At 48.9% G+C, this 138,146-nt stretch overlaps 4 protein-coding genes across 10 annotated transcripts; 1 reads left to right on the top strand and 3 right to left on the bottom strand.

Moving 5' to 3' along the window:
* Nucleotides 1-9,047: 9,047 nt before the first annotated feature.
* OGDHL (oxoglutarate dehydrogenase L) lies at nt 9,048-38,664 on the top strand. 5 transcript variants are annotated; one of them, XM_046027976.1, is made up of 24 exons: nt 9,161-9,179; nt 13,799-13,870; nt 15,329-15,533; nt 17,372-17,530; nt 21,303-21,405; nt 21,810-21,925; nt 22,029-22,183; nt 22,935-23,081; nt 24,895-24,985; nt 27,404-27,583; nt 27,874-28,002; nt 29,044-29,223; nt 29,509-29,661; nt 30,205-30,307; nt 30,881-31,009; nt 32,055-32,205; nt 32,688-32,815; nt 33,428-33,606; nt 35,036-35,107; nt 35,188-35,313; nt 35,418-35,490; nt 37,008-37,171; nt 37,333-37,487; nt 37,907-38,664. In XM_046027976.1, exons 3-24 carry the CDS (start codon nt 15,330-15,332, stop codon nt 38,028-38,030), a joined length of 3,021 nt encoding a protein of 1,006 aa, XP_045883932.1. In that variant the 5' UTR covers nt 9,161-9,179; nt 13,799-13,870; nt 15,329; the 3' UTR covers nt 38,031-38,664. The 5 variants fall into 5 exon arrangements, with proteins under 5 accessions (XP_045883936.1, XP_045883932.1, XP_045883933.1 ...); XM_046027977.1 differs by lacking the exon at nt 9,161-9,179 and adding an exon at nt 11,417-11,436; XM_046027975.1 differs by lacking the exon at nt 9,161-9,179 and adding an exon at nt 11,444-11,526.
* Nucleotides 38,665-58,837: 20,173 nt separating this feature from the next.
* On the bottom strand, nt 58,838-69,052 carry C13H10orf53 (chromosome 13 C10orf53 homolog). Its single transcript, XM_046026426.1, has 3 exons — nt 68,956-69,052; nt 59,573-59,692; nt 58,838-58,902 (listed from the first exon to the last, which is right to left on the bottom strand). Exons 1-3 carry the CDS (start codon nt 69,050-69,052, stop codon nt 58,838-58,840), a joined length of 282 nt encoding a protein of 93 aa, XP_045882382.1.
* Nucleotides 69,053-76,877: 7,825 nt separating this feature from the next.
* On the bottom strand, nt 76,878-133,442 carry CHAT (choline O-acetyltransferase). Of its 3 annotated transcripts, none has more exons than XM_046027203.1 (15): nt 133,290-133,442; nt 131,077-131,179; nt 128,752-128,943; nt 127,817-127,935; nt 126,331-126,384; nt 124,430-124,610; nt 122,241-122,418; nt 96,604-96,773; nt 94,054-94,154; nt 93,040-93,168; nt 90,189-90,311; nt 87,205-87,346; nt 87,015-87,077; nt 80,032-80,169; nt 76,878-78,276 (listed from the first exon to the last, which is right to left on the bottom strand). In XM_046027203.1, the coding sequence occupies exons 2-15, from the start codon at nt 131,140-131,142 to the stop codon at nt 78,007-78,009; spliced, it is 1,926 nt and encodes a 641-aa protein (XP_045883159.1). In that variant the 5' UTR covers nt 131,143-131,179; nt 133,290-133,442; the 3' UTR covers nt 76,878-78,006. The 3 variants fall into 3 exon arrangements, with proteins under 3 accessions (XP_045883159.1, XP_045883160.1, XP_045883158.1); XM_046027204.1 differs by lacking the exon at nt 133,290-133,442 and adding an exon at nt 133,051-133,157; XM_046027202.1 differs by lacking the exon at nt 133,290-133,442 and having other exon boundaries at nt 131,077-131,274.
* Nucleotides 133,443-135,003: 1,561 nt separating this feature from the next.
* SLC18A3 (solute carrier family 18 member A3) lies at nt 135,004-137,358 on the bottom strand. The gene has a single exon (XM_046027430.1). It carries the CDS (start codon nt 136,920-136,922, stop codon nt 135,369-135,371), a length of 1,554 nt encoding a protein of 517 aa, XP_045883386.1. The 5' UTR covers nt 136,923-137,358; the 3' UTR covers nt 135,004-135,368.
* Nucleotides 137,359-138,146: the final 788 nt, after the last annotated feature.

Here is a 138,146-nt window from a genome sequence, read left to right as displayed (position 1 = left end):
GTGAAAAGGGATTCTGCGACTTAAGAAAACAACATAACAACTGTGTTAAAAGTTTGAAAACTAAGGAAGAAAGGAAGGAAAACACTAAATGATAAATTCAACTGAGTGAGAGAGTTTGAGTGGGAGGATATGAATATTTTTCTTCTTACCTCTTTCTGGTGCTTTTAAATATTTCTATAATGAGCAGGTATTGGCATTGCAATTAAAAAAATCTTGGCTCTAAAAAGCAACTCAGTTAAGAGTTTCTGCTTTCTCTGATTTGTTAATCACCTCAGTGTTTTTTTCCCTTTCCTTTTATTCGTTTAGTCTCTGTTCTGCCTTCTCTGAATATTCGTGGCTGCAGGTTCTTACTGAACCTGCTGAGAATGACCTATATCCTGAAACCACCACGGAGCCATCAATAAAGCAGGGATTGCTTGTGTCTCTCCTCTTAAGCTCACAGTAGTTCTCCAAGGGCAGTGAGGAAACAAAATTCTCTTGGCCTCAAGTGATAATAAGGCCCAGCTCTGCAAGAAGCAGGGTTTTCTGAACGATGGTAATCTCCTTCCTGAGAGGCATGAGCAGTCTTGGGCACACCTGAGGACCTGGACTACACCCTTGGCTCTTTCTCCCTCAGGACCCACCACCAAACTATCCCACCCACCGTTACAGTGCTAGGAGGGCCTTCCCCAGGTGGGGCTGGGACACTGGCAGTTCATACAGGCCTCCACTGAGGGGCTCCCTCCTTGCCTCTGGCTTGTTTCCTACCAGTCCTTCCACCACCCCTCAGAATGACTTTCTAAAATAAAATCAAACCATATCCCCTACTTAAACCCTGAAGCGGCTCCACAGAGCTTTGTGTTTTGTTTTCATTTTAGTGAAGTATAGTTAACATACAATGTTGTATTAGTTTCAGGTGTACAACGTAGTGAATGGACAGTTCTAGACACCACGCCATACTTACATGGTAAGTGTAGTTACCATCTGTTACTATACAACGTATCACAGTGTTATTCTATTCCCTATGCTATACTGTGGACTTGAATGTTAGGTAGAACATTTGAGGCCCTTCGTTGGGCCTGGTTGATATCTCCATTCCATTGGATGCTGGGCCACCGAGAGCCACCCTGCCCCTTCCTCTCGCCCCTCCCCAGACTTGTTTGACCCTTGCTTGCCCTCCAGTCCTTTGCCCACAACATACCCCTTCCACTTCACTCCAACATTCTATCCTTCCTGTCCTGGAAACTTCTGATGCATCTGCCTCTTCCCCAGGCCCAAAGAGGGCAAGCTTGGGGGTCAGGCTACCTGGCCCTGCCTGGAGGGTTCTCATACACAAGGGCTCATACGGTGTGTGGGATTTCAAGCTGCCTGTCTCCATTTTAAGGGAAACTCGGGTCCTTCTTAAGAGAAATGTGGCTTTCTTACAGCGCAGGCAGTGTCTTCCCGCATCAGGGGACTGGGCTGGATCTTCCCGGATTCTCCCCGAGAAAGGCCATCAGAGGTGGGCGCGAGGCTGCTGCCTCCCAGGTGCCCATTTCAACACAGAGTCGGCGGCTTCCGGTCCCCACCTCTGAACACGCTGCGGGCTCCAGCTCAGGGCGAGTGGTGGGCGGGGTGGGGGATGAGGCTCAGGCAGGCGCGATCTGAGGCTGATGAGCGGAGCACCTGCAGTAACTGCGGCTCGCAGGCTCAGAGCCTCCTTGGAGGAGGCGTTCTCGCCCGACGCTGTTGGCTGGGGTGAAGCTCGGACGCCGAAGAGCCGGACGCGCGAAAGCCGGGAAAGGTCTTTTCAGCTAGTACGCAGACTTAGGGACACCGCGGGCGTGCAAGGCTCCGGAGGTCCGAGCGCACTGCGGAGCTTCACCAGCAGGGGGGGCCCGAGGCCAGCCCCAGAGAGCAGCCCCAAGGCCGCGCGGAGTTCCCGCCCAGGTTCCCGCGGCTGCGCTCTCTTGCTGTGTCCGTGGATCGCGTCCCTGTACTCACACGTGGGGGGAGGATGTCTGCCCCCAACCTGCCTTTGCAGCCTCACCTTCTTCCTCTACCTCTTCCCAAACTAGCGCTCTAGGAAAGGACCTCGCATCCCTTAAACAGCCAGGCAAGGTCGCGTCCTTGGGGCTTTCCTTCCCGCGGCTTCTGGCCGCGTTCACCCCGTACACAGCCTGTAAAAGTCTTACTCATGGTTCACGGCTCCAGCGCAAAGGCCCTCTCACTTCCCCACCCCTGCCCGCCCTACTCTATGAGGGCTTCCCCGAGCTCCCAGTTCCACTAACTGATACCGCCGAGCCCACCCGAGGCCCCACGCAGGCAGCATTCAAGTGCTCCTCTGGGACAACAGTGGTTCACCAGCGGATGCCTGCCACGCGTAGTCCACACCGGAGTGGCAAGAAAGGAAGACGCTGGTGGTGGTGGTGATCGGTCACCTGCTCTCCACCGGCCTCTGGACTCTCAAGGAGGGGACTGCCACAGGACTCCTCAGAGGAACGCTTCACTTACTGAAGACGATACAGAGGAGCAGAAGCCCCCCAGCCTCTGACGCGCAGGTTCCTGTAAGAACCCTGCAGCAGGTGCTCCAGCCTGGAGAGAGAACAAGGCCTGGATTGTTGCTTCTTTCATTCCAGTGCCTGGCTGTGACCTCCCCTGGGGTCTTGCTGGGGGAGGTGGGAGGCCTCAGCTGCTTCAGGGGAGGAGGCTGTGGAAGGTCGGAGGCTGTACTTGCATCTGAATCCTGCTGCTCAGAACAGAACCCGGACTCACTGCCCTCTCCGTGTCTGCGCCCCCCCCCCCCCCCCCCCGGCCGGGCACAGAGTGTAAAGCATCAGCTGGAGACACACTTGAATCAGAGGCTTGGCAGCAGGGGTTCCATCTTCCAGGGATAAAGACTAACTGGCCTGTCCTCAAGAGGTTGGGAGCCAAGGCCCCATGCCACAGGCAGTGGAAACCTGTGGGAGGCAGCTATGACTGTGGGGAACTAGTCAAAGTGTTTCTGGGGCCTTCCTGTGGAGCTGACCACTCCAGGCTCGTGCCCAGACTAATGTTACTTTAGTTACTTTAGTAACTTTATCAGAGAAGGCCTGTTCTCCACTCTGAGCACATGCAAATAATTTTAAACGCTTTATGTTTTGGAAAAACTTGTTTTTCTTTTCTTTCTTTTTTTTTTTTTAAGATTGTATTTATTTATTTGACAGAGAGAGGCACAGCAGGAGTGGGAACACAGGCAGGGACAATGGGAGAGGAAGAAGCAGGCCCCCCCCACCCCATGCAATGCCGTGCTCGATCCCAGGACCCTGGGATCATGACCCGAGCTGAGCCAAAGGCAGACGCTTAACGACTGAGTCACCCAGGTGCCCCTACAACTTGTTTTTCTTAAGGTGGTAAAAGTTCCCCCTTTTAATTCCTTTTTGGGGTGATGAAATGTTAACAAATTGATTGTGATGATGCTTTATTCCCAACTCTGGGAATATACTAAGAATCATGTTAAATTGCTGAATTGCATATGAATTATATCTCAATCAAGCTAGCCCAGAAATAAAGCCACACAAATATGTCCAGCTGAGTTTTGACAAACGTGCAGAAGTAATTCAATGGAGGAAGTGAGATAGGAAAACCGAAGGGACCCCATGAAGCACTGCGTTTGCTCCTTTTCCTGCCTCTACTCTTGCTAGGACCTGCCCCTTGCCTTACACCTACCTGCCTTATAGAACAGATAGTGTATGTCCTCCTCGTCAAGGTCAAGGAGTTAATGATTTCTTTGGAGTCCTGGAGCATTATAGATAACACCAAAGGAGTGGCTGGGCAAGGTTGTCATGCCCAGACCACCAACTCTAGACACCTCTATGCTAAAACCCCCAACTCCAGGCATAAGTGACTCAAGGAGGACATTTGAGCACTTGTCCTTACTTTGATCAGTTCCTGGATTCTTGAGAGGACACCTATACCAAGACACCATTTCAGTAAACCTTCCAAACCCCAACCAAAGATGAGACTCTCTCTCTTTCCCTTTCTGAGTCTCCCAGACACTTGGTTGGTTATACTCTGTCACTGATGCCATTCAATAAACTGCTCTCACTTTCTCTCAGCTTGGGTTTGATTTCTACTCTGTGCAAAACCAAGGACCCTCTTGATTGGTCCTGTGGGAACCCTTCTGGGTTCTCAGACCCGGCCAGGCTATATCAGAAGGATTGCCTTTTCAACAAATTATGTTGGAGCAATTGCATTTCTATAGGCAAAACAAACAAATAATCTCAACCTGTCTTACACCTTACACAAAAATTAACTCAAAATAGATGATGAGCTTAAATATAATTATAAAAACAGAAGACTTTGGGGGGAAAAAAGAAACTCTTTAGAATCCAGGGCAGGCAAAAACATTCTTAAACTGGAAGCCAAAAATATGAACCATAAAATTAAAAAATGGGACTCCACCAGATTTGAAAACCTTTGTCCAGTATAAGACCCTGTTAGGAAGATGAAAAGACAAGCTGTAGACTGGGAGAAATATTTGCAAATCACAGGGCTGACCAATGACTAGTATCTAGACTATAAAAAGAAGTCTCAAAGCTCAACAGTAAAAAAAAAACCAAAACATCCAATTAGAAAAGGGGATAAAAGGCACAATTCACTGATGATGAGTGAATTGGCAAGCAAGCAGTGAAATGACGTTCATCAGCCATCAGGGAAATGCAAAGTAAAGCCATAATATCATTATAGAGCCATTGGAAAGGCTAAAATTAAAAAAAAATAGTGACCTCATCAAATGTAGTTACGGGCATCATGAGGGATTCTCCTGTTATGGAAATGTATTGTATCTTGACTGTATCATTGTCCGTATCCTAGTTGTGATATTGTACTATAGGTTTGCAAGATATTACCACTAGGAGAAACTGGGTAAAGTGTACACAGGATCTCTCTGAATTATTTCTTACAACTATAAGCAAATTTGCAAGTATCTCAAAATAAGAAGTTTAAGTCTAAAAATGTCTCCTATCCATATCTCTGAATTTAATCAATTTGCTTTAGGACAATCACAAGCATAGATTAAGCTTAATTTGAACATATCTTAAAATCAAAAGATGATAGACTGGTTTGAAGCTATTGGGACCTGAATTAATGAAGCTTTCTTTCATTCATAGGTCACCACCCCCCAAGCACTAAAGGGAGAGAGTTTGGAGAAGTGGCAGGTTGGACTCCTTTGGGGCTGAGGCTTGTCCAGAGAAGTCCTCAACAGTCTGGTGCCTTCTGGGTTGGGCCCTCTCTAGTGGAGGGTGTGAAGCATGTGAAAGATAGACTGGCTCATAGAAAGAGCCAGGATGAAGAGGGAGGAGGCCGGGCCTCTGCCCCTGGCCATGTTCTGTGATCCTGCACAAATATCAGAATCTCAGTGGGTTTTCAGCTGCCAGCTCCATTAAATGGGTATTGAGACTAGAACTGGCAGTCTCAGAGTTCTACTCTGATATTTCTCCATTGATACACAGATACACTCTGCCTTCACCTATGTAGTTGTTTATAAGTGACCTCTGCAAATGCCAGTTTTTTGGTCTCTTAAATGTAAAGATTGAGATGACGTCTAATCCAGCTCTCTGTTGGGAGCAGTAATCACAGTGGCAAACAAAGCAAACAGTGTGAGGTCTGGCCAGAGGCCACAGAGAATGACTCATATTGAAATTTAAAAAAAATATGGTACTGTAGGAAGCACCAAAAAAATTATATTATTATATACTTACAGTCATTAAAGTGAGGTTTATAAATATCTGATCACATGGGGAATGCTTTAGTTATCCTAAGTAGTGAAGTATGATCTCAACTGTATGTGTAAAAAATACATTTAAAAAGGTGAGGATAGAGGCACCCTGGTGGCTCCGTTGCTTAAGCAACTGCCTTCAGCTCAGGTCATGATCCCAAGGTCCTGGGATGGAGCCCTGTATCAGGCTCCCTGCTCTGCAGCTGGAAGCCTGCTTTTCCGTCTCCCACTCCCCCTGCTTTTTTCCCTTTCTCACGGTGTCTCTCTCTGTCAAATAAATAAACCTTTAAAAAAAAAAAGTGAGGATTAAAATCTGCCCAGAAGCTAACAGTATTTGCCTTGTGCTGATGACCTGTCCCCTTTGATAGCTCTCTTCAAAATAAAAATATAATGAGATGGGAGAGGAAAAGAACAAAAGAAATGTACTCAAACTGTAAGCAGACTTTAGTGAGGAGCTAACAGAGAGGGTAAAATGGGGCCATTCCTACCCTGCATGAGGATAGAAAGAGCTCTGCCCTAGGAGAAGATGGAATTGAGGAAAAACCCTGGAGTTCTGAGTGGCTCTCAAATCAAGGAATGGGGCCACCAATGATAGCACTGCATTCGTTTTCTCAGGCCACCATAACAAAGTATCACAGAATGGAGGCTTAAACAACAAAAATGTACTTATTTTTTTCACAGTTCTGGAGGCCAGAAATCCAAGATCAAGTTGTCATCAGGGTTGATTTCTTCTGAGGCTTCTTTCCTTGGCTTGCAGATAGCTGTTTTCTCCCTCTATTCTCACATGATGTTCCGTGTGTGTGTGCAGATGACTGTGTTCAAATTTTCTCTTCGGACACGGACACGAGTCATATTGGATTAGAGCCCATTTTAACTTGATTACCTCTTTGGTAAACTTATCTCCAAATCAGATTACATTACAAGGTACTGGGGATTAGAACACCAAAGTATTAATTTTGGCCAGGGGAGGGGGGATACAATTCAAGCCATGACAAGCATAAATTACCATATGACTAAAGCATCTGTAGAAAAAGTTAAAAGACAAGTGACAGAGGAAGAGAAATAAATATTTGCAACATTTAAAACCTACAAAGAATTTCTTATTCAGAATATATATACAGAGCTTATTGAATCAATAAAAAAGGTAAACAATCCAATAGAAAAATGGACAAAACATGAATAGGAAATTCATAGGAAAGGAATACAAAATTATCAACATACAAGAAGATTTTCAACCTTACTTATCAGTTTCATGCAAACTAAAACAAAGTGCTATTTTTTCATCTATCAGATTGGCACAAATTAAAAACACTGATAATAACAAGTCTTGGCAAGGATGTAAGGAAGTAGGAACTCTCAAATGCTAATGGGAAACATAAATAAGAATGGTGTTACTGAAGACAGTACCTATTAAAATGTAAAACATGCATATCTTTTAGTCCAATGTTAAACTTCTAGGAACCAATGTTACCAAAAAAGTTGCACATATGCTAAAGGATATATGTAAAAGGACTTTTATTTCTGTAAATGTCAAAAACAAAGTAAATGTTGGGATTCCTTGGTGGCTCAGTCAGTTAAGCATCTGACTCTTGATTTCAGCTCAGGTCATGATCTTGTCATGATCTCAGGGTCGTGAGATGGAGCCCCACATGGGGCTCCCTCTCAGTGGGGTGTCTGCTTCTCTCCTTTTCCCTCTCCCTCTGTTCCTCCTCCCCATACATGCTCTCTCTCTCCCTCTCTCTCTAAAATGAATAAATATATCTTTTAAAAAAACCAATCTAAATGTTCATTCAATGGGAGAGAAGTTAAATGCAACCATTATACACGCCTACGTTGAATGCAATATATCCATTAAAATGAACGAGGTGGTCCCACACATACTGAGATTAAAACAAAGATCTTTAAGACAAGAGGAAAAAAAGAAGTAAATTGCAGAACTATATTCTCATGGATCTATTTAATGTTTTTGTAAATGTGTATTTATATAGTAGTCATAGTACACAATTTTGTAAAAATGTTTACCAAACTGTGGCCATGCCTCAAAGCTTCTCAGTCTTCTGAGAATGGCAGCTATCCTCATGGGAGCCTTGATTGCCCCAATGTTTGCTTTAATCAGTGTAATTAGCAGAACATCAATTAGGCTGGAAGACCTGGCAGCCCTGCAATCTTCACAGCAGTGCCTTCTGTTCTTGGCTGCCCCTCCCAGCCCCTTTGGTGACTCAGCTTCCCTCCATAGCATGGTTCTCTCTCCCTCCATGGCTCTTTGTTTTTCTTTCATGGACTCTAAAGACCACTGTGGGCAAATGGGAGACTGTGGAGACCTTTGATTTCCTGGGGTTTTGTTCCTGCCTGTTGCTCCACATCACACTCTTTCTTAAGTATCTTATTGGTAGATCCAACCTGTAAATTTTCTGTTACTCTCCCCAACCTACATCTCCTTCTGTTTCCCAGTTTACTCAGAGGTTCCATTCCCTGCCCCCAACACCTCCCCAAAGTCAGAAATCAGTGAGTTATCATTGCCCCCACCACTCAAGCTTCATTAACTACTAAGCCCTGCAGAACTGATTCCTAAATGTTTCTCACATCTGTATCCTTTTCTCTCTCTCTCTACTGCCAGTGCATTATTGTCTCTCACCTGGATATAGTTTCACTCTCACTTTTTACCACTCTATCCTCCCTCCGGTTGCCAGAGAAAGCTTTGTAAAAATAAAATCCGACCATGTCCTTCACAGCTTAAAATGTTGGTAGTGTCCCATGGCATACTAGAAAGTCCAAACCCCTTGACATATGGTGTAAAGACCAGTTCTGGGGGGCCTGGGTGGCTCAGTCGGTTAAGTGTCTGCTTTCAGCTCAGGTCATGATCTCAGGGTCCTGGGATGGAGCCCCACATCAGGCTCCCTGCTCAGTGGGGAGTCTGCTTTTCCCTCTCCTATTGCTTCTCCCCCTGCTTGCACTCTCTCTCAAATAAATAAATAAAATCTTAAAAAAACAACAACAAACAAACAAAAACAAAAATAGTTCCACTGGCCTAAGCCACCAGTCCCTGCATACATGTAGGCAGTTCTCATCCCCCTAGTCCTTCATATAATTCTGTACAGGTGTACATGTAACTTTGTACAGGTGCTTTCCTGCTAAAGGTCATCAGTGCACATGTGTTGATTTTTCCTCCCCAGCACCCACTCCTATTTCTTGTGGTACCAGCATCCCAATAACTATCTGCTTTGTTTCTTAACCCACATGTGTTTCAGATGAGTCACTTCCGGCCTTGATTCCCCACTTCAGGCCAGACCAGATCTTTTAGCTTCTTTGCTCCTGGAATTTGAGTTTTGAACATCATAACAGCCATGAAGAGACAGTCCATTTCTGGCTCAGCCCTGTTTCCCGAGACTAACTCCTCAGTTTTCCTTTGAATCTATGAATTGAAAACCTTCCTATCAACTCCCTTTTGGAATAAACCTGCCAGGTAATTTTCTAATGCTTTTTATTAAAGAAATCTCAATGAACCCTGACCTTCTGTAGCAGATAAATTCTTCCTTATCCTTCAGGATCCAGATTAAGTGTCCATTTTTTCATTCATTTATTCATCCAACAAATATTTGCTGAAAACATACTATGAGTTGGGCACTGTGCTAAGTGCTAGGGATTTAATAGTAAATTGAACAGGTATAGTCTTTGGCCATATGGACCTTAAAATATCTCCAAATAGGGGCGCCTGGGTGGCTCAGTGGGTTAAGCCTCTGCCTTCGGCTCAGGTCATGATCTCAGGGTCCTGGGATCGAGTCCCACATCAGGCTCTCTGCTCAGCAGGGAGCCTGCTTCCCTCTCTCTCTCTCTGCCTGCTTCTCTGTCTACTTGTGATCTCTCTCTGTCAAATAAATAAATAAAATCTTTAAAAAAAAATCTCCAAATAAACAACTTTTGTGGGACCTTCAAATGTAGAGGGTAGAATTAATCATATTCCTCCATTCACGGTATCTTATCAGTATTGGTATGGGCAATCAGTTAATTACCTCATATCTATATCCCAGAACAGGCAACCGTATTCATGTGTTTCATATATACTTAAATGTATTCTTGTGAAAAGTATAGTGTAGTTTCATGATCATGTGCTTTTAGTTAAGAGAAAAACTATTACATTGTATGTTTTTGTAGTTTTCCAATTTTCTACATTAAGCATTGTAACATGCCCATCGTAACTGAGACGACATAATGGGCCTTATGAGCAAATCTAAGGATTTTGACTTTTACTTCTAGTAAAATGGAAGGTCATTTGACAGTTTTGAGCAGAGAGCAACATGATTTGGTGTTTTACAAGGAAAATTCTGCTGTGTTGAGAGTAAATTCAGGAGTGCAAGTGTAGAAGAAAGGAGACAGGGTACTTTGCCAATAATCGATGGGAGAGGGGCATCTGGGAGGCTCAGTGGGTTAAGCCTCTGCCTTCAGCTCAGGTCATGATCTCAGAGTCCTGGGATCGAGCCCCAGATTGGGCTTTTTGCTCTGTGGGGAGCCTGCTTCCCCCTCTCTCTCTGCCTGCCTCTCTGTCTACTTGTGATCGCTCTCTGTCAAATAAATAAATAAATCAATAAAATCTTTAAAAAATTAAAAAATCCACAGGAGAGTTGATGGTAGTTGAACCACCGACACAACAAACTCCTGTGTATAAACAAGAACAAAACCCAAGAGAAATACAATAGGAAACCCTCAAAACTAACAGAAAATGTGAAATGCAAATTACTGATATTTAGGGAAGTGCAGCTGAAAACAACTATATGATGTTGCATCTGTTATTCTGGGAAAAGTTGTAAAGCTGGGTGCTGCCAAATGTTGGCTGGGATGTAAGGACTTAAAAGTCCTCTTGCACTCCTACTGAGAATCTAGAATTGAACAACAATGTGACGCTGCTGAGTTGTTAAGTATACACACAACCGTGACCAAGCAATTCAACTTCTGCTTATATATTACAGAGAAAATTTCACACAGGTTCATAAGAGAATATGTAGGAAGATGTTCATTGCAGCATTCTTTGTGGCAACAGGGAGGTGAAGGCAATCTAGGTCTCCATCACTGGCACAACGGAAGGGTAAAAGGTGTATCAGGCTTTACGGTAACCCCTTTATATGCATTATCTCTTTTCTTCAAAACAACCCGAAGTCAATGATACTTTTTTTTTTTTTTTTTTTTGACAGAGAGAAATCACAACTAGACAGAGAGGCAGGCAGAGAGAGAGGAGGAAGCAGAGAGCCCGATGTGGGGCTCGATCCCAGGACCCTGAGATTATGACCTGAGCCGAAGGCAGAGGCTTTAACCCACTGAGTCACCCAGGCGCCCCAAGTCAATGATACTTTTAATAGCATGCAGTTTTATAGGAAATAAAACGGAAACTATCCTCCCATGCACACAAATCACACAAATGACTGGTTATTTTCTAGTACATTTTCCTTAGTGTTCGTTTGAGGACATTGGAATTCAGGGGCTCAGAGTCACAGCAGGTATCGCAGCCATATGGTGTTTCCCACCCTGTGGTCTTTGGGAACTTCACTCTTCCCCGGGCCCGGGAGACTTCGGGCGGGCCTGGGCGACTTCGGGCGGGCCTGGGCTGTCAGCACCGCGGACAGCGCCGGCGGGTGAAGGGGCGGGGCGTACACAGAAACGTCACGACGCGCGGAGTCTCCCGGGCGCGCGCTCTCGAGCTGCCTGCGCTGCCGCGTCATGTGACCCAGGTAATTGGCTGGGCAAGCCGCGCACCCCCTGCGCGCAGCCCCTGACTTGCGGCTTCTTGGACTGCGCTGCTGCGCGGACCCGCCGGCCGGGTGAGCGCGGCGGCCCCGCCACTCCGGGTCTATGTACCTCCTCTATTCCTGCCTTCTCGGGGGCGGTCCCTCTGCTCTCGGTTCCTGGGGAGCCGCGACCCGGGGTCCTGAGTAGGGCCCCGTCGGCCGGGGCGGGGGTGGGGGAAGTGAGCGTGACCTTGGCTCCGCCCTTGTTTGGCCGCGGCCTCTTCAAGGACCCTCAGCGGTTCGCGCAAGTTCGACCCTGTGAATGCAGTGTTTTGCGTGAAGGAGAGCCTTGTGAACGGTGGGGTTTCAGGCTTCAGCGTGGGTTCTCCAGCCCGAAGACCACAGAATGACCAGGCTGCCTTTTGTGGCCTTGGGGGAGGGGGGTACGGGCTCCTTTTCCTCACCCTCTCGAAGGGCCGGCCTGCGGACAGCTGCGGAGCTGGTGATGGAGAGGGTCCCGCGTTATGTACCTGCTGGGACACACAGGCAGTTTTTCAAGTCTCAGGACCTCTTGGGGGCGGGTCCTTATAGACAGCTTTAACTACGATCTCTGCTTAGATGAGAAAACTGAGGCCATGAGAGAGGCAGGATGGGCCAGCCTGGGAAGTGCTTCTCTCATCCCCAGGGAGATGTTGGGGGAGAGGGGAAGGTGCAGCGGGGTGCAGTGGCATCAACCAGACTCTGAGGGTCCCACTCTGACCCCCTCCCCCTCCACCTAAGGGCCCAAGCCTGCCCTTGCAGCCTTTCCCCGTGCAACTCCTCATCACACATGCCCTAGGCTCTTGGAACAGGTCCCGGTTACCTTTGTACTTTTTAATAACCTCTGGGCTTTAGCTCAGGCCCTCTGTCTCTGCCAGTGAAATAAGCACACCCCTCCCTGCCCTGCTCCTTACCTTGGAGTCTGCCTTCTTTTGGGTTCAGCCAACTAGAGTTGGGTTTATTCCTGAGAAAAGCCCACCCAGATCTCAGAATGTGGGATTAGAGTACACCTGCAGCAGTGTGAATTCAGCCTCCATTGCTGCCTGGCTTCAAGGTCTTGGGGAGGGCCTTCCCATCTTTGGATCTCTTTTAACTCATCTCTGCAGTAGACATAGGGGAGGGCAGCCCAACAAGGCCTTGTGTGTGGGAGGGTTCCTGGATAGCATGTCTGTGGTTGTGGGGGTGGGGATAGTACTAACCTTGTCCATAGAAAGGAGACCCCCAAGAGCTGCCCAGAGCAATCTACCTATTTGTCCACCAAGGACTGGGCTGGGCAGGTGGTTCACAAGATGCCTGACTCTAACTCTTTGCTGCTGCCTTTGCCTGTATGGCCAGGACGTGGCAGGGCTGGCTGGGGCTCTAGCTGGGGTTGATTCTGTTTCCACCCCTCCAGGGCTCTTGGGTCCTCAAGCCCTGCCGGAATGGGGGCAGGAGTGGCCAGCTGGCTTTCCTCCTACCAGCCTGGGTGAAGGCCATAGCAGTGTCCCATAGCCGCTCCAGACCATTCAGTGTTTGTAAAACACAGTGTTCCTGCAATAGGGCCACTCTGGACGCAGCCAGGCTTGGTCACTGCCACCCCGAGCCATCCCGTTCCCCTGTGGGGGTGGGGGTGGGGGTGGGTGCGGGTGCGGTTGCGGGTAGAGAGTTCACTTTTGGCTGTGGCTGTTGGAAAGTGCATGCGGTTAAGGGAAATCTGGGTTTACATTTTGACTCTGCAGTGAGGAGGGCACAGGCTCTGGAGCCACACAGAGCCCCATCACTCGCCACCTTCTCACTCTGTGCCTCAGTTTCCTTCTTATAAGGTGGGGCTACTCTAAGTGCCCAGCACATGAGATTGTAAAGGGGGTGAGTGAACACCGTGCCTGCCCCAGAGTCAGTGCTCACAGACTGTGTACTCTTTTATTCCTGCAATGAATGGTCTTAGTGTCTGGTTTCCTTTGCTTTAGAATGGGATGATAGAACTTCCTGGCTTGTTTCCATTCTTCTGATGTCCTAAGCCAGTATGTCTTGTGTCTCTCCCTCATTGCCTATGGTCATTTGGGCAGCCCTGTACTTGTATTTGTCTAGGTTCAGTCAGAAGTAGAGCAGGGGTTGGGACCCTGGCACTCTGACCCCAGAGCCCAGGCCTTCCAGGGAGATTGAGCCGCTAGGGGCCCTTGCTGTGGAGCCTGGAATCATGGGCTGGTGGGGCTGGGCTTACAGCCTGAAGCTTCAGGGCTGAGCATGTGAGAAGCTTGGGGGTACTCTGGGCTTAGCTTTCAGCTGAACCCACCCTCTTCCTCCCTTCACTGGACTATACTTTTGCTTTTTAATTTACTCTGTTTAGATTTCCTGCTGGCTTCCCGGAGGAGCCTACTCTCCCTCCCTTGAGAAGACCACCCCCTTCTCTTTGCCTCATGTGAGTTCGAAGGGAAAGGGGGAGGAAGCAGGCTGGAAGGGCTTGTAGAAGGCCAGCCAGATAGTTCTGGGGACTTGGTTGAGCTAAAGGGCAGGGGTAGAGTGGGGGAGGCTTGTCTAGGTGTATTGGCTCAGGGCCAGGTAGGACCTGGGAGCCACTTATGCCCCAGAAGACATGTTTTCTGGGACTGAGTTGTGTAAAGGGAAGCAGGCCCTCCCTGCCTGCGTGGCCTCTGGTAGGGTGGCTTTGGTCCTGTGCCCTACTCGAAGGCTAGGATTCTCTGGGCAGAAGGGTGTTAATGAGGATTCAAGGGAAGCTGTTCTGTGTCCAGGTTGTGCTGGGCTGGAGCAGAGGAGGGGGCTTTGCTCACAGTTGTGGAGGTGGGGTAGGGGAACAGAGGTCCTACTTTACAAATCCTGCATAGGAGGAAGTGGCCTTAGCGGGCTCTGTCAACTCCCGTCTGGCCTGGCTAGGGAGCCCCAGGGCTTGCCAGGATTGGAGGAGGCTCTCAGGCCCTCAAAACTGTCCTCTGGTGGGGGAGGGGGTGGAGGAAGCTAGTGTTTAAAACTGGTTATTCAAAAGCTTTTCCTGGAAAAGAGATGAGATGAACTACAGGTTCTGCATCCTCTCCAGCCTGTACGGATCCCCTGAACTGTTGGTTGTCCTGAGTGCTGTTGGTTCTGAGTGTAAACTCTGGGCAGGGTGGGAGAGTCTGAGAGGGTGGCTCCGGCTGAGAGCTGGGGTGAGCTGAGCATGGGGCCGGCTTCCGATCTGCCTCTCGATATTTCCCCTGCCCTTCTCTGAGCCTCTGTTTTCCCCACTGGAAGTGGGGTCATTAAGTCCTATCATTGGCTTTCTGGGCTGGTTTTGCAGTCAGAGGAAGACACTGTTCACTTCTGGTGACAGGGACCAGAGACTTGGCAGTGCCATAGGCTTCCTGAGATAGTGCGGCCAGACCCCTTTCTTCAGGCTCTTTCCTGGCCAGGCATGGCACATGCCAGCCGCCCCAGGACTCCCTTGCTCGAGTTCCAGGTGGCCAGCTGCGTGGCCCACTCTTTCTTGGGTGTAGTGCTCGCACATACCCTGGGACCCTCTGAGGGGGCTCTGGGTCCTGGGCTGAATGCTCCCTGAGCCAGGGCCTGGGTGGGGTACTTGTCTCTCTATCAGGCTTAGGGGGACAGCAGAGAGGGAGTGTGGGCTGGGGTGGGTGGGGCATGGCAGGATTGGGGCTCAGGGATGCTGAATTGGTGTTGGTGAAGTTAACTGAGCTGGGAGCTCCCACTAGGCAGTGACCCCAGGAGGGCTGGCCGCCTGTCCCAGTCTCTTCTATCCCATCGGTGCTGAGCCTGGGGCTAACTGCCCCCTAGAACCAACAAAAGCCAGAGGAGCCAGTAGTGGGTGCCAGAGCCTTTATTCTGGTCCTGTGGTTTATGCCTCTCCTTCATTGCCCGTGTCCAGAATGAGTCAGCTGAGACTGCTGCCCTCCCGGCTTGGGGCGCAGGCCTCCAGGCTCCTGGCCCCGCGTGATGTCCAGATGTTTGGCTGGCGCAGCAGGTCGTCTGGGCCACCGGCCACCTTCCCGAGCGGCAAACGTGGAGGCAGCTCCAGTTACATGGAGGAGATGTACTTCGCCTGGTTGGAAAACCCCCAGAGCGTCCACAAGGTCGGCACCCCCACCTGCCTGCCATGCAGGAGGGAACCTTCTAGAGCCGGGCTGTGGAGGGGGTCCTGGGGAGAAGCAGCTTGCCTGCCCTGTGATCTAGGCAGGTTCCTTTGCCTCTCAGCTTCTCCAGCATCCCCGTTCATAAAAGCCTTGTCCTTGTGTTGGGTGAGGAGGGTCTGTTGCTGTCCCATTGCTGACCCAGCCAGTCGGTGGTAGTCTGGCCTGGGAAGCCCCAGTCCTGTCCTGCTCAGCCACACGTGGTCCAAGACCCACCCCTGCCCCCTTGTCATGCGGTGCTGTGGCCAGGAGGCTCTTTGTTGTGTAATTAGGGCCAAAAATGTTGACACAGGTACTGAGCTGATTAAATACCTGCTGACTATAAAAAAAACAAAAACAAAAACAAAAAAACCAAAAAATCAGATGACAGAGTGAGGAGTGAGAAGTGAAGCTGCTCTCCCTCGTCTTCATGCACTCTCAGAGGAAGGTAATAACATGACTCAAAACCAGAAAATGTGAGGTTACACAATAAATAGTCACCCTCCCGATCATCCCCGATCTGCTCAGCACCCGCCTGTCTGTCCCCCAGTTTATTCTTAGTTTCTTCTGTATCCTTTCAGAGTTTCTGTAAGTAAATGTATTGCAAACATAACTCAGTTCACCCCTCTACACAACAGCCAGACACTCTTCTCAGCATACATGGCTGAGATTTTTTGTGTCAGTGTCTCAAGAGGCTCAGTGTTCTTTTTTCCAGTTGTGTAGTGTTCCCTGGCATGGCTGTGCCACACCTGTCCCCACCGACAGACAGCTCACTCTTTTCCAGTCCTTGGCTGTTGCCGCTGTTGCCACAGGGCATCACTTAGTCCATTTGTCATCTTGGGTGTGCGCTGCTCTCTGCGGGATCAGTTCCCCAAGGTGAATTGTTGGGTCACAGAGGCTCCATGATACTGTTTTGATGGGCATCGCCAAATTGCTTTCCAAAGGGCTTGTGCCACCGGCTTCTTTCAGATGAGGGTGTGGAGAAGAAAACACTTCTGTGTTCTTCTGGAACACGGAGCTGCTTGAGCATGTGCATGTCTGCTTTTGGCTTCCACATGAATGGTCTCAGTCACGTCCCTTCTGCTTGGTTCGCTTTGCAGTGACATATCTTGGTGATGTTCTACCTCCATAGTAATAAATGCACCTTTTTTTTTTTTAAGGCTGCATAATTGTCCAGAATCGAAATGTACCATCATTTATTTAACCTGTTTCCTACTGGTCACCACTTAGATTCTTTTTAAAATTTTATTTTTGATTTATTTTTATTTTCAAGTAGTCTCTGTACCCAACGTGGGGTTCAAACCTACAACCCAAGATGAAGAGTCACATGCTTTGCTGACAGAGCCAGCCAGGTGCCCCTAGGTTGTTTTTTTAATGTTGTCGTTTTATAAACAGTCCCATAGGGAGCACCCTCACACGTACATCTAGGCACACCTGTATAAGTACATCTGTAGAAATTACTGAAACGGAATTGCTGGTTCAGGTACATTCAGTGAAGATGTTGAGGGCTTGCCTGCCAACCCACAGTGTGTGAGGGCATGTTTCCCCAGCCCTTTTCACACCTGAGACCCCTGGGTCACAAGTTAGAGCCTTCCCCCAGCACCCTTCCAAGCTGAAGAGATCTGGCCTTTGGGATGGGGGATCCTGGGCTGTTACAAGAGGTCTCGGCAGGGTCCTGGAAAGGTCCCAAGAGCTATAGTGGTGAAGGAACACCCAACACCCCTTGGGGCCCCCAGGCAGGGCCACCTCCCACTCCTCCCAGGCCCCGACTTGACCATTTTCTTCTTTCTACTTCTGCCCAGTCCTGGGACAGCTTCTTCCGAAAAGCCAGTGAGGAAGGCCCCTGGGATCCGGCTCAGCCCCAGTTCCCCGAGAGCAGGCCGGCAGTCTCCAGTCGGACCGAGACCAGCAAGCTGGTAGAAGACCATCTGGCTGTGCAGTCTCTGATCCGGGCCTACCAGGTGAGTGGCGGGGAGGGCCCAGGCAGGGAGACGGGCCTGGCTTCTGGCGTATGGCTAGGTGCTGATGGGAAGGGGACTGACTGTGCTCCAGTCATCGCCACCAGAGAGCCTGTCAGGTGGCTCTTGCTCTTCCCATGACTTGTTGTCATGTAACTGTCCATATCATTAACTACGCCTTGGTGTTTGGTTTGGTCTGTCTCACTCACCTGTATGCCCCGCGCACCTACAGGAGTACTTAGTAATCAGTCTTGCTAAAGGTTTAAAAATTGAGTCGATTGACCCTGTTCATGTCTGTTTTCTTGACTGAGCATTCCAGGAGGACTGGGACTGATACACAGCAGCTGCTTACTTAGGGTTTACTTATGGGTTTATACTGAAGCCTCCATGTACATGGATATTTCAGGAAACAGCTCCTTCTCTACCGGCTGCTCTGTTCTGGGGACTTTAGTTCTCCCCTGCGCGCTCCCCAGGCTGGGCCCCTGCTCTAACAAAGCATCTTGATGAGGTGCCATAGTCTTGGTCTTGACCGAACAGGACTAATTGGAGGACCACTCTGGGTTTTTCCTCCCTAACAATTGTAATCATTTGGGATCTCTCTGGGAATCAGTGGCAGAAAGTATTTCCTAAGAGCAACGTGTCAGGCGGACCTGCAGAAAGAAGGGCAAGGGCATTCCGGGGCCCTTGGCAGAGACTCCCTGGGAAGGAGCTGCAAGCCTCCGCAGGAGCCAGGGGAGGGGGAGGCCTTAGCCAATGGAAATGGTGCCTTGCCTCTGAGTTAGGCACTCTGGGGGTGGGGTGGGGGGGGCAGCTGCACTTCCCGGGTACCAGTGACGCTGAGTAGGGCTGGGCCACCCTGCTGGCCTGAGGACCTGTGGATTACAGGCCACTTTCAAGCAAAAGAAGTAGTAATTGTTCCTCTTGGCTGAATGAATCAGAAAATGATCTAGCCATTTCCTTTGAAAACCAAGAACAAAGAACAGAAAACTCCATGTTAAATATAAGGTAACATTCTTCCTGCTGCCTCAGGGCCTTGTCCTCTCAGCACAGTTCCCAGCTCTTCAGCTGCTCTTTGTTCTTTAGCCAAGACAGTGCCTGGGGAGAGTCCTTCTAGAGGGGCAATGTCTGAATTCTGGCCTGTTACTGTGTTTTTATTGGGTAGAAGTCTGCCAAAGGCTGTGCCTGACTTGAGGGAGTTCCTACCAGGGTGGCTGCAGCTCCTCGCTCTTGTTTGACCTGTGGACAGACGGTGCTGCAAAATCCTAACGCTCATTATTGTGCATGTTTTCAGACGTAGAAGAGGTAGAAGAATTGTGTAGCAAATCCCACCCCCATTACAGGGTCCGTCTCTAATCATCTGTTACCATCTCTTGCCCTCACCTGTTGGCCGCTGATTATGTTGAAGCCTATCCCAGACATACCATTTCATTCACCGAACGTTTCAGCATGTATTTCTGTAGGTAAAGGCTCTTTCAAAATGTGCGTGATAGCGCCATCACCCCTAACAATGTTAACAATAATCCTAAGGGCATCAGATACCTGGTTGGTATTTACGTTGTTTGTCTTTCGATTTTACTGCTTGAATGAATCAGGATCCAAATAAAGCCATAGGTTGTGACAAGCTGATGCAGTTCTTAAGGCTCTCGTGCTCTTCAGATACCTCTCTGGTTTTCCTCTGTGTGTGTATGGGTGCATGTTTTTCTTGTCATTCATTCATTCACTTATTTATTTAGTGTGTGTGTGTGTGTGTGTGTGTGTGTGTGTGTGTGTGTGTGTAAGAAACCAGGTTGTTTGTGCTGTAGAGTTTTTCTGAGTCTGGATTTTGCTGATTGCATCCCCATGGTGTCACTTCATCTGTCCCTTTGTCCCGTGTAATTTCTGTAAATTGGTAATTACATCTAGAAGCTTTATCCAACGTAGATTTGATTTTTTTGTTTCAAAATCAGCTTCCTGGTGGTGATGGGTACTTCATCAGTTGGCAGCTCTGGATAATTATTTCCTGGACACATTAATTCATTAGGAGTGGTAAAAAGGGTGATCATACTCCGTTTCTACCTTTCTCTGTTTATTACCTGAAATGCTTCCATTAGGAGAAACTTCCGTTATTAACCCCATGTATCCTGAGCTGCAGAGGGTACAAGAAAGGCAAGATCAGTGCTTGATTTTTCTTTTTACTGGCTGATTTTCGAAAGTGTTAGGTGTCCTCCAAAGATGGTCCAGGAAGGTTTCTCTCCTTTTAATATGATATGAACGTATGAATTTAAAACTATATGGTAAGTTTAATCTGTTACAGACACCATCTTTTCCGTCATCCAGTTGTGTCCTTAATTCCCTTCCCCAGTAGTTGGAGTACCCCTTTGGTGTCTGGTGTGACAGGATGCTCTGAGCTTGTCTTGTGCATTTCTGCCCCATCTTGGACGAGCCAGTTCTTCAGGGAATGCTGGGAGTGTCCCTGCTGTGGTCTGGTCGTGACTTCTGGGCCCTTTTAGTGGTTAGAGCCAGGAACTATGTACTTTTTTTTTTTAAAGATAACACGTTTATGGGTTTATACTGATGCCTCCATGTATTTCAGATGCAGGACTTGGGGTTTTTTCTTCTTCTCATTAATCTTACGTCACTGTCTTCTAAAGATGCCAAAAGTAGAGGTTCCCAAAGACATTAATACCATGACTCACTTGATTTTCCCACAGTCTGTACACTACAGTTTTATGATATAACTCTTAATACAACCACTACTCGGGGCGCCTGGGTGGCTCAGTGGGTTAAGCCGCTGCCTTCGGCTCAGGTCATGATCTCAGGGTCCTGGGATCGAGCCCCGCATGGGGCTCTCTGCTCAGCGGGGAGCCTGCTTCCCTCTCTCTCTCTCTCTGCCTGTCTCTCTGTCTACTTGTGATCTCTCTCTGTCAAATAAATAAATAAAGTCTTAAAAAAAAAATACAACCACTACTCATTGGTAATTGAAATGAATTTGTAATATTCTTTTCCTGGAGTTCTGTTTGCCTTTTGGGGGTATTCTGTAGTCGATTGTGTAGTTATGTGACCAAATGGATGTGTGAATTCACTTGTTTTTGTTTTAATTTTTAAAACTTAATTTTGTTTTATATTATAGTGGTATAAAATATTCACAAGATTCCCAAATCAAATCTTTGAAGCAAAATATATTCTTAAAAGTCTAGCTTCTAGCCCTGGCATTCTACCCTATTTTGTCCTTTTTCCACAAGTAATAGTTTTTCTTGTTTTGTGATGTATTTGTCTAATGCATATATTTATTGCATATATACAGATATGTGCAAATGCATATATTTTCTCGAATCTCCTCTTTCTTAGATAATGGCGAGTTTGCCACACATCCTTTTCTGCAGTTTGCTTTTTTGCTTAACGGTATTGTGTGGAGACGACCTCATTGCAGCCGAAAGGGACCTTTTTTACTACTCCTAACAGCTCTATCGTACTTCCTTGTCTGGGTTTCCCATATTCATATGCCAGTCTTCTACTGATGGACATTTGGGAAATTTCTAGAACTTTGTGACTGTCAGTACTACCATGGTTAATCCTTTTGCATATGCATCCTCATTTTCGAAATCTGTGCAGGTTGAGCTCCTGCCGCCTTAGTGTCTGGGGCCTGGGCAATTGTGCAGTGGCGGGGTGCTGGAGACGGTAGAAGGTTGAGATTCTAAAGTGGGAGATGAGGGGCCAGGGCCCAGAATGTGGCTTTTGGTGAGGGTCTGTCCATCTGTGTCCCAGCCTGGCCCCAACCTTTTTCCCTTTCTCCCAGATCCGGGGGCACCATGTGGCCCAGCTGGACCCACTGGGCATTCTGGATGCAGATCTGGACTCCTTTGTGCCCTCAGATTTAATCACAACCATCGATAAATTGGGTGAGAGTTCCTGTCACTCTGGCAGCTCCAGAGCCAGCTGGTACCTGTGGCCCAGTAAGGGGCTCTGGAACTGACTTGTCTCTGGAGCTTGGGGCTCAGCAGTCAGCCCTAGAGGCTTTCTTCTGCCCTTTGCCCATCTGCCTCCCTGTACTGTCTCCCCATCATCCCTAGCTGGTACACCATGTTCAGCAACCTCAGAGACTCATCCCAGACCCCCCTCGTGGTAGAGGCTGGCCTCTGACTTTCACCCTCCCTGGTCCCTGTGAATAGGGTCCTTGAGCTTTAAGCCCCGAACTGGTGGGAGAGCACCAGGGACACGTTGGAAGTTTCGGGGGTCCTGCTAGGCCCCACTCAGCCTGACCCCCCCCCCCCCCGTTGCCTGGGCTGTGTGTGTGCCTCATCAGCCTTCTATGACCTGCGGGAAGCTGACCTAGATAAGGAGTTCCAGCTGCCCACGACCACCTTCATCGGGGGGTCTGAACATACCCTTTCTCTGCGGGAGATCATCCGGCGCCTGGAGGTGAGCTCTTTCTGGAGCCTACTAGAGGGAGGGCGGGTGCTGCCTTTTCAGAACAGTTGCCCCTCTTGCTGGCTCCTTGTGGAGTCCCTGCCTGTTCCCTCAGAGCACCTACTGCCAGCACATCGGCCTGGAGTTCATGTTCATCAATGACGTGGAGCAGTGCCAGTGGATCCGGCAGAAGTTCGAGACGCCTGGCGTGATGCAGTTCTCCAGTGAGGAGAAGCGGACCCTGCTGGCCCGGCTGGTGCGCTCCATGAGGTCAGACCCACAGCCCAACCCTGGGTGGCTGTGGTGTTTGGAGGGGCTGCTCCAGGCTCTTCGAGAAGTCCCAGGCCCTGGCTAAGAAACTGGATCACTGGAAGGGGAAGTCAGGACTGGGTGGGCCTTGTCCCCTGGCCTCAGGGAAGCCCATAAGAGCAGCACGGGGGTTGGTGGGCAGGGATGGGCTCCAGGAGCATATGAAAGCAGGGGCAGAGGGGCAGAGAGTGGCTGTGGGAATTTTTGGACAAGAAGCTTTCCCTCCATGGAGCGAGCGTCACAGCACCTCCCTGTAGGTGGGGCGCCCCCTGGCTCTGCCTGCTGGCCATCCGAAGCTGGGTAGACCCGGCTGCAGGGCCCCGAAGAGCATGGGCTCAGCTGCCGGGTGCAGAATGGATCCCTGGCGGAAGTGCAGGCTGGAATAGGAGTTGAGTGGTGCAGGGGTCTTTGGGGCATGGAGAGGGAGCCCTGTGTAGTGTGTGTGTGCAGGATGATGGTCTGGGAGCAGGGAGTGGGGGAGAGAAGTTGAGAGATGGATTTGGGTGCAGGCAGAAGTCTTTGCTTAGGCTGGGAGGATGCCCAGCGTCCCTCTGACCTATGCTTCTTATTGGCGGATGTTGGTGGCAGGTCCTGATGATGCAGAAGGAGGTGACTTTGCCACTTCCTCTGTCCTAGGCACCCAGCTCAGGCCCTCACGAATAGGACCTGTGAGCCCCATCCTCTCCATCCTTTCCCTTCTCTCCCCAAACAGGTTTGAAGACTTCCTGGCCCGGAAGTGGTCCTCCGAGAAGCGATTTGGCCTAGAGGGTTGTGAGGTCATGATCCCTGCCCTCAAGACCATCATTGACAAATCCAGTGAGATGGGGATCGAGAATGTCATCCTGGGGATGCCACACAGGTGGGCCCCCTTTCTGCTCCTCCATAGCCTGTCTGTTCTCCAGGTCCAGCAGAACGAGGTGAAAGGGAGGGGATGAAAATCAGAGCGGGAGTTTTGGTGGAACCTGGCGGGGAGAGGTGGGATGGCCTAAAAAGTTCTCAGTCCTTGGGCCCTAGAACCTGCTCATCACAAAGAGTTAGGCACTTGGCCAAGGGCATATGGAGGCAGGGACTCACCATGTTTGCTCAGACTCAGTTTCTCTCTCCCCATGTTGCCACTGTGCTCAGGAGGGTCAAAATTTCAGAAAAGTGGTATATCATGCCTTTTGAGGTTCCTGTGGAGGGGTGTGTCACAGGAAAGTGAGGGCCGGGTCTGGGCAGGTGGCCTTGGGTTGGCATCCCCTGGACAAGGGGTCTGTGGAGGTGAGCTGAGGGTTTTTCCCCCAGCTACAAGCTGACTGCACATCGATTTGGAAGGCTGGCCCGGCAGCTGGGCATTAGCCTCTGAGCTGGAGCCTGGGGACCGAGTCAGGGTGGCCAGGGGTCCTGGGGAATGGGGTGAAAGAGGACATGCTGAGCAGTCCCTGAAGTGGAGCCCCAGCATTTCCATCTGCTCATGGGTGGGCCAGTCCCGGACTGCACTAACATGAGGGGTGTCTAGGCATCCAGGTGCAATGTGAGAGGGTCCCCAACCTGTGGGCTGGCTTGCCAGGAGCCTGGGGTTTGTCTGTCACAGCCCTTGCTCTGAGGATGCTGTCTTGTCAGAGGGTCAGGCAGAGCTGGCCCAGTAGTCTGAGATCCCACACACATGGCTCCTGTGGCTCTCTCGGGGAGGATGGAACTGGGCAGTCAGAGGCAGCTCTGGGACTGTGTGGTGGTGCTGGGCAGGCTCCCAGCCTGGGGAGGGCTCTGGGAGCCGAGGGGCTGTTCCAGGCCAGGCCTCCATAGTTGGTGGGGGGAGGGTTTAAGGCTGGAGGACTTTGCTCAGAGGAGCTGAAGGTTGTTCATTTAGTTCCTTTGGCCTCTTAGCTCTGCCCCCTCAGAACATAGGAGAGGCTCGCCTGGAAGAGGGCTGCCCTTCTGTCACAGGGCCGTGTGGAGCTGGAGGCTGGGCCAGGGTGTGTGTGGGCCTGGGGCTGGTGTCTGCTGGTGGGGTACGGGGATGAGTTCTGAGTCCTCCCCTGTGCTCTGATCAGCCTGGTGCCCATCCCTGAATGAACTGTATCCTGATGGGAAGTCCAGGCAGGACTAGAGAGTCTCTGGCTCCTTTCCTGCCCCTACCCTTAGACTTCAGCTCCCCTGGACAGGTTCCCTGGTAACTTCTGACCTTAGGATCAGTCAAATCCCCTGTTCCTGTCCTGTGGCAACACACTGCTGGCTGAGCTGGGAGTCATGTATGAGCAGCTGTGATGCGTTAGCAGGTTGGGGTTGAGGTACTGGGTTAGGCTCCATTTCTGGGTGATGGGAGTGGGTGGTGGGGGAGGGAGATGGGGTGCAGCAGGGAGGTAGGGGTGAGTGGCAGGAGTGGAGGCGTGTACATCCTGCCATGAGGCTGAGTGGCCGTGAGGCTGGGTGGCTTCTGCTTATGAGGGCCTCCACAGTTGGAGTGAGAGGTACAGGGGTTTCTGGGGGAGCTGGCCGGCTAGAATCACTCATGGGCCTTGTAGATTGAGATGGGTGAGAGGCTGGGCCTCCTTTGGGCTGTACGCGGAGGGTTCCCCTGCCCCCCATGCTAATTCTGATAGTCCAGGTGAGCAGGCATGTGGGGAATGCTAGGGCCTACTGGGGGAGGTGGCCTCTGTGCCAGATGAGAGTCCTTCCACCTGTGGCTCCAGGGGCAGACTGAATGTGCTGGCCAACGTGATTCGCAAGGACCTGGAGCAGATCTTCTGCCAGTTTGACCCCAAGCTGGAGGCGGCAGACGAGGTAGGTGCCGTGCCCTGGTCCCAGTTATGTGGGAGGTGGACTAGGAAGGGGCTGGACCAGCAGCATCTAGGCTCAAACAGACCTGGAGGTGGATGGATATGTAGAAAAGTGGGGAGAAAATGGGTGTGTTTCTGTGAGGTCACTAAGATGTTTTAGAGTGAGTGCTGTGATCTCTGACAGCTGGGAGAGCCCTCAGGTAGTCCAGACCAGCGACTATTTTCAGCTAGGGAAGCTGAGGCCCGGGGAGGTGCTGGGGAGGGCCTAAAGGCATTTACTTTGACTGTGTTGTCTGACTCTGTTCGAAAGGTCCTGTCTACTAGCCTAGAAAGGTCTCTTCACTCATATATTTGCCCAGGACAGCTTCCTGTGCCCGCTGAGGAGCAGAGGGAACATTTCTCTGCTCATACCTCCGTTCCTGGTCTGCACATACATTAAGCACACCTCCCACCCTGAGGCGATCACTCAGGCTAGGCCTGAATGCAAACGGCCTTCCTCTCTGCTCTGTTCTCTTCCTCTTTCACAGCCCTGCCTGGCTTCCCTTTGGGTGGCTCTCCTGGTCCTCAAGGCAGCAAGCCTATCTCTCCTTCCTCTGTACCATCTTTTGTACCCCCTTCCCCCTCTGTACTGTCTCTCTTCTGGCGTTCTCCAGCCTGTGCACGTGTGTGTGTATCTGTTTTCCTCTCAGGCTGGTGACAGGATGAGGCAGGGACCTTGTCCCTGAATCTCCAGCACCCAGTACAGGGGCTTGGTTTGTTAAAATGAGCCACATCAACTGGCCGCTCCAAGGTCATCCCATACATTAGGCAGAGCAGGGACTAAATCCGCATCTGCTGGCTTCCAACCCAGAATCTCCCCAAGATGCCGTTCATTTGGCTTCTCAGAGATCAGCGCACTCACTGTGAAGTCGCCTTCATCTCCCCCGGACTTGGTTTGTTCTTCTGTAAAATGGGGATGAAAACCCCTGCCCCCCAGGATGGTGGTGAGGAATCACAGAGGTGATGTGTGCAAACTGAAAAGTCTGGTCAAAGGATATTTTTTACAGAAGTATTTAGTATTTTTTTAAATTAGAAAAGAAATATGAGCACTATTTTTAAAAAAGTATACTCGATGAGAGTGTTTCCCTTGTGAGACGCCGCCCCTCTCCTGCTCTTTGGAGGCTCCTCTGTGGCCAGTGTGTGTTTGTGTTAAGTTTGTGTTATGGTGTACTTCCACCAGTGTTCAACACAGGTACACACACACACACACACACACACACAGCTGTCCGGTGCAGTCCTGTTTGCAAAAGGCCGGGGGGAGCAGCCTGTGACAGCACTGGGCACCTTGCTGTTTTCCCTTAATGACCTGTCGCTGCCTCGTGCAGCGCACGGGGGACCCCCGAGCTGTGAGCATGCAGCGGGGGTTCGCCTCGCCACTTGATGGCGGTTAGGCTGCTGAATGAGTTTCTTTGCGCACGTGTGTGAGTACATTGTTGGGTGGTCTGAGAGGGCAGTAGCCAGAGTGACTTCCCCCCAGAGAGCTTCACGACACCAGTGAGCCCACCCCCAGCGTGCGTGAGGGTCCCGGGCCCTTGTCGTCACTTACTCTGTTGGATCTTTCTGGCTTTGTCAATATGATAGGTGCAAAAATGCTTGTATTTTAACGTATTTCTTTGTTACGAAGTTATGTGTATCTTTTCACATGTTTTTAAGCCACGTATATTTCTTTTTCTGTAAATTCCTCTTCCTGGCTTTTGCTCATTTTTCTATGGGATTTGGGGCTTTGTCTTACTGATTTGTAACAGTATGTTGTATATTGAGGGTGTTAGCTCTTTGCCTACAGTTGTCTTATAAATATTTTTCTCAGCTTGATTCTTTCCCCTCTAACACTGTGCATGAATTTGCTTCCCCCCGGCAGGTTTATTAAATTTTAGCTGCCTTATCTTTTTTGCCTTCTGAGCTCTCTGTATGTTGTTTGGAAGGGCCTCCCTTACTCCAAGATCACAAGATATATGGTGTTTTCTCTGCTATACTGTGGGTTCACCTGTGGTGTATACAGTATTTGTTATTTGGTGTAAGGAATCAGGTAAGGTGCAGCTCCAATATTTGCCCAGAGGCCACGCCTCTGTTCTTAACAGCACCTTCATTTCTCTGCTTGCCCTGTCGTTAACTCTGGGATGGTAGTTGATAATGCGGAGGGGCTCTGATGAGGGAGCTTGTCTGGCCTCTGAGCCAAGGCCCAGGGGAACCTGCCTGCCTTTCTCAGGGAGGGGTAGTGTGTGGGAGTGTGAGGGCAGGAAGAGGGTGTGGGTCAGGAATAGCACAGCCTTCCCAGGGAGCAGAATCCAGGGAATGTCCCAGCCCCGCGGTGGGCTTGCACGTCTACTTGTCTGCCTGTCTGCGGTGAGAGGGCTGGGTCATCGGCGCCTACCTCCACCTTCAGGGCTCTGGAGACGTCAAATACCACCTCGGCATGTACCATGAGAGGATCAACCGGGTCACCAACAGGAATATCACTTTGTCCCTCGTGGCCAACCCCTCCCACCTGGAAGCCGTGGACCCTGTGGTGCAGGGAAAGACGAAGGCAGAACAGTTCTACCGAGGGGATGCCCAGGGCAAGAAGGTGACCCCACCTGGTTCCTAAGGGGTGTGCCCTGAGGGGCTGGATCTGAGGCCTGGGCTCTGAGGAATGGGCTTTGAGGGCTGAACTCTGAGAGAGTAATGGTCTCTGAGGGCTGGTCCCTGAGGAACTGAACTGGGTGGGCTACGAGGACTGGGCTATGAGTGGTGGGCTGAGAGGACTAGGCTCTGAGTACTGGCTTCTGAGGAATAGGGCTTGGATCTTTGCACTGTAGGACACAGAGCGGGGCTGCCCAGGCTCAGACTCCTCCTGTCTCACATCCTGCCCTGCAGGTCATGTCCATCCTGGTTCATGGGGATGCTGCCTTCGCTGGCCAAGGTGTGGTGTACGAGACCTTCCACCTGAGTGACCTGCCCTCTTACACCACCAATGGTACTGTGCATGTGGTTGTCAACAACCAGGTGAGGACCCGGGCTGCCTGGCGGTCCTCTTCAGTGTCCCCCTTTCCTGAATTCCAGGTAGCACTTTTGCAGGAAGTATGAGATGATCCTAGGTTTTTTTTTTTTTTTTTTTTTAAGAGTTTATTTATTCAAGAGAGTGCATGAGAGTAGGTGGGGGTGCAGAGCAGAGGGAGAGGGACAAGCAGACACTGTGCTGAGCATGGAGCCTGAGGTGGGGCTTGATCTTAGATCCCTGAGATCATGACCTGAGCCAAGACCAAGAGTTGGACACTTAACCGGCTGAGCCACCCGGGTGCCCCAAGATGATCCTGGCTTTAATCCCACCACTCTGCCACTCCTTAGTGCATGACTTCAGGCAGGATCGCTGCTCTCCCCAGCCTGGTCTGTGAAATTGGTGTGTGTCTGTATGTATACAGTACATATAAATGCAGACACACACACGCACACATCATGGAGGCGTTACAAGGACAAAGGCATATAGGTGTAACTAGCAGAGAGGCAGGACATGAAACTAGATGCTCCTTTTAACTCTCTAGGAACCAGTGAGTCTGAGAGCACAGCTGTCACAGGCCTTTGCTCTTCTGGCTGCTGTGCTCACTAATAGCTCTTCTGAGCCTGTAAAGTTAATAGTCTTATTTGCATTAAGTCACATACTTATCACAGAATAACCCTGTGAAGTGATATTTAATGAGCCCTTTTCCCAGACAAGGAAACTGAGGCTTTAGGGAATTGAGCGCCCGGCTTAGCACTGCACGCATAGCCGCTGAAGGGACTGGCAGCGAGCCAGGCCTGCGCTCTTCCACTGTATGAAATGTAGGACAAAAGTACGGGCAGGGTTTCCTTGGTGTTGCTGCCATCGCTATAGGATCTGCTGCTGTGCCCGATAGAGGGGCCCTTTACTCTTACCCTTCCTGGGCCATGTCCCTCCTGGTCACACCTAACAAGCCTCAAGGCAAAGATCCCCCCGAATTCCTGGACCCACTGGTCTCCCAGGCGGGCGGTGCCTGTGTAGCTCTGCAGAGGCGCTGTCCACTGCTGCAGATCGGCTTCACCACAGACCCCCGCATGGCCCGCTCTTCACCGTACCCCACCGACGTGGCCCGTGTGGTCAACGCACCTATCTTCCACGTGAACGCCGATGACCCAGAGGCCGTGATATACGTCTGCAGTGTGGCAGCCGAGTGGAGGAACACGTTCAACAAAGACGTTGTGGTGGACTTGGTGGGTTTGGGGCTGGGCCAAGGTGGGGGTGTGCATGACTGACTGGGCTGCATCTGCGGTGTTGTGGGCACTGAGGGCTGGAAGTGCTTCCTGGCTGGAAGGTTTACTGCCATGAGAGAGTCTGTGCAAAGGCTTGAATTGGAGGTGGGGCTTTCAGTGGTACATGGTAGTTGGGGGCTTTTAAGGGCCTGGAAGGGGGGTGTCCTGCCAGCTGCCCCCAACTGCGCCCCTTGTGCAGTGACTAGGCCTGCCTGACCCGAGCCCCTCCTCACGCTGTCCTTGCAGGTCTGTTACCGTCGGCGTGGCCACAATGAGATGGACGAGCCCATGTTCACACAGCCGCTCATGTACAAGCAGATCCACAGACAGGTGCCTGTGCTGAAGAAGTATGCAGACAAGCTCATTGCTGAGGGCACAGTCACCCTGCAGGAGTTCGAGGTGGGCAGGCAGGCTGCATGGACGCCTGAGATAAGCCTCTGGCAGAGCTGGAATCCTGGAGTAGTTGCTGACATTGGCAGTGATTTCAAGAAGTAGCTAATATAGTCTTTGTTCTTGCAGCTTGTTGTTGTCAAGGGGGACAGAGAGCCAAAGACATTTACAGCCTGGTGGGCCAGTGAATGCTTGCCATGTGAGGGAAGCTCTGCTTCAGGCAGGAGTCCAGAAAGGCTTCCTGCAGGAGGCAGCCCTGAGCTGGGTTTGTCCCCACAGTTATCTATGGATGCATTGGTCCTCCTGCTTTAAGGGAGCTCTGAGAGCAAGCGCTGTGAGTCTTTTCTGAGCTTCCTCCAAGTTCCTTGCTGAGCAGGAGGGATCCCCCTTAACTCTGAGACTTTAGCCCCTAGCCACAGGGTCCCTTCAGGCCAGCAGACAGACAGTTCTAGAATGTAGCGAAGGGGACCAGGGCTTATGAGTCCAGGTTGATCCAGCTTCTGGCTATTCTGGCCGTCACTGCCTCAATCCTAGCACTCACCCTGATTTCAGGAGGAAATCGCCAAATATGACCGGATCTGTGAAGAGGCATATGGCAGGTCCAAGGATAAAAAGATCCTGCATATAAAGCACTGGCTGGACTCCCCCTGGCCCGGTGAGTTCCCCCTGGCCCGGTGAGGGAGTGGTGTGTGGCTGAGAATGACTCACCTCGGCGTGAGGCCAGGACTGAAGTGGTCCTGGGTGAGGGAAGTCGGGGCCCAGCCCAGAGGCTGCGCGCTCCATCTCTGAGATTCCTGAGGCTTTCCAGGGGTTGGGGCTGATTGCTGCAGGTGGGGATGGGCAGGGTACAGGAGAGATGCCTTTGCCCTGGGAGCATATCCAACCAGCTGTCCTCTGGAAAGGGAGGGCTGAGCCAAGGCAGGTGCACACACCAAAGTGGAGGGAGCCTGGGGAAGAGGTGCTCAGAGGGCCTTCATGCGCTGGAGCTAGATGGCTGTGACCCTGGGCCCAGGGAGCAGCTCCCACAGGGACTCAGGAGAAGCTGTTGGGTAGGTGTTGGAGACAGAGCTGCGGCTGTCAGCTGTCGCGGGTCCTGAGGGTGGGTCAGGGTTTGAGTGCAGGTGGGGTTAAGGAAGAGGAGGGCCCCTGAGTCCTGGGAAGGCGGGCTGACCAGGGGATCAGAGGCCTGACCGCCACCCAAAAGCACACAGAGTCTCTGCCCTCGCAGGCTTCTTCAACGTGGATGGGGAGCCCAAGAGCATGACGTGCCCAGCCACAGGCATTCCCGAGGATGTCCTCACCCACATCGGCGAGGTGGCTAGCTCTGTGCCCGTGGAGGACTTTAAGATCCACACTGGTGAGGCTGCGGGCAGGCTCCGGCACAGCCCCTGCAGGAGCTGGTGGTCAGGGGTCAGGGGAACTGGGTTTGCATCCCCGCCTGGTGCTTGGCTGGTCAGCTGAGCTCTTGGAGCCTCTGGCACTCTTGTGAGGTGCCCGTGAGAGTAGTTCTGTCAGGGCGGGCAGATGTGGAAGCCATGCCCCCTGCTGGGTGCTGGTGTTGGAGGCTCATGTCAGGCCCCGTGGATTTTCGCAGTGCCTTTGCTGGGGTGGTTTATGGGTCAGACAGAAGGAGAGCAGGGAAGCAAGGGCTTCCGTGGAGGGACTGGTTGGTTCTGGAATGCTCGGAAGGGGCAGGAGTGCTGGGCCTGCTGGTGGTCTGGAGAGGGCGAGCCTGCCGCTCCTGAGTGAACCTAGGCTAGCAGGTGGTTGCTGGCCCAGCCTCTTGGCTGGGTGGCCTGGAGGCCCCTGTGGTGATGTGGGATGTCCGTGTATGCTCTGACCAGCCTGTGGGATTCCTGCAAAACATGCATGGTGGCCCGGGTGTCTTGGAGTGCCCGCTTTGTGTGCGCGTCACCTCGAGCTGGTACAAGTGTAGGGCCAGCCAGAGCCCCTCTAGGGCTGGTGCCTGGCCTCAAAGCCAGACACCTTTATAGTGGTGGGGTTGTGTGTAAATCAGTTTCCTCTTCTGAGCCCCAGTGTCCTCATCTGGAGACTGGGGACAGTCAGCAGCACTCTGTGGCAGGTGGCCAGTGAGGAATGTTCTTGGCTCAATGCACTTGGTGTCTGCACGTGGCAGATGCTCACTTAGTGATGCCTGTTCTTTCTTCCCAAAGGGAGGGAGGTTGGTGGCCAGGGAGTGGTGAGTTCAGTCCTGCTCATGGAGTGGGGTGCTGGAGGAGGGCTGCCTGGCGCTGGGTCTCCTGTGGCCTCCCAGGGCCCTGCTCTGTGTGAGGGGTGTATACTGAGTACATACATACCAGGTTAGGGACCTGGTGCTACGGCTGTCCCAGCTGGTGTGGCTGAATCCCTGCATCCCTCAGGGTGGCTGCTCATTCCTGCAGGCCTTTCTCGAATCCTCCGGGGCCGTGCAGACATGACCAAGACACGGACGGTGGACTGGGCGCTGGCGGAGTACATGGCCTTCGGGTCCCTGCTCAAGGAGGGCATCCACGTGCGGCTTAGCGGGCAGGACGTGGAGCGGGGCACGTTCAGGTGAGGGTGGGAGAGTGGTCTCTGGGCCCTGGGGCCCCTCGGGCATTAGCCTTGTCCTCACTGACCCCATGGGATTGCTGAGAGCTCTCTGGGCATGGGGTCTCCTGGAATCAGCCCAAGAGCTCTGGAGCGGAGCTGGCTCTTCCTCCTTTTTCTGGACCATGTCTGGGGAGCCCTTATCTGGCTGGGGTAGTCACAGGTAACCCATCAGCATCTCCAGGCTCCGCTCTTGGGTCAAGCCATCAGAGGGCTGCTTGGCCGCCTCTCTGACCCCTTCCACTGGGAAGGGAAGCTACCTGGAGGAGAGACCAGATTGCTCTGGCTTCCCAGGGCTCTTGGTGTTGCCATCCTCTGGAATTCTGACAGGTTTCCTGGCACAGTGACAGAGGCTTGCCTGCCTCCTGCTACCTGTCCCACCTGCTCTGTGTGAACAGGTGGTAATCTACCTGCCCTCCATCCCTTCCCCATCTGTCTCTCTCCAGTCACCGGCACCACGTTCTGCATGACCAGGAAGTTGACCGGAGGACATGTGTCCCTATGAACCACCTTTGGCCTGACCAGGCCCCCTACACTGTGTGCAACAGCTCCCTCTCAGAATATGGAGTCCTGGGTGGGTCAGAACTCAGCCTGCAGGTCAGGCGGGCCCTGTGATACCTGGGGACCAGAGAGGGTCTTGGACCCCAGGCTGTCCTGTCTTTATTATTTTGACCTTGACCACCCAGCTGCCCCATTTTATGAGCCCCTCCTGAGGCTCTGGGCTTCCAGGACTGTGTCCCCTGTACTCTTTCCTCCCTGGCTTGACCTTTAACTAGCCTGCTTCCTCCTTTACTGCCTCCTCTGAGAAGCAGGAAACCCTGCAGAGGGCAGCCCCCATCCTGTTCCTTCTCCTTTGCTGCACTGCACATATTTTGGGGGGGTTCCTCTTGGCAGATGAGTCCTGCTGTTTCCCTAGGATATCTTTGGACTTGGCTTCTGGTCTAGATAAGGCTGAAGCTGGCCATATGTAAGGTCAGGGCTGAGGGTGGCATGTCTGGGTACATTATGAGCTGCCAGGAAGGGAGATTCTGGCCTTTGGGCCCCAAGGAGTGCCCTGGCTCTTTGTGGCCTGCTGGGAAGGATGGGTGGGGGCAGGGAGAGTGATGAGCAAGTGCTGATTTTGACTGGAGTCACTGCCACTTGGTGACAGTGTGCGGCAGGTTCTGTCTCTGTGTCTTCTGTTTAGGCTTTGAGTTGGGCTATGCCATGGCCAGCCCCAATGCCCTGGTCCTCTGGGAGGCCCAGTTTGGTGACTTCCACAACACAGCCCAGTGCATCATCGACCAGTTCATCAGCACCGGCCAGGCCAAGTGGGTGCGGCACAACGGCATCGTGCTGCTGCTGCCCCACGGCATGGAGGGCATGGTGAGGGCCACGTGGTGGCCGGGGGCCCAGAAGGCTCTGGCGTGCCTGGGAGAGGGTGGGTGGGCCCTTGACTGCTTGCAGGCTTAGGGGGTGTTTTCCCTCCAGGCCCCCAGAACACACGGGTTTGCCCAGGGTGGCCCGCATGTCTGCGCCGCTGCTCTCATTAGCCGACACGTCTGAGGGTTTGCTCTGGGCCACGTGCTCTTTCACACCCTTTGTACGAACTCTTCTAGTCTCGACATAGATACAGTAGCTCTTGTTCTCGCTTTCCACGTGAGGAAACTGAGACAGAGAAGTAGAAGCTGGGACTTGAACGTAATGCTGTGTAGTAGTGCCGTCTGGTGGTTACTCCTGAGTGGTGGCACAGAGGGAAGACGGAGGGTGTGCACGCCGGTGGGGGATGGAGGGCAAGAGCAGAGCCCTCCAGACAACTTGGGGCAGGGTGCGGCCCAACTAGGTAGGGGCCGTGTGGGGCCGTGCGGGCTGCAGGGCAGCAAGGAGCAGGGTGTGTGCGGCCTGTAACCTGGCTCTGTGACCTGAGGCAAGGCCTTCGCCACCCTGGATGGCTGGGCTGCTGTGCGTGTCCCTGAGGGCCTGTTCTGCATGGCCTGGTCATCCATCCAGGGACTGATGGTACTGTCGCAGCCAGGATTCATGGTGCCGAGCGTCTTACACGCTCAGCGTCATCCTGTGGAGGTCACACCTGGGCTGGGCAGTCAGTCCTGTTTCCATTGCACACATGAGGAAAGAAGGGGAGTGACCTGCCCCGGGCACGTAGCTGGAAGGGTCCAGGGTGGAGCTGGAGCCAGGCTGGGTGGGGAGGCTGGGACAGCCTGACTGGAGTCTGTGGGCTGTGGGACAGATCACCCTGGTCTCTCGGGGAGCCACCCTGGAGGTCAGTGTGGTGTTGTCTTGCTGCTGTCATGGAGCAGAGCCACCCACGTGGGCGAAGGCAGGAGTAGGAGTCAGTCATGGGTTCGAATCTGTCCCTTGTGGCTGAGTGACGGGGTGGGGGGTGTTCTTAATCTCTTTGCCACTCCACTTCATCTGTAAAGTGAGGAGACATGTCTACACCATGGGGCCACTTTCAGAATTAGTGAATAACATGTATGGAGCCCATAGAACTGTGCCTGACACACAGCGGGTACTCACTAAATGGCAACTGCCCATTCTAGAACATTCTGGAAGAAGCATCTCACCTTGGCCTTTTTACCTGTTCTTCCTGTCCCACACATGTTCTCATGTGCTGGCTCTAACCAGACCGTCCTCTGAAGATGTCCTCTCCACTCTTTTCCCACATTCCTGGTTCTTTACTGTGGTTTGGGCTCCAGAGAGAGAGGGCATCTCCTCTAGGAAGCCACCCAGATTTTCCCCTGTGCCCTGGGTTCCCACACTTAGGCCAGTCCATGCTATCGGCACTTGCTTTCAGGGCCCAGAGCACTCCTCAGCAAGGCCTGAGAGGTTCCTGCAGATGAGCAATGATGACTCCGATGCCTACCCTGTAAGTGCTGTGCTCCCTCCCTGGGCCAGGGCACGGGTGTCGCAGGTGGGCCAGCTCCCAGCCATACCCTGGCCCCCCAGGTGTTCACGGAGGACTTCGAAGTGAGCCAGCTCTATGACTGCAACTGGATTGTGGTCAACTGCTCCACGCCGGCCAACTACTTCCACGTGCTGCGCCGCCAGGTCCTGCTGCCCTTCCGTAAGCCGGTGAGCTGCCCGCCTTGCTCACGGCCATGATTGTGCTGGGCCTCGGGGGCGGGAGCTCTGGCCAGGTGGGGCCGCCGGCAGCTGGGCACATGTTTCCCTTCCAGCTGATCATCTTCACACCAAAATCTCTGCTGCGGCACCCAGAGGCCAAGTCCAGCTTTGACCAAATGGTATCTGGTAAGTGCCCAGGTGTACCAGGGAGGTGGCCAAGGGGGGTCCTAGTGGCCCATGGTTCTCTGCTCCTGGGACTCTCGTCCTTGCCTCTGCTTGTACCTCTGTAGTGGCTCCTGGCTCAGTCCCCAGCAGTGGTCAGGTTGGGAGGTTCGTGTGGTAGCCACCTGACATGGTCTGGGCAGGCTCACCTGGGTCAAGCAGCTGGGCCCCCTGGCTGTGCTGGGGGAGCTGAGCAGGGATGCCTGGTATGGGCCTAGCTAAGATGGCAGGGCACTGCCTATCATTCATGGCGTCAGTTTTGTTTTTTTTTTTCACTCCTGAGCCAAATAGACATTGTGGGCCCTGGGGACCCAGTGTCTCTCCAGGAGCTTTCAGACCCCTGTACCTGGAAGTTGAGGGTCAGGTAAAGCATCTGAAAGACCAGGGGTGCCTGGGTGGCTCAGTGGGTTAAAGCCTCTGCCTTCAGCTCAGGTCATGATCTCAGGGTCATCGAGCCTGATCGGTGGGATCGAGCCCCACATCGGGCTCTCTGCTCAGCGGCGAGCCTGCTTCCTCCTCTCTCCCTCTCTGCCTGGTTGTGATCTCTGTCAAATAAATAAATAAAATCTTAAAAAAAAAAAAAGTGTATCTGAAGGACCAGGGGTTAGAATTCAGATGTGATGCAGGGGAGGCTCAGAGGAGCTGAGGTGGGGCCCTGAGGCTCGCCAGAGCAGAGCCATCTTGGAAAACAGCCCCAGGTAGTAGGAGGAGATGGCAGGTGCTGGCCAGAAAGGGACTTGGCATGGTGGACAGGTGTTTTTCACCTATATATGTTTGGGCATCCCCTCGGGTGTGGGCGGGTGACTGAGCCAGCAGTTCAGACCCCTGGCATTGGCTTTGCGGACCATCCCACCTGAGCACCTGGTGCTCACTTTCCTCTGCTGGGGACGGGCAGCTGCTTTCCCTCTGTGCCTCAGTGTCCTCGCCTGAGATTGGGGAACACCAGAGTGACTTGACTCAGAGTTCTGTGCCGCACGCTTGGCTTGGTGCCTGGCATGTGGTGTGCGCGCAGGAAGGAAAAATGTTCAGGGTGGTGGGGGCTTGGCTGCAGGGCTGAGGGAGGGAGGGACAAATGTGCAGCAGCCTCCCAGACAGCTGCTCACCTTCTAGGGTGGTGGTGCAGTGGCTGGAGTGCATGCAGGAGGGAGGCGTGACTGGATGGGGAGCAGGTTTGGGACAGACATCGATGCCATCAGATGTGGACTTGATGCCACCTTCTCTGTCCCCTCCAGGGGCTCTTCCCGGCGTACGTGCCCACCCCCAGCCTGCAACCTTACATGTTCATGTTCCCAGGGCTGTGCCCTTGACTCCAGCCTTTCTCAGGGTGTCATCAGTCCCCTGCTCCATAGTTTGGCTCAGAGGTGCCCATGGCAGCCACAGATCCAAGCCTGGGGTTAGTCTCAGGGACCAGGGAGAGCTTTGTGGGGCAGCAGGAATGGAGGTCTGGTTCTCAGGCTGTCTGTGCCCTGTCGAACCTCCAGGGACCAGCTTCCTGCGGGTGATTCCTGAGGAGGGGGCTGCAGCACGGGCCCCGGAGCGGGTTCGGCGGCTCATCTTCTGCACTGGGAAGGTGTACTATGACCTGGTGAAAGAGCGCAGCAGCCAGGGTCTAGAGGAGCAAGTGGCCATCACCCGCCTGGAACAGGTGCAGCCTAACCCCTCGCCCAGTCAGGGTAATGGATGGGGTCAGATCAGCGGCCCCCAGCTTTGGGAGGCATGCCCGTGACGGGCAGGGCTCGGCCTCGCCAGGGGTGCTGAGCCTGCTGCCCTCCCCGGCGTACTCTGTTATCTCCCTGCCTGCCCTAGATCTCTCCGTTCCCCTTCGACTTGATCAAGCGAGAGGCAGAGAGGTACCCAGGCGCAGAGCTGGTGTGGTGCCAGGAGGAGCATAAGAACATGGGCTACTATGACTACATCAACCCGCGCTTCATGACCATCCTGAGCCGCACGCGCCCCATATGGTACGAGGCTGGCTGTGGGGGCGCCTGCCACCTGCTCCTTGCCTCCTCTGGGCCCAAGGGACTCTGGGGGCATGAGGCCCCATCCTGGCTCTGCCTGCCCTGTTGGCCACTGCCCTTCTCTGGATCACATTGGAAATTGAGGGGATGGGTCCTACAGTCATTGCTGGCCCTGTGATTGTTGATGCCAGATCAGGGACCCCGTCAGTTCTGCCTTATGGAGAGTAAACCTTTGTTTCTGTTCTGCAGCCAGGACTGAATGGGAGAACCTCCTTTGATCTTAGGCCAGTCACTTGGCCTCTTGGAGCCTCTGGCTCTTCGTCTCTACGGCAGGGTGGTGATCGGAATTAGACCCGATGCAGTCCTGGGGTAGTGGCTGGGCCGGGCCCAGACCTCCGCTGAACTTGTCTCTTCTCCCCCAGGTACGTTGGCCGTGACCCAGCGGCTGCACCAGCCACAGGAAACAGGAACACTCACCTGGTTTCTCTGAAGAAGTTTCTTGATACCGCCTTTAATCTCCAGGCTTTTGAGGGCAAGACGTTTTAGAGTCGGCAGGGCCCGGCTGGGTCTTGCTGTGGGACTGGCTGGGGACATGGGGGCTGGCATGGGGAGGGATGGATGGTGCTCCTGTCCAGGGGAGGGGCCATCTAGAACTCCAGGATAAAACAATAGTCACGTAAGTGATTTAGGCCAAAGAGTAGACAGTGCCGGCTTCGGTATTACACCACCTTGGGTTATCGTGTTTATGTCAGAATCTATTAGGACTGAGCAAGCCAGAGGGGTCTGATAGATGAGCTGTCATTCGGGTGTTTCCCCACTGGCCCTGGTCTTTCTGAAATTTTTGTTTGGCTTCTCCGTCTGTGCTGATCATGTCTCTGCAGACGGCCACGCGGGAGCCGGTGTCTTTGGTCCCTTTCCCCCATCCCAGCAGATCTGGTTGCTGCTTACCCTGTCCTACTCATCTGTAGATTCAAGGAATGTTCCCTTTTGTGCTCTTAGAAATAAAGATTTCAGCAATAACAGCCAGGTGAAGCAAAACCATGCCAGGTGATTTATATGTGCTCTGTTTTATGGGGCGTGTCGTAATGAGATATGTCAGCTTCTGTGTGAAATATAGCCGCAGCTCATGTGTACCAAAGTAGAAACCAAATAACAGAGAAATAAAAAAATGCTTAAGAGAGGTCTTCTGTTTTCATTTCATGTTGTAAAATTGGGGAAGAGGCGTGTGGTTTAGAGAGGGTAAGGAATGGGGAAGAAGAAAAAAGACTGAACAGGTAGAGGGTAAAAATATCTGCCTCCACTGGACAGATTTCCTTTTGCACCCTAGGCAGTGTTTGCCAACAATCTGTTGGCACGTCCACTCTTCAGCCTTTTGTTGGTTTTGTTTCCCCACAAAGATGCTGGGAAGGTGCAGCAGAGGAAGGATGTTTTGCTTTCTGCGAAGCATTTATTCATTTATCTCTTCTTTGAGTACTTTGTGCTAGATGCTGGGGCCTGGGTAAAAGAGTTATGTTGGAGGTAAGTTCAGAGGGTTGTGGGAGTCCAGGAAGGCTTCCTGGAAGAGGCTCAGCTGGGCTGAGCAGGGAGACTTCGTGCTCCGGAGGTGAATGGTTAGGTGTCCACCTGTAGCACACATTGCTCCTTCCTCACTCTCAGTGTAGAAAGACTGCACACAGGCTGATGAAGACCAACTGCTGAGATTCTGAACTGAGGAAAGCCGGCCTCTCGAAACGAGGGGTCCAAACTCTATAAACGTAAGAGCCAATGCTGGGAAGTAAAATGGCGCTCGTGGAACAAACACAAGCTTTACATGAACTGTAATAACTTCAGAGGGTGAGGGTATTGCTACTATGAAGCAGTAACAGCCTATTTTTTAAAAATGACTATTTAGATATTTAGAAAATACCAAATACTGCCAAGATAACTTCAATGGATGTTCCGAATAGCAGAAGGGATGCAGCTGAAATGCGAAATACTACGTTTGGAGATAAAGCTGAAGAATTCTCCAAAAAACGTAGAACAATAAACAAAGACGTATTTAGAAGAATGCTTTAAAGAGACGTGAGATATGTATAGATCCTACAGTTCTGACACGCATGGGATAAGAGTCCCGGGAGGAGAAAGTATGGGGGAGTCTTGTGATGGAAATGTTCTTGGACAGTACAATGTCCAAGTTGTGGCTGTGACATTATGCTATAGTTGTGCAAGATACTATCACTGTGGAAACTGGATAAAGGCTACACGAGATCTGTTTCTTACAACTGCATGCAAATGTATAAGTATAACAAAAACAATTTCATTAAAAAAATGAATTGTTTGCTCCTGCTTATCAAGTTGTGAAAACTCCTTATAGATACATGTTTTATAAATACCATCAGTCTATGGCTGATACTTTAATTTTCTCTAATAGTAAAAGACTTTTATTTTCACGGAGTCCATTTTTAATGGGTTGCATATTTTAAGTCCTGTAAAAAATTGTTCTTTAACCTAATGACAGAAAGATTTTCTCTTAGACCATAGTTTTATTTTTATTTTTTTTAAAAAAGATTTTATTTATTTGACAGAGCACGGGTAGGCAGAGCAGCAGGCAAAGGGAGAGGGAGAAGCAGGCTCTCCACTGAGCAGGGAACCTGATATGGGCCTCGATCCCAGGAACCTGGGATCATGACCTGAGCCCAAAGCAGCCACTTAATCAACTGAGCCACCCAGGCACCTCTAGACCATAGTTTTAAAGTTAAGTCTACAAACACACATTTTGAGTTACTTTGCAGGTGGTATGAAATAAGGGTCAAGCTTTAGTATTTTCTATATGATACCCAATTGATCCTGTATCATCTGTTAAAAAGACTGTCCTTTATTCACTGAATTAACCTTGCAACTTTGTCTATGTATAGTCAATTACATAGCATCAAGAATATGAAAAGATAAGTAAGACTTAATGTATATTACTGATCATTAATGTATATCTAATAAATTGAGAGTTCTACCATGTTCATAGGTTAGAAATTTTAATATTGTTAAGAATCAGTTCTACCCAAATCCATCTATATTCTGTATAATCCCCACCCAAATTAAACTTTTGTGGAAATTGCCAAGTTGATTCTAAAATTTATATGTAAATACTTAGTCCAAAGAACACTGAAAAGGAAGAACAAAGAACACTACCTAATTAGGGCTTGTCATAAACTATACTAGAAGTCTGCTGGGATTTTGAATGGGATTCTGTTGAATGTGTATATCAGTTTCAGGAAAAAACCTCCCAATCCATAAATATGTTCTATATTTATGAATATGTTCTATATCTATGTTCCATTTACTTATATCTTTATATTTTACTCAGCAATGTTCTGTATTTTTCAGTGTACAAGAATATTATATACGTAATTAAGTTTATCTGTGAAAATTTTTTAGCCATCGAAAATGGTATTAGAATTTTTTGATTTGTACTTTCTCATTGTTTATATTGGAGTACAGTTTATTTTTATATGATGTGATTATGCTTATTAGTTCTAGTGGCTTTTAAAAATAGATCTTGGATTTTTTAAAAAAGATTTTTATTTATTTATTTGACAGAGAAAGATCACAAGTAGGCAGAGAGGCAGGCAGAGAGAGAGGAGGAAGCGGGCTCCCTGCTGAGCAGAGAGCCCGATGTGGGGCTCGATCCCAGGACCCTGAGATCATGACCTGAGCCGAAGGCAGAGGCTTAACCCTCTGAGCCACGCAAGTGCCCCCCTCCCCCGCCTTTTTTTTTTTTAAGATTTTTATTTATAAATCTTGTATTTTTACAAAGATAATCATGTCATCTGCAAATAGAGTCTTATATCTTCCTTTGTAATATTTACACATTTTATTTATTTTTCTTGCCTTATTGCACTGGCTAGGGCCTCCTGTAATATGTTGAATAGAAGTTGTAAGAATTTGCCTTATTCCTGTCCTTAGAAAGAAAGCATTTAGTCTTTCATCATTAAGCATGATGTTAATCAAAATATTTTCTTGTGTGCTTTTTATCATGTCAGCAAAATTTCTTCTATTGTGGTTTGCTGAGAGTTTTTATAAGAGATGGATATAGGATTTTAGCAATTCTTCCCTCATTTATTGAGATGATCATATAATTTTTTTCTTAGTCTGTTAATATGGTAGGTTGGTTGACTTTTGAATATTAAGTCAAATTTGTATTCCTGGAATAAGCCCATTTGCCCAGGATGTGTTACCTATTTACATATTGATGGACTTGATTTGCTAAAATTTTGGTTTAGGATTTTTGCATCTGTGCTTTTGAGGGATATAGTTCTGCAACTTTCTTGTAGTGTCTTTTCAGATTTTGGTATCAGTGTTCCATCATCTCTTGTTTTCCGGATGAGATTGTGTAGGTATAGCATTAATTCTTCCTTAAATACTTGGGTAGGATAACCAGTGAAGACACTTGGGCTTGAAGTTCTTTTGTTTTTGTTCTTGTGGAAAGGTTTAAACTATGGATTTTATTTATTTGGGAGAGGGGTGAGGAGGAGGGGGAGAGGGAGAAGAAGAGGGAGAACCTCAAGCAGACACTGCACTGAGAACAGATCCTGATGTGGGGCTCCATCTCATGACCCTGAGATCATGACCTGAGCAGAAACCAAGAGTTAGGCGCTTAACCAACGGAGCCACCCAGGCAGCCCATGAATTCAGTTTCTTTAATAAATTTAGGGCTACTCACATTTATCTGTTTTCTCTTGAGTGAACTTTGGTAGTTTGTTATGAGCTGAATTGTGTTCCCCATAAATTAAAATGTTGAAGTCCTCACCCTTGGTGTTTCAGAATGGGACTGTATTAAGAGATCTGGCCTTTGATGAGATAATTAAGTTAAAATGAGACATTAGGGTGGGCCCCAATCAAATATAAATGGTGTCTTTATAAGAAGAGGAGATTAGGGGGTGCCTAGGTGGCACAGTTGGTTGAACGACCCACTCTTGGTTTCAGCTCAGGTGGTGATCTCGGAGTCCTGGGATCAAGCCCCGCATTGGGCTTCAGTTCAGCTGGGAGTCTGCTTGGGATTCTCTCTCCCTCTCTCTCTCTGTCTCTCCTGCTTGTGCGCGGTGCGCACACACACACACTCTCTCTCTCTCTCTCTCTCAAATAAATCTTAAAAAAAAAGAGAGGACACAGGTATAGAGGAAGACCATGTGAAGATATAGGGAGAAGGTGACCATCTATAGGCCAAGAAGAGAGGCCTCAGAAGAAACCAACCCTGCTGATAACTTGATCTTGGACTTCTAGCCTCCAGAGTTATGGAAAAATAAACTTATATTGTTTAAGATATCCAGTCTTGGTACTTTGTTATGACAATCCTAGCAGAGTAATACAAGGTCTTTTAAGGAATTTGTCCATTTCACCAAATTGTTGAACTTGCTAGCATAAAATTGTTGATCAAAATGTAAAGCAAAACTACAACAGACATCATTTCACACTCACTAGAATGGCTATCAGTAAAAAAAGAAAGGGGTACCTGGGGGGCACAGCTGGTTAAAAGTCTGACTCTCGGTTTCAGCTCAGGTTTTGACCTCAGGGTCATGAGTTCAAGACCCATGCTCAGCCGTGTGCTCAGCATGGAGTCAGCTTAAGACTCTCTCCCTCTCCCACGGCACCCCCCCAAATACATAAATCTTTAAAAGAAAAAAGAAAATAACAAGTGTTGGCAGGGTTGTGGGAAAATTAAAACCATTGTGTGTTTTTGGTAGGAATGTAAAATGGTATAGCCATTGTGAAAACAGTATGGCAGTTCCTCAAAAAATTTAAAATAGAATTGCTGTATGATCTAGTAATTCCATTTCTGGGTATATACTCAAAAGAATGAAATCGGGGTCTCAAGGAGCTATTCATACACCCATGTTCATAGAAGCATTGTTCACAGTATCTAAAAATGTGACAGAACTCCAGAGGTCACATAGCTAGGATTCACATGCAGTTGGTTGGGGTCTGGTATTCTTATCCTGAGCCACTGAACCACTAATCACACTGCCTCCGGACTCAAGTGCATTTTCATACACTTGACTGAACCTTAAGACAGTGCAGGGAGAGCACCTAAGAGAGCTCAGTCCATGGTGCTTGTTTAATGTCTGACCAGGTCGGTCAGTGTGGGGCCAGTGGGGCTCACTAGGTTTCCTCCATACGTGGGGAGTGAGAGGAGATACTGTGAGCTATTTTCATTTTGAGTGCCCCAGGAAAATTTTGCCATAAGCAGGAATTCTCAAACATTGGAGGCCAGAGTTGAACTGTGTTACAAATTGTCTGCCTTCCATGCTGTTTGTCGCCTTTAGTTCCAGCTGAAGTGCAAAATGAAAATACCCTGCAGCCACTTCCTTCTCAGAATCACTGGGCCCAAAAGGCCAAAGAAAACAGATGCTGCTGCTTTGTTTCAGAGGCTCTTAAAAACCATACTTCATCTTTTTCTCCATGGGAAAAGAATTTGTCCCTGGAACAAAAATAGACACTCAGAATCATAATAAGGAATAGTAAGACCTCACATTTACTGATGGCTTATCAGTGTGCCAGGACTGCTCCGCTCCTTAGAGGCTTTCATTTTTATCCTCATACTAGTCTGATCAGGAAGGCATTATTACCTCTCCCATTTTCTCAATGAAAAAACGAGGATTATGAGGTTGAGTAATTTTTCATCCGTACAGCTCCTAAGAGGAGGCTAGCATTCACACCCAAGCTCTGAACCTCCACCCTGAACTCTGCCTATGGTTCTGCTGACACACACACACACACACACACAAAAAGCCATATTTTCTTTTTTCTGTGCTCCAAGTCCGTAAAATGGTACACATGTTTCTATCTGACCAACCTTCAAAGCATTTTCTCCAACCTGTGTGCCCAAGGTTGTCTTGCTCAGGGAAGGGATTGGGGGACACTTTTTTTGTTGTTGCAAGGGGAGATTTAATTTACACAGCAACCACTTGGGGCCCAGTCAGAGCTGGGACACTGGGGGGATCTATAACCAGGGGGGACCCCCAACCCCTTCCCTTGAAGGCCCGTTCTAAGTGTCTGGACAACCAGGGAGTTGTGCAGGGGACTCTACAGTCAAAAGGAGATTTGGAAATAAGGCTGTCCCTGAAGTTGGGGGAAGCCCGTGCCCTGGAGAGGGCTGCCCAGCTAGGGATTGGGGGGCCACCTTTTGCTGGGATCTCACAACCGATTGAAACGTGTGCTTTAAACAACAAAGGGGCCCTCCGTGCTGTGAGTCTACATGCCGGGGCGGGCATAACTCATGTTATGAGCAAGTCAGGCTGTCTGGAAAATAGCCACAATCACGGTGACACACTGAACAACAAATTGGGAAACGTGCAATTTTCCCAAACATATCAACGTTACAATTATTTTTCTCAGGAAAAACGCCACCACACATATTGCTGTACCTTTGCCCAAAGCCCTAACGTGTTTGGACACCTTCTCATTTAATGAAGCAGATCCGAGTGTTCTCGGCCCCTCCATTGCCTGTCTCCCTTGTCTGTCAGCACCCTGCTTGTCCACACCAGCCGCTTAGCCTCATCCGGATTGCACAGGCGGAGTGGGCTTGAGGCCCGACTCTGCCCCCTGCCAGCCTCGTGGCCAGGAGCAAGTTCCCTCACTCTGTGAAATACAGTTTTAAAAAATCTGGATAGTAAGTCTCATTAGCTCCCAGGTTGCTGAGAGCTCATTAACATCCATGATGAGCACCGTATGGTTTCCTCTCTTAAAACAGGTACTGCAGCGAAGCCTCAAGGCCTACGGTCCTTGTTTGCCTGGAAGTGCCACAAGGGAGGAGTTTGCCGCCTGAGAAAATAGAAAAGTGTTTGCTTCCGTAGGAGGAAGGTTGCAGAGCCCTTGGGAGTTGGGGAGGAAGGAGGAGGAGGATGTGCCAGGCCAGAGGGGACAGAGAAGAGCCTTGGGGAGTACAGACACATGATCAAGACTTCTGAAGTCATTGCTGTGGGGTACATGACAGAAGCCTTCCCCTTTCTCCTAGGAAAGCTTCCATTAATTCTACTGTGCGCATGGTGAGTGGGTGGATTTGGGAGTGCCCTAAGAGGAAGATAAAGTGAGTGACGAGTCAGCTGTTGCAGAGGTGGGAAGGCCAAGTCCCACACTGGAGGGCCGTGTGCTGGGAGCTGCAGGGAGCTGCCCCAGGGCCTGGGTGAGAGGTGACCCAGACCCCCCAGCTGCTCTTAGCTGCTATAGCCTTGGCTCTTTTTCTGAGCATCCACTGTTGTGTTTGGTGGCTGAGCTCGTGAACACCATTTTGGTTCCAAGTGATAGGGATCCAAACTCACACTAACCTAAGAAAAGGCAGTCACTGTGGCCTGGGGGGTGCTGTGCTCTGATTAGCTGGCCTTGAGTTTCAGCTGCCGCAGAGGAAAGAGGGGCATCCCAGTTGGCCCCCACAGGCTAAGGGCAGGGGAGAAGTGGGTTCCTCAAACACCAGAGTTATTAACTGGAGGAAGGGGGCAGGGAGGCAGCAGAAGTGAAAAGCCACTATTCCCCACAAAGGGGAGAGCTAAGTCCCCTCCGCCCCACAGTTTCAGAGATTTTCCAGATACCTAGAACCTAGGGAGACAGTTTTCTCCAGCAGGTCAACTGATCCCCAAAAGGAGATGCTAAGAAATCGTCAGCAACCACTCCTGTGTCCTAATAAGAACTTTTCGCCAAGGCAAGTGTTTTGTTTGTTTGTTTGTTTGTTTAATTTCTACAGAAAACCACTGAGATACTATTAGATGCCTTGGAAACATTTTTCAGAACAAGGGAAAACAGACGTCTCTCCTTCTGAGAAGGCACACATGATTTAAATGCCAGGGGGCTGCCTGGCTTTGGTGCCACTCCAGGGCTTGCTTCAGAAAGTACAGCAATCAACAAGTAGTTTGGATATTTTTCCACTGTGAATTGTGATATTTAGCTCATTTAATACAGTTCCCCCGTGATGCTGAATTCTTAATGAGTATTTAAATGACTGGAACATTTTAAAGACAAGAATCAGTCAAGCCTTGGAGCCTGATCACCAGCTGCTCTGAGTCTCCTTTGGTGTTACTTAGGCTCTCGCTTAATTTTGGTGAACTTTGAAGTGTGTTGCACAAGCCTGGTTAATTTCACATGGGCCCTTTCACTAGGTCAGTGTTGTCATCCACTGTTGTGGAAGTAGACTCCCAGGAGGCCTGTTTTGGGAAAAATACAGCAATAGCATGAGGTCCATTCCAGCAATGAGGGGGTGGAGGTGGAATGTTTAGGCTCGGGTCCTATGGGTGAGCTCTCTGTGCCCAGGCGCGGCCACCTCTCGCCTGTGTAAGAGAGCCCTCACCTCTGCTGGGACTCGGTCTTTAGTAAGAGACAATACTTACTGTGCAGGGCTGTAAAGGAGCTCACTTTTTTGCCTTTTCTTATTTATATCGTTTACTAACAAAATAGCAAGTGCTCATTGTAAAAAATTCAAACAACATAGGAGTGTATAAAATAAGAAGGAAACTTTCCCGTCTATTTACATTTCTCAGGGAAACCCGGCGAAGGGTCCTGATGTACTTGTACTTGTGCAAGCTTGTGTATGCACACTGTACACACGTGGCACAACTGTCCACATGCGTTCACATGAGTCCATACGATATGCACATCTTTGCAAGATGAGCCCCTATAGGTAGGTATATACAGTATCTTGTTCTTTTTAAAATTATTCAAATAGTTTGGAGGAAAGAGACAACTGACATTTTTCTGGCAACAGTTTTATGGATGTATGATTCACATGTCATACAATTCACCCATTTAAGGTGTACAATTCAATGGTGTTCAGTTTATTCACTGACCTGCATAGCCATTACCACAATCAATTACAGAATATTTTCATTATGTCAAAGAAACTCCATGTGATATCACACCCTTACTCCTCCATCCTGCTGCCCTACGTGGCCACTGACGTACTTTCTCTCTCTCTATTTCCTTTTTTGGACAGTTCACAGGAAAGGGATCATATACGATGCGGTTGTTTATAATTGGCGTTCTTCACGTAGCATGATGTTTCAAAGTTTATCTATGTCATAGCGTGTATCAGCACTTCATTCCTTTTTATGGCTAAACAATATTCCGTTGTATGGACACACCACATCTTGTTTATCCGCTTATAGGCTGATGGATATTTGGATTCTCTCTAACTTTTGTTTATTATACATAAATATGCTATGAACATTAATGTACAACTTTTTGTGTTATAAAAATCCAAAAAGTATGTATTTTCATTTCTCCATCCCAGGACCCCGGGATCATGACCTGAGCCCAAAGCAGACACTTAACCGACTGAGCCACACAGGCGCCCCTTGACTTTTTGATAATAGCTGTCCTAATGGAAGTGAGTGATCTCTCACTGTGGTTTTGATTTGCATTTCCTTGATTACTAACGGTGAGTATCTTTCCATGTGCTGTCAGCCATTTGCGTATCTTTGAAGAACTGTCTACTCAGATTCTCTTCCCTTTTAAAAATTGGGTTGTCTTTTTGTTATTGAGTTGCAAGAATTCTTAATGTATTCTAGATACAAATCCTTTAACAGGTTTATAATTAAAAAAAAAAAAACGTTCTCCCAGTCTTTAGGTTGTCTTTTTACTTTCTTGATGGTATCCTTTGAAAGACAAAAGTTTTTAATTTTGATGAAGTCCAATTTATTTTTTTTTCTTTAGCTGCTTGTGCTTTTGGTATCATATCTAAGAAACCATTGCCATATGCAGGTCATGAAGATTCACCCCTATGTTTTCTTCTAGGAGTTTTATGGTTTCGGTTCTAATATACAGGTCTTTCATCCATTTTGAGGTAATTTTTGTAGATGGTATGAGATTAGGATCAAATCTCATTCTTTTGCGTGTAGCTCTCCTGTTGTCCCAGCACCATTTCTTTTTTTTTTTTGAATGAGGAATTATGTTTCAAGACAGACCCTATTTTTTTTTTAATATTTTATTTATTAGACAGAGAGAAATCACAACTAGGCAGAGAGGCAGGCAGAGAGAAAGGAGGAAGCAGACTCCTCACGGAGGAGAGAGCCCGATGTGGGGCTCGATCCCAGGACCCTGGGATCATGACCCGAGCTGAAGGCAGAGGCTTTAACCCACTGAGCCACCCAGGTGCCCCCCCAGCACCATTTCTTAATGGAATGAACTTTTGGGTCTTTCTCCATATCCCGAATTCTCTCTTTAGGGCCTTTCAGTTGATTTTTTTCTTCTGGTTAATTCTTGTTTTTCATGTCTCCAATGACCCTCTGCTGTGCTAGGCTCTGGCTTCTCTATTAATCTAAACCTAAGTGCTTTATTTTTTAAAAGGCAATTTTTGAAAAAATTTCTATTTTTGAGTAGGTAATATCATATATACAAATTTAAATTTAAATACAAATTTAATAGGTAAAAAGGCTGTGTGATGAAAAGGTCTCCCTTTCACTGCTGTCCCTCTGTTACCCCAGGCCTCCCAATCTAGACGTAGCTACAACCTGCTTCTTGGTGTTTTATGCACATGTTTATATATGTATGTGTATATATACGTTTATACATAGGTTCTTTCTCTTTTTTTCACAAATTGTAGCATAGTATATATACTTTTCTGAGTCATACATTCCATGATTTTTTTACTTAATGTGTTTTGGAGATCCTTCCATTACAGTATTCCAAAGATCTTTCTTTTTCTAGGACACGCAGGACTCCATTGTATGAATGAAGTGTGTGGTTTATTGAATCTGTCCCTTGTGAGTGGACGTGTTGTTATGATAAGCCATCCTGTAAAGAATTTTCATACATGTAGAAACTCATATGTGTGAATGTGTATCTTTAGGATCAGAAGAATCTAATAAGTGAGGTTAGACATCTTTTCCTATGTTTAAGGACCCTATGTATTTCCTTTTCTGTGAATTGTTTCTCCGTGTCCTTTGCCTTTTCTCTGTTGGGTGTCTTTCTTTCTTTTTTTTTTTTTTTTTTAAAGATTTTATTTATTTATTTATTTGACAGAGAGAGAGAGACCACAAGTGGGCAGAGAGGCAGGCAGAGAGAGAGTGGGGGAAGCAGGTGCCCTGCTGAGCAGAGAGCCCGATGCAGGGCTCGATCCCAGGACCCTAAGATCATGACCTGGACTGAAGACAGAGGCTCAACCCACTGAGCCACGCAGGTGCCCTTCTCTGTTGGGTTTCTGGTCTTTTTTCTCATTGATTTGTGGAAGCTCTGTTTAGATTGAAGATACAAGTTAAAAATACTTTTCACTATCTGTATTTTAACTTCAGTGTTATTTGCATTTTTTAAAAACCACAAAATTGTTTTTGTTCTTATGGAGTTGAATTTATCTTTTGTGTTCTTCTCTGTCTTTGGGTTTTGAGTCACACTTAAAAAGGCCTTCTTGATTCCAAGTTTAAAAAATATTTCAAGTTTGTGATTTTATTTACTACATTTAAATAATGGATCCACCTGGAATTTATTCTAGATAAAGCTGAATAGGAATCCAGCTTTTGTCCAGATGGCCACCCAGTTGTCTACTAGAAGAAACACTCTTCTTCTCCACTGATTGGAAAAGCCCGTTCTCATACTCTACATTCCTCTGTTTGTCCATTTCAGATTTCTATTCTATTTTTCACTACTGCTTTTTTAATATTTCAATATAAACTTTATAATCAGTTCTTGTTTCTAAAAAGGCCTGTTGGCATTGTAATTTAATTTAACATGACATTTATAGATTACTTTAGGGAGAGTTGATGTTTTATGATGAGCCTGCCGATAGCCTCTAGGAGGAGGTAGGAGATACGAGGAGAGAGTTTTTGAACTTTCTAGAAATATTCCCAGAACTATGACACTCAGCTTGTCACACTACCGGGCATGATGAGCCTCCCAGGATGACTGAGTCCCCTTTAATGCATCTAGCAGACATCCTGTGAGTGTGTGGCTTTGTGCCCACGTGTGGCTGAGGCCTTACATTAGCTGTTCTACCTGTCTTCTGAATAATAAGATGTTTTAGTGCATGCTACTGCTTGGCTGAACATCCCTATTTCCTGGTTCCTTTTGCAGCAAGGTTTGGCCATGTGAATGAAGGATCCTGTGGGGCTTCTGAGAATTCTTCTTAAAAGGAAGGGGAGGGGCACCTGGGTGGCTCAGTTGGTTAAGCCTGTAAGCCAGTCTGCCTTCAGCTCAAGGGTCCTGAAATGGAGCCCTGTGTGGTTGGGCTCCCCGCTCAGTGAGGAGTCAGCTTCTCCCTCCCCTTTGCCCCTCCCCTGTGCTTATGCTCCTGCTCAGGCAGGGGAAAACCTCTCTTCTTGCCTCCTTCTCTTTCTGGCTGCCTGCTGCATGACCTGGTAGCTGCAGGAGGCTTGATGCTAAGATGTTGGGGCGATGAGGTCGATGGAGTCGGGGTCTCTGGAGGGGCAACCACAGCCTGGACTACTGTATTAGTTAGGCTTCTCCAGAGACACAGGACCAAGAGGAGATATATATATATACACACACACACACATTTGTGTATTTATATATATATACATTATATTTTTATAATATTTGTGTATAGGGGCATGTGTGTGTGTGTGTGTGTATATGTAATGTATGTATGCTCGTGATCTATATATATATATTAGAAAGAGAAAGAGGGGGGAAAATGTATTATTATTTTTTAAAGATTTATTTGACACACAGAAAGAGACAGCAAGAGAGGGAACACAAGCAGGGGAATTGGGAGAAGGAGAAGCAGGCTCCCTGCTGAGCAGAGAGCCTGATTCAGGGCTCGATCCCAGGACCTCCTAAGCTGAAGGCAGACGCTTAATGACTGAGCCACCCAGGCGCCCCCCAAAAAAATGTATTATAGGGGATTGGCTTCCAGGTTTAGGGAGGCCGAGAAGTCCCACGGTCTGCCCTCTGTAAACTGAAGACCTGGGAACGCCGGTGGTGTAGTTCAGTCTAGTGTGGAGGCCCGAGAACCAGGAGAACCAGAGGTGTGAGTTCTAACTGAATTGCCGTCCAAGACTGATGTCCCCAGTCAAAGAGTTAAGGCGGGGTGCATTCTCCTTCACCCTGCCTGCTGTTCTGGTCAGGCCTTCAGAGACGGGATGAGGCCCACGTACATGGGGGAGGGCAGTCTAGTTTACTCAGTCTAGTTTACTCAGTCGACTGATTCCAGTGTTAATCTCAACCAGAACCACCCTCATAGACACCCTCAAAATAACATTTAAGCAAATATCTGGGGACCCTGTATCCTGTCAAGTTGACTCATAACATTAACCACCACAACTTCTTCTGGCTTCTCACTGTTTTCAACCACTGTTACTTTGGGTTTTTCTTTCATGTGTTGCCAAACTTGATTCCACTCATCAGGAGCACACAGGCAAGAAGAGAGTCTGGACGCAGGAGCTCCTCCTGCAGAGGCGTGGGGAGCACAGCAAGCTTCCTCAGCAGAGAGCACTTCACGGTAGGAGCCACCGGCGAGGCTGTACCCAGTGCCTCAGGCCAGACAGGGGAGAGGCCAGGGAAGGCTTCGAGCAGGGCTGGATGGGTAAGTGGGACCTGAAGGTTAGGCAACAACATTTTTTCAGCCAGAGAACACGGCCTGAGCATTTCAGGAGGAGAAAGAAGCATGAGAACGGTAGGAACAAGAAAGGCGTGGTGTATGTTCAAGAACTGTGAGAAATGTAGGTAACCAGGTTGGGCGTGTATGGGCTAAGGTCTAGGTCCGTGGTAGGACTTAAAAGGTATGAGAAACCATAGTGAATTTGGGGTGCAATTGGAGTAAATAATGATTGTAGTTCAGAAACACAACTTTAGGTTTAAAATGAAAGTTAATGGAGAAAGAGGCACTTTGTACAACATTTCCAGCTGGAGTTCTCCCCATCTAGTCTTCCTGTATAGGACATGTCATGTCAGTGACAGAGCTTCATCTGTCTGCAGGCTCCTCCCCGCTGGGGAGGGTCAGGGTACCACCTTGTCCCCACAGAAGGTGTTTGCAGTTTGAACAAGGCCGAAATCTGACCCAGCCTTAGTCAGGTGCGGCCTTTCTGTCAGCCCTCCTCCTCTGTCCTCAGAGGGGCTGCTGTCTGCTGCCCTGGGCTGGAGTCTACCACTTCTGCCAAGGGAGGAGCATCTGGATTGATTTTTATCCAAGCTAAAAGAGCTACTAATAGAAGTGTGTGTTTTTAATAAACAGATATACATAGAGGGCAAGTAATTTTTATTATTATTATTATTATTTTTTAAAGATTTTTTTTATTTATTTGACAGACAGAGATCACAAGTAGGCAGAGAGGCAGACAGAGAGGAAATGAAGCAGGCTCCCTGCTGGGCAGAGAGCTTGATGTGGGTCTCCATCCCAGGACCCTGGGATCACGACCTGAGCCGACGGCAGAGGCCCAACCCACCCAGGCGCCCGTATATATATTTTTATTTTTAATTTATTTTTGTATGCATAACCCAAATGCTGCCTGACTCTTCTTGGTTCCTGGGTACAACTAAACTGTTAGCAACAAAAGGCCAAGTTTGCTCAAAAGTGTCTTCCTGTGTGGCTAAGGACAAGCGCCTTTCAATGTGCCCCCTTCTCTGGACAGGAGTGATGGGGGGATGCTCCCCAATGGTCTCCCACACTGCTCTTTTTTCCATAGGGAGTCACCTCCAGCATGTTCCGAGGCCACTGCCTCCCAAGGCCTCTGCTGCTGCTGTACACACCTGGAGGGATATGCCCTTCCCCCTTTAAGCCTCCTTGCAGCCCAAGAGTAGACACAGACGGAGAAGAAGAATCGATTCCTCTCCCCACATCAGAGCTCAGATGTCAAGAGCTCGATGGAGGCTTTGCGATCATTGGTCACATTCACGGAGTACCAGCCACAGGCAGCTTCCCAGCCTTACCCCCAACCTGCCTTCGTGCTCCAGAGGCCAGCTTCTCTCACACCCCAGGAGGATTCCCAAGCCCTCCTAGTCTCTTTGGAATCTGGGAGGCTCAGAGGGAGGAAACATTCCATCTTACCTGTCTTCCTATCCCTGTGTGGCATGACTGAAGGAGGGCAACTCCATTCTCTTCAAGGGGGAGCCCACCTCTCCCTGTAGGGATGTGATCTTTCCCTAACACCCCAGTCCCACGTTTCCCAGAGAGCAGTTGGCTTTTGTGCCCTGGGATCAATAGACTCATGTGTTAAAATGCAGATTCCTGGGACCCATCCCAGACTCATGAAATCAGAGCATAGGAGAACATCAGAGACTACAACATCAGAGCACTCCTTTAAGCAGTCAGAAGGTTTTGGTCCTAAATATTATATATCGTGGGCTTGAGTAATACAGCTGGACCTAATACTCCCATGGGAAGAAATGGTTGGGACTTACCATTCCCCTTAGGCTTCTGGGTCTCCACCCTTGACCTCTTCTGAACAGCCACTCAAACAGGAACCTATACTTTCAAAAAGGCCCATCCATAATCATGCAGGCACCTAGTGTCTAATACCTACCTCACTTAGAGAAGGAACATTTCGCAACAGGAAATGTGATGTGGGGGAAGCAGCACTGCCTACAGCTGGACCCCTTGTACCCGATCACCGAGAACACCGAGAACAATAAGGCTTTTAGGTGCTCAGCTTCTCCAATGTCTTCATTTCAGAGATCAGCAAACAGAGTCTTTGCTTTTCATTTGCATAATCAAATAGCAGGGTCAAGCTGTTTCACCAGGACTGGAGGGCCATGGGCCTCCTGTGAAGGGTGACCTCGTCCCTTATGGGCAAAATGATAGCCATACTGAAGGTATAAACTGGTGGGGTTTCAGGCAACCAGGAACCGGTGATTATCCTGCAAATGGGCCTGATGTGGTAGTCTCAGTTTTGCTTATTGCTTTTTGGTTGGCACTGTGTTTTTTAAAAAAATTGAGCCCGCGCTTTAAAACCAAAAGTTTCAAATAAAAATCTAGATTTCCACTCCTGGAAAACTCGGAACGTTGGTCCCAAGGGGCCTGCCTGCTCCTGCACAGTGTGGGCCCCTCTGGCCCTCCCAGCCCTCACTCCCCACAGTGTCCCTCGCGCCGCTGCTGCCCGAAGTCGCCATGCTGCCATTAGCCCTCTTGTTTCTTTTTACCTTCTTAGTGCCACTCAGCCTGTGCTGTCCCGACTGTGGCCTCCATGGGCTGGGGGGTGGCCCCACGAAGGAGAACTCAGGACTCTCTTCCTTTCAGGACATTAGCTCCCTGCCAGGACTGGAGTGTATAACCAAATAACCACAGATCCACTCTTTTCCTTGAAATGTTCAAACGATTTGGGAAGGACATTTCTCCAGGCTTTATGCCTGCCACCTGGGCCAGTGTTTGCTTCCCTTTCACCTGGATTTGGTCACCCGTGTATTTCTCCCGGAAGCATGTTCCCCTTAGGGTGTCCACATGTCCCCCGAGATTTTTTCCCCCAAAGCACAGGTGATTTGTGCATCAAACCCCAGTATTCCTTCAGGGTAGGTGTCCGTGGGAGGAGACTTTGCTAACGAGGGTGTGCAGGGTCCTTTGGGCGCCCCCTCCCCCATTCTCACTGCTCAAGTGTCCAGGCAGCTCACCTTGGGAACTGATTTTTCACACAGTTCTCTTAGATATGTACTTCTTTTTTTTTTTTTTTTAAAGATTTTATTTATTTATTTGACACAGAGAGATCATAAGTAGGCAGAGAGGCAGACAGAGAGAGTGAGAGGGAAGCAGGCTCCCTGCTGAGCAGAGAGCCCGATGTGGGACTCGATCCCAGGACTCTGAGATCATGACCTGAGCTGAAAGCAGCAGCTTAAACCACTGAGCCACCCAGGCGCCCCTAGATATGTACTTCTCCCGTAGTGTTTGTCAAGGTTTTAAGGGTGAAACCATCAAGAGAGCGGGAATAGCCAGCCAGGCTCCCAGGCAGCAAGGCCGGGGAGGCTCCTACAAACTTCATTCTTTTTGCATTTTAAAACTAGAAGCAGCAGGCTTAGAGAGTCTGAATTTCACTTCAAATAGCTAATGAGTTAGAGGGTATGTTTCTAATTTTATTAGAAGATAGGAAAGATGACCCCTCTAAAGAGACACTTTCTTTCCACATTCTCATGCCACACAATGAAATTGATCTGGCATCTTAATAAACTTAAAATATGAGTTAATTAAGTGACATTTTAAAAGCATTAAAAGGCACCTGGGTGTCTAGCTTGTTGAAGCACAGAGGGCTTTTGCCTTCAGTCAGGAGCAGGCCATGTTTCCTGTTTCTTTGCAAGGAGACAGATATTCAAGAAGACATAAGACAGAGGAAGATGAAGAAGCATTTGGGCACATTTCTTTAGACTGAAAAATGATTACATTTCCAAAGAGAAAGCTCTGCTTAATCAATGACAGAGAAGGGCCAGGTTATATGGACAGATGACCTCTATATCAAATTCTTGATTTTTAAAAAAGATTCTATTTATTTATTTGATAGAGAGAGAGATAGATCACAAGTAGGCAGAGAGGAAGGCGGGGTGGGGGGCGGGGGAAGCAGGCTCCCTGCTGAGTAGAGAGCCCGATGCAGGGCTTGGTCCCAGGACCCCGAGACCATGACCCAAACCGAAGGCAGAGGCCCAACCCACTGAGCCGCCCAGGTGCCCCTCAAATTCTTGATTTTTTAAGAAGATTTTTTATTTATTTGAGAGGGAGAGGGGAAGAGAAGGAGCTGGAAGGAGCAGCAGAGGGAGAGAGAGAAGTATACTCCCCACTGAGCGCAGAGCCTGACCCAGGGCCCCTGAGATCAAGACCTGAGCTGAATGCAGACACTTAACTGATTGAGCCACCCAGGTGCCTGATTTTATTTTAAATGTTTATTTGAAAAGCACCCTCGGGGCGCCCAGGTGGCTCAGTGGGTTAAAGCCTCTGCCTTTAGCTCAGGTCATGATCCCAGGGTCCTGGGGTCGAGCCCCGCATTGGGCTCTCTGCTCGGCGGGGAGCCTGCTTCCCCCCACCTTCTCTCTGCCTGCCTCTCTCTCTCAAATAAATTTTTTAAAAAATCTTTTTAAAAAAAGAAAAGCACCCTTAAGCCCAACACATACACACTCAACACAAAGTAGAAATTCCATCACTGAAAACATCTACAATATGGAAGAAATGGAAGTCCTGCTGCCACCTCTCCCGCCCCCCACCCCCCACAAGCTGACTACCCAGAGGTAACCCTGTGACTTTTTCTGGTAATGCTGATTCATACCTCATTTAACTCTGGTTGAAACTGGAGACGGCATCCTGGGCACAGGCATTTCCCAGAAACTTTGTGCACTCGAGTTTATCTTACAATCGTGTACAATCTTGCTTTACCTGCCCTTCTGCTCTGGTCAGGGAGGGAAGGAGAGCAGGTTGGGGGGTGCAGCTCTGAGGGCACAAAGATGGGCTGGGTTGGGGCGTGTCAGGGAGGCCAAGGCCACTGCCTGGTGGAGCTCTTGCTCAACACAGGGGCTGCAGAGCCCGAGAAGGGGCCACAGTCCTTGGAGCTGAAGTTACTGCATCGAATGCAGATGGGAAAGCTTGCAATTTTATTTCTTAGCAGAAAAAGTTATGGCAGTGAAAGTAGGAATCAAGGAGGAAGAATTTCCTGATTCATGACAGAATGCTTAGACAATGGGCACCTGGGTGGCTCAGTTGGTTAAGCATCTGCCTTCAGCTCAGGTCATGATCCCGCATCGGGCTCCCTGCTCAGTGGAAGCCTGCTTCTCCCCCTGCTGCTCCCCCTGTTTGTGCTCTCTCTCTCTGACAAATAAATACATAAAATCTTTTTAAAAAAGAAGAATGCTTAGATAAGTGTTTTAATCATACAGGAAGGGGGTCAACATAAAATGTTAAGTTAAAAAAAGATACATAATTGGGTACATACAATGTGATCTGAAATTCGTGAAATCAATTTCTCTCTACATCTATCTCTGAATGAATAATCAGCCATAAATAAAAGAAACCCAAATTGAAATATGACAAAACATTATCGAATTTTTATTTTATCCTCACCTATATTTTTCCAATTTACTACAATGGAAATGTATTTCTCTTGGAGTAAATTGTTGCTATGAAAGCAGAATGCTACATCTATAATAACTTAAACTGGTCGTTGAGAAAGAGGGGCTACATCGAAGGTAACTGGCACCAGACACCAGGAAGAAAGTTTTTTAGCCTCAGGTTCTCAGTGAGGATGATTAAATATTTCCAGAGTCCTAAGTGATGGTAATCTCTGAATGAAACCTGGTAAGTGAAGCTTGGGCTGAAATGAAACTTACATCCCCCATCTCCTCACATGCGAGAGAGAACTTGCCCAAGTGTCTTCATCACCTCCCAGATGCCTTTGAAGTTCTGGGTTGCAGGGGCTTGAGGCCACTGGGAGAGATGGAAAGCAGGGCTCCCCAGCTGCCGGGAAGCCACAGGGAGCGCAGTAGCTGCCTTGGTTGGGGGGGGTTGGGTTGTGCTCTGAGCCAGCCGATGGCCTGTGGAAGCCTGAAAGCTCTTCTCTTTCACCAGGGTGCCCCGAGTCTTCTGTGAAGGAACCCTCTTTCTCCTACTTCTCCTCCAAGGTGTGATGCTTTTTTACCATGACCTCACATTTAATGTCATCAGATCAATATCTGCATTTCTCTATAGCTACAAACGTGGGCTACAGTTGGGTGTCTGGGACCTGAAAGTACAAAGAACATCCTGTAGGCATGGCTGGTTTCTACACTGACCGTAACTAAAATCCTTCCTTAACTCTGGAGGGTTGTGTTTTTCCCCAGACAGACAAGGAGCCACATGACCCTTCTGCCCTGTGCTCTTCTGGGCCCTCTCCAGAGCTACTGGCGAATGCAAAAGAAGCCAGATGATTTTCTTGTTCTAAAGAATAACTGATGATTTGACTTCAAGTACTCGTATATGAATGTTTAAAATATGATTGCCTTGGGAGCAAGAAATCAGCCTGCTGAAATGGCTGGGTTTCCAAATACCGACATTCACTTTCGGTTCAGATGTTCAGGAGCCCCAGTTCTCCCTCCCTGCTCCCCTTTCCGCCCAATCTTTAATTTCACCTGTTCCTAGCTCTTTACTCACTATAGAATGGAATCTTAGATGCTTCTGGCAAACTCTGTGTTATTAGGATGGGATGGCGTTTTGTTATTAGGCTGCATTTTATTATTTCCTTCAGCTCAGCGTGGACCTGATTGATATTGGAGGGCTCTCCCTGTGGGTTGAGACTGAAAGATGCTGCAAATGATGTTTTATTATTTTTGTGGGCCCTGCTTCCTTGCAGCCAAGTGAGGGACCCTGTGCTGGGCAGGCTGAAGGACAGGCTGGCTTTACCTGGGATTGCGAGAGCCTTCAAAGGCTCGGGCTGCTTTTTTGCTGCATAGAAGGGCCAGAGGTAGCTGCTGTTCTCTTGACTTCAGAGCCCGTTCGGACGAGGAGATCAGTAGGCATTTAGGACAGCTATCCTGGCCTCTTCACACAGAGGGTCTAGTATGCCATCACCTCCTGGGGAAATAGATGCAATTTTCTTTTGGCCAGTTTTCTACACGATGTCATGTCATAGAAGACACGGCTTCCACTAGAGGTCACGTCTCAAAGTACACAGGCACGTCAATTGTTAACTAGCCTTTAACAGAGTATGAGTGGATTGCACAAGCTTTTATTTCTGAGCAGAGAGTGGGATGCATGAAGCCAGCCTGCCCGGCGGGAAGCTCTCCAGGGCCAAAAGGTCCCTAGAACCTCACTAATTACGCCAGGCATGGCTGGAGTACGGACTTAGCAAACCTGGGTAGAAGAGTCAAATGGAACAGAAACTGTTTTGGAGGCAAATCATAATAAAACACACATTCTTAAAACGTGAAAAGAAAAAGAAAAACTCAAAACTTCTTACCCCTAAACTCCCATTTGAAATCTGGGGCTAACATTTCATTTTTCTTTCTGTCCCTCCTTTGTTTCCAGGGTTCTGGGAAGAAGCCCAGAGCGTTGAGCGCTTACTCTGTGTTCTTCAGCATGTGCTCATACACGTAACACAGAGCACAGGGTTTTGAGTAAGAATTTAGGACGCAGAAAAAAACCCAGCTTGAATCTGGGCATAACCACTGGCCACTTGCACTTGAAATCGAGCATGCTTCCAAGAAGGCCAAGTGCTGGCTGGGGACAGCGCTGAAGGACCTACCAAACTCCAAGTCTTGGATGTTACAGTGGAAGACAATTTCTTCGTTCACCATGAGTTCCACCACGTTCCAGTCTTCTATCTTCTCTAGGATGACCGTGTGTCCATCTCTGGTCAACACAGCTGCAAAAGATGGAGAGGGGTGTGTGTGACATGGGGACAAGCTCTCGATTAACCTGATATGCAACTGTCCTCATGGATGGCAGCAGCTGGCTTGTTCTCCAGCTGCTCCTGGCTTAACTCAGCTGTGCTGGTGGGTACCCAGCTGGTGCTGGCCCAGGTGTGCCCTCAGCTTTGCTGAGAAGTGCAGCCAGGGACCTGAGCAGTTCAGGTGTCAGTCACAATTTGCCCCAGACACATAGAGTGCATGAAGATATGAGATGTCTCTGGGAAGGGTTTTTAAACTTTTCTTATAGAGATGATACTCAGTGTTGGAGGGGATGTGGGGAATCAGGTGACTTCTTATCCTGTGGGTGGAATTATAAACTGGTCACCTTTCTGGAGGAAAGTGGCAGTACATGTCAAAAGCCTCAAAAGCCTCAAGAAAATGTAGAATGACAGAATTAATTAAACTCTGGCCTGGGAAATTGCACATATGGGAAAGCTTTCTCAGGAAAAAACAAGAAATTCAGGCAGACTTTTGTAGCAAGATGTTCCTTTCTGCAGTATTACAATAGAAAATACTTCGAATAACCTGGTCCTCATCAGAAGAGGATGGTCAAGCAGATGATGGCAGGTCCCTATGATGAGATTTTATTCAAACACTTCAAAAGATGTTTATGAATTTTTTAAATAGCAAGAAAAATATTTGCGACATAAGTAAACAATCAGGATATATATATGTATATACATACACACACATATATATAGTATCTATGAAAATGTATATTCAATATTAATTAAAATATGTATATGTAATAGGAAAAGAAATACCCAGTGGGTATATATCTTTGGTAATAGTATGTGAAACCTCTTTCTCTTTATTCTTTCAGCATTTTCCAGATTTTCTTTAATAATAAGAAACAAAATGCCCTTTTTATTTTTTAAGTTAATGAGCTAAATTTTGAAAGCTGTTCTGGTTATCACTTCCCTAGAGATCAGCTGTGGAACAGTTTTAGGTCTCACCTCCATTGTGGAAATCCAAGAATATATGCATTTAGGAGAAAGGAAGTGCATTAACCATCACGGAGTTCTGTTTTCTCTAACACGTCTCTCCTCAGTTTTCCTAATATGTTCATCCCATAACCTTGATGGTAGAGTCAGTGGGCTAAGCCGCCATCTTTGGCAGCTTCATACGTTGGAGAGTATTTTGGTTATGATGAGAAGAGGAATCAGAGGAAGAGTATTTTTTTTTAAAATCTTAGAATCTCAATCTGTCTTACATGCAGAAAAGCAGACAGTTACGTCAGTTAATTGCATTTAATTACAGAGATAATTGCTGTTTCCAAATGTTGGCGTGTCCACTTCTTCATCTTTCAATCAGTTCAAGAACATCCAACCCCAACTGTGAACATTTTAATTGCGTGATTTTAATTTCACTTCTGGAAAGGAACTTCAGAGAGTAACTCAGTGAGGATCTCCATTAACAAGATCGCTCTCCTCAGGCCCCCAAGTGGTGGCCCTAATTGACCCGGCAGCAGCTAACGCCTCTTTCTACAGAACACCAGCATCTTTTTCTCTGGCATATTTATGTTATTGTATCCTATTTCAGTGTCCTGTCTTAAATGTCTTTCGAGGAAGGCACTCAGCTTGGACCAATGACTCGTTTAAATGAAGTGGTCCGTGCAGTTTGGGATGGCCATTAGAGCTGGGGATCAGACACTCTCCCAGCAGCACCCCCTCAGAAGTGGGGACGTGCAGCCCTAGAGGAAAAAGCTGTAAGGGTGTCGGTCAGAGGCAATTTGGCCTCCAGGATCTTGGCTTTGCATTGTCAGAAGATGCTCTTGGGAAATGGACTTCAACTTGATGGGAAGAAATCAGGAACACATCAGCTTCTCCATTCCTACCCGATCTCTGGAGACAAGGTGTTGCCTCTATCCTACTTACAAACAACATCCACTCCCTAAGGCCTGGGGGTTCTGGAGGAGGAGGCACGGATTCTGTGGGGGAGCTGCCCACTGTGACTGCAGTAGAAGTGCGGAGGGGCTCTGCAGGAGGAGCCCCTGAGAAGGTGTGCACCCAGCAGCCCACCACAGTGCTTTCGCTTCTCACAGGGCAGGGCCCCATCTGACTGAGTCTCATGGAGATTCTGGGTTTGGGGTTTGCTTTATGAGAACAGCAGGACTCTTTCATGGCAGAGTGTTTCCTAAGGGACAGGATCGGATGCACCAAATGACCTACCCTGTGCAAGTCAGTGGTGCCAAATAATGGCATCTGAGCCATGAAGCCCAACAGGAAGAAATTTTCTGAAGAGAATATATCATCCTTCACGTCACCTTCTATATGGTTCACAAAAGCGTGGGCTCTCGGGGCCTTTTAAAAGCACAAGGGAGACCTGACCCTGACCATAATCTCCCCACCTCCCAAGCCCACCAGGTGCCCAGTGTTAGAACAGCTTGTTAAATAAACAAGCTTGGCGTAATGGTGCTGGGTACCTCCAATCACTCTTTCGGGCACCGAGCGACCTAAGTCTGCTTCTTATGAAAGCGATGAACCACCTCAGATTCCACATCATACATTCACCCTCAGGATGCCTGCCCCTTCTCATCAGTCCATGATGGGCTGAGCCCAGCTACAGGGTGGTCAGCGCAGGCTTAAGGGATCAAACTTGGAGAAGCACCAGAATCCCCGCAGTTCACCCAAATGCCACCTCGCTACATGGAGGCCCCATTTTTTCCTATGAGCTGCTATGGGGTTGTCTATTCAAAGAAAGGTCAGATAAATATACTCCATGCAACAAAGTCTTTCCAAAGGCAGTGGCTAAACTCCAGCATAAATCAACCAGAAGCTGTAAGGCCACCCGCAGAACGCCTGCCTCTTTGAAGTGGCACCTCATTCTTCAAGGGGGATCTGTGTAAACTGAAGGGACACAGAAAAGCCTCCCTCTTCTCAGCGCTGGCGGAATTGTGCACCATCTGGGAGTGATTGAAACACAGCTAGTTAGGAAGTCACAGCCAACAGACAGGCATCTCCCCCTCCTCCGCGCCGCACAGTTACAAGGCTGATGACCACTACTGTGTGCAGCTTGAGAGGAGCTAGGGCTGCGAGAATGGCACAGAGAGCATCTTAGCTGATTAAGGGCGGATCCTAGCTTTCTGGGTCGGTTTCAATTCCTTTTCGTTCCTTTCAGCAGGTCATTTGGCAGACTTCATTTGGGACAATGGACAAGGAGCAACGATGGTCGGGGAATTACTTCGGACTTGTTAAGCATTAGACAGTTTAATTTCATCAATATTGAGGGCACAGTAGAGACACTTGGCTGAATTATTAGAATTTGTGGGTAATAAGGAATGAACAAAAATGTTCAGATTTCTTAAGACAGGAAAGTAAGTGCAGGAAAGATCAGGCATATTTCCAAAGCCAGCAGGGCTTCAGGACATGCTAAAGGGCTATGATTTTCAAAGAAATGTACAGAATTCAGATGCAGATTTTACAGAGGACGACCTGTGCTTGGTCTGATGTTAGTATTGACTCTAAAGTGGTGGAGGGAGTGGGGGATGGGGGGTGGGGAGCAGACCCTTCCTGTTTTGCTTCTGTTAGCACCCTGGCATTTGTTACCAGCCCTCAGGAAATGTTGGCTGCTGGCATTATATGAATTATCATTCAGAATACACAAACTAACTTTAAAAATCAACCACCTGCGGGTAGCTTGCAATGTTCTTCTCCTTTTTTTTTTTTTTTTAAAGATTTTATTTATTTATTTGACAGAGAGAGAGATCACAAGTAGGCAGAGAGGCAGGCAGAGAGAGAGGAGGAAGCAGTCTCCCTGCAGAGCAGAGAGCCCAATGCGGGGCTCGATCCCAGGACCCTGAGATCATGACCTGAGCCGAAGGCAGCGGCTTAATCCACTGAGCCACCCAGGCGCCCCTGTTCTTCTCCTTTAACCATAAAAATTCTCCCCTTGATCTTCTTGAGATATTCCTTCCCCTCCCCTGCTGTGGGAAGAGCTGTTTGTGCTCTTGGCTTCCTCATCTCTCCCTGCTTTCCTACCTCCTGAAGATGGAGGCTTCAGCCCATCTTCTCTTGACCCTGTGCTCTCAGAGGTGGGGAACCATCAGCACACTCCCGGGAGCACTCAGTTCTCCCTGCCCCTCTTAGCAGATGGCCGTTCTCACTTATCTCCTTACTTACTTCTTTAAAATACTTTTTTGGGGTGCCTGGGTGGTTCTATTGGTAAAGCATCTGCTTTCAGCTCAGGTCATGATCTTGGGGTCCTGGGATCAAGCCCCGCATCGGGCTCCCTCCTCAGCAAAGGGTCTGCTTCTCCCTCTGCCACCCGCCCACCTCGTGCTAGTTCTCTCTCTCTTGCAAAAATAAAGAGCATCTTAAATAAATAAATAAATAAAATGCTTTTTCTGGTTAAAAAAAATAATAACCCAAATGATTTTAAACTCTAAAATTTTGTCAGCTTGTAAATGTAATGCAGGCCCACAATTTTTTAAAAACCTTGAAATTATGGGACAAAACTGTTAAATCACCCATATTCGTCCCTCTCCCCACTCTGTCATTTTCAGTGGAAATGGGATCACAGTGTGGGTGGAATTCAGGAACACATGTTATTCCCTCACTGCTGTGTCGTGGTTATCCAGCCCTATCGATATACACGGATTGGCTGCACCACACTTCATGGGATGGATAGACTACAATCTCCTCAAGCCAGTCCTTTGTCTGGTTGTTCTCAAATCTTCACTATCAGCAAGAACACTGCAGAAAACATTCCTGGGCATGCCTCTGTGTACATGTACGTGTGTGCGTATATATATATACATATATGTAAAAATGTATAACGTATATACATGTATATATATGTAAATGTATTTATGTATATATATATATAATAGAATACAATACAATAGAAGAACTGGGTTCTACAGTACATGGTTAAATTTTAAGACACAATCAAGTTGCCCTCTAGTTTCTGTGCCATTTTACCTTCTTGTTGCAAGTCTGTGAGAACACTTTTTTCTATGTCCTTCATCAACCATGAATTCATCTTTTTCTAGAAATGACTCCTACATCACAGTTTGTTGCTCCTTAGCCATTTTCTTCTTGAAATCCTCACCTCACTGGCCTCCTTTGCCTCTGGGTTCTCTCCTATCTCTGCATCCCTTGGAGGGGCCACTGCCAAGGTCCTTCTACCCGCCAGTCCTGTCTTTTCTTGCTTTCTCCCCAAGTTTCACTTCCTGTGGGTCCAGTGTTCAGTTCCATTCAGGTTTTTCTTTTTTTTAAAGATTTTATTTATTTTATAGAGAGAGGAGATCACAATTAGGCAGAGAGGCAGGTGGGGACAGGGGAGGAAGCATGCTCCCTGCTGAGCAGAGATCCCCATGTGAGGCTCGATCCCAGGACCTTGAGATCATAACCTGAGCAGAAGGCAGAGGCCTAACCCAATGAGCCACCCAGGCGCCCCTCCATTCAGGTTTATTTTACCTCATGTTTATCAACCCTTAACATGTACCCGGCACAGAGGCGTCTGGGTGGCTCAGTCAGTTGAGTGTTTGACTCTTCGTTTCAGCTCAGGTCATGATCTCAGGGGTATGGGATCGACCTCTGCATCAGGCTCCCTGCTCAGTGGGGAGCCTGTTTCTCCCTCTCCCTCTGCAGCTCCCTGCCCCCCAACCCCGCTTGTGCTCTCTTGCTCTCTCTGTTAAATAAATATATAAAATCTTTTAAAGAAAATGAACTCTTGCCATTTGCAATGACATGGCTGGAACTAGAGGGTGTTATGCTAAGCAAAATAAGTCAGTCAGAAAAGACAAACACCGTATGATTTCACTCATACATGGAATTTAAAAAAACAAAACAGATAAACATAGGGGAAGGAAAGGATAAAATAGGCAAGGATAAAATAAGATAAAAACAGGAAGGTGGGGCACCTGGGTGGCTCAGTGGTTTAAGCCTCTGCCTTCGGCTCAGGTCATGATCTCAGGGTCCTGGGATCGAGCCCCGAATTAGGCTCTCTGCTCAGTGGGGAGCCTGTTTCTCCCTCTCTCTCTGCCTGCCTCTCTGCCTACTTGTTGACCTCTCTCTCTGTCAAATAAATAAATAAAAATATTTAAAAATTTAAAAAAAACAGGAAGGCAAACCGTAAGACTCTTAACTGTAGGAAACAAACAGGGTTGCTGGAGGGGAGGGAGGTAGAGGGATGGGGTAACTGGGTGACGGGCATTAAGGAGGGCACATGTGATGAGCGCTGGGTGTTATACGCAGCTGATGAATCCCTGACCTCTGAAAATAGTAATACACTATATGTTAACTAAATTTACTTTAAATATTTAAAAGAAAGAAAAAAAAAAAGAAAGATGCCTGCGAACTTTTGGCCTGAGTAACTGAAAGAAGGGAGCCGAGTGCATTGAAATATGGAGAATGCAGGAGGGACTGGGGTGGGTCTGGGTATAAAGAGGCCAGTTTAGAGACTTTGCACGTATCATTCGGGAGATGACTACTGACCATCCCAACGACAATGGGAGGGCCTGATTGGAGAGAGAAGTTTGGGAGCCATTAGCAGAGGGATGTTATTTACAGTCACAACTACTGGGGCACCTGGGTGGCTCATTTGGCTGAGCCTTTGGGTTGGGTTGTGATCCGAGGTCCTGGGATGGAGCCCCGTGTCAGGCTCCCTGTGTGGTAGAGCCTGCTTCTCCTTCTCCCACTCCTCCAGCTTGTGCGCTCGTGCGCGCTCTCTCTCTGCCAAATAAATAAATAAACGAACAAATAAAATCTTAAAAAAAAAAAGCCACAACTACTTCTGGCTCAAGTCATCTTTAGTAGTCAAATAGTCTTTTTTGTCTTTCCCCTGAACTTCAGAACTTAATTTCTTTTTTTTTTTTTTTTAGATTTATTTATTTATTTATTTGACAGAGAGAGAGATCACAAGTAGGCAGAGAGGCAGGCAGAGAGAGAGGAGGAAGCAGGCTCCCTGCGGAGCAGAGAGCCGAATGCGGGGCTCGATCCCAGGACCCTGAGATCATGACCTGAGCCGAAGGCAGCGGCTTAATCCACTGAGCCACCCAGGCGCCCCCAGAACTTAATTTCTAATCTCTTAATTTTTCTTAAGAATTTGTCTTCTCTCACTTCCTCTCCCTAAATCTCTTCTTTCAGGAACTGGCCTCTTAAGCCACATCCTTAATCTCATCATTCTTAACCCAGGAAATTGTGCTGCTCCTGTGGTCAAGGTCAAGGGTAAAACTGGCCTGCCTCTCTCATTGCGTAACATCCTCTAGCCTGACCCAGTGGCTTGCTGCTCCCCAGCATGTCCCAAGCTGCGCCCTCCTCCCCGTCCTGGTAATCTCCCTGCTCTGTAGTAATAAGAACTAATGCTTGTTGAGCATTTACTATGTGCAGGAATGCAGGAATGGTATTCACGACTGTGTGCATTTTTCCATTGGAATCTCACATTAGTGAGGTAGCGATCTGCTCCCATTTTATCAATGGGTAAACTGAGGTTCAGAAAGGTAAAATAACTTATCTTGACATTGGCCACACAGCTGCTAAATGGTGGAGACAAATTCAAAATGAGATTGGTTGGACTTCAGAGTCCTTGTGTTTAATATCTGCTCTATCAGCAAGCAGTGCCAAAATGCAAGTAGGAGATAAGTGACCAGAGGTGACCAGTCGAGTCAATGGGATTTGTGTGCCAACTATATGGGAAGCCCCCCCAGCCTCAATACTTGTAAATTGTACATTATAACAAGGGCTTATGTATGCATTCCCCTTTAATATAATTCTTAGTAAGTAACTGATCAGTCATGCTGATTATGGCAGCAGCAAGAAATGTAATTAAAAAGGATCTGTAGACAGCAGCAAAATGGCAGAGCAGGCACTCCAAACTCCCATTCCTCCACAGAGAAGTTAACAAACCACCAGAAACTGTGAGAACCCACTTTGTCAGAACTCTGGAAAATAGTCAAAGTTGGCAAAAGAGTAAAGGCTGAGTCAAGACAAAGGCAACTTGAAAGTGGTAAGAAAGCTTTGTGGCCTCTTAACTTGCCCTTGTCCCCACCTACTCCCCAGAAGCCCCTGTCCCCCGTGTAGGTCCTGGTTCCTGTGTCTAAAGGGAGCAGAGCACACCTTGTTTGCAAATTCCTGTGTTTTTCTCTGCCACCTGTCTGGGGTCTACTTCAGGGACAGGCACAAAGCCCTTGTCTCTGTTTTACCTAATGCAAAACTTGGGTGAAAAAGGCATGCGCAACCCGCGGGCAAATGAAAAATGCGTGGCTGTCCGGGCAAAAGACTGTCGAGACAGACAATGAACCTCACGAAGCCTGAGAGATAAAGCTGGCGAGGAGGTTTTGTTGGGACATTATAGAGGATTTTAAATCACTGAAGGCTCAGTCTTGGACTATTTTCTCATTCTGTATGTTATCCCCAAGTCCATGACTCAGACCTTAAAGTGACCGTCCTGGTCCAAACTACTCTCATCTCTCCCTGGACCACCCCAAAGCCTCTTGACTTGTCTCTCTGCTTCCATTCTTGGCCCCCTCTGATCTGGGCAGCCACAGTTTCAACTCCCTCCTGCAGCTTGCACACAGATCTGCGCCTGTCTGCCTCTCCAGCCTCATCCCCCAACAGTTCAACAAATGCATCATCTGCCCATGCTGCCAGCCTCTGCAGCTCCTCTGTCCGGCACACTCTTTCTTCTCCTTACCTGGTTATTTTCTCCTTACTCTTTAAAGCTCAACTCAAGTAAAATTTAGCGAATAAACCTTTCCAGATCCCCTCTTCTCCTCCAATTATGATGAGTGGTGGGTCCTGCTATGCTTATGTTCCTCTGTTGGAGGCTGGGGCTCAACGGTCAACTAGCAGTCAACCATGAGAAGGTCACTTTAAGGACATCTATCTTTGTTCACCAGTGTGACCCCGGTACCTGGAAGAGTGTCCAGCACACACCAGGTGCTCAGGAAAGGTTTGTCGCACGATTGAATGCTGAAGGCATAGCCTCTCCACCATTTTCCAGCCATATGACCTTGGCCAAGTCAATTAACATTCCTGATCTTCAGTTTCCCAATGTGTAAAGCAGGGATTGCTGTATGTAATCCCTCCTATCCAAATAACTTGTGTGAACTGCCTGGTCCCCAGTGCGAAGACTTTCCGGAGGTTATGGCGCTTGGTCTGGGTCTGAGGAAGGGAGGAGGAATAGGCAGAGGGCACAGCCTGCACCGATGTTCAGAGGCCGCGGTGCACCTGTACACATGCAGTTGGGTGGCCTCTGGCTCTCAGCTGCCCACCTTGCAGGCCCTCCAGGCGGAAGGTGCGGTACTCCACAGACAGGCCGACTGCACTGTACGGCCCATAGCGAATGATGACCACCGCGTCCTTCGGCATGGGAGGCCGCAGGCTGCCGCTGAGACGCAACACACACTGCTAGGCAACTGCTGGGCGGGCTCTTGGGAGCGGGTGTGGCCACGTGGGGGGCGGGGCCAGCGCGGGTAGGGGCGGGACCTGAGGATCCTTGTCCCCTGGCCTGTGCCTGGTGCCTGTGTGGCGGCTGGGATGAGGACCGTCCCTTTCTGGGTATCCACACCACCACCTCTGGGGTGCAAGAGAGGTGTGGTGTAACTTGCTTTCTCTCACCTGACTGCCAGGTAAACGGGGGACTTCTGCCCCGTGTGGCAAGTGTTAATGATAAATACCGACAGTGGTCAACATTTATAGCCGGTTACAGAACGTATGTGTTAGGTGATATGCTAGGCACGTTCCGTATATTATCTCATTTAATCATTTTACCATCCTTATGAAGTAGGTTGTATTTTGTACTTTATATTTACAAAGCTGAGGGTCAGAAGAGGCCAAGTAACCTTCCCAGGCAAGCCAGGGGTGTAGGAGGGACAGGAAACCCTTGTAAGGTGCCTGTCTATAGGCTTCTTTTTATTTATCTTGCCTCGGATTTGTCGAGATTTTTGAAACTGAATTTAAGTCCTTCACCTGTTTTTGGAAACATGGGGGTCCTTATCTCTTCTCATATTGTTTCTGGTTCCATTTTCTCACTTTTCAGGGACATCAGTTAAATACACACACACACACACACACACACACACACACACACACACATATATGAATTCTGTTACGCTGAAAAGAAATAAATTAAAAAATATATATTTTTTAATTTATTTCTTTTCAGCGTAACAGAATTCATTGTTTATGCACCACACCCAGTACTCCATGCAATACGTGTCCTCCATAATACCCACCACCAGGCTCACCCAACCTCCCACTCCCGCCCCTCCAAAACCCTCAGATTGTTTTTCAGAGTCCATAGTCTTTCATGGTTCATCTCCCTTCCAATTCCCCTCAACTCCCTTCTCCTTTCCATCTCCCCATGTCCTCCATGTTATTTGTTATGCTCCACAAATAGGTGAAACCATATGATATTGACTCTCTCTGCTTGGCTTATTTCACTCAGCATAATCTCTTCCAGTCCCATCCATGTTGCTACAAAAGTTGGGTATTCATCCTTTCTGATGGAGGCATAATACTCCAGAGTGTATATGGATCACATCTTCCTTATCCATTTGTCCGTTGAAGGGCATCTTGGTTCTTTCTACAGTTTTGCGACTGTGGCCATTGCTGATATAAACATTGGGGTACAGATGGCCCTTCTTTTCTCTCTATATATTTTTTAAGATTTTATTTATTTACTTGACAGACAGAGGTCATAAGGGAAGCAGGCCTCCGACTGAGCAGAGAGCCCGATGTGGGGCTCAATCCCAGGACCCTGAGATCATGACCTGAGCCGAAGGCAGAGGCTTTAACCCACTGAGCCACCCAGGCGCCCCTAGCTAAATATATTTAACTGGAACTGTTTTCTTTACAGTCTCTTCCTTCCTTCAAATGTCTCTTCCTTCTGTGTCTTTCTCTTTTCATTCTTCTTTTGCATTATATGTATATATGTGTGCATACATTCATTTTTACATGTAATCCAGTTTGCTAATTTTCTCTGTAACCATGTCTTCTTAACTGCTATTAAATTCATCAATATTTTTTTCAGTTATTTATTTTTATAATTCTAGAATTTCAGTTTGATATTTTTTCAAATCTGCTGTTCACCTTCTATAGTTTTCAGTTTCTTTCCAAGTTTTTTTAGGTTTGAGGTTATTCTTGATCATAGTAAAGATACTTACTTTATAGTCTGTATTTGAGAATGCCACTATCTGGAGACTCCACATGTCTGTTTCTGTTGTTGTTTCTGCTGGTGTCTGCTTATCTTGTCTAGAGTTCTTGGTTTACTTTAATTGTGTACTTGACATTGTATTACAAAAATTATTTGTAGGAACAGTTTGAGACCAAGGGTGATGTTATCTTTCTCTATAGAAGACTCCCCCCACACTCACTACTTGCCAGTTCCTAGTAACACTAGCAACCCAGGATCACTTCATACAGTTTCAGGTCTTGAGATTATCTAAGTCATCCAGATGGCTTGAAACTGGGCCGCGGGACATGTGGAGGTTGGTTCATTTATATTTTATCCTCATTCCTGCCCCAAAGAAGGTGGTAGCTAGCCAGGATTCCCCTGGGTATTGTTGGACTCCGATTTTTTGTATGCCTAACACTGCAAAGACTTAAAAATTGCCTCTCATCTTCTAGGCTGCCTATTCAAGATCCCTAAATAGCCCCAGAGTAAAAGCATCTTCAGTGTATGCTTACTTACTCTCATCCTCTCCCTGATCTTGATCTAGTGAGCTTTTTTATGATTTTAAGAAGAGTTCTAAAAATATATATACCAGGAGTGGCTCAGTTGGTTGAGCATCTCCTTCTTGGTTTCGGCTCAGGTCGTAATCTCAGGGTCATGGGATCAAGCCCCATGTTGGGCTCCACGCTCAGTGGGGAGCCTGCTTGAGATTCTCTCCTTCCCTCTCCATCTGCCTCTTCCCCTGCTCCCTGTCTTTCTCTCTCAAATAAATAAATAAATCTTTAAAAATATATACGTATATGCCAGATATTTAAAAATGTCTTCTGTGGGAAGCTTCATCTGAATTAACTAGTCTACCATTACTAGAGGAAGAGGATTCCCTGTTGAGAGTTTTGCTGGACCTGCATTGAATCTAGAGATCAATCTGGGGGAGAATTAACATCTTTCTAAGGCCTTCATATTCATTATCTTGAAATACCTCTCCTTTATTTAGATCTTCTTCAGTGTCTTTCCATACATTACTATCTGTATTATAATTATAATATGATTATCTGCATATAGATCTTCATGTCTTTTGTTAGATTTATTCCTAGGTTTTATTATAAATCATGTATTTTGTATTGTGGTTTTATTGTTTGTTGTGGTGTATAAAATAAAATCGAACTTTTGTATATTGATTTTATATAAGCAACCTTGATCTTTTTAATGGATTTGTTAATTTGTTTACAGATTTCTGTTGGATTTTCTATATGGAAAATCACACTGTCTGCAAACGATGGTAGCTTTTTTCTTTTATTAAGCCTTTCTTTCCTTTTCTCCTTGTTTTATTGCACAAGCTAGAACCTGTAGTGCAATGATGGATAGAAGTGGAAATAGTGCATATCCTCACTTTATTCTACATTTCCCTATTTGCAATGATGTATATTGTATGTTTTATGTAAATGTTAATGTCAAGCTAATTTCTTTTCTACTTCCTTTTGCAATGGGTTTTTTAAAAAAATTATGAATTACTGTTGAATTTTACTAAATGCATTTTAATGATCTATTAGAGTGGGCCTATATTTTTATTCTTTAAGCTGTTCATGAGCAAATGACATTTAGCTATTTTCTTGTTTTAAAGTTTTTACTTTAATTTCGGTTGCTTAACATTCAGTGTCATATTAGTTTGAGGTGTACGATATAGTGATTCAACACTTCCATACATCACCAGTGCTCATTATCTAATATTAAACTACCTTGCATACTTGGATAAACCTGACTTGGTCATGGGTATATTTTCTTTTTTATATACTGTTAGAGTTTGTTTGCTACTGTTTCGTTTAGATTTTTTTTAAGTGGGAAGATTTAAAACTATGGCTCCAGTTCATTTAAGATTTATAAGGTTGTCCATAAATTTTATTTATTCTCTCATTAGTTTTAGTAAGTTATATTTTCTTAAGGATTTTTATCTAATTCTCAAATTTACTGGCATTTAGTAGTTGATATATTTTCTGGTTATCATGATAATGTTTACTGCAGTTGTATCTACCTTTTATTTATTATATTATTTCTGAATTTCTCTTTTTATTGGTTTTACCAGAGATTTGTCTATTTTGTTATTCTTTTAAAAGAACCAACTTTAAAAAGATATTTATCACATTGTATTTTAATTATGAGTTTATCAATATCCCATTGGATTGGGGGCTCCTTGAAAGCCAATGATTGTTGCATTCATTTTGCCTTGACATAGGTAACAAATTATTTGCTAAATGAATAATGAACACTATTTCTATTCAAACTGTATGTATTTACCCATAATTTCTGAGTGTTAAAACTCCAACTATTCTATAAGCTGGTTTAAAATACTCATATTTATATATATATATTTTTTTATTTATTTGACAGAGAGAAATCACAACTAGGCAGAGAGGCAGGCAGAGAGAGAGGAGGAAGCATAAAATACTCATATTTAAAGAAGAAACTTATACCAAGGCTTTGCTTGAAAGCCTGTGCTAAATCATTTTTAAATTTGTAGCTTTGAGGCATTTTATCATTAAAAGTTGCACTCATATACCTAAACTAACAAGAACTTAAAATTCATCACACACTTTCTTCATTTTTTAGCTTGACCTTCTTGTAAATCTTTAGCTTCATGGATTTGGGCTGCTATATAAGGAGATCTTCCATTGTTTGGGTGATTTAAAAGCATAGTTCATTGGTGAATATCTCCTATTTTTCCTTTATTGGCAGTAGGTTTGCACCTACGCCTCGTATTATGTTGTTTCTCATTTTATCATTTTGGGTTCAGACACATCTCTATAATGCACCACTGGAGGCAGATTTTAGTAGGATTTTGAAAAACTTGTTTTACTTGAGGCTTCATATGTTTCATGGCTTGCTAGCCATAATGGTCTGCAAATCCTGCAGAGGCAATGGTCAGGCCAATGGATACCACACATGGCTCTGACTCTGGCTTGGCTCCCCACCCTCGGTCGAATGCATGGTCAAAGAACCCACTTTTCCTTTGTTTAACTTCTCTTTAACTTTGTTTTCTCCTTCATTGATAGTTTTCCTACCTTTGTTACTTTTTGACTTTACTGTTCCTTCTACTTTCCTTGAGTTTAAGGCCTCTTTTTCTTACTTTTTAAGTTACACTTAGCTCATCGATTTTCAGTCTTGCTTCTTTTCTGATGTAAGTATTTTAAGGTAAAAATTCTCCTCAAGGCATCAGTTTTGCTGTATCCCAGAGGTTTTGATATAAGGTATCTTTATTATCATTCTGATCAAAGTATTTCTAAATTTCCATTATTATTTCTTCTTTGACCCAAGAATTTTAGAACAACATATTTCTTTGATTCTGGAATACTCCTAATGATTTCCTCTTTGAATAGTGCTTTCCCCCATTCTCTCTAATCTCTTCTTCCTGAACTTCTACATGTACCTTCCCTGTATTTTTATTCCTTTCTAATGTTAAACATATCAATCCCCAAAGTTGGAGACAGAACCGGATTTATCGTCCAGTCATCCCATCTCTGAGCCTGGTGCTTTTCTCTCCACTCCATTCTGTCTATGCATGTTTGTGCCAGATTTCTGCCAACATGATCGCAAAAAGCCCGTGAAGCCTCTCTGCCCTTCACCCTTTCCCCACGCCACACACTAGGAGAGACTAAGTTCCTGCCTCCCTTTCTCTCCTGGACCCTGTATCTTTCAGACATCCACCACTGCTGCTGACCTCAGACAACGCCAAACAGATCGTTGACCCAGTTCACAGAACTTATAACAAAATTTGAATACCATTTCTGTTTAGAAACAATGGCTAACACCATCTTTCTTGATATTACTTTTTATTGAATACAGACTTACGGTCTTTAAATATTTTGAATATAGTGCTTTCAATATACAGTTCTTTAGTCATACATATTTCTTCAAAGCACAAAACTATAACTTAAAATCGAAAGGCTATAATACACATGTATATATTGCCATAAATCTAGAACAATTTTATAAAAATAGAACTCAAATGTCAACTTTATATATCTTGGCAACTTAGCGGTATCGAAAGGTGGCCACAAGCATGTTTATTATGCATCACTCCCCGACAGTGACTGTCTCCATGTTTCATTTTCCATCTCTTTGGGGACACTTGAAACAGTCTCCATTACCAGGATCCCCCAGAGATGCCCATGGCCATGGCTCAGCATTGCCTTTGCATAAAGTCTCAGTGCCTCCACTTGTTCTTGGAGGGGGAAGACCAGCTTCCAGATTCTTCCTCAGAAAGAGGAGGTGTTCCCTCCTGCCAAATGTCCACAATCCCCCACTTCTTGAAGCCCTCCCAGAGCATGGTTGATATCTGAATGTGCAGAGTCAGTTTCCTTTCCCTATGTGCAGAGAATGATAGATGTGAGTTTGGTTCTTTAAAATCAGTGTGAAAATTTTGAAGCAAATTCATCTGAACATTGCCCGCTGGGGTAACATCATCACGACAGTGGACACCAGTGTCCACCTGCTTGTGCAAGACCCTTTACACACATTGCTCTACAATCCTTACAGCCTTGCAAGGTCGGGACATTCTTGTCCCCGTTTGATGATAGAAAGAATTGAATCTCTGGGCATTTAAGTCTCTTGGTTAAGGTCAGTGGGGTTCCCTGACCCCCAAGTCAGAGCTCTCTGCCTGCCCAGAAATCCATGGAAGGAAACCAGCAGAGATAACTCAGATCTGTACTGTGGTCATTTGGTGAGGACAGACAAGTGGTTTTGGGTCAAATTACAGCAGGGAGATAGCAGTTCCCCAGATATTCCCAGGACACTTGAGCTGCGACTTTCCTAGGGGAGCAGGAAGGTGGATGTCAGTGGAAGCAGTATGGACCTACAGACTGATGACTCTGAAGGGCCGTGCAGAATTTCCCACATCATCCAACAGAAATCCTCTGTCTAAAACTGGGGCTCAAGGCATTTACTGCTTGGTCCTGTTTGTGTTTTCAGAGAGCTGAGCAAAGGTCATAATGCCAGCGGAACCCATCTCAGTCCTGCCTTCCATGGAGGTCAAAGTGCAGAAATGCCAGTGGGCCACAGGGACCTGCGCAGGGTCCCCGGGCCGGAGCACAGTGGGAGTGTGGTGAGGGGCCTTTGCCAGGACTCACCTTCAGGGTTGCAGAGCAGATCTCCCTAGCGCCAAGTTCTGTCCCTCCTCTGATAGAGACTGCCTCATCTATCTGCAGTTTTGATTTTCTGGTTGCTTTCCCACTCCCTTGTCTTTTCAGATTTATCATAAAAATATTCCCCAGTGGGAAGTGCCTCTCCTATCTCCTTGATGATCACAGCCTTTCAGGACAAACTTAACTTTGGCTCTGTGCATGGTCCGTGCAACTGCCCCTCGGAACAATTTGTTACTTAAACTATAACCCCTGGAGGATTTTACTAGTTACCAAGCACATTTAGATATGGCCTTAAGAAAAACATATACTGGCAACAGGTCTGTGGGGAGAAGGATGATATACGACCGTGAAGCTGGGCAGCTGGGGGTGCCCGGCTCGCTCAGGACGGAACGCTGTCCCTTCACTGAAGCCGGGCACCTGGGAACGCCTGGTCAGTTCAGGTGGAAGGAAATACCGCCTGCTTTCCTTTTCCGTTATAGCTCCTGTCTCTTCCCAGAAGCGCATGTTGTTATTTAGATGAGTCCTTTGAATGTGCTTGGTTAACTATAAACTTTATCCTCCTTGTTTGTTCACCAGACAGGTGACTAATGTTTGACCTTCATTGGTTCTTCTGTTGGCTTTTGTTTCTATCTAATGAAAGTGAGACTGTGGAGTTGCTCTGGGAAGCAGTCTTTTCGACTGTTGTCCACTGCTCCCATTCTCTTGTAGCTGACTTGTTTGTGCCTAATTCTTCTCCTGTTGACCTACTGGAAGCGGCAGGACCGCCCCTCCATCAGGGCTGACTCTGGACTTAGCCCTTCCCTCCTCCCGGCCCTGGTCCCCACCGGCTGTCTGCTCAAACTTGCTCCCCCCCACCCCCTGCCAGGCCAGGGAAGGCCCGGCTCTGTGCTCCTCCACATGGGGTTTCGTTACAAGCCCTAGATAACATCCTCTACCTGCGATCCGCAGGTGTCCTGCTTGGGCCACTGAGATCATTTTCTGAAATTAACGTCACAGTGGTTTTCTTAAAAGCCTCTCTTAAGAATGAATGAAACAAAGCAAATAAACAACAACGACAGAAAAATTGCCAAAGCAACCCCCTCTCTCCTCCTCTAGAAGGCAGATCACCTATAAGGGGTATGATTCCTTATAGAAAGGGCAATGGGGAAGCCACCAGAAAAAAATGCGAGAGGCAGGATTCTTGGGAAAATGGACTGGTCCTCCCTCCAACCCTGCTGCGTGGGGGGCAGTGGGTTGTTTCCTCATCCTGGACTGTCGCTGATGCCCCAGGGGCCGAGCAGCATGACGTCAGTGCAATTTTTTTTGCACTGATTCTTTTTCCCCTCTCAGATTTTCCTAAACTCAACTGAAGGCTGCCCCCGGGAGATGAAAGGAGAAACGTGTTTTGGGGCCTGGGTCACTGTATTTTAAATTAACTGTGTGTGTGTGTGTGTGTGTGTGTGTGTGTGTGTGTAGGGGTGGGGTGTTTGCAGCCCTGTATGACTCAGTGCAGGCCACCCTGGAGGTCATGATCACACTGCTTGGAATCTGAAAACAATGCCCCCTACTCCTCCCAGAAGAAAAGAGGTATTGACCTGGAGTTAGCCTCCTTCTTCATGACACTTGTAGGTATGCTGCATGTAATAGGGTGACACATTCTCTTGTTGGGCAAAACCTCCCCTGGACACACTAGGTCCCGTTGGAGAAGTAAACATCACCATTAAGCTTCTGCGGCCATGGAGGGAAGGTGGTGTAGACTTGTACGCCTCACCAAGGCCACCTCAGAACCAGGCTGGTCTTACTTCCCAGTACACAGGCCAGAGGGCAGTTTGGCAAATAAGGACAATCCCCATGCCTAAGGAGGGACACTTTCCTCTTCATACTCCTGCTTTGTGTGATGTCTCTGTGTGGTCTCTGTTGGGCCCTGAGGACAGGGGAGCTACTGAAAGCTAGGGAGAGGGTTGGGAGCCGGGGTTTGGCAGGGTCTAGCGGCAGCGGAATGCTGGGTTTGGGGAGGTAAAACCTAGCGGCAGGAGTCAAGGTTGGTGCCCCTGGATGGGCCTTGTTGCTTTTTCTTGGGGCGCCAGTGGCTTGCCCCCTGTAGACTGTGGCAGACTGCACAGGTCCCTCATTTCAAGGAGGCTTTCTTCCACTGCTTTCGCAAACTTGATAGAAGAGGTTTCCTTGCAGCCATGAAAGCTGGAGATGCAGAAAAGGATATTCTCCGGCTGGGGGTTGTAGCAGGCCCCGTAGCCATCCGGCACCACGGGACCATAGCAGCAAAACATCTCCATGGTTGTGGGCACCTGGAGGAGAGGGCAGGTCAGAAGCCACTGGTCTGAAAAGTAACCTGTGAACTTGCTAGAATACAGGGTGTTTCAGCAACCCTGAGGACTCGACGGGATATTTACTTCTCCATTTTCCACCTGGGTGTTTGACTGAATTAACCAAATGATTTAATAGCTTCAGCATGGATGGCTACAGCCAGAGTCATAAAAACAAACCCATCAACGGCACGATATGGAAAGAAGAGGGTCCATAAGCCACTCCCTGGTGGGAAATCTGCTCAACTTACGATGTCAAAATCTCCCAGAGTGACCTGTGCTGGGTCTCGGGCTGAGTCTCCCCTTCACCTTGGGGGCTGTATGAGGCACCGAGGCAATCAGGGTAATTTCCTCAATGGCACCTTGGTGGCACCCCACAGTTAGATGGCTTCCCAAAGGGAGTAATTTATGAACAGAAGGAAATCTGGCCTGTCTTCTCTGTTGATTTTCCCCACATCCTTAATTACTGTCAGTATTGCCTGGCTGGTCTGCTTTTCTCCCCATAGCCCCCAGCCATGTGCAATTACCCAGCGCTGGGCATTTCAGAGACTGCCATTGACTGGCATTTTAGTTAGGCACCTAACACATTTTGAGTTCAGAGCGCTGAGATTTTGTAATCAGGATCACAAATCAGGAAAATGTGTCTCTGAAGGCATTCCCGCCATACATGTTAATTGCCAGTTGGGAGAAAGAAAAAAACACCAAACCACCCCTCCCCACCCCCAAATTCATTGTCTTAGCTGGTCATAGGGGGAAAACTAGAACACATTCTCAGGGAGTTGCAGGCTGGGGTTTGTTTTTAAACCCAAGGTTTTAGGCGCTGTGTAGTTAGGCCTTCAGAAATGACACCGGCTGTTTTAATGGGGCAGAACAAACCATTAGTCTTGCTAATAGAGTCACCTCATTGTCAGATAAATTTGCCGTGCAACAGCTGAAGGCCGTAAAACCGTTCCAAAGCACTTTTTGCCCATGGATGGTTTCCTGAAGAATTTATGTTGTTGTGGCCTGCCCTCGCTGATTCGCGTCTGTGAGCTCACTGCTGTCATGACAGAATCAAATTACTGAGTGGGCTTTTATCCTCAAACACAACTTGATCAGCCCCTCTCATTGCCCATGTCCAGCCTTTAGCAGATGAGGCGGAGTCTTAGTCGACTGACGTTTGGGGGTCCTTTTCTTTCCTAAACTGCTGTCCTTCTCCAGTGGACTGCATTCTGTCTTTGTCGCAGTGGTCCTCCAACAGAACAGGCTTGGGAGACACTGGGCTGGCCCCTGATCGTCTGCTGTTGGTCTCGTAGCCCTTTACAATAATGGCCGTGACCTGTTTGGAGGGCCTGTTCCATGCCAGCCACTGGGCTAGACTTTCTACCCAAACTGTTGCTTCTAGCTGAACCAGGACTTCGCTCTAGACCTGTTGGGCTTCAGAGCCTGCGGCTGTCATGGTGGAACACCACCCCACAGGTAACAGATTGAATGCTGGTAAGCACAGGGCTGGAGCACCAGTTCCCATTCAGGACACCTCTGCTAGGGTGGCGTCCATGATTACAACCACTTAGTGGGGGAAACCAGTACTCTGAGCATTTAGGTCATTTTGCCAAAGGGCATGTAGCCTGTGAGAAGCTCCTCTGGGACTTGTCTGACTCTAGCCAGTGGGCTGGAGTCACTGGTTTACGCTAACTGGCCTTTCAGAAAGCCTACTGGTTATACTAAGTGGCCCCTTGGGTGACAGCCACACCATACCTGGCTGGTTGAGAGGACGAACCGGTTGCTGGTCAGGTACATTTCATCTGTGAACATCTCGGGCAGCTCCTTGCACGTGTCCCGAGCCAGCTCCCGCAGCGCCAGCAAGTGGTTGTCAATGGCCATCCCTGTTATGGCCTGGGTAGTTGGGGGCAAAGAACAGGAAATGAGAAGGGGCTCCCACGCCCTCCCCCTTTTCTAGTCCACAACGCTGACGGCCATTGCAAGGGTCCTGGCTTATGCTGACCCGGTGCTTGCTGTGGACAACGTGTGTGGGTGGCTGCCCAGGGCTGACCACTCTACCTCTGAGCCAGTGTTCCTTGGACCCTTTCTACATGCACAGGGCGAGTCTGGAGCAGGCTGGGTTCTAAAGTGAGCATGCCTGAGTTAAAGGTCTGTGAGTCTGAGTACCCCTGCCTCTCAACTCCAGCATGGTCATTGCCGACACACTGTCTATGACCCGTCTAATTGGAAGGGGTGGGCTGGGCATCTCTAGTACTTTCTTGAGTAGGGGAGGAGACTGGGGGGCAGGGATGGGTGCTGGGTCCTATTGGGGCATGGAGAGCGGTGCCCCAGGCTATCACTGGGCAGATACTCACGGCAACCAATACTTTATCCTCCAGCCAGAGTCCAAGGAATGAGGGATAGAGGACATTATGGCCTGTTCTTAAATCTTGGTTGCTATTTCATGGGCTCAGGATCGGTTCAAATAAACTGGATTTACAGCCTAAGAAATCATTCTGAGACAGAAACTAGTCATCTTAGAGGCTCGGCTGATGTTTACAAGGGGAAAACTTGTTGAATGAAGAAAGTTTTTTTTTCCTTTTTATTACAAGATGCTTGAACTCTTATCAAAGGTTAAGATCAGAGAAACGGCGATGTCTAGGATGTTCATCTAGGCAGAGCTTGGAGGTGGTCTGGCTGGAAGTGGGGCGGTGGGACCTGCGTACCCATTTCATCTCCTCCCCACTTGAGGCTACGTGGGTAGCAGGCACACTGGTTTTACTTGGATTACATGTTCATTTGGGGGTAATTTTAGGAGTGGTGGAGACTTGGGGGCCGTCTCTGGCCTATAGGAGTGTGTTCATATCAGGGTAAGTATAAATCTTGGAAGGTTCACACTTAGATAAGACGGCTGCTTAGCTGTTAAAGCCCCAGATAGGAGGAAATGTCCATCAAAATGAACTTCGTTCAAGTTTACAAGGCACGTTTTGGGATTTGACAGCTGTTCTTTTTCAGTGAAGAATGAATGAATAAAGATGAGTCAGAGGCCCCAGTCTCTTCAGATGCACCTAATTATAGGCTGGAAAGACATGTTATATAACCACAGCTCACTTTGGACGTGCCCCGCTAGGACAGAGGGGAAGGACTCTGAGCCCGTCTATGCAGTGAGTGTACTGCCGGTTCCTCTGTCAAATCGCAGACTCGTGTAGACCTATGGAAGCCACTGCTCTGTGCGGCAGTCAGCCTCCTGTCCTCACCCCCTCCAGCTCATGGCGGCAGCCAGGGCTGACTGAACGGAGTGTTTGGATTAAGGCCACGAGTCGTCATGAGTAACACGATTCATTGTTCGGTCTTTCATTCATTTGGGGAAACTTACTTGAGCGCCTACTATGTGCCCAAGGCTGCTGGGCACGGGGGATGTGCATGCTGTGAAGGGAGAGCCTAAGGTGCTGTGAGAGGTGCTGGGCAGAGCGGGGGGGGGGGGGGGCGGTCTGGACCACACTGGCTCCTTCACTGGGATGTCCTTTCTCTGCTACCGTGCCCAGTGCAGCTGCCACAGAGCTGGAGCTCTCCTTGCTTCTTCCCCTTGACCCTGACCCCGCACCCACACAGCCAGCCAGGCTCCAGATTCACGACCATGCATTTTCATAGCTCTCCCCTTCCCAACCCCCTCTCTTTTATTTAGCTGTTCCCATCAACATAAAATAGTTAACAGAGCTGAACCCTAGGACCATGCTTTAGAGGATATTTTTCTAAATCTTCCATAAATCAATTATTACCAAAGTTATATATTTATATAACTTAAAACCCGGAGAAGCTGAAGGCGTCTGTCTCTTTGCCAGGTCTGATTCCCACTACACAGAGGCCACCAATTTGGTTATTTAATTGTCTTAGTTCTAAATACCAGTCTTAGAACGCATTCACTACCTTTTTCAGCTTTATCTATGTCTTTGTGCGATAGAAGATGAACCTTTGGCTCTTTCATACTCCTGCTTTCCAGAAAGTGTTCCATTCTCCCATCCTCTCAATAGAGCTACATTTAACTCCTCACTGTTTGATCAGTAGTCAGTGCTGACATGATTTAAATTATGCAAGTATTCACATCGGAGTCTCAGGCTGTATTATGATCAGATTTCCTTTCTTATCCATCATTTGTTTTCCTTGGAATGGACAATTTTTAAATGATTGAATTACGATTTTCCCCATTTACTTAGCTTTCTACAGATCTATAACTAATTGATTCCTAAACTCTCAGCCAGAAGTGTAAAACTTTTCTTAGTATAGTCAACTAAATCAGATAATGTATCAATTTCATTCCATCTCTCACTTCTTGCTTCTCTATTTTTTAAAAATTATTTTATTTATTTATTTGACAGAGAAAGAGATAGAGCCAGAGCGAGAGCACAAGCTGGGGGAGTGACTGGCAAGGGAACCCGAGGCGGGACTCGATCCTAGAACCCTGGGGTTATGACCTGAGCCGAAGGCAGATGCTTAACTTACTGAACCACCCAGGTGCCCCCTCTTCTTGCTTCTCTATGGGCTGACTGTTTCTGTGTCTGCTAAACAGCTGTTGACTTGGGACCTCCCTTTACTGTCACCATCTTTCTCACTTTCTTGTGCTGAATCTTCTGATTGTTGGAGCCTATGATGTCTTTTACGTTTTATCTCTTACTTTAGTAGTCTAAATCCTCCAGTAGTTTGACAAGAAAGAAAGCTTAAAAAGTAAAGCTTTTGAGAACTTGTCTGTCTGAAAATGTCTTTCTTTTGTCTACAAAGTTGATCATAGTTTAGCTGGGTATGAAATATACACTAAAAATAATTTCCCCTCAGGGGTTGCTGGGGGGAGGTGGGATTGGGAGAGGGGGAGGGGGTTATGGACATTGGGGAGGGTGTGTGCTATCGTGAGTGCTGTGAAGTGTGTAAACCTGGCGATTCACAGACCTGTACCCCTGGGGATAAAAATACATTATATGTTTATAAAAAAAAAATTGGAAGGGGAGGCGAACCATAAGAGACTATGGACTTTGAGAAACAACCTGAGGGTTTTGAAGGGTCAGGGGTGGGAGGTTGGGGGAACAGGTGGTGGGTAATAGGGAGGGCACGTTTTGCATGGAGCACTGGGTGTTGTGCAAAAACAATGAATACTGTTACGCTGAAAAAAATAAATAAATTATTTAAAAAAAAAATTTCCCCTCAGAATTTGAAAGCATTGTTCCATTATCTTCCACCTTCCAGTGATATTGAGAAGTTCAATTACACTTTTATTCCTGATCTTCGTATCTTTTTTCCCTCTCTCCCTCTGAGAGATTTTAGGATCTCCTCTTTGATCTTTGTGTTGCGAAATTTCCTTGGTATGAATCTTTTCATCTCTCATGCAAGATACATGGTGGGCTCTCTCAATATGGAAACTCATGTCCTTCAATTCTGAGAAGTTTTCCTGAATTATTTTGTTGTGTTTCCCTTTACCCCCATTTTCTCTTTCTGGACATGTATAACTTGGGATACTGTTTCTCATGTACTGAGCCTTTTTTCTGTCCCATATTTCATTTCTTGTTTTGTTGATATTTGGGGAAGATTAATTCAGCTTTATTTCCCAATCCTTCCATTGCATTTTTTTTCTACCATATTTCCCCTGGAATTATTTTTATTGCCCCCCAAAAGATTTTTTTCAGTTTTGTGTTCTTATTAATGGATGCAATAAGTTCATTATCTTTCAGAGGATCTCAATTACAGTTTTAAAACATGTTCTCCTGCTTCTACATTGTTTTCATTTCTTTGATGTTTCTCTTAAATTATTTTTAAAAATTAAACAAAAATTTTAAAATTACACAAAAACGTTTCTGCTGGCTTTTGTGTCTTATGTTAGTGGCTTTCCTCAACGTCTGATGATTAATGGCTACTTGCTTATATTTCAGAACAAAGCATTGAAAGAATGATTAGAAGACACAAGGGTAAGCCTGTGCTTGCCCTCTGGTAGCCTTCACTGGGAGGTGAGCTGGCTGGGCTATTTCTCTGGGCACCCCAGCTGTCAGTGTCTGTGAGTTTCTTCTCTTGGCCTGGCAGTCTCACCACAGAGAAATTCTAGAGTCTCATGCTTGGAGAGACTTGGTAATAAAAGTACTTCCCAATGTACCTGGAGCTGAGTAGGTAGACTTTGATTAATCACCATGTTTAATCTGATTAACCCTCCCTGAGCTCTACCCGGTGTCCCCAGATCTAGAGTCTTCTGTCTTCAACTTCTCCAGAGGCTAAGCTTCTAGCTTACCATTGAGAAATGGGAGGGTACTCACCTAGCTGCATGGGATTGTGGAAAAGAACTGAGGGTCTGATTCTTTCTTACAGAGATAATCAGCCAACCCTCTTCTTTTCAGCCCTACACACACCTGTCCTTCTGTTGGGTGCCTCCAATGCCTGAGCCATTCTGCGGTTACAATTCACTGGGCTCCTGTGTCTCCCTTACTGTTCGCTTGGGTTTTAGCATCCCCTGGTTTGCTAAGTCACTGGCCATCTGTTCTATTTTCCAACTCGAAAACTCTGCTGTTCCTTTTTTCCCCACTCTCTTTGCCTAGTGTATTCATGTCTTAAAAAAGAAAAAAACTGCCTTTGCTAATATTTCTGAGGATTTCAGAGAGTGACAGTAAACCCTTGTGTCCACCATGGTTAAGCAGAAGTTGGTGTCTACCTCTTCAGTCCACTGCCCCTGCCCTATTTCAGTCCTTAGCTCAGCTCTACCTAAATATTTTTTTTTTTTTTTTTTTTTTTTAATTTGACAGAGAGAGATCGCAAGTAGGCAGAGAGGCAGGCAGAGAGAGAGAGGGAAGCAGGCTCGCCGCCGAGCAGAGAGCCTGATGCGGGACTCGATCCCAGGACCCTGAGATCATGACCTGAGCCGAAGGCAGCGGCTCAACCCACTGAGCCACCCAGGCGCCCCAGCTCTACCTAAATATTATATAGATTCCTAATTAGTGTCACTGAGTGTTGGCAGACCACCCAGGCTCCAACCAGTCCTTCTTCTACCTGGCCACTGGAATAAACTTTGTGACTGAAAAATCCCATCTCATAAGCTCCCCTGCGCCTCTGTCCTTTGCAAGCACACACTGAACCATTTGCCTTTCCTCCAGTGTGTCTTATTCTCTCAAGATTCTTTAACTTTGCACATACTCTTTCCTTCTGGGACCATTTTTCCCTTCTATGTCCACCTGACAAGCACCTCTTCATCCTTCAAGTCTCATATCAAGCACCACTTCTTCTGGGAAGTCTCCCTGGCTTTCCCAGGCAGGGGAACTAGCTTGCCCCTCCATGCTCTCTCCTACTTCCTGAGGGCTCTTTATCCCATGAGATGAGATTTATCATTTAAGGGATTTTCCTCTCAGCTACTCAGTAAACTCACTAAGGACAGGGGTTGTGGACTTCACCTTTTATTTCCTCCCACCCAGCACCTTGTCTGGCATTAAGCAAGAAGACCAAAAATACCCACTGAATACGTGAGCGTGAGCTGGATTTCCCCCAAACAGAATGAACATTTAACTCTTAAATGTTCAGAATGAACATTTAACTCTTCAGATGAATTCAGGACTTGGCAACTGAGTGGAAAGAAGTCTAGATTGGCTCATTCTAAAACCCAGATAAGCATTGTACTTGCTTTCAAGTATATAGAGTGAAATTCGGTCAAGCTCTTTTCACAAGATCTATGCTCCTTCAAAGATTGTATCAGAATAAATTTCAACTGATATATTGATCACCCGTCCAAGTAGTAGCTTATTCTGTTATTTATATGCAAATGATGGCTCTGCCATGCTAGAAAATAAATGACTTCCCTAAACTAAGAGAACATTTCCTTTAGAATTTTGATTTAGGGGCACCTGGGTGGCTGGCTCAGTTGGTTAAGCAACTGCCCTCAGCTCAGGTCATGATCCTGGAGTCCCAGGATTGAGTCCCACGTCAGGCTCCCTGGTCAGTGGGGAGTCTGCTTCTCCCTCTAACCTCTCCCCTCTCATGTTCTCTCTCTCTCATTCCTCTCTCTCTCTCTTATAAATAAAATCTTAACAAAAGAATTTTGATTTGGGGTACCTGGGTGACCAAGTGGGTTAAGCATCTTACTCTAGATTTCAGCTTTGGTCATGATCTCAGGGTCATGAGATGGAGCCCTATGTCAGGTTCCATGCTGAGCATGGAGCCTGCTGAAGATTCTCTCCCTCCCTCTCCCTCCTCCTCTGCCCCTCCTCCCCTGCTCGCTCTCTTTAAAAAAAAAAAAAGTAAAAATAAATAAAATTTTGATTTCACTATTAATTTTCAGCAAAGACTTTTTATTCATAGGTGATATAATAAAATAAGAAAATAAGAAAATAAGAAAGCAAAACCAGCTCTAGGTGGGAATAAGTACTGTCCCACCAGCAGTCATACAAGGTGCCCAAGCCACCACAGTGTGCCAGGCTTGGCTGCCATCTCTCACATTCGACTTTTCTTGTTGTATAAACTATAAAGTACTATACGTATTTGGTGCTATTATTACCATTATTGTTCTTTCAAAGATCATTCATGGTATTCTTATAAAATCCAAGTGAAAATGAGTGCTATGTTACCCAGGTACTAAAAATAAGAAAAAGGCTCTGAGAGGCATGGCATCAGCCAAGCCACTGGGTGGCTGGTGGCCCGGCTCTCACACAGGTCCTGTGCTGTGGCCTGGTGCCTGCAGGCCCAGCTTTGGGGCACAGTCCACGGTCATGAGTTCCCTCTAGAAGAGACACCGTGTCACTCACCATGACTGTGTACTCGGTCTGGGCTCGGATGGCATCCTTCAAAAGCAGCAGCTTCTCTGAATCCTGTCAACAGACCAGAGATGGGGTTCGAAGGGCGACTCAGGGACCAGCAAGCGAAAGGAGCTGGCTGTCCCCGAGCCCCGGCCGCCAGGAGGCTCCTGGGGGACTCCTCAGATGGAGCGGGACTTACTGGCACGGCAGTCTCGTGGTCAGTGACGGCCTTCACAAAACTCAGCGCCTCTGGAGTGGCCGAGCGAATGTTGTCCACGCGGCCCTCCTGGAACCGGCGAATGGATGCACTCTCGTAGGTGGCCACGAGTCTCCTGTGGAGCCTGCAGAAGATGGAAGATGAATGGCAAACGCTGTCGCCGTCTCAGGAAACCATAAACGCCGGAAGAAAAATAGCATCTGCAGGCTTTATGTTTACAGCCCTGACTCTACTGGGCACAGTATTTCATTTTAATGTTAATAGAATTCTCGGGGAGATTTCCCAAAGATGAGTGTCGGGGAGTCGCTAATAGGAAGAGCTGTGTTTGCCTTCGTCCACTGGTGATACTGTGTGGATATAAAATAGAGAAGTGACGGGTAACTTTTCAAAAAACCTCCATCTGGTGGGAAACCTAGAATTTTCTTCGAGACCTGATGAGTGTTTGATTAATAGCACAGAATGGAATAACTATGTAATTAATCATTCATATCCGTGAGGGAATCCTCTTTTATTTAGAACAATTCAAGCATGACTTATGGATCGAGGCAGGGAGGAAGCTGCAGCCCAGGCCTGCCTGTCCGGGGGCAGCTGAGCTTCCAACAGACCCATGGGTACCATGGCTGTGCCTCTCCTCCCTTATGTCTGTGACAGGACCCGCTCCCCACCCCAGCCAGGGAAAGTCCTTTCCTTAGGCACAAGAACCAAGTGAGCACTCTGAGACTTGCACTCGAGGCTGGCACATGTCTTTCTCACTTGTTAGAAAAGTCTTTGGTGTTGGGGGTGGGGGGGGCGGCGGAAGACACAGAATCACAGAGGGGCCTTGATAAGGGGACACAAGTCATGGGCCTGCATGCTGGCCTTGTCACATGTATCGCCCGTGCTGAGGGAGCTCTAGGAAGAGGAAGGCCAAGTCTGATTCTGCACAGTGCTTGGCGTTGTAACTTGGTGAATAAACTTTCTGGACACTTCTGTCTTATTGCCCCAGGGAGGAAGGACTCTGGCAGTGAGCTCATTTCCAGTATCTCTACAGTCCCTGGCAGCAGACACCATGCCCAGCACAAAAGAAGATGCCATCACTGGCTAGTCACTGATCAACCCCCATCTAGGCATCTTCCAGGCTTTGCTGAATCTAGGGGCCGAGTAAAAACATTTTTTTGGTTATGGCTTAGACTCCGAAGAATGTTCTCCATGGGAAGCAGATCGTATTTTGGCTGTTCACTGAGCCCAGCAGCCCCCGGCCATGTCCACTGCTGGCCACATCCAGTACCACAAAGATCAGCTGAGGGGTCTGCGCAGGACCGGCCAGCCCCTCCCAGCCCTCGAACTGAAATGCTCCCTGTCTCATGGCCCATCTCAGCCACCTGCCAGTATCAGGAGGGCGACAGTGGTTCCAGACACGAGGTCCTGCCACGGCTTAGTGTCAGCGAGGTCTCTGTGTCCCCACGATGAGCACAGACCTCAGGTGGGGTGACGTCAGCCTTCCCCATGGAGTCCCAGTGCCCACAGTGGCTGAAGCCATTTCCTCTCCCTGTGAGTTATGGCCCCTCGGAGGACACTGGGATCTGGGATGCTGTGTCCACAGGGGAGCTGTCTGCTCGTTAGTGAGACCTCCTTCCCCTGACCTTACTGCAAGGTCACTTTATGTCCCCCACTTCCCCTATATATTGCAAAGTAAAAGCAGGTACTGGTGGGGTCCTGTGCCAGTCGCTTTGGGAACACTGGAACCAACAGGATCCAGCCTTGTCTTGAGGTTGGTCCACTTTGCATTTTAGTTTAGCCTCCTATAAAAGACCCATTGGCCTCCCTGCCCTGTCTTCAACCCTTACTCTCTAGTCTCTCTCCTCCCCCAACACAGAGCTACCACGATAGAGATTTCTCTAAACCCGACCTGACCGTGCCACCCCCAGTTAGTACTCCCGTAGTGTCTTCTCACGTCTGTGACTCAGCCCCTGAGGCCTACTCTGGACCAGGTGTGTGAGACACGCAGAGTGTCAGGCTTGGGAGAGACAGTCTAGAAAACAAAACTGACAAATCAATGAACAAGGCAGCCCACATGAACAATGACTGCCATGAAAGAGAACACAATGTGATAGCTGGAGAGCTGCGTGGCGAGGGGGTCTGAGGTGGCTGCTTTAGGTAAGGGGGTCAGGGAAGGCCTCTGAGGGCGGACACCTGGGCAGAGACCTGGGTGGAGGGGAGGAGCAGGTGTGTGAAGAGGGGTGGTGGCAGCAGGCTGGGGGTGCAAGACACAGGGGGAGCAAAGGGCCGGAGGCGGGAGAGAGCTTGGGAGGAGGGGCCCAGGAGAGGCGAGTTCACAAGAAGCCTTTCAAAGCCTGGACTTTGTTCTAAACATGGTGGGAAGCCATGGGGAGAGTTCAAGGTGGTAAGTGATGGAAGCTAATTTGCATATTTCAAAGTTGACGATTTGTGAAGATGGGAGTGGGAAGCAGAGCCCCCTGGGGAGCTTGCTGCCCCTATGCAAGCACGAGATGACCGGGGAGTGGCCGGCGGCCATGGAGATGGAAGACAGAGGGTAGGTCTGAGAGACCTCTGGAGGACGGACGTGGGGGTGTCCTGGGTGGGAGAGGAGAGACAGGGACGAACCAAGGATGAGTTCACATTCTTGGGACCCTGACCCATGAGGGGGTGCTGGTTCCATATCCTTATCAAGGAAGAGGGCACAGCTACAGGGGCCCACGTGAGGGCAGAAGGAGGAGCAGCCCCTGGGCCTTTGCTCAGGCAACTTCCTGACTGATGTCCTTCCTTCCTGTTTCTGAGATTGGATTCACACTCTGAATCCCCGTTCAGGTAGCTCCTCTTTCCCTGCAGCCTGCCCTGCTCCTCCCAGCTTCTCAGCCCACAGAAAGTCATTCCTCCCTCCAGGATGCTTCTAGACTCCGGAGTCTAGAGCAGCTTGTTGGGCAGCCCACCCGGGCCGAGTTGTTCCGCTGTCAGGCTTTGCTTACCTGTAGAAGGCCAGCTGGAGGCCCACCTGGATGAAAGCATCAGGACTGCATTTCTGCTTCTTAATGAATGTTTTCCCAAAGACGTCAAACTTATACACAATGAAGTCGAGATTCTTTACTATTCTGTGGGAGAAAAAGAATAGGCCCAATTGCATGCAAAACAGAATGCACAGACTACGAAGTCTAACTGAATGGCTCAGGCTTGGTCTACGACCCAGGACTCTGGAGGTGGAGGACTTGGTCCTTGCCCATCGGGAACGCATCAGGTGTCAGAGACAGGCCTTGACATGAGGAAGTGGCAGAGGGCTTGTCAGACCAGGGTTCCCTGAGCTGAAGGGGAGGCTTGGCTGGGTAGGGCAGTGGCCCTGTTCTGGTGGTGGGGGAGGGGGCCTGGCTTCGGGGAGGAGCAAGAGACATTTGCATGTGCAGGGAGAACACTGCCCACAAACAAAACCCTCGGAGCCCATTGCCCACAGAAGTGGGCCTGAAAGAAGCCATTCATCTGACCTGTTTGGGAATGTGTGTCCCACAACCTCAGATTCTTCTGGCACCCTGGCCACTCTCCCAGACCTGGCACACCGCCTTTGCCCAAGGAAAGGCCCGTTTCTCCGATGGCTGGAAGCCATGTCTCCTCACAGAGACTCCTCCCTGTTGTGCTATGAGAAGAAATGCCTGGGGCCTCCCTGGGGGTCCCGGTCACCACAGCGAGGGCAGCTCGACTGTCAACCCATCTTCCCCAGAAATAACTGCTGAGCCTCCTGTGACACACCCGGCTCTTTACTGCCCACGAGCCGCGGTCAGAGTAACGGGTAGATTTCCTGACTCTACACTGAGACCTTTGGGCATTCGTCCCCCACCAGTATGGACCAGTGTCCTCCTTCACAATGAGCTTGGGGTCTGTCTGGGCTGATTGTCCACTGCAGCAATGTCTGGGAGGGGGTCCACATGGTCTGTCCATAGGCTGTATGCGAATACAGAGCCTGGGGAGGCAACCTCCACCCTCTAGTCACACTGCCGCAGGCCTCAGATGCTCTCTGCCTGCTCGCTTCGTGGTTCTGGGGACCAGGGGGACTCACCCCTCGGTCCAGCCAGTTAGCCAGCTGTCTCTGGACAGGCTGAGCGCATGGTCACACCTGGAAGCCTCTTGCTTGGGCCCTGCCTGCTCAGACCCTGCTCCCTTCCATCGGCAGCTTGGAACCCTCAAAGCTCCTCCTGCTTTCCCACACTCAGACCTCTCCTGGCTCCCCACCTCTGGAAAGAGAATTTGGAGGCACCACTCAGATCTCTGAAAGTGAGTGGGCACCTTTCTCCACCCAAGAATGCCAGCCCACCAACTCACTCACTCTCCTAGAGGTCTGCTTATCCCAAGAACAGCCCCTACCATTGAGCTATCAGCATCTTTTGTGGATGAACACCCGAGGCCTCTCCTACTCTCCCGCATCAGCCAGTCAGCCCCCAGAGCAGCTTGCGGTGGACTCATCCTCCCTCCCCTCTGAGCTTGGCCATGGTCTGTCCTGCTCACTGCATCTCCCTCACTGGCTCCCTGCTCCAAACCCTCCAAGGGTTCCTCACCATCGCACAACAGCACCCAGGCCCCATAACACAAGAACAGCAAAGCTCTTCAAAATGTTGCCTCGGGGCACCTGGGTGGCTCATTGGGTTAAAGCCTCTGCCTTCAGCTCAGGTCATGATCCGGGGATCCTGGGATCAAGCCCCGCATCGGGCTCTCTGCTCAGCGGGAAGCCTGCTTCCCTTCCTCTCTCTCTGCCTGCCTCTCTGCCCACTTGTGATCTCTGTCTGTCAAATAAATAAATAAAAATCTTTAAAAAAAAATGTGGCTTCAACTTCCCTTTAGTGCCTCAGTTCTGGCCTTTCTCTCACTTGCTGGTTTCCAAACCAGCCTGCATCTTCTATAAATCTTCTATGTACAAGCTCAAACAAGCTGCCTTTCTGCCTCTTCTCCAGCTGCCTGCACCACGAACTCCTATCCATCCTTCAAGACCCATTGTTGCAAAGCCCTTCCACAATCTCTTGGTAGAATTCCACTGCTGTGTCCTCTGTGGGTTCAGGCCTGTATGCCTTTCTCCGGTTTGGGCACTTGCGTCACACATGTTTTGGTCTGGGGGTCTACTTCCTCCCCTGAAGTGTGGACGGCAGGGTCCATGGCATATTCATTTCTGTGTCCTCAGCCTTTCCACGGTACTGGCACATTCATATGTTTGATGAATGAATGAATGAATAATGCTCACTTACTGAATGAGGGAGTGAAAAACCAAGGGGCAGATCTAGTTGCCAACCTGCAGCTCCCTCCACAACTTGGCACGGCGCCAGTGCCTGGGGGTGGGGGGTGAGAGGCCCACCCCCATCCTGGCCCTCCTGCATGTGTCCTGTTAGGGACTGAGCTGCCTCTCTCCCCTTGGGGAGAAAGGTCCCCTTGTCACATTGTAGTGTAAATTCAAGCAAATTGAAATAGCTTGGATTCAAATGACCTATTCAAACCAGTTGTTTATTACTCCCCCCGCCCCCCACCCAAAGCAGGGGGATAATTTCCCCACCTTGACTCAGCTCAGTCAGGTGAAACCTGTGGAAAAAATAGCTCCATGTTTGCATTTTATGGAAATAATGGAGACTTGAGCAAGGTTATTTCCCCGAGAGTTAAAACTCCCCTTTAGTTTGACTACATTTCCGTGAAGGGTGGGCCGGGGGGCGGAGGCGGGCGAGGGGAGGCAGAAGAGCTGGGGTCTTTGGACACTTCCAGGGGGCCTCATCGTCCTGGATAGAGGGGGCTGGGGTGAGAGTGGACACGGGGTGACAACAGAGCATTGCCCTAAAAGAGGCTTGGGCTTTCTACCTTTGAAGTTTTTCCGCCGAGGAGGCCAAGAGGCCTTGGATTTCCGGGGAGCACTTCCAGCGCAGCCTCCTGGGGGCCGGGAGCTCGCTGACAGAGTCTGCTCGGACCAGCTTCCTGCTGCTCTTCACCCTGCAGGCACAGACAGGTGACAGCCTGAGGCCCTGGAAGCTGAGGGCTGCGTGGGCGTCCTAGCTGCTGGAGCCTCAGGGGGTGTGAGCTGCCCCGGGGCCCACTGCACAGATGAACAGACTGACGATCAGTCCCTGAAGCCACCCAAACAAGCACGTGGCAGAGCCAGGATTCCCGCCAGTTCCGCCCGCTCCAGAGCCTGTTTCTTTTCTTGTTCTTCCGCTCCACTAACACTTGGGAGACACTTGGAGAGAAACTGAAGAAGCAAACTGTGTTGTTTGTCTGTGAGGGTTGCTTTGGGCTTTTAGGGATTCTAAAGAGCTTCCGAATCACGGAAGAGATTTAGAACTTAGATTCAGGGAGAAGATTCTGGAGGGAGAGAAGGAGCAAACCGTGAATGGAGGAAGGAACTCGGTGTGTTTAAGGTATAGGCAAGCACTCAGTCCGGCCAGCTCGGAGCTAGGGAGAGAGGTCCAGCTCCCGGGGATGGAAGGAGATGCAGCTCAGAGATCCCTCATCCCCTCTGTTGGGTCAACAGTCGGCACAGGCCTGACTCGGAACAAGTGCTAGGTATCGGTCTGGGTTCCCTGGGCCAAAGCAGATGTTCCCTTTTGGCTAAGAATTCTTGGCCAAGCTTCTCCCTAATGGTCCAACACCTGATGCCCAGCCTGCCCCCACGGTCCGTGACAGATAAAGTGTCTGAGCTCAAGCTGGTTTCTGAATCCATCCTTCGCTAAGACACTTTCCAGACTAATGCAGCCCCCCGGTGGCCACCCAAATTTTTCTTGGCCAAGCCCAGCGCGCCTTGACAGTCTGGCATTGGCTCCCGTGGCTGCAGCGGGGGTAGGGGGCTGAGGGGGTGTAGAGGGGTGCACCCGGACTCACATGTGCTTGAGCAGGTGCTCCGTGCACTGCACCAGGACGATTCCATCAAATGGGGAGTGCTCGCACACCACGCCGCATGTGCCATCGCGGCCCACCACGAACTGCGATAAGGAGGGAGAGAGGTGAGTGGACCTCAGGTAGGGTCTGCATCTCAAACTAGTCCCTGGGCTCCAGACTGGGTCTCCCTGGTCTCTCGGGGGCGGGGGGGGGGACCTCTCCTCCAGAGACACAAAAGCACATTATGTCCCAAAGGGAATGCTGTATGAAATTGCCATGACCTGAGAATATGGGGGCCTTGAGACAGCTCTTTTATGTGACCTCCTTCCCAGAAATGCTCTGGGCAGTGAGGGTGGAGCCCAAGGTTCCCCAGGTGAAGTAGCCCGGTGATTCCTAACCGTCCGCCCTGAAGCCGTGTGCTCTTTCCTTAGGTCACGGGCAAGTTCCTTTGGCTTCTGTTAAGCCCTGTGTTCCCCCACCCCATCCCACAGTGTGCAACAGGGCCACAATCTTGTACAGTTTCTCATGAGTATGGGTCTAAATGGGGCCCATGTGTTTGGCCCCCATTGGTTTTCTTCCCAGGATCTAGACCCATGTTTACCCCCTAGTAGGTGCTCAACACTTCTGTTGAATGAGTGAATGAAAGGTAATGATCCGGTTTGGATCGTGGGCAGATTCCTAGGGAGAAATAGTTGTCTCTGGGTGGGAGCGAAGGAAAGGTGTTCTGAGGGTGTTCCATGAACTGCTGTCTGGGCTTCGAGTCAGGGACCAGGGTTCCAGGTCTGCCACGGACACCTGCCAGCTGGGAGACCTGGACATTTCAGCTCCTAGCTTCAGTTTGCTACCATTGAAAATGGATCCAATAAAGTCCAGTTCACAGGATGGCTAGGAGGATCAGAGAGAAGGTTTAGGAAAGGTCCCCAGGGACTCTAAGGAGTTTGCAAACGCTGTACTTGGCTGACGTGGACAAGGGACATGCACGGCATGTACAGAGGTGCTGGGAAAAAAGAATGAGGAGAAGAAGAAGAAAAAAAAATAATGAGAAGAATGAGATTTGATTGTTGACATGTAACCCAGATGAAGTGGGGTTGCCCATAGCCTGGCCCAGCACAGCTTCCCAGCAAATCCCCCATCCACAAGCAAGCAAACAAGCTATTGACAGTTTTCTGATGCCCTTCTGGGGCACTGTAACACATGTGAGCTGACTCTCCTCCTGTCTTCCCCCAGCCCTCACCTAGAGCCAGTGGCCCGAATCTCTATACCTATTCTTCCAACAACCTTCCCACAGAGTCTTTCTCAAAACTCATCCCTTGCAGTCTTTTCTTTTCTCCCCAGTGTCCCCTGCTTCTCTGTCCCCTGCTTCCTTCTAACTCTTGATCATTCAGCTCAGGTCCCTGGAGCCTGTTTGGCTTCTCCAGGTCATCTGATCATCGGTCCTGCCCGTGAAAAGCACCCAGCGGTGGGCACAAGCACCCCTGTGGGGCAAGAGGAGAAGACTGTGCCCACTCGTGCATTAATGCTTTTCTGTCCTTGCTACTAAAACAAAAGGGAGGGAAAGAGTGCCTTTTTAAAACCACTACCGAGGCTTCCTATGTTTCTGGTCCCGTACATCCATTATATCATTACATTCCCACAGCTGCTCCATGAAAGATTACAAGCCATTAGCACCACCGGTGGAGGCTAAAACGGCCAGCGCAGCAGCAAGTGAACTCATCAGAAACAGCAGAATCAATATGCAAACCAATAAAAAGGATAACCTGCAGAACATAGAGGCCAGAGAAAGAGAAAAATGAAATGTTGCCCAGCAATGCTTATCTGTGGGAGCCGATGTTAGCCCAAAGCATAGCGATCGCTGGCTATTTAATGCGGTCATGGTGAAAGTGGGGTGGGGGGCTTTGAAAACAAACAAGGATTGATTCAGGGTTGACACACTGGAGAAAAAAGGCTGGAGAAACAGGAATGAATGGGCCCAAACTTGAACTTCATCTGCACCTGCATGAGCATTTCTCTCCAGGCTAAAGTGAGCGTCTTGTTTCTGGGTTGATGTCACGTGATTGAAAAACATAGGAATTGCATTACTTCATTTTATGGCTTTTCTTCTGTGGAGATGCTGGGCTGTCCTACTTCTCAGAGTTGGAGGGAGGTGTCTCGAAACAGTCAGACAAGAGTGATGGAGATTCAGAAAAACTGGCACTTCTGGGCATCAGCCATGATTCTTGCTGGATGCCTTGAGGATGTGTTTAGGGGGGCTCCTGGGACACCCCACCTTACAGTGTGTGCTTGGAGAGTGGGAGTGAGCTCCAGGGCTGACCCCGAGGTCCCGCACACCTGGCCCAGGCTGCAGGAAGGTTGGGAGTTGGAGTTGGGTTTGGTCACTGGCTCTCAGGAAGGGTTGTGGCCAGTCCCAGCGGCTGACACCAGTGGCACATTTCCAGTGCCTTCGGCGCCCCCGGCCCCAGATGCAGCATGCTGGGCAGCACAGGCCAGCACGTGAGCCTGGCAGGCGTGCGCATCTGCTGGCTCAGCCCTGGCCCTGCTGCTGGGGAGGCTCACCTGCAGGGATTTGTCATACCAGCGGTTCGCCCCGTTCTTGCTGCAGCCTCCGCCGTGAAGGAGCTGAAGAGCCCTGTTGGTGTCGCTGAGCTCCACGCCCGCCGGGGCGTCCAGGCACACGAGACAGATGCAGCGTTCAATCATATCCAGTGCGTCCCGGTTGGTGGAGTCTGCAGGCCGGGCAAACAAGGCCTTAATCCCTATCCTCCAGACCCCCGGTCTGAGGTCCCCTCTGCAGAGCCCCACGAACCACAGGCAGACACACATGGACACCGAGCCCTTGAGCCGGTCCTGATTCCTCGTCCGACTCCAGTGGGTGAGCCGTGGCAGTCAGCTAGACTCTCCTGAGCTCCTGTGCTAATCCCAGCAGCCAGCTCCCACTCAGGGGGTCTGCAGGAGTCCCACTGACTCTCCAGCTGTGGCCAGATCTGCCCCCAGATGGGTGGTCATTGGAATCGCCCACCAGGATGAAGGGGGTTCATGTGGGGCCTTCTCCATGGACATTAGACCCTCAGACCGGCCTTGCCAGGGGAGGAGCCCCAATTCCTCCATCGAACAGTACCCTACCCCCCCACTTTCTTGCTTGAGAGCCACATCTGGCCCATAGGTCTGTTTATTTGTTCCAAACTAAAATTCTCAAACATTAGTTGCTGAAAATTAAAAATCTGTCAGTTTCACATGAAAAGCTTCAGGGAGTCAAGGTGTTGCTGTCCCTGCCCCTCCCCGCCTCAGCGGTTATTTCAATGAAGAGCGCAGATGGAAGGGCCAGGCGGCCTGCCCCAAAGCCATACCCTGGTGAGCCCACTGAGGCCAATTCAGGCATGTGGAACTCGTCAGGACAAATAGGCTAGAAGCCACTGAGTTGTGCAGGAGACGTGTCACCAAGGCAGCTTGATTGCTCCATGGGGGACATTGGGCATAAGGTTCTTCTCCAAACAGCTGGGTCAGCTGGATGGGCTCTCCCCGGGCAGCCCCCTCCATTTCCACCACCTCCTCTCTCCAGACTTTTGGGCTGGAAAGCTGTAACAGGATGACGGACAGGGTTACCTCTCCTCCCAAGCCCCAGAGTATCCTATGCATGGAAGATGGGGTGCAAAGTATTTGGAGGCAAGGGGACACTGTGGGGCAGAGGTTGCTAGTTGTGAAGGGCAATATCCATTCTCCCTTTAGTCACAGAGTGCCTGGTTTTAGCTTGGCACATGGAGGGCCAGAACTAAAGGTGCACTGCCCAGCCTCACTTACAGTTAGAGGAGAACACACACTTAATTCTGCCAATAAAATTCAGAAACACTATATGACAGCTTCCAAGAGACTTCTTTAAAGGTAACCAGCATGTGCTCTTTGCTCCTCTTCCCACCATCCTCTATCTACTGCTTGGAGCACTGGTGTGATGGCTGGACCTCTAGCCTCCATTTTGGATCATATGGATGTGGGCCACACCCTTGCAGTGATGGGAGAATCCTAGCCACTGCGTATCAGCTCTGATGGCTTACTTCTGGTATACAAGAAAGAAAGAGAGACCTCTGTTTTCTTTAAACCACTATTATTTTGGGTTTTCTGTCATATGAGGCCAAATCTAATCTTAATTTATACCATCTAGTGAGTTTGGGTTCACATTCTCACACTGCAAGAATCAGCTGGAGCTGAGAAACTGCACTCTTGTTTTACCATAGTCCTCTCATTCATTCAACCCCCTTGGTCCCTGTAGGTATTGAAATCCAAGGTCCCTATCCAGGAGGTGTTTGTCAGAGAGAAACATTCTGCGGGCTGAGGAGCCCCCCCCCCCCCCAAGATGATAGTCCCTGTTCCTTTTTGCCCCATCAAGACAGGCAGTGGGGCAGGCCCTGGTCCTGAGTGCTGGCCCTCCTATTTCCTGTAGTCAGTCCAAGCCCAGGCACACATACCTCTCTGCTCCTGCCCTTTCCCTCACTACGGGGATCCCACTTACTGCTGAGTCAGAGCCCCTGGTTCTGGAGGCTTCTCTTCTTCTGGAGCCTCAAGCCAAAAATTATGCCCATCACCTCTCATAGCCACCTGAAATCTGCTTTCCTGAAGTCCCGGGAATGTGTGGGAGCCAGTGTGGTCTCTGTTCACCAGCCAGGTCCTGCCTGTGGGTTGGAGCCAGGCACAATGGGACCTTCCCTAGTCAGTAGGAGTCTGAGTCCATACACAGTCTGATGCTGCCAGTGGGAGCCTGTCCTTCCCTTTGTCCAGCTTGGGACCCAGGGGTCCTGTCTGTTCCTCCCTGCTCTTGGCCTCACCCTGACCCTCCCTGGGACATGTGGTGACTTCCCTCTTCCAGTGCAGTCAGGCTTGAGTAGAGTAGTCCCCAAGACTCTCCCTGGGGCTCCTCAACATGAGCTAGGCACATGGATGCTAAGGTCACATGTGACGGTCACTGCTCTGCCCACGTGATTTCTCCAGCTCATGAGAGGTGTCTGTACACAATCTCACGGAAGACAGTCTCCAGTCTCCACCCATCCCCTTCCTCCCATTTCTTGCAAATCCCTCTCACAGCAAGCCTTCCAGTTTGAGAAGCAGAATGACCAGCAAGCCAGCCCATCCTTGGGTTATCTTTCCCCCACTCCCTGTATAGAATGAGGGTTTGGAGAGCTCCATGCTTTCAGGACCCCTCTTGATCCCCAAGGGGCCAGGATGACTCCATATCTTTTGCATGGCTTCTTGGGCTTTCCTGGACTCTGATCATCTCCAAGACTTCCGGTCATGCCCTGAGGATGAAGTTCTGGGGAAATTCCTTTCCCCTCTGCCCCTGAAGGGTGGGGCAGTCACTGTGTTACCGTCTTCAACCTGAAATGACTTTTATGAGGTTGAGTTTAAACATGGCCCTTTGGGCTCCGTGGCTTACCGTGCTGCCCCCCGAGGGTCACATCCCCTGAATCCCTGCGCGGGCGTCAGGCCTCCTGACACTCTCTGACATCTGGGCTCATCCATCTCTTCACCAGAGAGTAGGGTGTCTCCTGGATAGGGGACCTTCTCCTACTCTGCCTATCAGAGTTTCACTCATAAACCTCTCCCAAGCTCTCTGATCCTTTTAATGGGGCAGGACCTAGGCTTGGCATGGGTGGCAACAGCCCAGACAGAGCGCCTGCCCTCCAGAACTCCTCACACCCAGAGGATGGTGGCTGCTTCTCGGTGCAGACAAAACACCTCTGCTCTGTTCACTAGGCTCGCATCATACAGTACCCAGGTCCAGGGCTGGACCCATCCCCTCTACACCTGTTGTCTCCTACCACATTGCGTGTGCCCTACCACACATGACCCAGCTACTGACTGCAGACTTCCCCATGCTTCAAGCAGTTGGTGCCAGTCCAACCCCGGAAGCCTTGACCTAGTCTCCTCCCCCATGTCTGTGAGCTTGAAGAGGGTGGGGGCTGGGTCTCCAGTGCAGGTGGGCACAGCAAAGTGTCCATGGCTGGCAGTGGACTCAAGTGTACATGGACAGGTGAGGCAGAGATCTGTATATGCAGCTCAGAGAAGGAACCTGGAGGAGCCCAGCTGGCTTGAGGATCAGAAAACCACCACCTTTGGGGTATGGACCCTTATGGGATGGGGGAATGGTGAGAGGTTGGGAGGGGATGGAGATAAGGAAGGGATTCCTTACCCTTTGCAAGACTCCCAGTCCTACCCATGTTTGCTCTATACAAGTCCCCACCTATGGCTCTGGGGAGTGGTCCTGCCCTGTGTGCTGTTCTGGGGGGTTCATTTGGGATTCCCAGCTGGCTGGTGACTTCAGAGCATGGGAAGGCCTTGGCCAGACTGTGGTCAGATTCAAATAGGCAGAGAGGAAGGGGAAAGCCTGTCAGGAGGGAGATAACAGTGCTGGAAAATGTTCTGAAGGCTGGGGTGCAGACACCCAGGTTTGTGGGTGGAATGTATGGATGGCCAGGCCACCCCAGGCTGCAGTTCACCACCAGATCGTAGGTGAAGGCGTGCAGGCTTAGGTGAGGCTGAAGAATGCAGTGAAGTGATGTTATTGGGGAACATTTGTTGAGCACCTACTATGTGCCAGGCATAAACCTAAGTCCTCATACTGATGAACATGAGATAGGCATTTTTATCATCCCCGTTCACAGAGAAGTTAAAAGTCTTGCTTAAGGTCATCCAATAAACTGAGGGAGCTAGACTTGATCCCCGGCATGCAACCCCAGTGCCCAGGTTGGGAACAGATCATCAAGAGCTGTGAATGGCCTTCATCTAGCAACAACAAGGAGCCACCAAAGGATCTTGGACAGGGGTTGATGTGGTCAGAGCAGAGTCTAGGCTGCCTAGCAGCCTGGGGAGGGTATGGGCCTGGAGGCCAGTTAAGGGACCATGGGCAGCCCCAGAGCTACTCATCTAGGCCCTGTTGGCCATGTCTCAGTGAGCTCTGAAATCCCAGGCTGGGCATCTGCCTATACCAAAATTTCCTTAGAAACAGCCCCAAGGCCAATGTGGAGTGGACAAGCCTTTCTAGCCAGGATGCTGGGGAGTAGGCCTAACACATCCTCAGGGCGGGAGAGAGGAGGCTTGGCACACTCCTTCCCAGATGGACAACATGAAACTGACAGCCAACGAGGATGGCTCCCTAGGTCTCAGTGCCCAGCCGCCTCCAGGCAGGAGCGAGGGACCCCTGGAGAGGGACTGAGCCATCACCATCACGGGCAGGTCGTGCAGGGCCCCAGAGCTCAGTGCCAACCAACAATACCCAGGTCCTGACTCATTAGACAGGGAGAAATGGGAGCAGGACAGCCAAGCCGAGATGCCAGGTGGCCTTGCAAATGAACTCCCTGCATACGAGTAGCTGATCGGTCAAAGGCTGACAAATTTATCATGTAAGGCAGAAAATGAACTACACCCAAACTCATCCACCATGACTCTGGCCCCAGTGTAATGGAAGCAGGGAGTGCGGGGCTGGAGGTACGCGGCAGGAGCTGTTTGTCTTGTGACATTCTCATCGAGCACATGGGGCTCGTTTAATGTGGTAAATCAATCTTCCTCAAGGAGCCCTGCTTAATAGTGAGAAGTGGGAGGTGAGTAATAGGAGGAGCTTGCTCGGCCACCCACGCCTGGGGAGCTGACAGCTTCGGTGATGCAGAAATTCCAGAGGCCACGAGGCCTTGGAGGACCCTGGAGCTTCTGTTAGAGGCTGAAAGCTTACAGACTGTGACTAAGGTGAACAAGATGAAAGGAACACAGCGCCTCTGTTTCTGGAGGGCTGCAGAAATCAGGTGATGCTCCCCAACAGCTCTACCTGTGCGTGCACACGCACGCGCGCACACACACACACACGCACACACACACAGAGCTCTGTCTTGGACACTTGCCTTTTCTGGTCTATCCCCCTGGGAGGGAGGTTGGCTCAAGTCAGATTCCTATTGTCCTGCCTCACAAGGTCTGCGAAGATGGAGCACTAGGCTCCTCTTCTGAGGCTTAGAGCTTTTCAACCTCTGTCAATTTCATCTGAGGATTTTTCTTCCCCAGAAAAAGGGATTGCATCTCCTTTTGGGATAGAACTCTGCCATCACGCATCCCTTGTTCTTCTCTACTTTATGGCTTATGGAATAATCTTTATGCTCCCAGTTAACAGTTCCCAGGGGTTATGGAAATTTCCACAAAAATATTTCTTGCCCGGTGAAACCTGCCTCTTGTAAATCAGAACAGCTTTTACTTGAATTACAAAAGTCTCTCTCTCTTTTTAAAGATTTTTATTTATTTATTTAACAGACAGAGATCACAAGTAGGCAGAGAGAGGTGGAATCAGGCTCCCTGCTGAGCACAAAGCCCAACCTGGGGCTCGATCCCCAGACCCTAGGATCATGACCTGAGCTGAAGGTAGAGGCTTTAACCCACTGAGCCACCCAGGCACCCCATGAAAGTCTCTTTAAAGAGCTCAAGAGGGAGGGACTTCTGCTTCCAGGAAAATCAAGTGGAATTTTCCCTATTCCTTCCACTAAAAGTCTTGGACATTATATTTAAAACAAACATAAGAAGATGCTGAAAGATGGAGAGAGAGGAGCTAGGGACCTCAGGACCCAAGGAACAACATGAAGGTGAATTCCTGGTGTACTGGACTGAATTGTGTCCCCTCCACCATGAAGTTCATATGTTGAAGCTTTAACCCTCAATATGACTATATTTAAAAATGAGGTATTTAAAGAGGCAATTAAGGTCAAATGAGATCATAAGTGTGGGGTTCTAAACCAATATGACCATTATCCTTATAAGAAGAGGAAGAGACACCAAGGATGTGTGCGCCCAGAGAAAAGACCATTGGAGGATGCAATAAGACAGCGGTTATCTGCAAGCCACAGAGAAAGACCTCAGGAGAAACCAACTCTGCCAGCAGCTTGACCTTGGACTTCTAGCTGCCAGAATGGTGAGAAATAAATTGCTGTTGGTTAAGCCACTCAGTCTGTGGGGTTTTGTTACGGTAGCCCTAAAAAATGAATATACTGGGTTTTCGGTTTTATGTAAAATTTCCCAGACTTGGAGCTCAAACAGCCAGTAACATAAAACACAAACCAATGTAAACAAACAAACAAACAAATCCAGCAAAAGCCAGCTTTCTTTAGTCAAATGACCAGGGAAGCGAAAGACTAGCAACACAGGAAAACTTTAGATAATGACCTTCCTCCATGCCAGCAAAGGCAGAGTGGGGAGCCTAGACTTCGACCATAACCCATCTGTAATGAAGCATCTCAACCTCTGATGGGTCAGAGGAGACATGCTGTCAGGGAGGAGCTGGAACATTCATCTCCATTGGGTAGTAACCACCACCTCAATTCCTCCAGACGGCATCGGTAGAGAACATGTGGGGACCTTGAATTCCCACTCCCACTACCAGTAATAAGAAGCATCCTCCCGGGGTGCCTGGGTGGCTCAGTGGGCTAAAGCCTCTGCCTTCAGCTCAGGTCATAATCCCAGAATCCTGGGATCGAGCCCCGTGTTGGGCTCTCTGCTCAGTGGGAAGCCTGCTTCCTCCTCTCTCTGCCTGCCTCTCTGCCTGCTTGTGATCTCTGTCTGTCAAATAAATAAATAAAATCTTAAAAAAAAAAAAAAGAAGCATCCTCCCCTGGGTTGTCAATATAGGCCTCATGAGAAACCTGGACTTCTACCTTCACCCGGCTATAATAAGGTAGCACCCACCCTGCTCCTGCTGGAGTGATGTCGGAAAGCCAGCTAGAACATAAAGTTTAAATAACATCCAGAGTCTCATAATATAACACATCCAGGTTTCAACAGAAAATCATTTATCACATCAAGAACCAGGGAAATCTCAACTTGAATGAAGAAAGACGGTAGATGCCCAACACTGATGTGACAGGAATGTTAGAATTATGTAACAAATATTTTTAAATTAATCATTATAAAACTGAAAAATCTGTGGGACAAAAGATCTAATAATCATACCACTGGAGTCCCAGAAGGACAGAAAAAAAGAGCAGAGCAGGAAAGTACTCAGAGAAATAATGGCCCAAAACTTCCTAAATTTGGCAAAAGACATAAACCTAAAGATTCAAGATTCAGTTAATTCCACACAGGATAAATTAAAAGAAATCCACATCAAGACATTAACATAGTCAAACTTCTGAAAAAATCTTGAAAGCAGAGAGAAAGAAATGATACTTTATCTCTAGAGGAAAAAAAACAATTCAAATTATGATGTATTTCTCATCAGAAACCATGAAGGCTGACACAACCTTTTTCAAGTAGGGAGAGAAAAGAACTGCCAACCCATAATTTTATATCTGGCAAAAATATCCCTCAGGAAAGAAAGGGAAATCAAGACATTTTTAGATGAGGAAAAACTAAAAGAACTTATCCCCAGCAGACCTGCCCTAAAAGAAAAGCTAGAGGAATTTCCCCCTTCAAAAAAGGAAATTATATAAGAAAGGAACATTGAAACATCAAGGAGGAAGAATAATAGAAAGAGCAAATATTTTAGTAAATAAATTTTCATCCTCTTCTTGAGTTTTTTTTTTAAAGATTATTTATTTATTTGAGAGAGAGACAGAGATCACAAGTAAGCAGAGAGGCAGGCAGAGGGGGAGGGAAGCAGGCTCCCCACTGAGCAGAGAGCCTGATGGGGGCCTCGATCCCAGAACCCTGAGATCATGACCTGAGCAGAAGGCAGAGGCTTAACCCACTGAGCCACCCAGGCACCCCTCTTTTTGAGTTTTTAAAAATTATGTTTCACTGTTGAAATAAAACTATAATACTGCCTGATGTGGCACTAAATTTATATTAGTGGAAATAATTAAGACAAGTATATTATAAACATGGGAGAGTAAAGGGATGTAAAGGGTGGTAAACTTTCTACATTTCACTAGAACTGGCAAAATTTCAATAACTATAGACAGTGGTAAATTATATATATAAAGTAATACCTCTGGAAACCACTAGAGAAGCTAGTGAAGGGAGAGTAGACAAATCTACAATTATACCTGGGGACTTAGACACCCTTTTCTTGATAACTGATAGAAAAACTAGACAGAAAGTCAGCAAGGACATAGAAAAGCTCAACAACACCATCAATCAATCTAATTGACATTTATAGAACATTCCATCCAACAACAGCAGAATGCACATTCTTTTCAAGTGCCTGTGGAATATATATGCCAAGGTAGACCACATTCTAGGCTATAAAACGTCCTCAAATATATTGAAGAGAACTGAAATCATACAAAATGTATTTTCTAATGTATGAAATCAAAGTAAAAAGTAAAAAACAATGAAAGTTCTAAACATTTGGAAACCAAACAATACTCTTCCAAATAATCCATAGGTAAAGGAGGAAGTCTTAAGGGAAATTAAGAAAAAACATTGCAATGAGTGAAAATAAAAACACACCTTATCCAGATTTGTGAGTCACAGCTAAACCACTGTTGAGAAGGAAATGTATAGCACAAATGCTTACATAGATAAGAAGAAAAGTCTTGAATGAATTCTATTAGCTCTTACCTGAAGAGCCTAGAAAAAGAGAAGCACAATAAACAAAAATCAATCAAGAGTTAGGAAATAACAAGAATCAGAAACCAACAGAATTGAAAAAAAAAACAATAAAAACAATAAAAAGAAATTTAGTTCCTTTAGAGGATCAATCAAATTTCTAGCAAGACTTGTGAGAGAGAGAGTGAGGGAGAGATAGAACACTATCAGGGATGAAATTAGGGTTAGTACTACACACCCTGCAGACATCAAAAGGATTATAAAAAAATACTATGAACAACTCTACAGACATAAATTTGACAATTTAGATGAAATGGAGTGATCTCTTGAGAATTATAAACTACTACAATGCACCATATATAAAAGAAATAATTTGGGGGTGCCTGGGTGGCTCAGTGGGTTAAGCCTCTGCCTTCAGCTCGGGTCATGATCTCAGGGTCCTGGGATCGAGTCCCGCATTGGGCTCTCTGCTCAGCAGAGAGCCTGCTTCCCCTCTCTCTGCCTGCCTCTCTGCCTACTTGTGCTTTCTCTTTGTCAAATAAATAAAAACAAAAGGAAAAGAATAAGAAAGAATTTGGATAGCCCTATAAATATTAAGAAAATCGAATTTGTAAGTTTTAAATTCCAGAAAAAGAAATTTCTGGGCCCAGAAGTTTTCACTGGAGAATTGTACCAAATATTTAAGGAAGAACTAAAACACATCAATACAATTTCTTTCAGATAACTTAAGAGGTTAAGAATACCTCCCAATTCATTTTATGAATCGAGTGTCATCCTTATACCAAAACAAGATGAAAACAGTACAAAGAAGAAGAAAAGCCATAACACCTAACCAGCTACAGGCCAATAATCCTCATGAATGTATGAATATAGATACAAAAATATTGAACAATATATAAGCAAAAAGAATTATATACAAAGTGGGGCTTATTACAGGAATGCAAGGCTGAAAATCAACCTGTATAATCCACCATATTAACAGGTTATAGAAAAATCATGATTATATCAATTAATGCAATAAAAGTATTTGACAATACTCCTAAAATTCAGTATCTATTCATGATAAAATCCCAGAAAAATAAAAATAGAGGGGATCTTCCTCAACTTCATAAAGAACATCTGCGGAAAGGGCTATAGTTAACATCATTTTAAAGGCGAAAGATCGCATGCCTTTTCCCTAAGATCAGGAAAAAGAAAGGATATCCACTCGTACTACTGCTTTTTTTTAATCTTTTTAAAAAAATTTTTAAAAGATTTTGTTCATTTATTTGACAGACAGAGATCACAAGTAGTAGGCAGAGAGGCAGACACAGAGAGAGAAGGAAGCAGGTTCCCCGTGGAGCAGAGAGCCCGATGTGGGGCTCGATCCCAGAACCTTGGGATCGTGACCTGAGCCAAAGGCAGAGGCTTTAACCCACTGAGCCACCCAGGCACCCCCACTCATATTACTGTTATCCAACATAGTACCAGAAGTTCTGCCCAGTGCGATAAGGCAAGAAAAGGGAATTAAAAGGGATACAGATCAGAAGGGGAAAAAAATCTCTACTTTCACATGACATGATTGTTTGTGTACAAATTCTAAGGAATATACCAAAAACAAACAAACAAACAAACCAAAACCCCACCCCAAACATCCTAGAATGAATTAATGAGTTCAGCAAGTTTGCAAGATACAAGACAAACATACAAAGATCAATAGTATTTCTGTACACCAGGGACAAGGACATGAACACCAAAATTAAAAATATAATACCACTTACAACGATGCAAAACACTGAAACACTTCAGTGTATGTAACAAAAATGTACAAGGCTTGTATGCTGAAACTACAGAACACCAATGAAAGAAATCAAAGAAGATCTAAGTAAACGGAGAGATGTTGTGTTCAGGCATAGGAAGTCTCAACATGGTGCAGATGTAAATTCTCCCCAAACTGATACATGGGTTTAAGACTGCTGCCATAAAAATCCCAGCAAAACTTTTTGTAGGTATAGACAAGATTAGTCTAAAATTTATATGAAAGTCAGAATAGCTAAAATAATTTTGGAGAAGAATAAAGTTGAAGGAACCAGTATATTCAATTTTAAGACTTAGAGCTACATAACCAAGAATGTGTGGTATTGGCAGAAAGAGGAGCACAGAGATCAATGGAGGAGAATAGAAAACCTCAAAATGGACTCAAATAAAAATTCCTAACTGATTTTGACAAAGGCATTAAAGTAATTCAGTGTAGAAAGGATGGCCTTTTCAGCAAACGTTGCTGGAGCAGTTGGACACCTATAGGCAAAATAAATAAATAAAATTAAAATTAAATAAAAAAAGAAAGCCTGACTGTAAATCCTCACACCTTATGAACTATTTAATTAAAAAATAGATCATAAACTTAAATGTACCAATGTAACATCAATTTTTGGAAAAAATACAGGAGAAAATCTTTGGGATCTAGGGCAAGGCGAAGAATTCCTAGACTTGACATCAAATGCACGATTCACCAACGGAAAAACTGACAAATTGGACTTCATCAAAACTGAAAACATTTACTCAGTGAAACACCATGTTAAGAAGATGAAACTGTAAGTTACAGATTGGGAGGAAATATAGAACCACATAGCCAAGAAAGGGCTAGTAAAGAATATATAAACAACTCTCAGAATTCACAGTAAAACAACAACAACAACAACAAACTCTAAAACCCAAACCCAAACAATCTAATTAGAAAATGAGCAAAAGACGGGAAATGACATTTCACCAAAGCGGATCTGAAGATGGCAAATTAGCATATGAAAAGATACTCAACATCATTAGTCACTAGAAAAATGTAAGTTAAAACTACAATAAGATATCACTGCACACTGATGAGAAAGGCAAAATTAAGAAATAGTGACAACACCAAATGCTGGCAAGGTTGCAGAGAAACTGCATCTGATGGGAATATAAAGTGGTACAGCCAATCTGGAAAACATTTTAGCAGTTTCTTTAGAAACTAAACATGCAGATATCAATTCTACTCCTGGAATTTTTCCTAAAATGAAAACTTATGATCACACAAAAACATATGTATATATGTACACATATATGTACATACATAAACATATATGTATATATGTACATATATATGTGTATATATATAGTTTATATAATGTTTATAGTAGCTTTATTTGTAATAGCCAAAAAATAGGAACAACTCAGGAGTCCTTCAATGGATGAATGATATCACCCATTGTAATACACCCATACCAAGGAATAAAAAGGAATGAACTATTGACATATGGGACAATGTGGATTAATCTTCAGAGGATTATGTCAAGTGAAAAAAAAGAAAGCCAGGCTCAGAAGGTTATATACCATATGATTCCATTTATACAACATTCTTAAGGCAATAACATTATAGAAATGAAGACAGATTCCTGGTTGCTGGGGATTAAGGAGGGATGGGGTTGGAATGGACATGGGTGTGGCTATGAAAGTCAATAGGAGGGGTCCTTGGGAGGATGGGAATGATCTGTTTGTAGACTGCATCAATGTCAATATTGTGATGTTGTACTGGAGTTTTATAAGATGTTGGCACTAGGAGAAAAAGGATATGGGGGAGATTATTTCTTATAAGGGTGTGTGCATCTACAATTATCCCCAAATAAGTTTAACTTAATTAAAAAAAAAAAAGAAAAACACCTTCCAGAACTAAGCATTGCTCTTTCTTCTGGGCTTGAAACACCCTGCCCACAAAGGCAGATTTAAAGAGCTATCATACTTGGAGAATTAGGAGAGGGGTGGTAAGTGGAGAAGGGCGGGAGATAAAAATGAAACAAAGCAAAGCAAAACAAACAAACAAAAACCCCACCTCCCACTCACTTTGAACCCCAAATATCATAAAATGGAAAGTGTGGGCCAGAGAGAGGGCCACGGGGGAGAAATGAAACAAAAGAGTGTGTGGCATCGTGGGCAGCCCAGGGGACGCAAAGGAGCAGCTCAGAGTTAATAAGGGTTAGGGTTCCAAGGCAGGAATCCAGGCTATTCAGTCTGAGGCCACGGGTCACTGTCACTGATGGAATGGATTCAACAGGTGCCCATGTGTAGTCTACCAGATTTTTCCAGAGAGGCTGTGAGCCTCGGACAAACCATCTCCACAGTGTTTCCCCAAATCTAATTAAGAGTTAATTCTTTAGCGAACAGCCTCGGTGCGCCAGGGACCAGACCACCTGCTTTGCAGCCCCTCTGCAACCCCTTGGTCCTAGCCACTGGGCAAGGCGACCACCTCCATGTCCTAGCCTAGAAGCCAGCTCCAGGGCCCAGCGAGGAGGGCCAGGGCAAGCCCAGGTCTCTTGCCACAGGCCACATGCCTCTCCCTGTCTGGAGGCCCTCAAAACACAGGAGTCCTCATGCTTCCACTGTGGGAGGCAGACAATGGCCCCAGAAATGCCTCCCACCCTCCCCAACCCCCACCCTGGAGGAAAGAAAACAGCATTCAGCCTCAGGAGCCCAGGAGGTATTTCTGGGCCAATTAAATCAGAGACGCTGTTATTGCTAATGTGTAATTGGTTTTAAAATCAGCAGACTTGCCTATCTCTGGATGACAATATTTAAGTAGCAAAATGCCCATCCCGAGCGGTTCTTGTAAACCATGACCAAGGCCTTCTCCAGACGCAGCGCCTTCTGTCAGCTCCCTCCTTGAAGGCAGTGGCTCAGCTCTAATTGGCTGCTGGGGATAAATATTTACGGTGCTGTGTAAACACAAGCATCTGCCTGAAGTCAGCTCCCAGGATCTCCATGCAGCACCCAGGAAAGCCAGCAGGCTCCGGGTGGGGGGAGGGGGGTGCCAGCTCTCTGAGCTGGCTATTCTTTTCCTACAAATTGACAAGCGCTGTAGTCTTCCAGACTCAGGGCCGAATATCTAATTAAATTTGCAGACCAGGATAACAGTGTTGGTCCTCCTGGGTTCAGGAAGGCCACAGTTTCGAGGCTCTGCAGAGAGGGAGGTCCTGCGAAGTTATGGATTCCCTTCCTGAGGCCTCAAATCCTGCCCTGCCTGCGAGCCCTGAGGATCTTAGGCTTGGGAGACAAAGATAACCTCATTCCATCACTGACCGCCTCCAAGGGTGAAGACTAGCTCAACCTGCTGGAGACGGAGCCACCTATGTTTTGTGGGGCTGAATCCCCACCTCAAGGGTTATACTGAAGACTCAGAGCAACAAGGGACAGAAAGGGCCCCGGGTAAGGCCAGCATCACGGAAGACCTGCATGCACAGTAGCTGCTAATTTAATATCTGCTTAAGTTGGTCTCAACCTGGGCTGACCATGAAGGTGCTTTAAAAATACAGATTCCTGGGGCACCTGGGTGGCTCAGTGTTTAAGTGTCTGCCTTTGGCTCAGGTCATGATCCCGGGGTCCTGGGATCGAGCCCCGCATCAGCCTCCCTGCTTGGTAGGAAGCCTGATTCTCCCTCTCCCATTCCCCCTGCTTGTGTTCCCTCTCTCGCTGTGTCTCTCTCTCTGTCAAATAAATAAAATCTTAAAAAAAAAAATACAGATTTCTTGGCCTCATCCCAATCCCACTGGAAAATCCCTGGGGCCCCATAATCTTTATTTTAGGGGTTCTCCATATGACCCTGATTTGTGAGCCAGCCCCAGTCACAGCCAGCTCAACCCACCTGGGCGTAGCCTCATGTTCTCCTTGACAGGAAGCCCTTCTAAGCTATGACAGGCACAGGGGATAAGATCCCCAAATTCCCTCAGGACTCCTGTTGGAGACACTCCTTTGGTTTTATCCTGTCCACTCTTGTCCTGACAATTCTGTTTATGCCGGGTCTCCCCAACAAGACCACAGGCCTCTGGAGGAGCAGTGATGGTCCTGCCAGATCTCTTAGCCCTTGGACCCCTAAGAGCCTGTTCTGTGTTGGCTGTGGATGATTAGGCTGCAGATAGAGATGATGATACACTCACTTGTCCTGCACCACATTCTCAGAGAGCTCTGTGTGAGCAGTGCTGGGGCCACAGGGGGCGGAGGGAGCACTGGGTGAAGGGGGGAGCCTGGGTTTTATAGCAGACAGCTGGTCCACTGTCCTGTGAGCTCCACCCTCCCAATGTCACGGCACAGGTTCAGGCTGGGGAGCCGGTGGGCCGACAGAGGGAGATGCTTTGGTTGGGGAGCAGAGTGAAGGATCAGGGACAGTCTCTCTAGGGAGAAAGCGTGGATAAAATCAATTTCCCCGCTGGTTGTCAGGGGACCCTATGAGAATTCAGATTTTGTCTGAGCTCAGATGGCTCAGTCCAGACCTCCACCGGGTCAACAGGAGCTCACCTTGGTCAAGAAAGCTCCTGCTGGACAACAACTGCCTGGGCCAGTCAGACCCCTAACCCAGCCCCTATGACCACACCTGGAACCAGGAGAGTACCTTCCCAGAGGTTGAGGATTTGGGAGCATTCTGTGCAATGATGACCACCATCCCCGGGTCTTTGGCTGGCACTCCCATGCCCTGCTGCTCTAGTGTCCCCTGTGTGGACTCATCCTTCACCCCCGCAGCCTTTCCCCCTTCGTGAACACTTCATGAAGTCTGAGTAGGGATGGCGGGTCCCCTTGCACTGCTAATCTCTTCTGAGAGCGTTCTGTTCACCTGCCTCACCAGGAGGGGGGCACCCCCTGAGGGACACACTTCCTGTGACCTCTCCAGGAGACTATTTTCCTTCACGCTCATGCACCCTGGGGTCCAGTGGGGTTGGTGGTGTTCTTCTCTCTGTCCCTGCGCCTGTGCGGCTCCTCCCTGCTTTTCCTTTGAAGCCACAGCTCTTAGTCTTCCACCTTCCCATCCCCATCGTCATTGCCCCCCCATGTTGCCGCATTCCCCTGATGTCCTCACAACTCCCCATCATGCAAGTCTGGGCACCCGGTTCACCTTCTTCCTCCCCATCACCACTCCAGCCCTCATTCCTGCAGTCTGTGTGGAGGACCCAGCCCACGTGCACCCTCCTCTCTCAGCCCCTTGGTCTCCCCCCTTTCAGATTCCAACACTATAACCAGTCCTTTGCCATACCTTCACCTTCTCTCCCTCGGATATGTTCTCCAACCAAGGCTGAACCTGGTGACCCACCTTCTCTTTGCCTGAACCTGAGGCAACAAATTGCAAAACAAAGCTAATTAATTTCTCCTAAAATGTATGACCTCCAAGCCCTTAAATATGAGCTCAACAGAGTCCGTAAATCTCATCAAGTTTTCCAAGAGGCTATTTCTTGTGTTCTCTTTTGTCTTAGAATGCTACTGGTGCCTCTCTCGGCTCATGGCCATTGCTCTGCTGATCTGAGACCAGAAGCCATCAGTCAGGAACTGCCTCACATTCCCACCACCATGACCGCATGCCCAGGTTTCAGTTTTCCCTGTACCAACCAAAGGCCTCTTATTCTTTGGCTTGCATTTCCTTTTGCCTTTGCAAGAACCCCATGCCTCCATTCATCTCCTTTGTCCTCATTAATAATTTCTCCTATTGGAGTACTTCCATAGACTTGTCTGCATACAACCACGCACTTGCTTCTCCGACTAAAGACACTTCTCTTGACTCCCATCCTCTCCTAGCAACCGCCTCATTTTCCTGCTCTTTTAATACCAAAATACCTGAGAGGGGAGGAGTCAAGATGGCGGAGAAGTAGCAGCCTGAGACTACATCAGGTAGCAGGAGATCAGCTCGATAGCTTATCTAAACATTGCAAACACCTACAAATCCAACGGGAGAGCGAAGAGAAGAAGAACAGCAACTCCAGAAACAGAAAATCAACCACTTTCTGAAAGGTAGGACTGGCAGAGAAGTGAATCTAAAACGACGGGAAGATAGACCACGGGGGGAGGGGCCGGCTCCCGGCAAGCAGCGGAGCAACGGAGCACAAAATCAGGATTTTTAAAAGTCTGTTCCACTGAGGGACATTGCTCCAGGGGCTAAACCGGGGTGAAGCCCATGCGGGGCCAGCGTGGCCCCAGGCCCCGCAGGGTCACAGAAGGATCGGGGGTGTCAGAGTGTCGGAGAGCTCGCAGGTATTAGAACGGAGAAGCCGGCTGCAGAGACAGAGCCGAGGACTGAACTCTCAGCTCAGGGTTACCTTGAACTGGTCGCGGGCTGGGTGAGCTCGGAGCGTGGCTAGAGGCTGGGGATACGGGAGTGATTGGGTGCTGTCCTCTGGGGGCGCACTGAGGAGTGGGGCCCCAGGCTCTCGGTTCCTCGGGGCCGGAGACTGGGAGGCCGCCATTTTCATTCCCGTCCTCCGGAACTCTACGGAAAGCGTTCAGGTAACAGAAGCTCCCAAAAGCGAACCCGAGCAGATTACTTAGTCCAGCCGCCGGTAAGGGCGGTGCAATCCCGCCTCGGGCAAAGACACTTGAGAGTCACTACAACAGGCCCCTCCCCCAGAAGATCAATAAAATATCCAGCCAGGACGAAGTTCATCTATCAAGGAGAAAGCAGATTCAATTCCTAAGACAGCAGAGCAATTCCAGAGGAGGAGAAAGCAAAGCACGAAACTCATGGCTTTCTCCCCATGATTCTTTAGTCTTGCGGCTACTTCAATTTTTTTTTCTCTTTTCAATTTTTTTTCTTTTTTCAATTTTTTTTTCTTTTTTCTTTTTTCTTCTTCTGCTAAATTTTTTAAAACTTTTACCTTTTTTTAACGTTTTTTGACTAGTTCATCTAAATATATATATTTTTTCTTTCTTTTTTATATTTTTTTATTTGTTTTATTTTTAAAATTTTTTTTTCTTTTTTTTTCAGAACCTGTTTTTATCCCCTTTCTCCCCCCCACAATTTGGGGTCTCTTCTGATTTGGTTACAGCGCATTTTTCCGGGGTCTTTGCCACCCTTTTAGTAGTTTATTTGCTCCTTCATATCCTCTTATCTGGACAAAATGACAAGGCAGAAAAAATCACCACAAACAAAAGAACAAGAGACAGTACCGAAGGCTAGGGACCTAATCAACACAGACATGGGTAATATGTCAGATCAAGAGTTCAGAATGACGATTCTGAACATTCTAGCCGGGCTCGAAAAAGGCATGGAAGATATTAGAGAAACCCTCTCTGGAGATATTAAAGCCCTTTCTGGAGAAATTAAAGAACTAAAATCTAACCAAGTTGAAATCAAAAAAGCTATTAATGAGGTGCAATCAAAAATGGAGGCTCTCACTGCTAGGATAAATGAGGCAGAAGAAAGAATTAGTGATATAGAAGACCAAATGACAGAGAATAAGGAAGCCGAGCAAAAGAGGGACAAACAGCTACTGGACCATGAGGGGAGAATTCGAGAGATAAGTGACACCATAAGACGAAACAACATTAGAATAATTGGGATTCCAGAAGAAGAAGAAACAGAGAGGGGAGCAGAAGGTCTATTGGAGAGAATCATTGGAGAGAATTTCCCTAATATGGCAAAGGGAACAAGCATTAAAATCCAGGAGATGCAGAGAACCCCCCTCAAAGTCAACAAGAATAGGTCCACACCCCATCACCTAATAGTAAAATTGACAAGTCTTAGTGACAAAGAGAAAATCCTGAAAGCAGCCCGAGAAAAGAAGTCTGTAACATACAATGGTAAAAATATTAGATTGGCGGCAGACTTATCCACAGAGACCTGGCAGGCCAGAAAGAGCTGGCATGATATATTCAGAGCACTCAACGAGAAAAACATGCAGCCAAGAATACTCTATCCAGCTAGGCTATCATTGAAAATAGAAGGAGAGATCAAAAGCTTCCAGGACAAACAAAAACTGAAAGAATTTGCAAACACCAAACCAGCTCTACAGGAAATATTGAAAGGGGTCCTCTAAGCAAAGAGAGAGCCTAAAAGTAGTAGATCAGAAAGGTACAGAGACAATATACAGTAACAGTCACCTTACAGGCTAATAATGGCACTAAATTCATATCTCTCAATAGTTACCCTGAATGTTAATGGGCTAAATGTCCCAATCAAAAGACACAGGGTATCAGAATGGATAAAAAACCAAAACCCATCAGTATGTTGCCTACAAGAAACTCATTTTAGACGCGAAGACACCTCCAGATTTAAAGTGAGGGGGTGGAAAACAATTTACCATGCTAATAGGCATCAGAAGAAAGCTGGGGTGGCAATCCTTATATCAGATCAATTAGATTTTAAGCCAAAGACTATAATAAGAGATGAGGAAGGACACTATATCCTACTCAAAGGGTCTGTCCAACAAGAAGATCTAACAATTTTAAATATCTATGCCCCTAACATGGGAGCAGCCAACTATATAAACCAATTAATAACAAAATTAAAGAAACACATCAATAATAATACAATAATAGTAGGGGACTTGAACACTCCCCTCACTGAAATGGACAGATCATCCAAGCAAAAGATCAACAAGGAAATAAAGGCCTTAAATGACACACTGGACCAGATGGACATCACAGATATATTCAGAACATTTCATCCCAAAGCAACAGAATACACATTCTTCTCTAGTGCACATGGAACCTTCTCCAGAATAGATCACATCCTGGGTCACAAATCAGGTCTCAACCGGTCTCAAAAGATTAGGATTATTCCCTGCATATTTTCAGACCACAATGCTCTGAAGCTAGAACTCAATCACAAGAGGAAAGCTGGAATGAACCCAAATACATGGAGACTAAACAGCATCCTTCTAAAGAATGAATGGGTTAACCAGGAAATTAAAGAAGAATTGAAAAAATTCATGGAAACAAATGATAATGAAAACACAACAGTTCAAAATCTGTGGGACACAGCAAAGGCAGTCCTGAGAGGAAAATATATAGCGGTACAAGCCTTTCTCAAGAAACAAGAAAGGTCTCAAGTACACAACCTAACCCTACGTGTAAAGGAGCTGGAGAAAGAACAAGAAAGAAACCCTAAACCCAGCAGGAGAAGAGAAATCATAAAGATCAGAGCAGAAATCAACGAAATAGAAACCAAAAAAACAATAGAAAAAATCAATGAAACTAGGAGCTGGTTCTTTGAAAGAATCAATAAGATTGATAAACCCCTGGCCAGACTCATCAAAAAGAAAAGAGGAAGGACCCAAATCAATAAAATCATGAATGAAAGAGGAGAGATCACAACTAACACCAAAGAAATACAGACAATTATAAGAACATACTATGAGCAACTCTACGCCAACAAATTGGACAATCTGGAAGAAATGGATGCATTCCTAGAGACATATAAACTACCACAACTGAACCAGGAAGAAATAGAAAACCTGAACAGGCCCATAACCAGTAAGGAGATTGAAACAGTCATCAAAAATCTCCAAACAAACAAAAGCCCAGGGCCAGACGGCTTCCCAGGGGAATTCTACCAAACATTTAAAGAAGAACTAATTCCTATTCTCCTGAAACTGTTCCAAAAAATAGAGATGGAAGGAAAACTTCCAAACTCATTTTATGAGGCCAGCATCACCTTGATCCCAAAACCAGACAAGGATCCCACCAAAAAAGAGAACTACAGACCAATATCCTTGATGAACACAGACGCAAAAATTCTCACCAAAATACTAGCCAATAGGATTCAACAGTACATTAAAAGGATTATTCACCACGATCAAGTGGGATTTATTCCAGGGCTGCAGGGTTGGTTCAACATCCGCAAATCAATCAATGTGATACAACACATTAATAAAAGAAAGAACAAGAACCATATGATACTCTCCATAGATGCTGAAAAAGCATTTGACAAAGTACAGCATCCCTTCCTGATCAAAACTCTTCAAAGTGTGGGGATAGAGGGCACATACCTCAATATTATCAAAGCCATCTATGAAAAACCCACCGCAAATATCATTCTCAATGGAGAAAAACTGAAAGCTTTTCCGTTAAGGTCAGGAACACGGCAGGGATGTCCATTATCACCACTGCTATTCAACATAGTACTAGAAGTCCTAGCCTCAGCAATCAGACAACAAAAAGAAATTAAAGGCATCCAAATTGGTAAGGAAGAAGTCAAACTATCACTCTTCACAGATGATATGATACTATATGTGGAAAACCCAAAAGACTCCACTCCAAAACTGCTAGAACTTGTCCAGGAATTCAGTAAAGTGTCAGGATATAAAATCAATGCACAGAAATCAGTTGCATTTCTGTACACCAACAACAAGACTGAAGAAAGAGAAATTAAGGAGTCAATCCCATTTACAATTGTACCCAAAACTATAAGATACCTAGGAATAAACCTAACCAAAGAGGCTAAGAATCTATACACAGAAAATTATAAAGTACTCATGAAAGAAATTGAGGAAGACACAAAAAAATGGAAAAATGTTCCATGCTCCTGGATTGGAAGAATAAATATTGTGAAAATGTCTATGCTACCTAAAGCAATCTACACATTTAATGCAATCCCTATCAAAATACCATCCATTTTTTTCAAAGAAATGGAACAAATAATCCTAAAATTTATATGGAACCAGAAAAGACCTCGAATAGCCAAAGGAATATTGAAGAACAAAGCCAAAGTTGGTGGCATCACAATTCCGGACTTCAAGCTCTATTACAAAGCTGTCATCATCAAGACAGCATGGTACTGGCACAAAAACAGACACATAGATCAATGGAACAGAATAGAGAGCCCAGAAATCGACCCTCAACTCTATGGTCAACTAATCTTCGACAAAGCAGGAAAGAATGTCCAATGGAAAAAAGACAGCCTCTTCAATAAATGGTGCTGGGAAAATTGGACAGCCACATGCAGAAAAATGAAATTGGACCACTTCCTTACACCACACACGAAAATAGACTCCAAATGGATGAAGGACCTCAATGTGAGAAAGGAATCCATCAAAATCCTTGAGGAGAATGCAGGCAGCAACCTCTTCGACCTCAGCCGTAGCAACATCTTCCTAGGAACAACGGCAAAGGCAAGGGAAGCAAGGGCAAAAATGAACTGTTGGGATTTCATCAAGATCAAAAGCTTTTGCACAGCAAAGGAAACAGTTAACAAAACCAAAAGACAACTGACAGAATGGGAGAAGATATTTGCAAACGACATATCAGATAAAGGGCTAGTATCCAAAATCTATAAGGAACTTAGCAAACTCAACACCCCAAGAACAAACAATCCAATCAAGAAATGGGCAGAGGACATGAACAGACATTTCTGCAAAGAAGACATCCAGATGGCCAACAGACACATGAAAAATTGCTCCACGTCACTCGGCATCAGGGAAATACAAATCAAAACCACAATGAGATATCACCTCACACCAGTCAGAATGGCTAAAATTAACAAGTCAGGAAATGACAGATGCTGGAGAGGATGTGGAGAAAGGGGAACCCTCCTCCACTGTTGGTGGGAATGCAAGCTGGTCCAACCACTCTGGAAAACAGCATGGAGGTTCCTCAAAATGTTGAAAATAGAACTACCCTATGACCCAGCAATTGCACTACTGGGTATTTACCCTAAAGATACAAACATAGTGATCCGAAGGGGCACGTGTACCCGAATGTTTATAGCAGCAATGTCTACAATAGCCAGACTATGGAAAGAACCTAGATGTCCATCAACAGATGAATGGGTAAAGAAGATGTGGTATATATACACAATGGAATACTATGCAGCCATCAAAAGAAATGAAATCTTGCCATTTGCGACGACGTGGATGGAACTAGAGCGTATCATGCTTAGTGAAATAAGTCAATCGGAGAAAGACAACTATCATATGATCTCCCTGATATGAGGACATGGAGAAGCAACATGGGGGGGCAGGGGGATAGGAGAAGAATAAATGAAACAAGATGGGATTGGGAGGGAGACAAACCATAAATGACTCTTAATCTCACAAAACAAACTGGGGGTTGCTGGGGGGAGGTGGGATTGGGAGAGGGGGAGGGGGCTATGGACATTGGGGAGGGGAGGCGAACCATAAGAGACTATGGACTTTGAAAAACAACCTGAGGGTTTTGAAGGGTCAGGGGTGGGAGGTTGGGGGAACAGGTGGTGGGTAATGGGGAGGGCACGTTTTGCATGGAGCACTGGGTGTTGTGCAAAAAGAATGAATACTGTTACGCTGAAAAAATAAATAAAATGGGAAAAAAAAAGAAAAAGAAAAAGTAAAAAAAAAAAAATTAAATTAAATACCAAAATACCTGAAAAGAGTTATCCACGCTTAACTGATCCTACTCATTGACAGTCTCATCAACAATTTCTTCCTGCTGTTGGATCACACCCATTAGCATACAATCATTCATCCTTCCTACTCCTGTGTCTGGTCTTGGTGAAAGTTACTGGTAACTTAGGGTGGCCAAGCTCTGAGTCTCCTCTCTGTCCAGCTCTTCCTTGAGCTCTGAGCAGCATTCCAAGTGGCTGGCCGCTTCCTCTTTCCCTTTGGACCTTCATGACTCATCTCCTGGTTTGCTCCTGACTTCACAGGCTGCTCTTTCTCAATCCGCTTTGCATCTTTTCCTACCTGACCTCCAAGGACCCATTCCGCTGTTTCTAGATGATCTCACCCAGGTCCATGACTTTAAATATCACTTATGTGCTGATGTCTCTCAAATTTATGTCTCCGTACTGACCTCTCTCTTGAGCTCATCTTGAGCTCCAGACACATAGATCTAATTTGACATCTCCACTTAGATGACTCAAGGCATCTCAAACCTGACATACTTAGAAAGGACTTCATTCTGTAGTCTCTTCACCAACCTGGTTCCCGTCACAGGGAAATCACCATTTAGCATGCTCGAATCAAAAATCTAGGAATCTCTCTCACTTTTCTATTCCTCCGTGTCCCTTCTCTTTTGCAATATATCTGGACCCCACTCACGTCTTTCATCTTTACTCTCCAGCCTGGTCCAAGTTGCCGCCATCTTTCACATCTATAGTGAAATCCTTTCCTAAATGATTTCCTCTCTGCAGACCGGGTCTGCTCTGGGGAGGAGGGCTCTGAGGAGGGTTGGTTTCCTGCTGTGCCGATGACAGTCAGTGCCAACCACAATAATCAGATCTCTGAAGAGAAAGCGTGTGGGCCCCTCCTCTCTGTCATGCTGCCGTCAGAAACGGCACTTCCATTCAGGAAGCCAGATCAAGTGCCATTAACAAAGTAATTCCGATTAGCACAGCCCAAGCACTTAAGTCTCAAGGCAGTCCTGGTCAGTCCTGCAGGGAGATGGCTTGGTCTGCTAATAAAGTGGAAACTGTATTGGAAGCAGAGGGGACTGTCTGATGCTGTCTCTGTCCCTGGAGGGGAGAGGAGTGGGATTTGATTACACCATGGTCTCCTGAGGGAATTAACTCACTTTCCAACAAGAAGTTATTAATTCTCCAACTTGGCGGTTAGGTCTGTGAGGACAGGTTCGGCTTTCACACCCCGCTGTGGTCCGTGCAGTCCCCGATTTAGGACTGAGCATTCCGCAGGTGCCCCATGGTTGAAGGAAAAATCATTAACTGGTAGGGAGGCAACAAGTCTGGGGCCTGCTATCATTTGTCACCCTCCGCTCTTTTATTTAACAGATATGACTGGGACCCCACTGTGTTTGGCACAGCAGATTAGAAAGTTAATCCAAACAGATAAGGCCCCTGTTCTCCTCAGACACTAGGAAAAGGAGGCAGGTAATCATAAACAAATGAGAAGCTGACTTCAGAGAGTGACAAGGGCAATTAGTATAAGACAGCAGGACAAGGTGACAGAGTGTGTTGAGTGGGGGATGCCCTAGGGGGCCTGAGGCAGTGACACCTGAGCTGAGTCCCACCTCTTCCAATGAAGCCTTTCACAGGCCTCCCAAGTGAAAGGGCCCCCTCCTCTTGCTGAAGTCCTAGAGCACTTTTTGGGGACCTGCTGTCTCTATTGCTTTACATGGGTGGCTGCTGCATCACTGTGTACTTGAGTCTGTGCCCCCCGCCCCCACCCCATGCCTTCCCTTCCCCCGTCCAATGGCTGCTCGGGGGCAGGGGCTTCCTCCTCTCTGCCTCTGCCTCCTAACTTTCCAAGCCTCGCCCAGATCCTCAGCCGACAGACACTCCGGGGAGTCAGAACGGACACCGGGCTGAACGAGAGCCCGAGATGCACATGGAGGTCCACAGAAGCCTTCCCTCTTATCCTGGACTCTCTAATTAGGCAAGGAGGGAAAATACTGCATCCAATTCCTGGGAATAGGACTGGTTTTGGATTTGAAAATGAGTTTCCAGAAGGATGACTTAAAATTTTTAAGGTTATTACCAGCTTTCTTATGGGAATGCTTAGAAATCTTCCTAAGAGCAGCAACCAGCCAGAAGGATAGAACAGCCTGAAGGTGAAAAGTTCTAGGACCGAGGCAGTGAACCACCCTCCCAGAGCTGGGCTCTGTCCCATATCTCCATGTGACAGCTCTGCCAGTGACTCAGACCCTTAAAGTGGGTACCATCCCTGCCCACCAGTATATCACAACTGCTTAATTGTAGCCAGCCTTCCTCCAGCTCAAAACCTTCCCTCCCTCAATATTCCCAGACATCCCAGGATTTCAGTGCTAATCATTCAGGAAGCTAGAACATTGCCGGATGAAATATGAGGGTACAAAAGGTGCCGTCAGCCCCCGGGTGCCTCAGCCCATGTACTGTCGGGTCCTGAGTTGGAGGGAGGCCTGAGCTCTCCATGCTATGGCAAATGGGGATGAGGCATGGTGCCCGAACCTGGAGGAAGGAAAGCCAATGGGCATGAAGATGAGATGAGCGTGGAGACGCACTGGGCACTGCTGCTAACCTTTCACGAGGACCGTCCTGGCCTCAGCCCACTCGCTCCTCCCTTCTGACGTCAGCAGGCCGATTGGAGGCAAGCGTTCATCCTCGTTGGAAGCCATTTTGACTATCTTTCTCAACTGAGTGAACAGATCCCCCTCACTGAGACGGCGGAAATTAATGACAACATCCAAGACAAAGAACTGTGGGGGAAACAGGTCAAACACGTCACTCATGGCAGCCAGCCCAAGGTGAAGGGCCTTCACTGAGCCTTCACACGTGAGCGCAGGTGGGGGATACTCGGGCCCAGGGATCTCAAGGTATGTGATGGCTCTGAACGGTCACAAGTTGGGGACCCAGCCAATGCTGTCAGCTGTGCTGGACTCCAAGCTTGCCCAAATCAAAGAAGGCAGATTAAACTTAGCTCAAATAAAACATCCTTCTGTGGTTCTTACTTTGTGTGGGGAATTAAATATAAATTTGCACCATGGTTATTGGAGGGCAGTGTCTGTCCAAACTAAAAACGTGTGTTCCTTATGATTCAGCAATTACTCCTCTATATGCATATTTTAGACTAAGGCTTGGAGAAACATATACTCTTGTGCCTCGAAGAGAAGTGAAGGAGTGTGCACATAAGCCATATTTGCAATAGCAACATGGTAGAGAATGCCCAAGTGTTTTCCAGTAGTGGAACAGCTAAGTCAAATGTGGCGCATTTGTCTAGTGCACGTCCACTCAGCAGTTAACCGGAATGAACTAGCTCTAGATACGGCTACAGAGATAGAACTCAAACACAACGGAAGCAGAGGAAAAAAGGCAAGTCATCAAATAATATGCAGAGGAAGATTAAAATGAAAAACAACATGCAAAAGTTCTATCCCTATATGTGTACATATACATGTGTCCATGCGTGTGTTCCGAGGGAGGTGTGTGAGCTGTCATTTAGTAGCTCTGAAGCTGAAGTCTTGGGCTTCATGAAAGGTCTTATTCCAGCCCCAAGTTGTGATCCCTTTTCTGCCAGTTGATCTGAGAACCTGGTCTCATGCCCTGATCAGCATAAGCATGGCCTAGTGCAGGGCAGGGGCCTTGAGGGCTTTTCTGGAATGGACGAATACTGCAGCATATGGGGGCTGGGAAATACTAGATTGATGTTTTAATGAAAATGGAAAAAAGTTCTTGTTTGTATCCAAACTTCCAGGTGGGCTTCTGGTGGGAAGAGCCAACCTAGGATGGCAGACTTTCCCTGAGCATCTATCAATGACTGCAAATGTCAGGAGAGCCCAAGAGAAAACGTGGTGGCATGAATAGCTGGGGGATCTTTGGGTAGGCGTTAAACTTGGGTTTTAGCAAAAAACAACAATAACAAATGAACAAACAAAGAAAACACACCAAAAACCAACAACACCAAACAAAAAACCCACCAAAACTCAAAAGCAAACAAACAAAAAACAAAACAAACAAACAAACAAACAAAAAACCCCACAAAAATCCAAAACCAAAACACCCTAAAACAGCTTTTTGTCAGATGAAATAATTAGGGGGAGGCTCAGCATAGAATCTATAAATAGTCTGGTGGGCACTGGTAAGGGGCCAAGGGTCCTTATGCTCAGCCTGTCCTCTTGGTCCTCATGGGTCCTTGTGGGTTCCCGGAAGCCAGTGTGAAGTCCTGGGCTACTAGGAGGTGGGGCGTAAGCAGGGGGCACTGGCCAGGTCTGCGAGGCCTTCTCAGCCTTGGACAGGCTGCTCAGCTCTTCTGTCAGATGGGATTCCAAGCCCTTCTGCGAGCCACTTATAGAATCAGGCAGGATGAATACATCTAAGTGGCGAGCTTACAGCCTAGACATGGAGACAGTCCGTCTGTAAAGCTGTCCATCTGTCTGCATGTGGTCTCCAGGAAGGCCACCGCCTGGGTGATTCATGAGGAGCGGCTGAGGCCCTGCTGGGTCTCATGAAGACCCCACCATCCATCCGGACCAGCCGACCTGGCTGGTCAGGGCCAAAATGGGAGCCCATGGAAGTCATTCTCAATCGATGACTCTCCTCGTTCTTAAAATCCAGCTCAAGGGAGAGAAGTGGGACCTCCTGGGAGTCAAGAGAACCCGCTCTGTCCTAGCTCACTGTGTGCCTCCAAGGGCTGAGCACCCTTGGTGAAGTCGGACTGGTACTCCTGTGCCCTCCCCAGCTGGAGATGCTGCAGCAGAGAGGGCCACTTACCTGGTTGCAGCAGGCCACGATGACGTGCTCTGGCTCGGGCATGACACTGCTCTTCTGGGCCACCAGTGTGTCCTGTGTGTGGCCAGGGAGCCGGTAGGAGGAGAAGAGCCCATAGTATTGCTTCATACAGAGCGGCTGCCCCGACAGCTGGCCCTTGGCACAGTCGGTGGGGATGGAGTGGCTGGAGAGCAGGGAGGGAGGAAGGGATTGGAATTGGTGCTATTTGACTCGATTTGGCAAAGCAGGGCACAAAACCCAGAACTGCATTAGGATGGTCATCAAGGAGCTGGATTCCCCACTCTTTGAAGTAGTGGGGTGCCCTATTTCCATGGCCCATGGAGAAACCCTTGGGGTTTTCTCAAGCTTCTGACAGTCTCCCTCACCCCTGCCTCGGGCACTACATGTACAGAACTTGTGTTTCAGCCCTCACACCTTCGCTTGTGCTGATCTTCCCTTAGCCTGCCTTCACCCCACCCTTGTGCTCAACGAATTTGCTTGGAAAACTCCTTCCACCCCTGCAAGATCCTACTCTTCCATCACCTCTTCCAGAAGCCTTCTCTGAGTTCATGGTAGAAAGTCTTCTCTCTCCTGTGGTCTCAGCACATCTTGTGTCCCTCTTGATTCCCTCCCTTCGCCTCTCGTCCACCCCTTCCTCCCCCTCCTCCTCCCCTCCTCCCTTTATCTCTTTCCTTCCTTCCTCCATCCCTCTCTCTGCTCTCCTCCTTCTTTCTCTACCTCCCCTTCTTTTCTTCTCTTCCATCTTTCCTTCCTTCCTCCCTCCGTCCTCCACTTCCTTTCCATCCTCCTCTTCCTTCTCTCTCTCTGCCTCTTTCCTTTGTCCTTTGTCCATCCCTTTCTCCCTTTCCTCCTCTTCCTTCTCTCTCTGTCTCTTCACCCTCCCACCTTCCCTCCTCCCTTTCAGGAAACAGATTGAGCACTCCTTTGTGCCAGGCACCTTTCTGGGATCTGGGGTTATAGTGGCAAATAAAATACAAGTGCCCTATTCTAATGGGGCACAGGTCCTGGGTTGTGTAGGTAAAACACAGACAACAAGCAACAAGCTGATAAATGGGAGGGCTTCAGGGTGACAAGGACCAGCCATGTAAGCTGAGCCCTGAGGGTAAGAGGCAGCCCTGACATTAGCTGGGACAGAGGGGAGGGTGGGGTGTCTCATGACCCTGCTGCTTGAAGTACAGGCCCCGCACTGAACTGTGGGAATCAGTGGGAGCTCTCAGAAACTTTTATTATAGCAATTTGACAATGGAATTTTTTGTCTGTCAAGTCTAAAATAAAAATAAAATACGTGGTTGTGTATTTTGTACCTTTTACCATTGTTCTGCAGATTCATTTTTGTAGTGTTTTACATTTTATAAAATTTAAAAATACATTGGTCCTTCACCACGGATCACTTGGGAGCAAGTGTCCAAGCTGGGGAGGAAACCAGTGAGGTTGAAGCCAGGTCCATGGGCTCAGTGTGGGGAGACCATTCCCCCAGCTGGCAACTAACAAGGCTGAACCCACCATCACCTGGCTCCCGCTCCCAGGACTCCTTCTCCGCCTTCTCCTGGATTCCCTAAATTCCTGATGCACATAACAATGTGGGTGTGTGGGGGAGTGCAATTTAAAGAGATCACGGAGGGACAGGGCTCACCCTAGGAAAAGGACCCATTAATGGTCAGGTCAGCTGGGGTAAAGGTTATTCTGATGCTGGAGGAGTTGGGGTGGGGGTGGAGGAGGGGTGGTAATGCACCTGTTCTATGACAGGAGCCGGGAGCACAGAGCTGGAAAAGACAAGGTCTCTGCCCTCTGGGAGCTCCTTGGCTAGTGTGGCAGGGAGACATATGATTCAGCAGGCTGTGCTAAATCAGGGCACTGCTCTCCCCAGGCTGGCCCCATCCTACCTGTCCAGCAGGGTCTTGTAGTGGAGCACACCAGAGATGAGGTTGGCTGCAAACCTGCAGAGAGATCAGGCCTGAGGTTCTCCTCTTAGGGGCCCAGGCTCCTTCCCACTATCCAACCTTCCATTCCTTCCACTCCACACCCCACCTCTCAAGCTCAAGGACCACCCCCCCGCCCCCAGCTGCCATCATACTGCCAGTCCTTTGAAAGCCTTGGATTAAAATGGTCCTGTGGGGATAATGGATAATGGGGAGGAGAGGACACTAGAAGGTGAATGAGGAGGAGGAGGGAGAGGAAGCTGGGAGGGGCCGCAGAGTAGGCAGGAGAAGACTGGATGGTCAGGGGTAGAGTTCTCCCCAGGAAAGGACTGTGCTGGGCCTAGACTAGGCCAGGAACCCAGGTTTGGGGAAATCCAGTTTCCTGGGGGAAGTCAATAATTTGGTCCCCTAGTGGTAATGAAAATGGAAGGGGGTGCTGGAAGGCGGGGAGGGGGAATGTCATCAGAGAACTGTGCCGCAGGACTGTGTCATCTCAACTGTCCATGGATGAGAATCCTGGCTTGATTGCATCAGGAAGAAAACGCCCCCTTGGACGCAGTTTGAGAAATGTTTTCAGAAGCTGTTCGTCCATCTATCTGCACACTTTCTTCTGCCCCCACCCCGGAGGTCCGGGCTACAGGCTGCCTGGCCAGCAGCTCAGCGGGGCTAGTCCCGGTGGGGAAGGAGAGGATGGGGGGGGTCTTCTGAGCATCGCTGAGCCTTGCCTGTAGGCCCAGGTGGGCCCTGCCTCTTTTGTTTGTTGGTTAGTTTTATTTTTCCTCTCTGAACCGTGGTCATGCTGGGCCACACTGGGTGTGACTCCAAGCGACTCCTGTCCAGAGGACCTTCCTCCCAGCCACATCCCTGTGCAAATGCTCGCCTACTGCACCCCGCCTCCCCCCAGCAACATCGGTGAGCCCAGAGGCCTTTCCAGTGGTTCAGTGAGCCCTGAAATTACAGCAGATGGTGGAGGCTCTGGCGGCGGCAGCTGGCAGGAAGGAACTGTTTCCACCCCCTCGGAGCCTCTGTTTAGAGCTAGGGGCTGGTGGGGGCTCCGCGGAGGTTCTCTCAGACAGCCTGGGGCAGTGTGTCCCAGGGCCAAGTGCAAGCCTCAAGTCCTGGTGGGGTCAGAGGATACATACCTCCTTCCAGGGCCTCAGCCAGGGCAAGAATGTCATCGAAACACCAGGGTGTGGGGGGGCCACAGCTTCCACTACTGTCCACTGCATCCCAAATAAATATGTTCTGAGGAAGACCTTGTGTTTGTCCCTCACAGAACAGCCTCATCTAACCTACTTCCCGGACCCATGGCCCAGACGGCCTCTGTCTTGGGCGCTTTGGGCCTCAGAGAGCTCAGCCAGGGCACAAGCCTCCACCTTTCCTTCCTGGTCCTGGGGCCAGGCTCCAGGCAGACTCTCCAGCTGTGAGCCCAGGAGCACGGTGGCCTCACCTCAGCTGGTCATTCGTGTCTGGGAAGTGCTGCCGGGCGAAGATCACGGCTGGGCTGGAGTTCACGGGCAAGGCCAGGCGGTTATTGAGATACATGTCATTCAGCCAGTACTCAGACACCTGTTGGGGAGAACAGGAGCGGTGCCATTACCCCCAGTGGCCATACCCCTCTGCACAAGGTCACCTTGCCTGTGGCGAGCACCCGTCCCATCCTGGCAGCCCCAAGGAATGATTGGGACATTTTGTTGGATCACGTGCTTCATTCCTTCGTTCCACAAATACACGCTGAGCCCCAGTGACCTGCTGGGGCCTGTGTGCTCTCCGGTCCCCCATGACTGACCTTCATCTTTGCCCCATGCCTTCCCTCTCTTCCATCCCAATTTCCTGTACTTCATCCTTGTCCCCTGCCTATCCTTATGTATGTCCTGTTCCTGATTTTCCCCCTTCTTTGCTTCCCTGAACTTACTCCTACCTTCTTCTGCCACATCCCTGTCTGCCATCCTTGTTCCCCATCTGTCTCCATCTCTGTACCCTGTCTTTCCCTACTGCCCCATTTATATCCCCTGTGCCCCCACCTGTCCCCATCCCTTTCCCCATCTGTTCTCTATCCTTGTCCCAGTCTGTCCCCCCATCCTGACTCCCATTGTTTTCCATCTCTATACCCTTTCTCCCCCCATCACCTCATCTCTATTCCCATCTGCCCCCTCTTGGTCCCCATCCCTATCTCCCATCCCACATCCTGTCTGCCCCTCACTGTTGCCCCTTGCTGTCCCCTTGTTTCTCCTCTCTTCCCTATCCCCCCATCTGTCCCATCTTTGTTACCTACCTGCCCCTCATCCAAACCCGTCTCCATGTCTGCTCCCTGCCCTCGACCCTGTGGTTCCCTTGTCTGCGTTGCCCCCTCTCTGCAGTCTGCCCCCTCTCAGCAACTCTTACCCAGTTGGCTGTATTCTTCTGTCGTTCCAGGAGCTTCTGCTGAAGGGTCTCCCCAAGGCCACCAGGGGCCCCAAACTGCTGCACAATGGCTTGACTCCTCCTAAACTGTTCCTCAGGTACCAGATGCTGCATGCATCGCAGGTAAGTGGCGAGGGTCTGCTGCAGGGGGGGCACTGGAAGTTTGGGCAACTCCTAGAATAGAGAGTTGACAGGCACTTGTTATGCCAGATCTTATATGGGGTCCATAAGACTGTGCCTGTCCTCAGGTCGGTCCCTGGAGTGTGTCTCCATCTGTTCCTATCCTTGTTCCCCATCTTGGGTCTTGCCTATTTCCAGGACCTAGCTCAGTGGAATTCTGACCTTAGAAAGCCTCTGTTTGTTTTTTCTGATATCCCAGGCCTGCCCCCAGGAGGGGAAAAAGTGTACAGGAAAGACCTTGATACTGGCACCAGACAGACCTGGGTTCACGCATTGAACCGGATGCTGACAAGCTGTGTGATCGTAAGCAACGCCCCTCACCTCTGTGCCTCAGTGTCCTCCCCTGTAAAATGGGGGTAATAGCTTCTACCTCTCATCAGATCGAAGAGATCCTAAATGAAAGTACTTTTAAACCACAAAGAATGGGTGTAAGGTAAAAGAGATCCGTTATTCATATTGGCTGCTGGTCACCATTAATTTAGGAATTGTTCCCAGCTGGGGCTTCAGAAGCTAGTTCATCTCTGGACCCAAAGGGTATAACACTGAAGGAGAGATTGGCTCCTTTCCCCATCCCCTCCTTTCCCTTCTTCCTCACTGAGCTAGTCACAGCCAGAAACCACGACTTTTCATAGTACTGATTTGAGTTCACAAAGTTGGTGGTAGGGGGCCAACTTCTCTCAGGGTTTTTTCCCTTTGGGGTGGTGGGGGCAGGCTGTGGAGTGAAGGGACCCGCTGAAAGCTTGTCTGTGCTCTGGTCCTGCTGCCTGGGCTCGAGCCCTCCCCAGAGCTGTCCTGGGCAGACAGGGACCAAGTGTGGGAGCCTGTGCTGATGAATGAACGGAAGTCTTTGCCTGCCTGATCCTGTCTTGAGAGCTCACTACCCTAGGGGGAGGGAGGAGGGTATCAGTGCCAAATGTAGGCTGCTCCTACCCCATGGAATGCTTGAGGACGGGGGTGCTCTGGGCAGAATTCTAGGCTGCTCAGCCCACTTCAAGAGAGCCATGTCTAGGCCCCTCACCCAGCTGCTCTGGTTCCCTCTTCCTTCTCTTGGGGTCCATGGTGGGCAAGTGGGCAGGCACCTGCAGAAAGCCCAGTCCAGCTAGTGGCCTTGCCAAGAGTATCAGCAGGCCTGGCTGCTTCCTCAGGGCTCTGACAGTGTGCTGGGACTCAGTCATTAGGAATCGGTGGTGGGTAAAAGGGGATGAGGCAGGAAATCTCGGCTCACATGTCTTAGCCCTATGGAGCTCCTCCCAGACTATCCCGGGCTTCCTGGACAGGGACATGTACTAATGAGGACACTAATTTGGACATTTGGGTCTCAAATCAGTACACATTTCATGGGCAGTGCATGTGAGCCAGGCCCTGGACTGGACTTAGGAACAATGGAGAAAGAAGGGCTGCTCTCAAGGAAGCCCCAGTCCAATGCAAGGAACATGCCATGGCATGTTCAGCAACAGAGCTGTCTGTCAGCTGTAACAGTCAGGACAATGTGGTGAGCAATTTCATGTGGAGAAGCCAAAAAGTTCTGATTAGGGTTCCAAATGAAGCCCCGGGTAAAGACTTGGCACGAAGACAAATGTAGCCAAGGGGCCAACACCTCAATGACCTGCAGATTAGACGGGCTGCTCCACCACTTAGGAAGGTGGGGAGGGAGGATGCCTGCGTAAGGAAGGGTGGCACTGCCTTCAGCCAGTGGGGAAGATTGTGCCTAAGCCTCCAGGACTGAACTAGGGACAGCAGCTGGGGCTGGGATGCGACAAGGCTTAGAGAGTTCAGTCTTAGCCTAAGGCAACTCCACTGGGCTCAAAGACTTTGCAAGTGAAACTTGGGAAAGGGAAAAGCCTTGGGAATAGAGTACCAGACCCGGGTCAAGGGCTCTTCCTCGCCTTGGGAGTTAGGAAGCATGGCTGTCAGCAATTCTTCAGCACCTCCTGAAGCCACTCCCCACCCCTCCAGGCTCTCCCAGGCTCAGGGCAGGACTGCAGCCTGGGCTTCATGCCCAGCAGAGGGCAGGGCTGGTCCCCAGGCAACTGCTCAGGGCCAGTCCCATACAGGACTATTCTGGAAGCAAGTATAGGTGAGTGGGGGGGAGTAGGGATAAGGGACAGGACTCCAAAAGTCACTCACAGGCTCCTCCTCAGTGCTGGGAGTTTTTGCTGCCATCTTTTGGGGAACTTTTTCCAGTATGGGCATCGTGGTGACTCCTGGCTGGGGAAGCAGAGGTGCAGACCTGGGGACCAAGAAGCAGGGAGGCATCAATATAGAAGCCACAAAGAACTGCCATGGACCCTTCACCTCCCAGAGCCCGACATTCCACCCCTTCCTGGGAGGAGGCCAGAGCTGGACGTGGGTCCCAATTACACCAGGCCTCATTACAGACCTGGTCCCAACCTCCCAACTTCCAGATCAGCACCCCTTACCACAGTGTCCTTTCTGAGTCCCCAGATGGGATAGAGAGAGGTCTACAACAAGCCTTTAGCTGACATCTGTTCCATAAGTCTGTCCCCCAGGCTCAACTGACCACCCCAGGCCAGAGTGGGAAAGAGCAAATTTGGGCAGGCTCACTCCAAATCATAAGGGGTCACTGGCAGTGTACTCGCTTTGTTCCTGCCTGAGATCCAAAGATACATGTTTTGCTGATTCAAATCTCTCCTAGTAGACTGTGAGCTTCTCCCGTTGTGCTCAGTGCTTCATCTCTGGGACCCAGCCGGGTGATGAGCATGGAGTAGGATCAGGGCTGGGTAGCTGAATAAGAGGAATGCACGCATGGGTGAATGCATGTGTAAATGAATGCAGGTCCTCGAAGACTGTGGGCTCCAGCATGCACTCTGGACTGACTGGGAGCCTGGCCTGTGGCCAAGGCAGGATTGTGGTGGAGGGTCCTGGAGCCTGCTGGTTGGACTGTGACTTAGGCAATCAGTCTCTGGTTTGCAGGCTCCTAGTGTAGGTGGCATGGCAATGCTGAGGGAGACAGTACAGGGCAGCTGGGCAGTCCCGCCCCTAGGGGCCACCTGACTCAGCCTGATGAAAAATGTATAATTTTTTATTTACAGTAGAAGTGACCCAGGACAACAGGGGCAAAGGTCTATTTTTAAGACCATCCTCTACCCGCAGCGACCCCCGCTAAGCAGAGCCTCAGAGCCACACACCCATGATTTTTCACTTACCCATCCTCTATTCTCTCCTAAGAGCCTAAAACTGATGTTTAGCTCATGTGATCCCCCACCCCAAGCAAGCACAGCGCAGGTGGGGGCTAGGCTCCAGGCACAGATGACCCAAGGACAGAGCATTCAGAAAGATGGATGAAGCAGGCTCAGGAATGGGGGAGCCTGGGGCTGTCTGGCAGCACTAGGCAGAGAATACAGAACCCACACTAACTCTGTGCCAGGATGCTCTGGTCTAGGTGGCCCCCAGAGCTGTTGAAGAGCATGGTAGCTGCCCTGACACCCTGCAAAATGGAAACAGCCGGCATCCAAGTTAGGGTCCTGCAGGGCTGCAGAGTTCTGAAAGGACGGGAAGGCAAGGTCCAGTTGGTAAGGGCCCTTTTGCAGCTGGAAACCCTGTATCTTTGAGAGGTGTGAGATTGGAAAGGGATCGCTTCCTGGGGACCAAATGGGAGGGCCTGGTGTCCTCCGGGCAGCCGGCTGCTTTTCCTCCCTGGCCCATGGGCCGGCAATTAAGAGGCGTATGTCTATCCGAACGCGTATCTTTCTATCTTTACTTGGTGCCCTCCAATGTATACTGCCACCAGCCTAGCTTCCGAAGGCTGCCAGGACAGGGTCTTGGCTCTGCCCCGGGCGCCCAATCCCAGCTCTGCCCCCGCAACACAGACGGTCCCTGCTCTCCAGGGACTCCCTGGGACCCAGCTCACACTTGCCACCTGCGGCTGCTCCCCACCTCCCGCCTCCGCGAGGGTCGGGGAGCGCACCCGCAATTCAAATGGGTCCGCGTGAGCCCTGGCAACGCCATGACTGGGCACAGAAAGTGCCCTTGGCATTTAGCACAAGGGGATCCAGGAGAATAGAGAAGCGAGGATGTGCACGTGGAGCCGCGGAGCCTGATGGTCAAGCCTCTCCCAGCCCTTTCCCCCTAACTTCTCACGGTCCTGCTCCCTCCCGGTCCGCCGCCTCCACTTTCGGTGCGCAAGCGCCAGAGCGGTGGAATCCAACAGTCTCCCGGTGGTTCCCCGACGGCCGCTTCGGTTCAGGACTCGGGAAAACCCCGCGGATCCTGGCGTTTCTGGATCCGCGCGCCCTCCCTAGACGGAGCCTTCCTCCACCGCCCTCGGCTCCCTGCGCTCTGCTCCCCGCGCCGCGCTCCTCCAGCCCAGCCCCTCTCACCTGCCCTCCTCGGTTCTGCCGCGTTGGCCGCCGCTCCAACGCACCAAGCAAGACTGGGGGCGGGAGTGTGAGCCGGAAGGGATCCAGGGGCGCGTCAGCAGTACGGCGGTGGGGGCCTCTGTCCTCGGTAGAGACTCCGACGTCGCCGGATCCCCGCGGCCTCTCTACTGGCTGCGGGCGGACCTGCCGCGCCTGTGATCTCCCTCCCCCTGTTCCTCCTCCCTCCCCTCTCTCCTTTTCCCTCCCTCCCTCAGCCCCACCCCGTCGCTCTCTCTCTCAATCCTCGCCCCCACCCCCGCCGCCGCCTGCAGCGATCCACCTCCCGGCCCCCTGCCCTGGCTCGGACCGCTCCCGAGACGAGTTTGTGTCAGGGCGGCGGAATCCAGGCCCGAGATTGCTCCACCCATGCCACTGTCCCTTGACCAGCCTTCCCCAGTCCAGGCGCTCCCCCAACTCCATTATGCTAGCCCCGGCTGCGTCCGCACAACCCCTGAGAGGGTTGGGTCCGGGGAAATCTGGGCCCTCCCCGCCGTCTAGTCCAGGCTCAAATCAAACTACAACTCCTTTCAAAATGATAATGAAAATAACAATAATAACCCTGTTTATTGATCACTGCAGGTTCTCAGTCCTTTTCTGAGTAGCATCCTTGCTGGCACTATGGGGCAGGGGGGGGGGGTGTGGTGTCGGGGGGAGGGAGTGGAGAATACAGACCTGGGGATGCTTAAAGACCACGCAGCCAGAGGCAGACACTCCTCCCAGACAAAGCACTCCTCCCCCAACCCCCACCCCAGATATGGATCCTTACACACCAACACACACGGACAGATCCACAAAGACAGACCCTGCACAGACAAATCCCCACACACAGCCCAACACGCAGACGGGGGACAGACGTGCACGCACCAGCAGTGAAGACGCTTACAGGCATTGTTTAATACACAGGCATATCCCAACTCCGCTGCCCCTCTATGCCAGAACTGGAGGGCTCTTCGGCCTTCATCAGGCCGCAGGCTCCAGAACTGGGAGTGGCCTGCAAACCGGGGGCTGCAGGTCTGGAGACTCAGGTGGGGAGACTTCCGACAGCCTTGGCCAGATGCTTCCCCTAAGGCCGGGGTAAGGGTGGGGTAAAGAGGGTGGGGGGTTGGCACCAGCTCCTACATTGGCACCCTCTTCAGTCATGACTCAGACCCGCACAGGCAGGACAAAGCAGACACACCAACTGTTCCCCCGCTCCTCGAAGGGTAGAGCCTAGCTACCTATCGAACACTTGACTGAGACTTCTGTCCGGAACAGCTCGGCCACTACTCCTCACCCGAGCCGCGGCGGGCGGGGATTCCGGGCTAGAAGGGAGCCCACGCCCGGCGCTTCAAAGCTCCAAGGCTGACACAGGGAGTGTCTTCAAGGGGCGGGGCCTAGCGTACCCGGAGAGAGCGGGTCCTCAGGCTCCCCCGGGCGGCGCCCTGGGGCGCTGCTTTGGGGCTGGAAGGAAGGGGCTGTCCCGGGTTGAAGGGAGTCTTGTGCTACAGAGTGTATGGGAGCCTTTGCTGGATTTGCTTTTTTTCGTATCTCCTCCGCCACAGGCTTCCCGAGAGTTTGTCAGGCTAGACCTGGATTAGGGCTAGACCCTGCTACTCCCCTCTGCCCTGGCCCTGTGCCCGGCCGCCCACCCTCATCAGTAAAGAGACTCGGTCTCGAACAGATATAGTTTATTGATTCGGGCCGGAAGCACCGCGGTGCAGGGGGCCAACTTGGCACTGAGAGAAACGGAAGGAAAGAGACAGACGCACGGTTCTACACAGGGGAGCCCCGAGGTGGCGCCTCTCGCACCTCTTTATCTCTGCAGGACCATATGGCATCGCGTGCCTCCGTGCTCTACGCCCCACTGGACGAGAGGGAGGGAGGCACAGAAAGGGGTCATAGAGAGGGGATCCCGACAGGGAAGTCAAGACGCGCGAGGCTGTGGAATACTCGTTGGAAGGGGCGGGCCCTGAGCCTGAGCTGGCCAGTGCTCTAACAAAGTAGCCACCCTGATCCAGGGAGGGGGGAGTGGGTGGGTGGCCTGGAGGAGTAGCGGGACTGCTAGCTGCGGGTGTAGTAATTATTGTAGACGTCCTCGCACTCGTCAAAGGGGCCCGGAGGGCTTCGAGGTGCGCCGTCGGGGCCAGACACCGGGCGCTCACGCAGGCGCACAGCATCATACAGACCCTGGGGTGGCTCGTCCAGGAGCACATCGCGTTCCGAGCGGGAGCGCCTCAGGAGGCCCACGTTGCGCAGCAACAGCAGGACCGGTGCGTAGAGCAGGTTGGCCAGGCCCATGCCAAGGCTAAGTTGCGCAAAACCGAGCGAGTGCACTATGTGGCCCGCCACTATGGGCCCGAGCGCATAGGCCACGGAATAGGAGATGTCGGCGATAGCATAGACGCTGCCGTAGACGGAGACGTGGCGCACGTCCACGAGAAAGGCGAGCGTGGGCAGCAGTGCCGTGTCGACTAGCGCAATGCCGAAGCAGAGGCCGCAGAGCGAGACCACTAGTGGTGCGAAGGAGCGGCAGGCAGGCACCACGCAGGAGCTGGCTCCGATCACTGCCAGCCCGAGGGCTCCGTACAGCCACTGCAGGTGTGGGTAGCGCGCCGCCAGGCGCACGGTGAGGTAGACGCCTAGCACATGCGGCACAAAGGCTGGCAGCCAGGCCATGCCCGTCTCCCATTCAGACGCCGCCATCGTGTGCTCCATCCACGTGGCGATGGTAGGCTCGAGGAAGGCGAGGGGGATGTTACAGGTGGTCAGCGCCCCGGCCACCACGGCGATGTAAGGGTCCAGCATGAGGCGGTGGATGGGTGTGCCCACCGGCAGGTTGGCCCGTGCCCGCGTCGCAGCTGAGAAGGGCTTGGCCACTACCAGCAGCAACAGCGCGTCGAACAGCGAAACAGCGGCGAGCACAAGAAAGGGCACGTGCTTGCCCGCGAACTCGTAGAGGAAGCCCCCGAAGGGTGGCGCCACCAGACTTCCAAAGCTGATAAAGGCCAGCGCCACGCCCAGCGCGCGGCTGCGCTCCGGCTCCTCCGGATACTTGTCGGCGATCATGGCAATGCCAGACGTGTCCGCAAAGGCCGAGCCCAGGCCCTGCAGGCTGCGCGCGGCGAAGAGCGTAGCGTAGTCTTCCGCGAACGCGAACAGCAAGGTGGAGGCGAACAAGACGCCCAGGCCGATAAGCAGCGGCACGTCGTAGCTCATGCGGTCAATAAAGGGCCCGCTCAGGGGGTTCACCAGCAGCTGCAGGATGGCTTTAGAGGCAAACAGCACCCCAATCTTCACGTCCTCACTCTCTGTCTCTGCCTTCGGGGACTCTGAAGTGTTGCCCATGTTGGCACCGCCATTGGCTGGAGTGGACGGCTGCAGGGTGGATGCTTCGGTGCTCGGGGTGTTCCTGCTGGCCTTCTGCATGTGGGCAATGTAGTCGGGCACGATGGGCACGATGACCATGTACAGCATGTTGTCCAGGAACAGCGCTATGCACACGATGACCAGCACCAGGCGCCGCTGCCGCCGGGGATCCTGCAGCACGGCGCCCATCGCCTCCGACAGCTTGATGGCTGCCGCCCTGGCCGGGCCCACCGGCGCCGCGGGTTCCATCGCCTCTACTCCGCCGCTCTTCCGAGGACGCCTCCGCCGGGGCCGAGCGCGGGCACCCTGCAGTGCAGAGACCAGGGCACCGAACTTCGCCGGCGCGGTCCGCGCGGCGCAGCGCCCCCTGTGTCTCAGGTGGCTGCAGGGCTCATGTGTCCCAGGAAAGGCAAAGACCCTGCCCCTCGAGACGCCGCGGCTGTTCGGAGCCGAGCCGGGACCCGCCGCTGCTGGGCTCAGGGGCGGTCAGGGAAGGCGGGCGCGCCGAGGGGCCAGGGCTAGAGACTGAGCACGCTGCACCTCCCGCTCCCCGGGTGCCGTCCCCGAAGCGTTGAAAAGCCGCCCGCGCGGGCCGAGGGGCATGCTGCTGCCGCCCGCCCGCCGGCTCGCTTGCCCAGCAGCCGCTCTCCCCTCCCCTCGCGTCGGCTCTTGCCTCCTCCTCCGCCGCCTCCTCTTTTTTCCCTTTCCACTCGGGGCTGTGACGCGGCGAGTCTCGGCCCCCGAGTGGTGCCCGGGCCACTTGCGTCGCTCATGCTAATGCGACGTCGGCGGGGCGGGGGCCGGGAGGCGGGGCGCGGCCGGGCAGGGGTCCCCTTCCCAGATGCGCCAGGACTGGAAACCCTAGAAAGGGGTCTTGGTGAGAAGAGAGTCCTGGACAAGCCTCTGAGGATGGATGCGCTGTGGGAGGAGAGGGCTGGCTGTTCCCACCGCCCCCGCCCTGTTCTAGGACCCGCGGGCTTTCCGCCCGCTCTTTCTCCCTCCCCAGAGGGTCGCGCATCGGCCGCTCCCCACCGGCCCCGCTGGAGAGGAGGGCGCCGAGGGCTCCAGATCTCCACCTCAGCCTGGATCTCGGCGCATAGCCGGCAAAGAGCCCCCGAGGTGAGCGGTGGCTGCGTCCATCAGTTCTCGCAGCTGAAATGTGGGGCGGCGATTGGTGGGGGGCCGGCTGGGATACCCCAACCCTTTCTCTGGCCCCACCCCCTGGCCCCTTCCACCCCCGGGAAGGGAGGGGGAGACGCAGAGACTGCTGGGCCGGGTTCCGACAGACCGGCCCTTCGGGGAAAATGTCACAGTAGAGAATTCCGGACTATGAGCTTCTGGGGTTAGAGGGGAGAAGTCGCCTCGCTCCCACCAAAGGCCCCGAATATCAGCTCTGCCCCTCCCACCCACTGGTGCTGCTTCGCCACCTTCTCCCTGCCGGTACTCCCCCTTTCAGTTTAAACTGTCCGGGTC

Source organism: Meles meles, chromosome 13, assembly GCF_922984935.1.
Source record: "Meles meles chromosome 13, mMelMel3.1 paternal haplotype, whole genome shotgun sequence".
In the NCBI taxonomy this organism is placed as follows: domain Eukaryota; kingdom Metazoa; phylum Chordata; class Mammalia; order Carnivora; family Mustelidae; genus Meles; species Meles meles.
Note: the sequence above shows the minus strand (reverse complement) of the source record. Positions and strands in the feature narration are given on the sequence as shown.

Bases quoted from the DNA above. Each gene is read 5' to 3' on its own strand.
- OGDHL (XM_046027980.1), top strand. From the start codon at position 15,330: ATGAGTCAGCTGAGACTGCTGCCCTCCCGGCTTGGGGCGCAGGCCTCC. The intron at 28,003-29,043 runs GTGAGGACCCGG...CCACTGCTGCAG, and splicing joins ATGTGGTTGTCAACAACCAG to ATCGGCTTCACCACAGACCC. The intron at 31,010-32,054 runs GTGAGGCTGCGG...TCATTCCTGCAG, and splicing joins GGACTTTAAGATCCACACTG to GCCTTTCTCGAATCCTCCGG.
- C13H10orf53 (XM_046026426.1), bottom strand. From the start codon at position 69,052: ATGCCGAAGGACGCGGTGGTCATCATTCGCTATGGGCCGTACAGTGCA. The intron at 59,693-68,955 runs GTGGGCAGCTGA...CATCTTTTGCAG, and splicing joins CCGCCTGGAGGGCCTGCAAG to CTGTGTTGACCAGAGATGGA. The intron at 58,903-59,572 runs GTAGGTCCTTCA...CTATTTCCCCAG, and splicing joins CATCCAAGACTTGGAGTTTG to GAGGTGATGGCATACTAGAC.
- CHAT (XM_046027202.1), bottom strand. From the start codon at position 131,205: ATGCCTCCCTGCTTCTTGGTCCCCAGGTCTGCACCTCTGCTTCCCCAG. The intron at 87,078-87,204 runs GTAAGTCCCGCT...GTCTGTTGACAG, and splicing joins ACCACGAGACTGCCGTGCCA to GATTCAGAGAAGCTGCTGCT. The intron at 78,277-80,031 runs GTATGGTGTGGC...CCTCTCCTCCAG, and splicing joins TCGTCCTCTCAACCAGCCAG to GTGCCCACAACCATGGAGAT.
- SLC18A3 (XM_046027430.1), bottom strand. From the start codon at position 136,922: ATGGAACCCGCGGCGCCGGTGGGCCCGGCCAGGGCGGCAGCCATCAAG.